Here is a 144,179-nt window from a genome sequence, read left to right as displayed (position 1 = left end):
ATCCTAAAAATGTAGGTTTTTTTACTAAACCTAACCATTTAGTTCTGTTGCTTAAACCTAAGCATGTAGTTTTATTGTTCAGACCTAACCATGTAGTTCTGTTGCCTAAACCTAACCGTGTAGTTTTATTTTCTAGATCTAACCATGTAGTTTTGCTGCCTAAACCTAACCATGTAGTTTTGATGATTAAACCTAACAAAGTGGTTTTGTTGTCCAAACCTAAACTTGTAATTTTGATGCATAAACCGAACCATGTAGTTTGGATGTCTAAACAAGTTGTTCAGATGTCCAAACCTAACCATGTGGTTTTGTTGTTTAAACCTAACCATGTAGTTTTACTGCTCAGACCCAACCATGTAGTTTTGTTGTCTATCCTAAAAATGTAGTTTTTTTTGCCTAAACCAAACCATGTAGTTTTGTTGTTTAAACCTAAACGTGTAGTTTTGTTGTCCAAACCTAACAAAGTAGTTTTGTTGTCTAAACCTAACCATGTAGTTCTGATGCCGAAAACTAACAATGTAGTTTTGATGTCAAAACAAGTAGTTTACTTGTAGTTGTAAACCTAACTATGTATTTTGTATGTCTAAACAAGTAGTTCGGATGTCTAAACCTAACCATGTGCTTTTGTTGTTTAAACCTACCCATGTAGTTTTGATGCCTAAACCTAACTAAGTGGTTTTGTTGTCCAAATATAACCAAGTAGTTTTGTTGTTTAAACCTAACCATGTATTTTCGAGGTCTAAACCTATTCATGTAGTTTTGACGTCCAAACCTTACCAAGTAGTTTTGATGCCTAAACCTAACCATGTAGTTTTGACGCCTAAACCTAACCATGTATTTTTGATGTTTAAACCTAACCTAGCAGTTTTGATGTCTAAACCTAACCATGTAGTTTTGATGTCTAAACCTAACCATGTAGTTTTGTTGTCTAAAGTTAACCATGTAGTTTTGATGCCTAAACCTAACCATCTTGTTTTTTTGTTGAGACCTAACCATGTAGTTTTGTTGCATAAACCTAACCATGTAGTTTAACTGTTCAGACCTAACCAGGTAGTTTTTTGGTCCTTCCTAAAAATGTCGTTTTTTGACTAAACCAAACCATGTAGGTTTGTTGTTTAAACCTAAACATTTAGTTTTGATGTCCAAACCTAACCATGTAGTTTTATTGTTCAGACCTAACCATGTAGTTCTGTTGCCTAAACCTAACCGTGTAGTTTTATTTTCTAGATCTTACCATGTAGTTTTGCTGCCTACACCTAACCATTTAGTTTTCATGCCTTAACCTAACCAAGTGGTTTTGTTGACCAAACCAAACCAAGTATTTTTGCTTTCTAAACCTAACCATGTAGTTCCGATGCCGAAAACTAACAATGTAGTTTTAAAGTCAAAACAAGTAGTTTTGTTGTCTAAACCTAACCATGTAGTTTTGTTGCTTAAACCTAACCATGTAGTTTTATTGTTCAGACCAAACCATATAGTTCTGTTGCCCTAACCTAGCCGAGAAGTTTTATTTTCTAGATCTAACCATGTAGTTTTGCTGCCTACTACTAACCATGTAGTTTTGATGTCTAAACCTAATCAAGTAGTTCTGATTTCTAAACCTAACCATGTAGTTATGATGCCTAAACCTAACCAAGTGGTTTGGTTGTCCCACCCAAACCAAGTAGTTTTGTTGTCTAAACCTAACCATGTAGTTCTGATGCCGAAAACTAACAATGCAGTTTTGATGTCAAAACAAGTGGGTTTGTTGTTTAAACCTAACCATGTAGTTCTGATGCCGAAAACTAACAATGCAGTTGTGATGTCAAAACAAGATGGTTTGTTGTTTAAACCTAACCATGTAGTTCTGATGCCGAAAACTAACAATGCAGTTGTGATGTCAAAACAAGTGGGTTTGTTGTTTAAACCTAACCATGTAGTTTTGTTGCTTAAACTTCACCCTGTAGTTTTATTGGTCAGACCTAACCATGTAGTTCTGTTTCCTGAACCTAACCGTGTAGTTGTATTTTTTAGATCTAACTTTATAGTTTTGCTGCCTACACCTAACCATGTAGTTTTGATGTCTAAACCTAATCAAGTAGTTCTGATGTCTAAACCTAACCATGTAGTTTTGCTGCCTAAACCTAACAATGTAGTTTTTTGTCTAAACCTAATCAAGTAGTTTTGTTGTCTAAACCTAACCATGTATTTCTGATGCCTATACCTAACAAAGTGTTTTTTTTTTGTCCAAACCTAACCAAGTGGTTTTGTTATCTTAATCTAACCATGTAGTTTTTTTGTTCAGACCTAACCATGTAGTTCTGTTGCCTTAACCTAACCGTGTAGTTTAATTTTCTAGATCTAACCATGTAGTTTTGCTGCCTAAACCAAATCATGAAGTTTAGATGCATAAACCTTACCATGTATTTTGGATGTGTAAAAAATTACTATGGATGTGTAATCCTAACCATGTAGTTTTGTTGATTAAACCTCACCATGTAGTTCTGATGGCTAATCCTAAAAATGGGGTTTTGTTGCCTAACCTTACTATGTAGTTCTGATGCCTAAAACTAACAATGTAGTGTTGTTGTCTATACATGTAGTTATGTTGTCTAAACCTAACCAAGTAGTTTTGATGCCTAAACCTAACCATGTAGTGTGGATGTCTAATCCTAATCATGTAGTTTTGTTGTTTAAACCTAACCATGTAGTTTTATTTATTCTAAACCTAACCAAGTAGTTTTGATGTCTAAACCTAACCATGTAGTTTTGATGTCCAATCCTTTCCATGTAGTTTTGATGTCCTAACCTAACCAAGTAGTTTTGGTGTACAAACCTAACCATGTTTTTTTGAATCCTAAACCTAACCAAGTAGGTCTGATGCCTGAACCTAACCATGTATTTTTGATGTCTAAAATAGTTTGGATTTCTAAACCTAACCATGTGGTTTTTTTCTTTAAACCTATACATGTAATTTTGATGCATTAAGCTAACCATGTATTTTGGATGTCGAAACAAGAAGTTAGGATGTCTAATCATAACCATGTGGTTTTGTTGTTTAAACCGAACCATGCAGTTTTGATGCATAAACCTAACCATGTGTTTTTTAAGGTCTAAAAAATTAGTTTTAATGTCTAATCCTAACCATGTCGTTTTGTTGTTTAAACAGAACCAAGTAGTTTTGATGCCTACACCTAACCATGTAGTTTTGATGACTAAACCTAACCATGTATTCTGGATGTCTAAACAAGTAGTTTGGATATTTAAACCTAAGCCTTAGCGTGAGCCGCCCTACAATGTAGTTCTGTTGTCCTAACCTAACCATCTAGTTTTTTTGTCTAATCCTAGAAATGTAGGTTTTTTTACTAAACCTAACCATTTAGTTCTGTTGCTTAAACCTAAGCATGTAGTTTTATTGTTCAGACCTAACCATGTAGTTCTGTTGCCTAAACCTAACTGTGTAGTTTTATTTTCTAGATCTAACCATGTAGTTTTGCTGCCTAAACCTAACCATGTAGTTTTGATGATTAAACCTAACAAAGTGGTTTTGTTGTCCAAACCTAAACTTGTAATTTTGATGCATAAACCGAACCATGTAGTTTGGATGTCTAAACAAGTTGTTCAGATGTCCAAACCTAACCATGTGGTTTTGTTGTTTAAACCGAACCATGTAGTTTTGATGCATAAAGCTAACCATGTATTTTAGATGTCTAAACACGTAGTTTGGATGTCTAAACCTAACCATGTAATTTTGTTGTTTAAAAAGAACCAAGTTGTTTTGATGCCTACACCTAACCATGTAGTTTTTATGACTAAACCTAACCAACCACCGTATTCTGGATGTCTAAACAAGTAGTTTGGATATTTAAACCTGAGCCTTAGCCACAGCCACCCTACGATGTAGTTTTGTTGTCCTCACCTAACCATGTATTTCTGTTGTCTAAACCTAACCATGTAATTCTGATGCCTAAACCTAACCATGTAGGTTTGATGTCTAAACCTAACACAGTAGTTTTGTTGTTTAAACCTAACAATGTAGTTTTGTTGCCTAACACAAATCATGTAGTTTTGTTGTCTTAACCTAACCATGTAGTTTTACTGTTCAGACCTAACCATTTAGTTTTGTTGTCTATCCTAAAAAGTAGTTTTGTTGCCTAAACCAAACAATGTAGTTTTGTTGTTTAAACCTAAATATATAGTTTTGATGTCCAAATCTAACCAAGTAGTTTTGTTGTCTAAACCTAACCATATAGTTCTGATGCCGAAAACTAACAATTTAGTTCTAATGTCTTACAAGTGATTTTGATGTCTAAACCCAACAAATTAATTTTGATGCCTAAACCTAACCAAGTAGTTTTGATGTCAAAACAAGTAGTTTTGTTGTCTAAACCTAACCATGTAGTTTTGATGCCTAAACCTAACCATGTAGATTGTATGTCTTAACAAGTGGTTTGATGTCTTAACCCAACCATGTAGTTTTGATGTCCAAACCTAACCAAGTAGTTTTGTTGTCTAAACCTAACCATTTAGTTCAGATGCCGAAAACTAACAATGTAGTTTTGATGTCAAAACAAGTAGTTTTGTTGTATAAACCTAACCATGTAGTTTTGTTGCTTACACCTAGCCATCTAGTTTTATTGTTCAGACCTAACCATGTAATTTTGTTGCTTAAACCTAACCATGTAGTTTTACTGTTCAGACCTAACTATTAAGTTTTGTTGTCTATCCTAAAAATTAAATTTTTTTTACCTAAACCAAACCATGTAGTTTTGTTGTTTAGACCTAAACATGTAGTTTTGATGTCCAAACCTAACCAACTAGTTTTGTTGTCTAAACCTAACCATGTAGTTCTGATGCCGAAAACTAACAATGTAGTTTTGATGTCAAAACAAGTAGTTTACTTGTAGTTGTAAACCGATCTATGTATTTTTGTTGTTTAAAGCTAAACATGTAATATTGATGCATAAACCTAACCATGTATTTTGGATGTCTAAACAAGTAGTTCAGATGTCTAAACCTGACCATGTAATTTTGTTGTTCAGACCGAACCATGTAGTTTTGGTGCATGAACCTAACCATGTATTTTGGATGTCTCAACAAGTTGTTTGGATATATAAACTTAACCATGTATTTTTGTTGTTTAAACATAAACTTGTAATTTTGATGCCTAAACCTAACCATGTAGTTTGAATGTCTAAACAAGTAGTCTAGATGTCTAAACATAACCATGTAGTTTTGTTGTTTAAACCTAACCATGTAGTTTCAAGGTCTAAACCTATTCATGTAGTTTTGACGTCCAAACCTTACCAAGTAGTTTTGATGCCCAAACCTAACCATGTAGTTTTGACGCCGAAACCTAACCATGTAGTTTTATTGTCTATAAAATTAGTTAAGATGTCTATTCCAACCATATAGGTTTGTTGTTTAAACCTACCAATGTAGTTTCGATGTCTTAACCTATCCATGTAGTTTAGATTTCTAAACCCAACCATGTAGTTTTGATGTACAAATCTATCCATGCAGTTTTGATGTCCAAACCTAGCCATGTAGTTTTAATGTCCAAACCTAACCAAGTAGTTTTGCTGTCTAAACCTAACCATGTAGTTCTGATGCATAAGCCTAACCATGTAGTTTTGTTATCTAATCATAAAATTGTAGTTTTGTTGCCTAAACCTGACCATGTAGTTTTGTTGTTTAAACCTAACCATGTAGTTTTGTTTTCTCAACCTAACCATGTAGTTTTGTTGTTTAAACCAAGCCATGTATTTTGGATGTCTAAACAAGTAGTTTGGTTTTTTTAAACCTAACCCTATGGTTTTGTTGTTTAAACCTAAACATGTAATTTTGATGCATAAAGCTAACCATGTATTTTGGATGTCTAAACAAGTAGTTCGAATGTCTAAACCTAACCATGTGGTTTTGTTGTTTAAACCGAACCATGTAGTTTTGTTGCATAAACCTACCCATGTATTTTGGATGTCTAAGCAAGTAGTTTGGATGTCTAAACCTATTCATGTAGTTTTGATGTTTAAACCTAATCGAGTACTTCTGATGCCTAAACCCAACCATGTAGTTTTGATGTTTAAACTTAACCATGTGGTTTCGATGTCTAAACCTATTCATGTAGTTTTGATGTACAAACCTAACCATGTACTTCTGATGCCTGAAACTAACCATGTAGTTTTGTTGTTTAAACCTTACCATGTAGTTTTGTTTATTCTAAACCCAACCAAGTAGTTTTGATGTCTAAACCTATCCATGCAGTTTTGATGTCCAAACCTAGCCATGTAGTTTTAATGTCCTAACCTAACCAAGTAGTTTTGGGGTATAAACCTAACCATTTTTTTTGATGCCTTAACCTAACCAAGTAGGTCTGATGCCTAAACCTAACCATGTATTTTTGATGTCTAAACAAATAGTTTGTATTTCTAAACCTAACCATGTGGTTTTTTTCTTTAAACCTATACATGTAATTTTTATGCATGAACCTAACCATGTATTTTGGATGTCTCAACAAGTTGTTTGGATATATAAACTTAACCATGTATTTTTGTTGTTTAAACATAAACTTGTAATTTTGATGCCTAAACCTAACCATGTAGTTTGAATGTCTAAACAAGTAGTCTAGATGTGTAAACCTAACCATGTAGTTTCAAGGTCTAAACCTATTCATTTAGTTTTGACGTCCAAACCTTACCAAGTAGTTTTGATACCTTAACCTAACCATGTAGTTTTGACGCCGAAACCTAACCATGTAGTTTTATTGTCTATAAAATTAGTTAAGATGTCTATTCCAACCATATAGGTTTGTTGTTTAAACCTACCCATGTAGTTTCGATGTCTTAACCTATCCATGTAGTTTAGATTTCTAAACCCAACCATGTAGTTTTGATGTACAAATCTATCCATGCAGTTTTGATGTCCAAACCTAGCCATGTAGTTTTAATGTCCAAACCTAACCAAGTAGTTTTGCTGTCTAAACCTAACCATATAGTTCTGATGCATAAGCCTAACCATGTAGTTTTGTTATCTAATCATAAAATTGTAGTTTTGTTGCCTAAACCTGACCATGTAGTTTTGTTGTTTAAACCTAACCATGTAGTTTTGTTTTCTCAACCTAACCATGTAGTTTTGTTGTTTAAACCAAGCCATGTATTTTGGATGTCTAAACAAGTAGTTTTTTTTTTTTAAACCTAACCCTATGGTTTTGTTGTTTAAACCTAAACATGTAATTTTGATGCATAAAGCTAACCATGTATTTTGGATGTCTAAACAAGTAGTTCGAATGTCTAAACCTAACCATGTGGTTTTGTTGTTTAAACCGAACCATGTAGTTTTGTTGCATAAACCTACCCATGTATTTTGGATGTCTAAGGAAGTAGTTTGGATGTCTAAACCTATTCATGTAGTTTTGATGTTTAAACCTAATCGAGTACTTCTGATGCCTAAACCCAACCATGTAGTTTTGATGTTTAAACCTAACCATGTGGTTTCGATGTCTAAACCTATTCATGTAGTTTTGATGTACAAACCTAACCATGTACTTCTGATGCCTGAAACTAACCATGTAGTTTTGTTGTTTAAACCTAACCATGTAGTTTTGTTTATTCTAAACCCAACCAAGTAGTTTTGATGTCTAAACCTATCCATGCAGTTTTGATGTCCAAACCTAGCCATGTAGTTTTAGTGTCCTAACCTAACCAAGTAGTTTTGGTGTATAAACCTAACCATTTTTTTTGATGCCTTAACCTAACCAAGTAGGTCTGATGCCTAAACCTAACCATGTATTTTTGATGTCTAAACAAATTGTTTGTATTTCTAAACCTAACCATGTGGTTTTTTTCTTTAAACCTATACATGTAATTTTTATGCATTAAGCTAACCATGTATTTTGGATGTCTAAACAAGTAGTTCAGATGTCTAAACCTGACCATGTAATTTTGTTGTTCAGACCGAACCATGTAGTTTTGGTGCATGAACCTAACCATGTATTTTGGATGTCTCAACAAGTTGTTTGGATATATAAACTTAACCATGTATTTTTGTTGTTTAAACATAAACTTGTAATTTTGATGCCTAAACCTAACCATGTAGTTTGAATGTCTAAACAAGTAGTCTAGATGTGTAAACACAACCATGTAGTTTTGTTGTTTAAACCTAACCATGTAGTTTCAAGGTCTAAACCTATTCATGTAGTTTTGACGTCCAAACCTTACCAAGTAGTTTTGATACCTTAACCTAACCATGTAGTTTTGACGCCGAAACCTAACCATGTAGTTTTATCGTCTATAAAATTAGTTAAGATGTCTATTCCAACCATATAGGTTTGTTGTTTAAACCTACCCATGTAGTTTCGATGTCTTAACCTATCCATGTAGTTTAGATTTCTAAACCCAACCATGTAGTTTTGATGTACAAATCTATCCATGCAGTTTTGATGTCCAAACCTAGCCATGTAGTTTTAATGTCCAAACCTAACCAAGTAGTTTTGCTGTCTAAACCTAACCATGTAGTTCTGATGCATAAGCCTAACCATGTAGTTTTGTTATCTAATCCTAAAATTGTAGTTTTGTTGCCTAAACCTGACCATGTAGTTTTGTTGTTTAAACCTAACCATGTAGTTTTGTTTTCTCAACCTAACCATGTAGTTTTGTTGTTTAAACCAAGCCATGTATTTTGGATGTCTAAACAAGTAGTTTTTTTTTTTTAAACCTAACCCTATGGTTTTGTTGTTTAAACCTAAACATGTAATTTTGATGCATAAAGCTAACCATGTATTTTGGATGTCTAAACAAGTAGTTCAGATGTCTAAACCTGACCATGTGGTTTTGTTGTTCAGACAGAACCATGTAGTTTTGGTGCATGAACCTAACCATGTATTTTGGATGTCTCAACAAGTTGTTTGGATATATAAACTTAACCATGTATTTTTGTTGTTTAAACATAAACTTGTAATTTTGATGCCTAAACCTAACCATGTAGTTTGAATGTCTAAACAAGTAGTTTAGATGTCTAAACACAACCATGTAGTTTTGTTGTTTAAACCTAACCATGTAGTTTCAAGGTCTAAACCTATTCATGTAGTTTTGACGTCCAAACCTTACCAAATACTTCTGATGCCTAAAAATAACCATGTAGTTTTTTTGTTTAAACCTAACCATATAGTTTTGTTTATTCTAAACCCAACCAAGTAGTTTTGATGTCTAAACCTATCCATGCAGTTTTGATGTCCAAACCTAGCCATGTAGTTTTAATGTCCAAACCTAACCAAGTAGTTTTGTTGTCTAAACCTAACCATGTAGTTAGTATTAGATATGATTAACATGTCTTTATCAGCAGGTTATGTACCACAGTCTTTTAAAGTAGCTGTAATTAAACCTCTTCTTAAAAAGCCCAGTCTTGATCCTGAGGTACTAGCCAACTATAGACCTATATCTAACCTTTCTTTTCTCTCTAAGATCCTCGAGAAATTAGTTGCCAATCAGTTGTGTGACCTTTTACATAATAATGAGATATTTGAGGATATCCAGTCAGGATTTAGAGCAAATCATAGCACTGAGACAACACTGGTGAAAATTACTAACGACCTTCTAATAGCTTCAGACAAAGGACTTGTCTCTGTACTTGTTTTACTAGATCTTAGTGCTGCCTTCGACACTATTGACCATCACATCCTGCTACAGAGACTGGAGCATCTAATTGGCATTAAAGGAACCGCACTGAGCTGGTTTAAGTCATATTTATCAGAAAGATATCAGTTTGTGCATGTTAATGACAAGTCCTCCATGCACACTAAAGTTAGTCACAGAGTCCCACAGGGTTCTGTCCTTGGACCGATTCTATTCACCTTATATATGCTTCCCTTAGGAAATATTATAAGGAAGCACTCCATAAATTTTCATTGTTATGCTGAAAATAACAAGGTGACACTTGTGACACTCTGGAAGTGTGTCTGTCTGTCTCTCTCTGTCCATCTGTGTGTATATTTGTCGATCAAACCAGAAGAAACACATCAGTTAGATAAACTTCAAATGTGCATTAAGGAAATAAAAAGCTGGATGACCTGCAACTTTCTGATGTTAAACTCAGACAAAACTGAAGTTATTCTACTTGGCCCCAAAGGCCTCCGAAACTCAATAGCTAAAGACATTGTTACTCTGGATGATGTTGTGTTGTCCTCCAGCACCACAGTCAGGAATCTGGGTGTTATTTTTGATCAGGATATGTCCTTTGATTCTCACATAAAACTAACAACAAGGACTGCATATTTTCACCTGCGTAATATTGCAAAAATTAAGAACATTGTGTCTCAGAAAGATGCAGAGAAACTTGTCCATGCATTTGTTACTTCTAGGCTGGACTATTGCAACTCCTTATTATCAGGCTGCTCCAATAAGTCTGTTAAGAGTCTCCAGTTGGTCCAAAATGCTGCAGCTTGTGTACTAACTAAAACAAATAGAAGAGAACCTATTTCTCCTGTATTAGCTTCTCTGCACTGGCTACCTGTAAAATCTAGAATAGAATTTAAAATCCTTCTCCTATCGTACAAAGCTCTCATTGGTCAGGCTCCGTCGTATTTTAAAGAGCTCATAGTACCACATCACCCAACTAGATCTCTGCGCTCTGAGAATGCAGGGCTACTCGTCGTTCCTAGAGTCTCCAAAAGTAGAAGTGGAGGCAGAGCCTTCAGCTACCAAGCTCCTCTCCTGTGGAACAAACTCCCAAATGTTATTCGGGAGGCAGACACTGTCCCCTTATTTAAAAGTAAACTTAAAACTTTCCTTTTTGATAAAGCTTACAGCTAGGGCTTACGATAAGACTTTATTCTGCTTAATTATGCTGCTATAGGCGTAGTCTGCCGGGGATAATACTTTTCCTGATACTCTGAGCTTCTCTCCTCTCTGTCTGTACCATTCATGTCTCATCAATGCATGTTACTAATTCAGCTTCTTCCCCGGAGCTGTTTGTGCTTTGTCGTCTCGCAGGTCTCTGCTGATCGTGGTGGTGCCTGCTGCCGTGGTCCTACATGACGCTTCCTGCTGCTATTATCACTGTTACTCATATATACTATCACTAGTTTAATAAACTATACAATTTGTAGCTGTATCGTAGCTGCTATTGCCACTACTCATCATTGATCATGTTTGCCACCATAATTATTATCATTTTCATATTCTGTCACCTTAGCTGTGCTTGTTTCTACTATTCTGTTGTATTAACTGTCTTAACATATACGTTATATTCACATTACTATAAATATTATTATAGTTACTGTTAGGCTTTGTTTGCATCTCTGGAAGTGTGTCTGTCTGTCTCTCTCTGTCCATCTGTGTGTCTTTTCTCTCTTTCTCTCTCCTTTTCTTCCTCCCCAACCGGTCAAGACAGATGGCCGTCCTCCACAGAGCTGGGTCTGTCTGACGTTCCTGCCTGTTATAGGGAAGGTTTTCGTTGCCACCGTACTCTACAGAGGAATTGTTGGGTCTATGTAAATCATAAATAAGTCATTGAGTGTGGTCTTTACCTACTCTGTAAAGTGTCCTGAAATAACTTTTGTTATGATTCGACACTATAAATAAAATTGAATTGATTGAATTGAATTGAATAGTTCTGATGCATAAGCCAAACCATGTAGTTTGGGTGTTTAAACCTAACCATGTAATTTGGATGTCCAAACAAGTAGTTTTGTTGTCTAAACCTAACCTTGTAATTTTGATTCCTTAACCTAACCATGTAGTTTTGTTGTCTAATCCTAAAATTGTAGTTTTGTTGCCTAAACCTGACCATGTAGTTTTGTTGTTTAAACCATGTAGTTTGGGTGTTTAAACCTAACCATGTAATTTGGATGTCCAAACAAGTAGTTTTGTTGTCTTAACCTAACCTTGTAGTTTTGATTCCTTAATCTAACCATGTAGTTTTGTTGTCTAATCCTAAAATTGTAGTTTTGTTGCTTAAACCTGACCATGTAGTTTTGTTGTTTAAACCTAACCATGTAGTTTTGTTTTCTCAACCTAACCATGTCGTTTTGTTGTTTAAACCAAGCCATGTATTTTGGATTTCTAAACAAGTAGTCCGGATGTTTAAACCTAGCCGTGTGGTTTTGTTGTTTAAACCGAACCATTTAGTTTTGATGCCTAAACCTAACCATGTAGTTTCGTTGTTTAAACTTAACCAAGTAGTTTTGATGCCTAAACCTAACCATGTAGTTTTGATGCCTAAACCTAACCATGTAGTTTTGTTGTTTAAATCTAACCATGTAGTTTTGTTGTCTTAACTTAACCATGTAGTTTTGTTGTCCTCACTTAACCATGTAGTTTTGTTGTCTAATCCGAACCACGTAGTTTTGTTTTTCAAACTGAACCATGTATTTTGGATGTCTAAACAAGTAGTCCGGATGTTTAAACCTAACCATGTAGTTTTGTTGTTTAAATCTAACCATGTAGTTTTGATGCATAAACCTAACCATGTATTTTGGATGTCTATATATGTAGTTTTGTTGTCTAAACCTAACCATGTAGTGTGGATGTTTAAACCTCATCATGTAATTTTGATGTATAAACCTAACCATGTTTTTTTGATGCCTAAACCTAACCAAGTAGTTCTGATGCCTAAACCTAACCATGTATTTTTGATGTCTAAACAAATCGTTTGGATTTCTAAACCTAACCATGTGTTTTTTTTCTTTAAACCTATACATGTAATTTTGATGCATAAACTAACCATGTATTTTGTCAGTCTATACATGTAGTTTTGTTGTCTAAACCTAATCAAGTAGTTTTGTTGCTTAAACCGAAACATGTAGTTTTCATGCCTAAACTTAACCATGTAGTTTTGTTGTTTAAACCTAACCATGTAGTTTTGATGTCTAAACCTAACCATGTAGTTTTGATGTCTAATCCTAAAATTGTAGTTTTGTTGCCTAAACCTGACCATGTAGTTTTGTTGTTTAAACCATGTAGTTTGGGTGTTTAAACCTAACCATGTAATTTGGATGTCCAAACAAGTAGTTTTGTTGTCTTAACCTAACCTTGTAGTTTTGATTCCTTAATCTAACCATGTAGTTTTGTTGTCTAATCCTAAAATTGTAGTTTTGTTGCTTAAACCTGACCATGTAGTTTTGTTGTTTAAACCTAACCATGTAGTTTTGTTTTCTCAACCTAACCATGTAGTTTTGTTGTTTAAACCAAGCCATGTATTTTGGATTTCTAAACAAGTAGTCCGGATGTTTAAACCTAGCCATGTGGTTTTGTTGTTTAAACCGAACCATTTAGTTTTGATGCCTAAACCTAACCATGTAGTTTCGTTGTTTAAACTTAACCAAGTAGTTTTGATGCCTAAACCTAACCATGTAGTTTTGATGCCTAAACCTAACCATGTAGTTTTGTTGTTTAAATCTAACCATGTAGTTTTGTTGTCTTAACTTAACCATGTAGTTTTGTTGTCCTCACTTAATCATGTAGTTTTGTTGTCTAATCCGAACCACGTAGTTTTGTTTTTCAAACTGAACCATGTATTTTGGATGTCTAAACAAGTAGTCCGGATGTTTAAACCTAGCCATGTGGTATTGTTGTTTAAACCGAGCCATGTAGTTTTAATGCATAAACCTAACCATGTATTTTGGATGTCTATATATGTAGTTTTGTTGTCTAAACCTAACCATGTAGTGTGGATGTTTAAACCTCATCATGTAATTTTGATGTATAAACCTAACCATGTTTTTTTGATGCCTAAACCTAACCAAGTAGTTCTGATGCCTAAACCTAACCATGTATTTTTGACGTCTAAACAAATCGTTTGGATTTCTAAACCTAACCATGTGTTTTTTTTCTTTAAACCTATACATGTAATTTTGATGCATAAACTAACCATGTATTTTGTCAGTCTATACATGAAGTTTTGTTGTCTAAACCTAATCAAGTAGTTTTGTTGTTTAAACCTAAACATGTAGTTTTCACGCCTAAACTTAACCATGTAGTTTTGTTGTTTAAACCTAACCATGTAGTTTTGATGTCTAAACCTAACCATGTAGTTTTGATGTCTAATCCTAAAATTGTAGTTTTGTTGCCTAAACCTGACCATGTAGTTTTGTTGTTTAAACCATGTGGGTGTTTAAACCTAACCATGTAGTTTGGATGTCCAAACAAGTAGTTTTGTTGTCTTAACCTAACCCTGTAGTTTTGATTCCTTAATCTAACCATGTAGTTTTGTTGTCTAATCCTAAAATTGTAGTTTTGTTGCTTAAACCTGACTATGTAGTTTTGTTGTTTAAACCTAACCATGTAGTTTTGTTTTCTCAACCTAACCATGTAGTTTTGTTGTTTAAACCAAGCCATGTATTTTGGATTTCTAAACAAGTAGTCCGGATGTTTAAACCTAGCCATGTGGTTTTGTTGTTTAAACCGAACCATTTAGTTTTGATGCCTAAACCTAACCATGTAGTTTCGTTGTATAAACTTAACCAAGTAGTTTTGATGCCTAAACCTAACCATGTAGTTTTGATGCCTAAACCTAACCATGTAGTTTTGTTTTTTAAATCTAACCATGTAGTTTTGTTGTCTTAACTTAACCATGTAGTTTTGTTGTCCTCACTTAATCATGTAGTTTTGTTGTCTAATCCGAACCACGTAGTTTTGTTTTTCAAACTGAACCATGTATTTTGGATGTCTAAACAAGTAGTCCGGATGTTTAAACCTAGCCATGTGGTATTGTTGTTTAAACCGAACCATGTAGTTTTAATGCATAAACCTAACCATGTATTTTGGATGTCTATATATGTAGTTTTGTTGTCTAAACCTAACCATGTAGTGTGGATGTTTAAACCTCATCATGTAATTTTGATGTATAAACCTAACCATGTTTTTTTGATGCCTAAACCTAACCAAGCAGTTCTGATGCCTAAACCTAACCATGTATTTTTGATGTCTAAACAAATCGTTTGGATTTCTAAACCTAACCATGTGTTTTTTTTCTTTAAACCTATACATGTAATTTTGATGCATAAACTAACCATGTATTTTGTCAGTCTATACATAAAGTTTTGTTGTCTAAACCTAATCAAGTAGTTTTGTTGTTTAAACCTAAACATGTAGTTTTCATGCCTAAACTTAACCATGTAGTTTTGTTGTTTAAACCTAACCATGTAGTTTTGATGTCTAAACCTAACCATGTAGTTTTGATGTCCAATCCTAAAATTGTAGTTTTGTTGCCTAAACCTGACCATGTAGTTTTGTTGTTTAAACCATGTAGTTTGGGTGTTTAAACCTAACCATGTAATTTGGATGTCCAAACAAGTAGTTTTGTTGTCTTAACCTAACCTTGTAGTTTTGATTCCTTAATCTAACCATGTAATTTTGTTGTCTAATCCTAAAATTGTAGTTTTGTTGCTTAAACCTGACCATGTAGTTTTGTTGTTTAAACCTAACCATGTAGTTTTGTTTTCTCAACCTAACCATGTAGTTTTGTTGTTTAAACCAAGCCATGTATTTTGGATTTCTAAACAAGTAGTCCGGATGTTTAAAACTAGCCATGTAGTTTTGTTGTTTAAACCGAACCATTTAGTTTTGATGCATAAACCTAACCATGTATTTTGGATGTGTATATATGTATTTTTGTTGTCTAAACCTAACCATGTAGTGTGGATGTTTAAACCTCATCATGTAATTTTGATGTATAAACCTAACCATGTTTTTTTGATGCCTAAACCTAACCAAGTAGTTCTGATGCCTAAACCTAACCATGTATTTTTGATGTCTAAACAAATCGTTTGGATTTCTAAACCTAACCATGTGTTTTTTTTCTTTAAACCTATACATGTAATTTTGATGCATAAACTAACCATGTATTTTGTCAGTCTCTACATGTAGTTTTGTTGTCTAAACCTAATCAAGTAGTTTTGTTGTTTAAACCTAAACATGTAGTTTTCATGCCTAAACTTAACCATGTAGTTTTGTTGTTTAAACCTAACCATGTAGTTTATATGTCTAAACCTAACCATGTAGTTTTGATGTCTAAACTAAACCATCTAGTTTTGTTGCCTAAACCTAACCATGTAGTTTTGATGTTTAAACCTAACCACGTAGTTCTGATGCCTAAACCTAACCATGTAGTTTTGATGTCTCAACAAGTAGTTTTGTTGTCTTAAGCTAACCATGTAGTTTTGATGCCTTAACGTAACCATGAAGTTTTGTTGTCTAAACCTAACCATGTTATTCTGATGCCTAACACTAACAATGTAGTGTTGATGTCTAAACAAGTAGTTTTGTTGTCTAAACCTAGCCATGTATATTTAATGCCTAAACCTAACCATGTAGTTCTGATGCCTAAACCTAACCATGTTGTTTTATTTTTTAAACTTAACTATCTATTTTGGATGTCAAAACAAGTAGTTTTGTTGTCTAAACCTAGCCATGTATTTTTGATATCTAAACCTAACCATGTAGTTTTGATGCCTAAACCTAACCATGTAGTTTTGTTGTTTAAACCTAACCATGTAGTTTTGTTGTCTAAACCTAACCATGTATTTTTTTTTGTCCTCACTTAACCATGTAGTTTTGTTGTCTATTCCTATCCATGTAGTTTTGTTGTTTAAACCGAACTATGTATTTTGGATGTCTTAACAAGTAGTTCGGATGTCTAAACCTAGCCATGTGGTTTTGTTGTTTAAACGAACCATGTAGTTTTGATGCATAAACTAACCATGTATTTTGGATGTCTATACATGTAGTTTTGTTGTCTCCCAACTGCTCGGGGCGCCGGTCACTGGCAGCCCCCTCGCTCTAACATCTCTCCATTAATTGCATGTATATAGGTCCTGTCTGTGCATGTGTGTGTATTTCAGACCTGTCTGTGTGTAACATCAATAATAATAATAGAGTGAAAAAAGTGAATTTCCCCGTTGCAGGACTAATAAAGGAATTCTTCTTCTTCTAAACCTAACCATGTAGTTTTGTTGTCTAATCCAAACTATGTAGTTTTATTGTCTAGACCTAACCATGTAGTTTGGATGTCTAAATCTAACTATGTAGTTTTGTTGTTTAAACCTAACCATGTAGTTTTGTTGCCTAAACCTAACAATGTAGTTTTATTGTCTAGACCTAACAATGTAGTTTTGTTGTCCTCACTTAACCATGTAGTTTTGTTGTTGAAACCGAACCATGTATTTTGGATGTCTAAACAAGTAGTCCGGATGTATAAACCTAGCCATGTGGTTTTGTTGTTTAAACTGAGCCATGTAGTTTTGTTGTCTAAACCGAACCTTGTAGTTTTGATACATAAAATAACCATGTATTTTGGATGTCTATACATGTAGTTTTCTTGTCCTCACTTAACCATGTAGTTTTGTTGTCCAATCCTTACCATGTAGTTTTGTTGTTTAAACCGAACCATGTATTTTGGATGTCTAAACAAGTAGTCTGGATGTTTAAACCTAGCCATGTGGTTTAGTTGTTTAAACCGAACCATGTAGTTTTGATGCATAAACTTAACCATGAATATTGGATTTTTAAAAAAAGTAGTTTGGATGTCTATACATGTAGTTTTGTTGTCCTCACTTAACCATGTAGTTTTGTTGTTGAAACCGAACCATGTATTTTGGATGTCTAAACAAGTAGTCCGGATGAATAAACCTAGCCATGTGGTTTTGTTGTTTAAACTGAGCCATGTAGTTTTGTTGTCTAAACCGAACCATGTAGTTTTGATACATAAAATAACCATGTATTTTGGATGTCTATACATGAAGTTTTGTTGTCCTCACTTAACCATGTAGTTTTGTTGTCCAATCCTTACCATGTAGTTTTGTTGTTTAAACCGAACCATGTATTTTGGATGTCTAAACAAGTAGTCTGGATGTTTAAACCTAGCCATGTGGTTTAGTTGTTTAAACCGAACCATGTAGTTTTGATGCATAAACTTAACCATGAATATTGGATTTTTAAAAAAAGTAGTTTGGATGTCTACACATGTAGTTTTGTTGTCTCCCAACTGCTCGGGGCGCCTGTCACTGGCAGCCCTCTCGCTCTAACATCTCTCCATTAATTGCATGTATATAGGTCCTGTCTGTGCATGTGTGTGTATTTCAGGCCTGTCTGTGTGTAACATGAATAATAATAATAGAGTGAAAAAAGTGAATTTCCCCGTTGCGGGACTAATAAAGGAATTCTTCTTCTTCTAAACCTAACCATGTAGTTTTGTTGTCTAATCCTAACCATGTAGTTTTATTGTCTAGACCTAACCATGTAGTTTGGATGTCTAAACCTAACTACGTAGTTTTATTGTTTAAACCTAACCATGTAGTTTTGATGTTTAAACCTAACCATGTAGTTTTGATGGCTAAACTTAACCATGTAGTTTTGTTGCCTAAACCTAACCATGTAGTTTTGATGCTTAAACCTAACCACGTAGTTCTGATGCCTAAACCTAACCATGTAGTTTTATTTTCTAGACCTAACCATGTAGTTTTGTTGTCCTCACTTAACCATGTAGTTTTGTTGTCTAATCCTAACCATGAAGTTTTGTTGTTTAAACCGAACCATGATTTTTGGATGTCTAAACAAGTAGTCTGGATGTTTAAACCTAGCCATGTGGTTTTGTTGTTTAAACCGAACCATGTAGTTTTGTTGTCTAAACCAAACCATGTAGTTTTGATACATAAACCTAACGATGTATTTTGGATGTCTATACATGTAGTTTGTTTTCTAAACCTTACCAAGTAGTTTTGATGCCTAAACCTAACCATGTAGTTGTAATGCTAAAACCTAACCATGTAGTTTTGTGCTTTAAACCTAACCATGTAGTTTTGTTGTCTAAACCCAACCATGTAGTTTTATTGTCTAGACCGAACCATGTAGTTTTGATGCATAAACCTAACCATGTATTTTTGATGTCTATACATGTAGTTTTGTTGTCTAAACCTAACTTTTGTTCTCTAAACCCAATCATGTAGTTTTATTGTCTAAACCTAACCAAGTAGTTTTGATGCCTGAACCTAACCATGTAGTTTTGTTGTTTAAACCTAACCATGTAGTTTTGTTTTGTCTTAACTTAACAATGTAGTTTTGTTGCCTAAACCAAACCATGTAGTTTTGATGCCTAAACCTAACCATGTAGTTCTGATGCTTAATCCTAACCATGTAGTTTTGTTGTCCTCACTTTACCATGTAGTTTTGTTGTCTAATCCTAACCATCTAGTTTTGTTGTTTAAACCGAACCATGTATTTTGGATGTCTAAACAAGTAGTCTGGATGTTTCAACCTAGCCATGTGGTTTTTTTGTTTAAACCGAACCATGTAGTTTTGATGCATAAACTTAACCATGTATTTTGGATTTTAAAAAAAAGTAGTTTGGATGTCTAAACCTAACCATGTGGTTTTGTTGTTTAAATGAACCATGTAGTTTTGATGCGTAAACCTAACCATGTAGTTTTGTTGTTAAAACCTAACCATGTAGTTTTGTTGTCTAAACCTAACCATGTAATTTTATTGTTTAGACCTAACTATGTTGTGTGGGTGTCTAAACCCAACCATGTAGTTTTATTGTCTAAACCGAACCATGTAGTTTTGATGCATAAACCTAACCATGTATTTTTGATGTCTATACATGTAGTTTTGTCGTCTAAACCTAACCAAGTAGTTTTGATGCCTAATCCTAACCATGTAGTTTTGTTATTTAAACCTAACCATGTAGTTTTATTTTGTCTTAACCTAACAATGTAGTTTTGTTGCCTAAACCTAGCCATGTAGTTTTGTTGTCTTAACCCAACTATGTAGTTTTATTATCTAAACCTAACCAAGTAGTTTTGATGCCTGAACCTAACCATGTAGTTTTGTTATTTAAACCTAACCATGTAGTTTTGTTTTGTCTTAACCTAACAATGTTGTTTTGTTGCCTAAACCTAACCATGTAGATTGGATGTCTTAACAAGTGGTTTGATGTCTTAATCCAACCATGTAGTTTTGATGTCCAAACCTAACCAAGTAGTTTTGTTGTCTAAACCTAACCATTTAGTTCAGATGCCGAAAACTAACAATGTAGTTTTGATGTCAAAACAAGTAGTTTTGTTGTATAAACCTAACCATGTAGTTTTTTTGCTTAAACCTAGCCATCTAGTTTTATTGTTCAGACCTAACCATGTAATTTTGTTGCTTAAACCTAACCATGTAGTTTTACTGTTCAGACCTAACTATTAAGTTTTGTTGTCTATCCTAAAAATTTAGTTTTTTTGCCTAAACCAAACCATGTAGTTTTGTTGTTTAAACATAAACATGTAGTTTTGTTGTCCAAACCTAACCAACTATTTTTGTTGTCTAAACCTAACCATGTAGTTCTGATGCCGAAAAACTAACAATGTAGTTTTGATGTCAAAACAAGTAGTTTACTTGTAGTTGTAAACCGCACCATGTATTTTTGTTGTTTAAACCTAAACATGTAATTTTGATGCATAAACCTAACCATGTATTTTGGATGTCTAAACAAGTAGTTCAGATGTCTAAACCTGACCATGTGGTTTTGTTGTTCAGACAGAACCATGTAGTTTTGGTGCATGAACCTAACCATGTATTTTGGATGTCTCAACAAGTTGTTTGGATATATAAACTTAACCATGTATTTTTGTTGTTTAAACATAAACTTGTAATTTTGATGCCTAAACCTAACCATGTAGTTTGAATGTCTAAACAAGTAGTTTAGATGTCTAAACACAACCATGTAGTTTTGTTGTTTAAACCTAACCATGTAGTTTCAAGGTCTAAACCTATTCATGTAGTTTTGACGTCCAAACCTTACCAAATACTTCTGATGCCTAAAAATAACCATGTAGTTTTTTTGTTTAAACCTAACCATATAGTTTTGTTTATTCTAAACCCAACCAAGTAGTTTTGATGTCTAAACCTATCCATGCAGTTTTGATGTCCAAACCTAGCCATGTAGTTTTAATGTCCAAACCTAACCAAGTAGTTTTGTTGTCTAAACCTAACCATGTAGTTAGTATTAGATATGATTAACATGTCTTTATCAGCAGGTTATGTACCACAGTCTTTTAAAGTAGCTGTAATTAAACCTCTTCTTAAAAAGCCCAGTCTTGATCCTGAGGTACTAGCCAACTATAGACCTATATCTAACCTTCCTTTTCTCTCTAAGATCCTCGAGAAATTAGTTGCCAATCAGTTGCGTGACTTTTTACATAATAATGAGATATTTGAGGATATCCAGTCAGGATTTAGAGCAAATCATAGCACTGAGACAACACTGGTGAAAATTACTAACGACCTTCTAATAGCTTCAGACAAAGGACTTGTCTCTGTACTTGTTTAACTAGATCTTAGTGCTGCCTTCGACACTATTGACCATCACATCCTGCTACAGAGACTGGAGCATCTAATTGGCATTAAAGGAACCGCACTGAGCTGGTTTAAGTCATATTTATCAGAAAGATATCAGTTTGTGCATGTTAATGACAAATCCTCCATGCACACTAAAGTTAGTCACGGAGTCCCACAGGGTTCTGTCCTTGGACGGATTCTATTCACCTTATATATGCTTCCCTTAGGAAATATTATAAGGAAGCACTCCATAAATTTTCATTGTTATGCTGAAAATAACAAGGTGACACTTGTGACACTCTGGAAGTGTGTCTGCCTGTCTCTCTCTGTCCATCTGTGTGTATATTTGTCGATCAAACCAGAAGAAACACATCAGTTAGATAAACTTCAAATGTGCATTAAGGAAATAAAAAGCTGGATGACCTGCAACTTTCTGATGTTAAACTCAGACAAAACTGAAGTTATTCTACTTGGCCCCAAAGGCCTCCGAAACTCAATAGCTAAAGACATTGTTACTCTGGATGATGTTGTGTTGTCCTCCAGCACCACAGTCAGGAATCTGGGTGTTATTTTTGATCAGGATATGTCCTTTGATTCTCACATAAAACTAACAACAAGGACTGCATATTTTCACCTGCGTAATATTGCAAAAATTAAGAACATTGTGTCTCAGAAAGATGCAGAGAAACTTGTCCATGCATTTGTTACTTCTAGGCTGGACTATTGCAACTCCTTATTATCAGGCTGCTCCAATAAGTCTGTTAAGAGTCTCCAGTTGGTCCAAAATGCTGCAGCTCGTGTACTAACTAAAACAAATAGAAGAGAACCTATTTCTCCTGTATTAGCTTCTCTGCACTGGCTACCTGTAAAATCTAGAATAGAATTTAAAATCCTTCTCCTATCGTACAAAGCTCTCATTGGTCAGGCTCCGTCGTATTTTAAAGAGCTCATAGTACCACATCACCCAACTAGATCTCTGCGCTCTGAGAATGCAGGGCTACTCGTCGTTCCTAGAGTCTCCAAAAGTAGAAGTGGAGGCAGAGCCTTCAGCTACCAAGCTCCTCTCCTGTGGAACAAACTCCCAAATGTTATTCGGGAGGCAGACACTGTCCCCTTATTTAAAAGTAAACTTAAAACTTTCCTTTTTGATAAAGCTTACAGCTAGGGCTTACGATAAGACTTTATTCTGCTTAATTATGCTGCTATAGGCCTAGTCTGCCGGGGGATAATACTTTTCCTGATACTCTGAGCTTCTCTCCTCTCTGTCTGTACCATTCATGTCTCATCAATGCATGTTACTAATTCAGCTTCTTCCCCGGAGCTGTTTGTGCTTTGTCGTCTTGCAGGTCTCTGCTGATCGTGGTGGTGCCTGCTGCCGTGGTCCTACATGACGCTTCCTGCTGCTATTATCACTGTTACTCTTATATACTATCACTAGTTTAATAAACTATACAATTTGTAGCTGTATCGTAGCTGCTATTGCCACTACTCCTCATTGATCATGTTTGCCACCATAATTATTATCATTTTCATATTCTGTCACCTTAGCTGTGCTTGTTTCTACTATTCTGTTGTATTAACTGTCTTAACATATACGTTATATTCAAATTACTATAAATATTATTATAGTTACTGTTAGGCTTTGCTTGCATCTCTGGAAGTGTGTCTGTCTGTCTCTCTCTGTCCATCTGTGTGTCTTTTCTCTCTTTCTCTCTCCTTTTCTTCCTCCCCAACCGGTCAAGACAGATGGCCGTCCTCCACAGAGCTGGGTCTGTCTGACGTTCCTGCCTGTTATAGGGAAGGTTTTCGTTGCCACCGTACTCTACAGAGGAATTGTTGGGTCTATGTAAATCATAAATAAGTCATTGAGTGTGGTCTTTACCTACTCTGTAAAGTGTCCTGAGATAACGTTTGTTATGATTCGACACTATAAATAAAATTGAATTGATTGAATTGAATTGAATAGTTCTGATGCATAAGCCTAACCATGTAGTTTGGGTGTTTAAACCTAACCATGTAATTTGGATGTCCAAACAAGTAGTTTTGTTGTCTAAACCTAACCTTGTAATTTTGACTCCTTAACCTAACCATGTAGTTTTGTTGTCTAATCCTAAAATTGTAGTTTTGTTGCCTAAACATGACCATGTAGTTTTGTTGTTTAAACCATGTAGTTTGGGTGTTTAAACCTAACCATGTAATTTGGATGTCCAAACAAGTAGTTTTGTTGTCTTAACCTAACCTTGTAGTTTTGATTCCTTAATCTAACCATGTAGTTTTGTTGTCTAATCCTAAAATTGTAGTTTTGTTGCTTAAACCTGACCATGTAGTTTTGTTGTTTAAACCTAACCATGTAGTTTTGTTTTCTCAACCTAACCATGTCGTTTTGTTGTTAAACCAAGCCATGTATTTTGGATTTCTAAACAAGTAGTCCGGATGTTTAAACCTAGCCGTGTGGTTTTGTTGTTTAAACCGAACCATTTAGTTTTGATGCCTAAACCTAACCATGTAGTTTCGTTGTTTAAACTTAACCAAGTAGTTTTGATGCCTAAACCTAACCATGTAGTTTTGATGCCTAAACCTAACCATGTAGTTTTGTTGTTTAAATCTAACCATGTAGTTTTGTTGTCTTAACTTAACCATGTAGTTTTGTTGTCCTCACTTAACCATGTAGTTTTGTTGTCTAATCCGAACCACGTAGTTTTGTTTTTCAAACTGAACCATGTATTTTGGATGTCTAAACAAGTAGTCCGGATGTTTAAACCTAGCCATGTGGTTTTGTTGTTTAAACCGAGCCATGTAGTTTTGATGCATAAACCTAACCATGTATTTCGGATGTCTATATATGTAGTTTTGTTGTCTAAACCTAACCATGTAGTGTGGATGTTTAAACCTCATCATGTAATTTCGATGTATAAACCTAACCATGTTTTTTTGATGCCTTAACCTAACCAAGTAGTTCTGATGCCTAAACCTAACCATGTATTTTTGATGTCTAAGCAAATCGTTTGGATTTCTAAACCTAACCATGTGTTTTTTTTCTTTAAACCTATACATGTAATTTTGATGCATAAACTAACCATGTATTTTGTCAGTCTATACATGTAGTTTTGTTGTCTAAACCTAATCAAGTAGTTTTGTTGTTTAGACCTAAACATGTAGTTTCCATGCCTAAACTTAACCATGTAGTTTTGTTGTTTAAACCTAACCATGTAGTTTTGATGTCTAAACCTAACCATGTAGTTTTGATGTCTAATCCTAAAATTGTAGTTTTGTTGCCTAAACCTGACCATGTAGTTTTGTTGTTTAAACCATGTGGGTGTTTAAACCTAACCATGTAATTTGGATGTCCAAACAAGTAGTTTTGTTGTCTTAACCTAACCTTGTAGTTTTGATTCCTTAATCTAACCATGTAGTTTTGTTGTCTAATCCTAAAATTGTAGTTTTGTTGCTTAAACCTGACCATGTAGTTTTGTTGTTTAAACCTAACCATGTAGTTTTGTTTTCTCAACCTAACCATGTAGTTTTGTTGTTTAAACCAAGCCATGTATTTTGGATTTCTAAACAAGTAGTCCGGATGTTTAAAACTAGCCATGTAGTTTTGTTGTTTAAACCGAACCATTTAGTTTTGATGTCTAAACCTAACCATGTAGTTTCGTTGTTTAAACTTAACCAAGTAGTTTTGATGCCTAAACCTAACCATGTAGTTTTGATGCCTAAACCTAACCATGTAGTTTTGTTGTTTAAATCTAACCATGTAGTTTTCTTGTCTTAACTTAACCATGTAGTTTTGTTGTCCTCACTTAATCATGTAGTTTTGTTGTCTAATCCGAACCACGTAGTTTTGTTTTTCAAACTGAACCATGTATTTTGGATGTCTAAACAAGTAGTCCGGATGTTTAAACCTAGCCATGTGGTTTTGTTGTTTAAACCGAGCCATGTAGTTTTGATGCATAAACCTAACCATGTATTTTGGATGTCTATATATGTAGTTTTGTTGTCTAAACCTAACCATGTAGTGTGGATGTTTAAACCTCATCATATAATTTTGCTGTATAAACCTAACCATGTTTTTTTGATGCCTAAACCTAACCAAGTAGTTCCGATGCCTAAACCTAACCATGTATTTTTGATGTCTAAACAAATCGTTTGGATTTCTAAACCTAACCATGTGTTTTTTTTCTTTAAACCTATACATGTAATTTTGATGCATAAACTAACCATGTATTTTGTCAGTCTATACATGTAGTTTTGTTGTCTAAAACTAATCGAATAGTTTTGTTGTTTAAACCTAAACATGTAGTTTTCATGCCTAAACTTAACCATGTAGTTTTGTTTTTTAAAACTAACCATGTAGTTTTGATGTCTAAACCTAACCATGTGGTTTTGATGTCTAAACTAAACCATGTAGTTTTGTTGCCTAAACCTAACCATGTAGTTTTGATGTTTAAACCTAACCACGTAGTTCTGATGCCTAAACCTAACCATGTAGTTTTGATGCCTTAACGTAACCATGAAGTTTTGTTGTCTAAACCTAACCATGTATTTCTGATGCCTAACACTAACAATGTAGTGTTGATGTCTAAACAAGTAGTTTTGTTGTCTAAACCTAGCCATGTATATTTAATGTCTAAACCTAACCATGTAGTTCTGATGCCTAAACCTAACCATGTTGTTTTATTGTCTAGACCAAACCATGTAGTTTTGTTGTCCTCACTTAACCATGTAGTTTTGTTGTCTAATCCTAACCATGTAGTTTTGTTGTTTAAACCGAACCATGTTTTTTGGATGTCTAAACAAGTAGTCCAGATGTTTAAACCTAGCCATGTGGTTTTATTTTTAACCGAACCATGTAGTTTTGATGCATGAACTTAACCATCTATTTTGGATGTCAAAACAAGTAGTTTTGTTGTCTAAACCTAGCCATGTATTTTTGATATCTAAACCTAACCATGTAGTTATGATGCCTAAACCTAACCATGTAGTTTTATTGTCTAGACCTAACCATGTAGTTTTTTTGTCCTCACTTAACCATGTAGTTTTGTTCTCTAATCCTAACCATGTTGTTTTGTTTTTTAAACTTAACCATCTATTTTGGATGTCAAAACAAGTAGTTTTGTTGTCTAAACCTAGCCATGTATTTTTGATATCTAAACCTAACCATGTAGTTTTGATACCTAAACCTAACCATGTAGTTTTGTTGTTTAAACCTAACCATGTAGTTTTGTTGTCTAAACCTAACCATGTATTTTTTTTTGTCCTCACTTAACCATGTAGTTTTGTTGTCTATTCCTATCCATGTAGTTTTGTTGTTTAAACCGAACTATGTATTTTGGATGTCTTAACAAGTAGTTCGGATGTCTAAACCTAGCCATGTGGTTTTGTTGTTTAAACGAACCATGTAGTTTTGATGCATAAACTAACCATGTATTTTGGATGTCTATACATGTAGTTTTGTTGTCTCCCAACTGCTCGGGGCGCCGGTCACTGGCAGCCCCCTCGCTCTAACATCTCTCCATTAATTGCATGTATATAGGTCCTGTCTGTGCATGTGTGTGTATTTCAGACCTGTCTGTGTGTAACATCAATAATAATAATAGAGTGATTGGACTAATGGACGAATGGTTGCAGGACTAATAAAGGAATTCTTCTTCTTCTAAACCTAACCATGTAGTTTTGTTGTCTAATCCAAACTATGTAGTTTTATTGTCTAGACCTAACCATGTAGTTTGGATGTCTAAATCTAACTATGTAGTTTTGTTGTTTAAACCTAACCATGTAGTTTTGATGTCTAAACCTAACCATGTAGTTTTGATGTCTAAACTTAACCATGTAGTTTTGTTGCCTAAACCTAACCATGTAGTTTTATTGTCTAGACCTAACAATGTAGTTTTGTTGTCCTCACTTAACCATGTAGTTTTGTTGTTGAAACCGAACCATGTATTTTGGATGTCTAAACAAGTAGTCCGGATGTATAAACCTAGCCATGTGGTTTTGTTGTTTAAACTGAGCCATGTAGTTTTGTTGTCTAAACCGAACCATGTAGTTTTGATACATAAAATAACCATGTATTTTGGATGTCTATACATGTAGTTTTGTTGTCCTCACTTAACCATGTAGTTTTGTTGTCCAATCCTTACCATGTAGTTTTGTTGTTTAAACCGAACCATGTATTTTGGATGTCTAAACAAGTAGTCTGGATGTTTAAACCTAGCCATGTGGTTTAGTTGTTTAAACCGAACCATGTAGTTTTGATGCATAAACTTAACCATGAATATTGGATTTTTAAAAAAAGTAGTTTGGATGTCTAAACCTAACCATGTGGTTTTGTTGTTTAAATGAACCATGTAGTTTTGATGCGTAAACCTAACCATGTAGTTTTGTTGTTAAAACCTAACCATGTAGTTTTGTTGTCTAAACCTAACCATCTAATTTTATTGTTTAGACCTAACTATGTTGTGTGGGTGTCTAAACCCAACCATGTAGTTTTATTTTTCTAAACCGAACCATGTAGTTTTGATGCATAAACCTAACCATGTATTTTTGATGTCTATACATGTAGTTTTGTTGTCTAAACCTAACCAAGTAGTTTTGATGCCTAATCCTAACCATGTAGTTTTGTCATTTAAACCTAACCATGTAGTTTTATTTTGTCTTAACCTAACAATGTAGTTTTGTTGCCTAAACCTAACCATGTAGTTTTGTTGTCTTAACCCAACTATGTAGTTTTATTATCTAAACCTAACCATGTAGTTTTGTTATTTAAACCTAACCATGTAGTTTTGTTTTGTCTTAACCTAACAATGTTGTTTTGTTGCCTAAACCTAACCATGTAGTTTTGATGCCTAAACCTAACCACATAGTTCTGATGCCTAAACCCAACCTTGTAGTTTTAATGTCTAAACAAGTAGTTTTGTTGTCTAAACCTAGCCATGTATTTTATGCCTAAACCTAACCATGTAGTTCTGATGCCTAAACCTAACCATGTAGTTTTATTGTCTTGACCTAACCATGTAGTTTTGTTGTCCTCACATTACCATGTAGTTTTGTTGTCAAATCCTAACCATGTAGTTTTGTTGTTTAAACCGAACCATGTATTTTGGATGTCTAAACAAGTAGTCTGGATGTTTAAACCTAGCCATGTGGTTTTGTTGTTTAAACCGAACCATGTAGTTTTGATGCCTTAACTTAACCATGTATTTTGGATGTCTAAAAAAGTAGTTTGGATGTCTAAACCTAACCATGTGGTTTTGTTGTTTAAACGAACCATGTAGTTTTGATGCGTAAACCTAACCATGTAGTTTTGTTGTTAAAACCTAACCATGTAGTTTTGTTGTCTAAACTTAACCATGTAATTTTATTGTCTGGACCTTACTATGTAGTGTGGGTGTCTAAACCCAACCATGTAGTTTTATTGTCTAAACCGAACCATGTAGTTTTGATGCATAAACCTAACCATGTAGTTTTATTGTCTTGACCTAACCATGTCGTTTTGTTGTCCTCACATTACCATGTAGTTTTGTTGTCTAATCCTAACCATGTAGTTTTGTTGTTTAAACCGAACCATGTATTTTGGATGTCTAAACAAGTAGTCTGGATGTTTAAACCTAGCCATGTGGTTTTGTTGTTTAAACCGAACCATGTAGTTTTGATGCCTTAACTTAACCATGTATTTTGGATGTCTAAAAAAGTAGTTTGGATGTCTAAACCTAACCATGTGGTTTTGTTGTTTAAACGAACCATGTAGTTTTGATGCGTAAACCTAACCATGTAGTTTTGTTGTTAAAACCTAACCATGTAGTTTTGTTGTCTAAACTTAACCATGTAATTTTATTGTCTGGACCTTACTATGTAGTGTGGGTGTCTAAACCCAACCATGTAGTTTTATTGTCTAAACCGAACCATGTAGTTTTGATGCATAAACCTAACCATGTATTTTTGATGTCTATACATGTAGTTTTGTTGTCTAAACCTAACCAAGTAGTTTTGATGCCTAATCCTAACCATGTAGTTTTGTTGTTTAACCCTAACCATGTAGTTTTGTTGTCTAAACCTAACCATGTAATTTTATTGTCTAGACCTAACTATGTAGTGTGGGTGTCTAAACCTTACCATGTAGTTTTGTTGTTTAAACCTAACCATGTAGTTTTGTTTGGTCTTAACCTAACAATGTAGTTTTGTTGCCTAAACCTAACCATGTAGTTTTGATGCCTAAACCTAACCATGTAGTTTTGATGTCTAAACAAGTAGTTTTGTTGTCCACTGCTATGCTGACGACACCCAGATCTACATCCGCACCAAACCCACCCAAAATCTTCCAATCAACCACATTGAAACCTGCATTTCTGCAATAAAAACATGGCTGTCCCAGAACTTCCTCAAACTCAACAGTGACAAAACAGAACTCCTCCTCATTGGCACCAAATCCACTTTAAACAAAACCGGACCCATCTCACTTACCATTGACAGCTCAATCATTTCTCCCTCCCCCCTTGCACGCAACCTTGGTGTTATCCTGGACCCCACGCTCTCCTTTGATCCCCACGTCCGCTCCATTGTCAAGACCTCCTACTTCCTCCTCCGCCGCATCGCCAAAATCAGACACTGCCTCTCCCCCCCTGCCGCTGAATCCCTCATCCACGCCTTCATCTCCTCACATCTTGACTACTGCAATTCCCTCCTCACTGGCATCACCTCCCATTCCCTCCATAGACTCCAAATGGTCCAGAACTCTGCTGCTCGCCTCCTCACTCACACCCGCTCCCGTGAACACATCATCCCCATTCTCTATACCCTCCACTGGCTCCCGATCAAACAACGCATCGACTTCAAAATACTCCTCCTAACCTTCAAAGCTCTCCACCATCTGGCACCACCCTACCTGTCTGACCTCCTTATCCCCCATCGCCCCTCCCGAGCCCTCCGATCCTCCTCCTCCCTAACTCTGACCTTGCCACCTTCCAAACTCAAAACCTTCGGACACAGAACCTTCTCGAGAACTGCACCCGCACTCTGGAACTCTCTCCCCCAGCCCATCCGCGACTCTCCATTACTCACAACATTTAAATCCCGTCTAAAAACCTTCCTTTTCTCACAAGCCTACAACCTCCCCTACCCATAACTACATTCACTCCTGTCCTCTCCACCCGACCCCCCCTCCCCCCTCCTTCCGCTCTCCTCACCCATTCAGCCCCTGACCCCCCCCCCCACTGCTCTTCAATCCATCCCCCCACCTCTATTGTTGTACCTTTTTCTGCCTGTTTGTCTGTATCAGCATTACCCCATGCCCCCTTTGCTTTGTTTCCCTGTCATCCTTGTCTTCTGTTGTTTGCTACCTGTTACTTGTGTGTCTATGTACTACCTGTCCTGCTCTGTAAGCGACTTTGGGTCTTTGAAAAGCGCTATACAAATTAAATTAATTATTATTATTATTATTAGTTTTGTTGTCTAAACCTAACCATGTAGTTTTTCTGCCTAAACTTAACCATGTAGTTTTGTTGTCTAAACCTAACCATGTAGTTCTGATGCCTAAAACAAACAATGTAGTGTTGATGTCTAAACAAGTCGTTTTGTTGTCTAAACCTAGCCATGTATTTTATGACTAAACCTAACCATGTAGTTCTGATGCCTAAACCTTACCATGTAGTTTTATTGTCTAGCCCTAACCATGTAGTTTTGTTGTCCTCACTTTACCATGTAGTTTTGTTGTCTAATCCTAACCATGTAGTTTTGTTGTTTAAACCGAACCATGTAGTTTTGATGCATAAACTTAACCATGTATTTTGGATGTCTAAAAAAATTAGTTTGGATGTCTAAACCTAACCATGTGGTTTTGTTGTTTAAACGAACCATGTAGTTTTGATGCGTAAACCTAACCATGTAGTTTTGTTGTTTAAACCTAACCATGTAGTTTTGTTGTCTAAACCTAACCATGTAGTTTGGATGCCTAATCCTGACCATGTAGTTTTGTTATTTAAACCTAACCATGTAGTTTTGTTTTGTCTTAACCTAACAATGTAGTTTTTTTGCCTAAACCTAACCATGTAGTTTTGTTGTCTAAACCCAACCATGTAGTTTTATTATCTAAACCTAACCAAGTAGTTTTGATGCCAAAACCTAACCATGTAGTTTTGTTGTTTAAACCTAACCATGTAGTTTTGTTTTGTCTTAACCTAACAATGTAGTTTTGTTGCCTAAACCTAACCATGTAGTTTTGATGCCTAAACCTAACCACGTAGTTCTGATGCCTAAACCTAACCATGTAGTTTTAATGTCTAAACAAGTAGTTTTGTTGTCTAAACCTAGCCATGTATTTTATGCCTAAACCTAACCATGTAGTTCTGATGCCTAAACCTAACCATGTAGTTTATTGTCTTGACCTAACCATGTAGTTTTGGTCTCCTCACTTTACCATGTAGTTTTGTTGTCTAATCCTAACCATGTAGTTATGTTGTTTAAACCGCACCATGTATTTTGGATGTCTAAACAAGTAGTCTGGATGTTTAAACCTAGCCGTGTGGTTTTGTTGTTTAAACCGAACCATGTAGTTTTGATGCCTTAACTTAACCATGTATTTTGGATGTCTAAAAAAGTAGTTTGGATTTCTAAACCTAACCATGTGGTTTTGTTGTTTAAATGAACCATGTATTTTTGATGCGTAAACCTAACCATGTAGTTTTGTTGTTAAAACCTGACCATGTAGTTTTGATGCCTAATCCTAACCATGTAGTTTTGTTATTTAAACCTAACCATGTAGTTTTGCTTTGTCTTAACCTAACAATGTAGTTTTGTTGCCTAAACCTAACCATGTAGTTTTGTTGTCTAAACCCAACCATGTAGTTTTATTATCTAAACCTAACCAAGTAGTTTTGATGCCTAAACCTAACCATGTAGTTTTGTTGTTTAAACCTAACCATGTAGTTTTGTTTTGTCTTAACCTAACAATGTAGTTTTGTTGCCTAAACCTAACCATGTAGTTTTGATGCCTAAACCTAACCACATAGTTCTGATGCCTAAACCTAACCATGTAGTTTTGATGTCTAAACAAGTAGTTTTGTTGTCTAAACCTAGCCATGTATTTTATGCCTAAACCTAACCATGTAGTTCTGATGCCTAAACCTAACCATGTAGTTCTGTTGTCCTCACTTTACCATGTAGTTTTGTTGTCTAATCCTAACCATGTAGTTTTGTTGTCTAAACCTAGCCATGTATTTTATGCCTAAACCTAACCATGTAGTTCTGATGCCTAAACCTAACCATGTAGTTCTGATGCCTAAACCTAACCATGTAGTTTTATTGTCTTGACCTAACCATGTAGTTCTGTTGTCCTCACTTTACCATGTAGTTATGTTGTCTAATCCTAACCATGTAGTTTTGTTGTTTAGACCGAACCATGTATTTTGGATGTCTAAAGAAGTAGTCTGGATGTTTAAACCCAGCCATGTGGTTTTGTTGTTTAAACCGAACCATGTAGTTTTGATGCCTAAACTTAACCATGTATTTTGGATGTCTAAAAAAGTAGTTTGGATGTCTAAACCTAACCATGTGGTTTTGTTGTTTAAACCTAACCATGTAGTTTTGTTGTCTAAACCTAACCATGTAATTTTATCGTCTAGACCTAACTATGTAGTGTGGGTGTCTAAACCTTACCATGTAGTTTTGTTGTTTAAACCTAACCATGTAGTTTTGTTTGGTCTTAACCTAACAATGTAGTTCCGTGCCTAAACCTAACCATGTAGTTTTGATGCCTAAACCTAACCATGTAGTTTTGATGTCTAAACAAGTAGTTTTGTTGTCTAAACCTAACCATGTAGTTTTTCTGCCTAAACCTAACCATGTAGTTCTGATGCCTAAAACAAACAATGTAGTGTTCATGTCTAAACAAGTAGTTTTGCTGTCTTAACCTAGCCATGTATTTTATGACTAAACCTAACCATGTAGTTCTGATGCCTAAACCTTACCATGTAGTTTTATTGTCTAGCCCTAACCATGTAGTTTTGTTGTCCTCACTTTACCATGTAGTTTTGTTGTCTAATCCTAACCATGTAGTTTTGTTGTTTAAACCGAACCATGTAGTTTTGATGCATAAACTTAACCATGTATTTTGGATGTCTAAAAAAATTAGTTTGGATGTCTAAACCTAACCATGTGGTTTTGTTGTTTAAACGAACCATGTAGTTTTGATGCGTAAACCTAACCATGTAGTTTTGTTGTTTAAACCTAACCATGTATATTTGTTGTCTAAACCTAACCATTTAATTTTATTGTCTAGACCTAACTATGTAGTGTGTGTGTCTAAACCTAACCATGTAGTTTTGTTGTTTAAACCTAACCATGTAGTTTTGTTTTGTCTTGACCTTACAATGTAGTTTGGATGTCTAAACCTAACCATGTAGTTTTGATGTCTAAACCTAACCATGTAGTTTTGATGTTTAACCCTAACCATGTAGTTCTGATGCCTTAACCTAACCATGTAGTTTTGATGTCTAAACAAGTAGTTTTGTTGTCTAAACCTAACCATGTAGTTTTGATGGCTAAACATAACCATGTAGTTCTCTTTCATAATATTTCGTTCGATGTCTCAATATGGGATACAAGCCTCACTGCAGCCCTCAGAAGCATTTATCTCATTACGCCAATCCTGATTGGCTGGTGAAAGGTGTCCGTCCACCACAGATAGTCCCAGCTACCTTAAATAGCTCATGCGGACGGAACCACCTTCATTCAAACACCTCATCTCACTCGGAGCATATCTCGCATCCACAGTTAGCTAGCTTAACTGTCCACAGACAGATCTTATTTAGCTTCTGTCGCCGGGAGCTGCTAGCTTTGGATATTTTTTCTGCTTCGTCGGTCACACCAGATCGAACTCTGTGCTTTCCTGCCCCTCCAAGGCTTGGTCAGCACTGCTATCGACGCCTCACCACGGCTGTTTGAGCGCCGAGCATTAGCGCACCAGCTAATCTCTCGGATTTTCACGGTTAGCACACCAGCTAACTGCCTCGGCTCCCTACCTGCACACCAGCTCGCACGGAATGGAGGCTAAACCCCCTCACACCAGAGGGCACGGAGACTCCGGAGCAAGACTCTGTAGCTGCGGGAATAAGATATCGAGCATGGATCCACACCATGTCTACTCATGCTGTCTGGGGCTGGAACACGCCCGGGCGGCTATCGTGTCCACACTGTGCTGTCTTCACTAAGAAGAGTCTACACAGACGACTAGCCCGCCAGGCTAGCCGGAGGTGGGGGTCGCTGCAGTGGTGGCACCGGAGGCTAGCGCCAGCTGGCGTTCCCAGCTGGAGCTAGCCGCGAGTCCCCCGCTGGAGGAAGACGTCCTGGATTTGGACTATGGGGAAGATGACGATGGCGCCTTGGAACTCCTCATATCAGAGGATGAAGAAGAGGACGACATGAAGGTGATGAAGATGCCTCCGTCGCCTCTCGGGATGGAGACGAGAGTAGCACACCAGCTTCTCCCTCTCCCAGCTCGGACATGCTCGAAGTGTGGAAACGCGCTGCTGCCCGGCTGGGCATCCCCTGGCCTGCTGTCGTAGCTGAGACCACCCGGTCACGCTACGAGGGGAAGAAATTGCCCTTGTTCAAGAGTGCGACGAAGCAACTTCTCCTCGTCTTCCTGGAGCTGCTGAGACCGCCCCTACAGCAGCCGGAGCCCGATTCCCGGGGCCTCGTCCCTCGACTGTGAGGCGATGGAGAGCCTGTGGCTGCTCCGTATGCCTCCAATGGAGCCATTCGTTGCAGCGCACCTTCACCCCCAGCTGTCAGCAGTGTCCTCCCGGAGCCCCAGCCTGCTGGCCGACCGTTTTCAGTCAGCCCTGACTGAGAAGGCGTACAAGGCGGCGGCGCTCTAGGCCAGAGCGCTCAACGTCCTCTCGCTGCTCACGGCTTACCAGGCTGAGTTATGCGAAGATGTTGTGCCAACTCAGGACCCCAAATGCGTGGGAGGAGATACCAGTCATCACCGACCTGTGTGTCCGTCTCCAACACTGCGCGGTCCAGGCCACAGGAAGAGCGCTGGGGACCATGGTTCTGCAGGAAAGAGCGCAGTGGCTCAGCCTCGCCAACCTGTCAGACAGGGAGAAGGACGACGTCCTGGACATGCCCATTGTCCCGGAGGGGATTTTGGCTACGCGTTAGCATCGATGCAATGACGGTGTAAGCCAAACAGAAGGAGGATGAAGCCCTCAAGCTCTGCCTCTCTCGAAAGCCCCCGGCTCCTTCCCCGCCTGCGCAGCGTAAAACCTTTGCACAGGCTGCTTCCCAGGAGTGGTATTCGCCCTATCCTGGATCTACGTGCTCTGAAGAAATATCTCAGGACATACAAGTTCAGGATGCTTACACACGCATCCCTGCTGCCCCTGGTGCGACAGAACGATTGGTTCACTTCTATCGATCTGAAAGACGCGTATTTCCACATTCCAATCTATCCTCCCCACAGAAAGTATCTGAGGTTCGCTTTCCGGGGGACTTGCTACGAGTACCGCATGCTCCCATTCGGTCTGTCTTTAAGCCCGAGGGTGTTTGTACGTGCACGGAAGCAGCGGTGGCACCGCTGAGACGGCAGGGCATCCGCTTGGCCACATATCTGGACGATTGGCTGCTTTTGGCACAATCAAAGCAGGAGGCCACAGCGCACATGCTTATTCTCACACAACACCTATTTGATCTGGGTTTTGTGATAAACGTGGAAAAGAGCATGCTGTCCCCGACACAGGAAATAATCTTTCTGGGATCATCCCTGGAATCAGTGACTTTCACAGTGCGCCTCTCGGCCGAACGAGTGAAAGATTTCAGGGCATGTCTCGTGCTTTTTCTTCCGGGCAAATCTGTGTCTTATGTCTTCGATTACTCAGACTGATGGCGTCCGCCATTCTCGTAGTCCGTCTCGGTTGCCTCCACATGAGAGAATTTCAGCCCGGACGGTCTTCCACCCGCATCCAGAACACCAGGTGCTGTGGGTTTGGCCCCTGAGTGGCTCAATCTGTCAGCTGTGGGACTCCCACAGCATGTGATTTCGACTATACAAAGTGCTCGAGCCTCCTCCACTCGGTCTCTGTATGACTGTAAGTGGAGGGTGTTTAAGGGGTAGTGTCACAGAAACGGTCACATTCCTTTTTAGTGTCCAGTGGGAGGGATATTGTCATTCTTGCAGGACCTGATTGACAAACGAAAAGCCTTCTCCGCGGTTAAAGTGTACCTGGCGGCTATCGCCGCCTGTCACGTGGGGTTTGGCAGGCAAACAGCGAGCCAGCAACTGCTGGTTTGCCGTTTTATGAAGGGAGCGCGCAGGCTTCTCCCCATGTCCAGACCATTGGTGCTACCATGGGATCTGGCTGTGGTTCTGGAGGGGCTTAAGGGCCCCCGTTTGAACCAATGGAGGGGGCAGACTTGAAACACATGTCTCTCAAGACGGTGTTGTTACTGGCTCTGGATTCGACTAAACGGGTTAGTGACATCCATGCGCTTTTGGTGCATCCGTCATGCAATCAGCTTATTCACATCCTGGTGGATGTGAGAATAATTTTGAAGCCCAACCCGGCTTTTGTACCTAAGGTGGTGGGCTCATGTTCTCCTATTGACCTTGTGGCTTCTGCTGCCTCAGCAGGAGGGCAGCGGTCCCATGCGTTTTGTCCGGTCCGTGCAGTGCGCACTTAAATGGACAGGACTTAGGGTTTCTGGAGGAGCGATCAGCTGTTTGCTCCTGGGCTAATCCTCATAAAGGGAAACCTATCACAAAGCAGCGCCTGTCCCACTGGGTCGTGAAGGCAATTGCTTTGGCCTATATGAGTCGGGGCGCACTCGACTCGGGGCTTGGCCGCATCCTGGGCCTTGTTCAGGGGAGTTTCTGTTAAGGACATTTGTGCTGCAGCGAGCTGGTCCTCGCCTCTCACTTTTGTCCATTTCTATATGCTGGACATCTCCGCACCGTTGCTATCCTGATTGGAACAGAGGGCCTTTCCCTGTGGGTTGGTGGACGCTAGATAAGCCTGTCTGGTGTAACCGGATGGTTTATATTCTGTTTGCAGTTCAGTTATCTGGTGTCCCTCAGTCTGTTTACTTTACAGACCCCCCGGTCGTTTAGTCTTTCTATTTCCGCGGGTGTATGCGCTGTGTGTCCTGCAGGTTGACGCGTCGAGCAGGGGTGGTGTTCATGTGCCGTGTACGTCCTTGTCTGGTTAGCTGTTGTTGCCGCCGTAGCCACTAGCAGCTACAAGCACTGATGTGTGCAGGATCCAGGTAACAAGTGCTGTGAGCTAAATGCTATTGTCTGCTAGTTTGGTTAGATGTTGTCACTAACAGTTTACTTTGTTTTCTTTTAAAGTTTGTCTGGCGTTGGGCGGCTGTTTGACCTGCCATGCCTCTAACTTGCCTCTAACTTGCCTCTAACTTGCCTCTAACTTGCCTCTAAGTTCTCTTCTTTCTTTGTTTGCCTTGCCTTGCTAATTAGTAAACAGTTGTTCCGTCTTCGTATTGACATTCTCTTAATCTCTCTCTCTAAGTGTAGGTGAGTTCACTTGTGCTCCGCCCCAATCCGATTGCGAGACGTCAGTGGGGGTGGGAGGGGTTACTGCCTTAGCTATAGTTAAGGACCTGCCATGTTTATACCTTTTTGTATGGTTTTCCCCCTTCCGTTTTTGAGTTGCAGTGATTTGTGTATTAAAATATTGTTTTGTTTCTCCTTTTTGAATTATATGAGTGCAGGGACCTCTGCCAGAGCTAGCCGTGGTGTACTGCCTTTCACTTCCTGACTGAACCACTGTATTGGTGTAGGTGGAACATCACTTGTGTTAAAGATTAAATTAAATAATGATATAAATGTTTTAGACATAACTTGATAAATGAAATAGTTTTATTGTTACTAATAAAGGTTGTTAAATTATTTTACATCGTGCCTGTTGTAGGTACTTTGGGTTTAATTGGATCAATAGTGTGACTATCAAATGAAATATTTGATAAGGAAAATTAATAAAGAAAAATTACCAAAAATGAATAACTTCAATTTATTAAAAACGTCACACAGAGAACCAATCAAATATAGTGCCTTGACTCACGTTCAGATTATGAGATTGAGTATTCTCAATAAACTTACCGTTAATCAAGGAAATATTAGTTATCACCAATAATTATCAAAGATAATAATAAAAATGACTCTAGTCAAACCAGAGTTCCTCGGGGCACCACCGTCATAGACGGAGTGATTACTAATATTAAAGTATCATAAAATATATTAAACTACTAATTAAGGGTTAAACACCGATAAATATAATAGTTTAATTAGTTGAAGGATTTAAGAAGTTCTTTTCTTAGTAGAAGCTGGCTCATTCATCTTTGTGTAATATTAAATAATCAGACATATGGTAAACACAAACATTTATTAACAGGTTAATAAATGCAACAAACAAAACACAATAAACTAACTAAAGCTAACAGCAAACGTATGTTTGTGTGTATGTGTGTGTGTGTGTGCGTGTGTGTGTGTGTGAGAGAGAGAGAGACAAAGAGAAGAGGTGGGGGCTCGAAGAAGGTGTGAACATTCTCTTTGTTACACAAAGGCCGGAAGCCTGATCTCTCAGTTCTTATGACAAAGTTACAATGGTATCTAGCCGTTCATACAGTCCTATAACATGTAGTAATGCCCAGTTGGTGATTAGTTACCAGTCCATGAGATGGGAGATGTTGCGCATTGCTTGATGCCAGCAGCTGGGTTGAAGAAAGAAAGCTCCGTGGTAGTTCTTGTCTGATTGTGGCTCTTAGGCAAAAGAGGATTCGGATCGCTCTGTGCTGGGCTCAGTTGAGGATAACCGGTTGGTTAACCTTTGTGGTGATCCCACGCCATAGCTGGAAGCTGGTCTCCTGGAGTTGAGTGATTGCGTAGAGATGGAGGAGAGTAGGAGGAAGATCCGGTCGAAAGATTCAGTAGAAAAGATTCAGTAGAAAGAGAGCGAGAGATTGTGTGCTTCACTTTATATAGGCCCGGATGATGTCATCACCTGGGGGTCAATTCAGCCAATGAACAGTTTGGGTGCCTTGGAGGATTCACACCTGGGTGTGACCTGTTGTGGGGGTGAAGGCATTTTGAGGTCTTTGTTCCAGCAGGCTGTGGGTTCTATGTTTAATCAAACTGACAGTTCGAGTTAATCCAGAGAATGAACAATCATCTTTGGGCGCCGGTTGCACCTACAACGGTTTGCAACGTTTTGGGCAGTTATTTCACCAACTGGGAATTGGCTTAACACTACTAATATCTCGACTAGGCAAGAACAAAAGCTACAAAACAAAATCTAAACATGACAATGGCACTATACGAAATACATAATAAACATTGTTTCTCAGCTACTCTTCAGGTTAGTGAGAACAGAAGTGTTAGTTATGTAAATGACTTGGGGTGAGATACAGATGAGATGCAGCTGTCAGTTGCATGAGGACAGTTGTATGATTGGTGTGTCAATCCAAGATGTGTCCTAAACTAGTGTTTACCAGTGAGCTTATTACAAAATACAAGGAGTTGATCCAAAAGTATTTGCAAAGTTTGTATAAGGTGTTAAGTCCAATTACAATTTGGGTCTTATTGAGTTTGCTGCGGCTGCTAACAAATCAAAGTTTACCAATTTAACTGTAAGAAAAGTAAGGCTGCTGAGCTTGCATTAATCTTACTATCAGTGCAGATGGACTGTTACCTACAGAACCGAGAGGAGCGGACTCTGGAGCTCTGTTGTTTGAAGTTCTTCTTCACTCGTGGCTCAGAGCTGTAACGCTGCCTGTAGCCGTGTACAGAAAGACACTCAGAGGCACTGTCACTGTCGGATTCTGAGCTGCGGTCAGAGATGCTGTGGTCATCATCTGAGCAGTGGTTTGGCAGGTCATTATGCTGGGCCAGGATCTCAGAATATGGCCTTCTACAGCTCCTGCTCTGGGCATGACTATCCCGTGGCAGCTGGCGAACATGGCGTTTACGCTCTGTGTCCCTATGCTGTGTTTTGTCCCCCCCTTTCGATCTGTTCTGAGGATGGGGTTCTGAGACAGAAGGTCTGGTTGACCTCACGGTGTTTGAGCTGCTGGAAGCAGATGTTGTTTCCCTTGCTTTGCAATTGACAACAGTTTCCCAAGCCACCTGTGCTATTTTCCTAACCTCGTTGAGAGAGAGGTTATCTTTTCTTGTCTCAAGAATAACATGCGTACGTATACAAGGATGAAGATTCTGCAAGTACAGGGACTTGAAGGTTGGGTTCTCTTCTAAGCCTGGTGCATTCTTTCCTTGAAAGTATACGTGTCTCAAATGTCTGTAATAGTCTCTGGGACTCTCTTGACGGGAATGTTTTATTTGACTAGCTGCAACCAAAGAAGCGATTTCGTCTGCAGTAGAAGAGAATTCTTCTGTCAGTGCATGACGGAGCTCATTGTAGTCATTTCTGACTCTGGCAGGTTGAGACTGTATAACTTTGCGGACAGCTTTTGAGCTAGTTTTCCACACAAGTTTAACTTTCTCTCTCTGTGTTGCATTGGGCAGGTCAATTAGATTTTGATCTAATTCCCTAAAATGGTCCTCAATGTTATGATCGCAGTTGTCTGGATCAAACACGTCCATATCTTTAGCTAGAAGCTCAAGCTCTTCAAGGCGGGGACATTGTGAAGTCACCGTTTGTGAAGGCAAGACTATGCTAGCTCTGTCATCACTCTCAAAGTGATGCAGTGAGGAGGTAGAGCAGGACTGAACTTCCTTGGTCTGCTCTGGAGAGGGCGTTAATCTCTCATTGAGGGAGGAATTTGAATTTGAAAAGCCAGAATCAGCAAGGCTGAACGACTTTGGTGGGGCAAGAGTTTCTGATCTAAGCCCTAACAATTCCTTTTTGTAGGAGAAGAGCTGTGACTCTGCTGAGGGCAAATCTTCTAAATAACGCAGGACTTTGTGATTTGCTATCTGAACTTCACTAATGAGATTAGCATTTTGAGCTTTAAGGGATTCTATCTCCTTTTCTAATGCTATTTTGCTCTGACAGACAATGTTAATTTGCCGGTGAAAGTTCAGGAGCAAACATCTCAACACTGACCCTTCGGATGTGTCGCTGAGAAGTGATTCTATTTCTTTCCTGCGCTCACTTAAGTTCAATGTGTTAATGAACTCAGGGTAGCCAGGTTTAAGGCTCTGTGCAAGGGAAGAAATGAAATTCTCTACACTTGGGTTCTCCATTGTGTTAAAATGGAAGGTGAGATTAAAACTTGTTGTCTAGTACAACAATGCAATTGTTTTGGCTCTGGTGTTGCTGGGCAGACACCTTGTGATGTAAATTGGGTAGTACACTAGCCTAAAACAACAGTTCCTCTGATCTACACTGTTTCGGTAGCTTGCTTCCTGCACGGGGAGGGGCAACTACAGCACCATGTGATTCTGGGACCAGAATTTACACTAACTGAGATGCGGGGCCGTCAGTCAGGGAATAATATCTATTAAGTACAACTCAAGCTGAGACACGTGGAAGAAACAGCTGGGCATGTAACTTTATTTCACAGGGGCTGGTAGCACACTGTGGCTCTATCTATCTCCACTCAGGTTGAAATGCAAGGCAGTTCCAACAGTTAAAACTCTCGGGTTCATAGGGCCGGGGGCACGCTATGAGTTAAGGGGAAGGAGCACTTAATTTAGCAACAACTTATGACAAGACTCATTAAATTGCATTGAATATGTGATATTCAAATGCAAAACCAAACTTCAATAGCTAGCAGCAATAGCAAAATCTTAAGGGTAACTATCAGGCTTACAGAGGTTATCACTATTCTCAAATCACTTTAGCTAAATTTGGAATTAATCAAATAACACCACTTTGTACTTGTTTGTAAGTACAGCTGGATGTCTACTCCTGTGGAAGACAAGTGGGGTTAAATGGAACGCCTTTTGGAAAATTTTGGATGAAAAATCCAAAAATTGTAAAATGTCCAAAAATATGACGAATATTAATATCACACAATTATGAATTATTGCCAAGCCAACATAACTAACCCTCACACGGGGCACCAATGTAGGTACTTTGGGTTTAATTGGATCAATAGTGTGACTATCAAATGAAATATTTGATAAGGAAAATTAATAAAGAAAAATTACTAAAAATTAATAACTTCAATTTATTAAAACCGTCACACAGAGAACCAATCAAATATAGTGCCTTGACTCACGTTCAGATTATGAGATTGAGTATTCTAAATAAACTTACCGTTAATCAAGGAAATATTAGTTATCACCAATAATTATCAAAGATAATAATAAAAATGACTCTAGTCAAACCAGAGTTCCTCGGGGCACCACCGTCATAGACGGAGTGATTACTAATATTAAAGTATCATAAAATATATTAAACTACTAATTAAGGGTTAAACACCGATTAATATAATAGTTTAATTAGTTGAAGGATTTAAGAAGTTCTTTTCTTAGTAGAAGCTGGCTCATTCATCTTTGTGTAATATTAAATAATCAGACATATGGTAAACACAAACATTTATTAACAGGTTAATAAATGCAACAAACAAAACACAATAAACTAACTAAAGCTAACAGCAAACGTATGTTTGTGTGTATGTGTGTGTGTGTGTGTGCGTGTGTGTGTGTGTGAGAGAGAGAGAGACAAAGAGAAGAGGTGGGGGCTCGAAGAAGGTGTGAACATTCTCTTTGTTACACAAAGGCCGGAAGCCTGATCTCTCAGTTCTTATGACAAAGTTACAATGGTATCTAGCCGTTCATACAGTCCTATAACATGTAGTAATGCCCAGTTGGTGATTAGTTACCAGTCCATGAGATGGGAGATGTTGCGCATTGCTTGATGCCAGCAGCTGGGTTGAAGAAAGAAAGCTCCGTGGTAGTTCTTGTCTGATTGTGGCTCTTAGGCAAAAGAGGATTCGGATCGCTCTGTGCTGGGCTCAGTTGAGGATAACCGGTTGGTTAACCTTTGTGGTGATCCCACGCCATAGCTGGAAGCTGGTCTCCTGGAGTTGAGTGATTGCGTAGAGATGGAGGAGAGTAGGAGGAAGATCCGGTCGAAAGATTCAGTAGAAAAGATTCAGTAGAAAGAGAGCGAGAGATTGTGTGCTTCACTTTATATAGGCCCGGATGATGTCATCACCTGGGGGTCAATTCAGCCAATGAACAGTTTGGGTGCCTTGGAGGATTCACACCTGGGTGTGACCTGTTGTGGGGGTGAAGGCATTTTGAGGTCTTTGTTCCAGCAGGCTGTGGGTTCTATGTTTAATCAAACTGACAGTTCGAGTTAATCCAGAGAATGAACAATCATCTTTGGGCGCCGGTTGCACCTACAACGGTTTGCAACGTTTTGGGCAGTTATTTCACCAACTGGGAATTGGCTTAACACTACTAATATCTCGACTAGGCAAGAACAAAAGCTACAAAACAAAATCTAAACATGACAATGGCACTATACGAAATACATAATAAACATTGTTTCTCAGCTACTCTTCAGGTTAGTGAGAACAGAAGTGTTAGTTATGTAAATGACTTGGGGTGAGATACAGATGAGATGCAGCTGTCAGTTGCATGAGGACAGTTGTATGATTGGTGTGTCAATCCAAGATGTGTCCTAAACTAGTGTTTACCAGTGAGCTTATTACAAAATACAAGGAGTTGATCCAAAAGTATTTGCAAAGTTTGTATAAGGTGTTAAGTCCAATTACAATTTGGGTCTTATTGAGTTTGCTGCGGCTGCTAACAAATCAAAGTTTACCAATTTAACTGTAAGAAAAGTAAGGCTGCTGAGCTTGCATTAATCTTACTATCAGTGCAGATGGACTGTTACCTACAGAACCGAGAGGAGCGGACTCTGGAGCTCTGTTGTTTGAAGTTCTTCTTCACTCGTGGCTCAGAGCTGTAACGCTGCCTGTAGCCGTGTACAGAAAGACACTCAGAGGCACTGTCACTGTCGGATTCTGAGCTGCGGTCAGAGATGCTGTGGTCATCATCTGAGCAGTGGTTTGGCAGGTCATTATGCTGGGCCAGGATCTCAGAATATGGCCTTCTACAGCTCCTGCTCTGGGCATGACTATCCCGTGGCAGCTGGCGAACATGGCGTTTACGCTCTGTGTCCCTATGCTGTGTTTTGTCCCCCCCTTTCGATCTGTTCTGAGGATGGGGTTCTGAGACAGAAGGTCTGGTTGACCTCACGGTGTTTGAGCTGCTGGAAGCAGATGTTGTTTCCCTTGCTTTGCAATTGACAACAGTTTCCCAAGCCACCTGTGCTATTTTCCTAACCTCGTTGAGAGAGAGGTTATCTTTTCTTGTCTCAAGAATAACATGCGTACGTATACAAGGATGAAGATTCTGCAAGTACAGGGACTTGAAGGTTGGGTTCTCTTCTAAGCCTGGTGCATTCTTTCCTTGAAAGTATACGTGTCTCAAACGTCTGTAATAGTCTCTGGGACTCTCTTGACGGGAATGTTTTATTTGACTAGCTGCAACCAAAGAAGCGATTTCGTCTGCAGTAGAAGAGAATTCTTCTGTCAGTGCATGACGGAGCTCATTGTAGTCATTTCTGACTCTGGCAGGTTGAGACTGTATAACTTTGCGGACAGCTTTTGAGCTAGTTTTCCACACAAGTTTAACTTTCTCTCTCTGTGTTGCATTGGGCAGGTCAATTAGATTTTGATCTAATTCCCTAAAATGGTCCTCAATGTTATGATCGCAGTTGTCTGGATCAAACACGTCCATATCTTTAGCTAGAAGCTCAAGCTCTTCAAGGCGGGGACATTGTGAAGTCACCGTTTGTGAAGGCAAGACTATGCTAGCTCTGTCATCACTCTCAAAGTGATGCAGTGAGGAGGTAGAGCAGGACTGAACTTCCTTGGTCTGCTCTGGAGAGGGCGTTAATCTCTCATTGAGGGAGGAATTTGAATTTGAAAAGCCAGAATCAGCAAGGCTGAACGACTTTGGTGGGGCAAGAGTTTCTGATCTAAGCCCTAACAATTCCTTTTTGTAGGAGAAGAGCTGTGACTCTGCTGAGGGCAAATCTTCTAAATAACGCAGGACTTTGTGATTTGCTATCTGAACTTCACTAATGAGATTAGCATTTTGAGCTTTAAGGGATTCTATCTCCTTTTCTAATGCTATTTTGCTCTGACAGACAATGTTAATTTGCCGGTGAAAGTTCAGGAGCAAACATCTCAACACTGACCCTTCGGATGTGTCGCTGAGAAGTGATTCTATTTCTTTCCTGCGCTCACTTAAGTTCAATGTGTTAATGAACTCAGGGTAGCCAGGTTTAAGGCTCTGTGCAAGGGAAGAAATGAAATTCTCTACACTTGGGTTCTCCATTGTGTTAAAATGGAAGGTGAGATTAAAACTTGTTGTCTAGTACAACAATGCAATTGTTTTGGCTCTGGTGTTGCTGGGCAGACACCTTGTGATGTAAATTGGGTAGTACACTAGCCTAAAACAACAGTTCCTCTGATCTACACTGTTTCGGTAGCTTGCTTCCTGCACGGGGAGGGGCAACTACAGCACCATGTGATTCTGGGACCAGAATTTACACTAACTGAGATGCGGGGCCGTCAGTCAGGGAATAATATCTATTAAGTACAACTCAAGCTGAGACACGTGGAAGAAACAGCTGGGCATGTAACTTTATTTCACAGGGGCTGGTAGCACACTGTGGCTCTATCTATCTCCACTCAGGTTGAAATGCAAGGCAGTTCCAACAGTTAAAACTCTCGGGTTCATAGGGCCGGGGGCACGCTATGAGTTAAGGGGAAGGAGCACTTAATTTAGCAACAACTTATGACAAGACTCATTAAATTGCATTGAATATGTGATATTCAAATGCAAAACCAAACTTCAATAGCTAGCAGCAATAGCAAAATCTTAAGGGTAACTATCAGGCTTACAGAGGTTATCACTATTCTCAAATCACTTTAGCTAAATTTGGAATTAATCAAATAACACCACTTTGTACTTGTTTGTAAGTACAGCTGGATGTCTACTCCTGTGGAAGACAAGTGGGGTTAAATGGAACGCCTTTTGGAAAATTTTGGATGAAAAATCCAAAAATTGTAAAATGTCCAAAAATATGACGAATATTAATATCACACAATTATGAATTATTGCCAAGCCAACATAACTAACCCTCACACGGGGCACCAATGTAGGTACTTTGGGTTTAATTGGATCAATAGTGTGACTATCAAATGAAATATTTGATAAGGAAAATTAATAAAGAAAAATTACTAAAAATTAATAACTTCAATTTATTAAAACCGTCACACAGAGAACCAATCAAATATAGTGCCTTGACTCACGTTCAGATTATGAGATTGAGTATTCTAAATAAACTTACCGTTAATCAAGGAAATATTAGTTATCACCAATAATTATCAAAGATAATAATAAAAATGACTCTAGTCAAACCAGAGTTCCTCGGGGCACCACCGTCATAGACGGAGTGATTACTAATATTAAAGTATCATAAAATATATTAAACTACTAATTAAGGGTTAAACACCGATTAATATAATAGTTTAATTAGTTGAAGGATTTAAGAAGTTCTTTTCTTAGTAGAAGCTGGCTCATTCATCTTTGTGTAATATTAAATAATCAGACATATGGTAAACACAAACATTTATTAACAGGTTAATAAATGCAACAAACAAAACACAATAAACTAACTAAAGCTAACAGCAAACGTATGTTTGTGTGTATGTGTGTGTGTGTGTGTGCGTGTGTGTGTGTGTGAGAGAGAGAGAGACAAAGAGAAGAGGTGGGGGCTCGAAGAAGGTGTGAACATTCTCTTTGTTACACAAAGGCCGGAAGCCTGATCTCTCAGTTCTTATGACAAAGTTACAATGGTATCTAGCCGTTCATACAGTCCTATAACATGTAGTAATGCCCAGTTGGTGATTAGTTACCAGTCCATGAGATGGGAGATGTTGCGCATTGCTTGATGCCAGCAGCTGGGTTGAAGAAAGAAAGCTCCGTGGTAGTTCTTGTCTGATTGTGGCTCTTAGGCAAAAGAGGATTCGGATCGCTCTGTGCTGGGCTCAATTGAGGATAACCGGTTGGTTAACCTTTGTGGTGATCCCACGCCATAGGCCAGGTCCAGGGCCGAGGGGACAGCTGGAAGCTGGTCTCCTGGAGTGGAGTGATTGCGTAGAGATGGAGGAGAGTAGGAGGAAGATCCGGTCGAAAGATCCAGTAGAAAAGATTCAGTAGAAAGAGGGCGAGAGATTGTGTGCTTCACTTTATATAGGCCCGGATGATGTCATCACCTGGGGGTCAATTCAGCCAATGAACAGTTTGGGTGCCTTGGAGGATTCACACCTGGGTGTGACCTGTTGTGGGGGTGAAGGCATTTTGAGGTCTTTGTTCCAGCAGGCTGTGGGTTCGAGTTAATCCAGAGAATGAACAATCATCTTTGGGCGCCGTTTGCACCTACACTGTATTCATTTGTGTAGGGACCTGTGTATGGGTGGTTTTTGGGCAACCCTCAGAGAAATTAAAGTTAAAGGAGTATACGCTTTAGGTGCAAGTCCTAAGGTGGCGTTGTCGGTGTTGTATTGATTCTCTAGATCTGCTACTCGCAGTTCCACTGGTATCACTTACCGCCAAACTGGCAATACGGGAGCAACCATTTCCCATAGTGAGACATCGAACGAAATATTATGAAAGAGAACTTTAGGTTATTTACATAACCCCGGTTCTAAAGTTTTGTTGTCTAAACCTAACCATGTAGTTCTGATGTCTTAACCTAATCCAATAGTTTTGTTGTCCAGACCTAGCCCTGTAGTTTTGATGCCTAAACCTTACCATGTAATTTGGATGTCTAAACAAGTAGTCTTGTTGTCTAAACCAAACTATGTAGTTTTGATGTTTAAACCAACCCATGAAGTTTCGTTGTCTAAACCAAACCATGTCGTTTTGTTGCCTAAACCTAATCATGTAGTTTTGAAACCTGAACTTAAAAAAGTTGTTTTGTTGGCTACACTTAACCTTGTAGTTTTGAAACCTGAACCTAACCATGTAGTTTTGTTGTTTAAACCTAACCATGTATTTTCGATGTCTAAACAAGTAGTTTGGATGTCGAAACTTCACCATGTAGTTTAAGTAATGTTTATAATTTTTCTTATCACAGCAAATATGTATCTCCTTACCCGTACCTCTGTCACACACTACCCTTACTGTTAATTGTTGTCTTTGCAGTGTGTGATGTAATACGTCAGTGATATGTGTTCTGTTGTATTCTCTGTTAATCTTCTCCTGCTCTAATGGGTCTTTACAGCAAAAACAAGGCCATGCAGTTTTGAATTAACACTTGTTTCTTTAAGGTAAGTGACTACTGATTACTTTCATTATTGAATAATCTGACTAATGTGATTATTATCACTCCATTAATAATTAAATAGTAAAAATACACATGAACATTTTCTTGAGGACATTCTCAAAAATCTTATTTTGTCTAACCAAATATTCAGTCAATACACAGTAACAAGCACTAATTAGCCGGACTATATTTTGTCTACTTACTGTTGGGGGAGTTGATGTGTCAGTAGCAGCAGTGTTGGCAGTAGGATCTGCAAAAAGAGACAAGAAACAATGTGACAAGTGGACAAGTGTGACATTGATAAGAGGAAAGATAGAAAATGGAAGTAAGCGAAGAAGAGATTATGAAGAAAAAACAAACAGGAATCCTCAAGAAAAGTGAGGGTTGGGATCTATTCCTGGGTTTGATGAAGTTATGTCCAACGTACTGATCTCCACGAAGCTTTTCGTCATTGTGCCATTGTTCACATTCAACTCTGCTTTGTCGAAGACCATGTCCCCCAACTCCCTTTATGCCTCTCCCTTTATCTGTCTCCTTCCTTTCTTCTTTCCCCTTTCTCTTCACCCTCTGTCTCTGTCCTAATGACTGTCCTCCTGCCGTGCCTCCACTTACAAAAAAGAGACACCTGAGCAGCTGAGTGCTGCCACTCGAATGGGGATCATGTGACCCTACACCTCCCACTCTGTGGGTAGGATTACATACTCGTGTGTCCCCCAAGTGTCCTGGGAGTCAGTGTTGGGAGGCAGGTGGAGGAAGGAAGCTGTTGGTTACTGACTGGACACCATGACTTCACTGTCCAGCTGCTTTCTGCAAATTGACCCATTCACAGCTACTACACTCACACAGTATTTTAAAGGGTCCACATGAACAACTGCTGCTCTGCAAATGTAAAAGCATCCAAAAGAAATGCAACTGGGTTGGTTTAAAGCTGTACAGTCTAATTCGAAATACACAACAGTTTTCTTTTTTTGTATAACTATTTTTATTTAATTTCATGGCTTCCACCGTGAGGTTTTTCTTACAATCTCTAACATAACATCAAATACTTTGATGTGGATGATATCACATCATATATCTTAAGATGGTGTCAGCCTAACAAGAAAACACACAAAGCACAGATACAGACAAAGAGGAGAGAAGCTCAGAGTAACATGCCTGTTGAGTTTTTCCTCATATAAATTATTAAGTGCTATCAGCACCCCCGTGTTTGGGGTGGACACAGAAATCTCAGATCTCAAATCCTAAAACTTAACCTGCATGGATAGATATAACTAGGTGTACGCTAAGCAGTGATTGGCAAATGAGGCTTTATTCAGCTTAATGAAGCATTTTCATTATTTTCTCAGTCCACAAGATGGAGCTCTCTGTTCAGCAAAGAGTTGGAAACACACTGATTCACCATTCATTGAGCCCTTTTCTTTAAACCAAGAGCTCCATCTAGTGGACTCAACAAATGCAAGTAATACTTCATGAAGCTCCATTACTCCATCACTAAGGCCCCAATTGATTCAGATTGATGTACATGTAGCCCCATGCTGAAGAGGTAGGCTGTAGAAGATAACGCTGTTTTTTCAATTTAAGACATAACGTAAGTATCATACCCCTGTTTATGCCGTAATAAAGACAGCCATTCTGCTAATGTGCAAAAAATCCATTCTAAGCAAGATTTAGTGGCAGACTGCTGTTTTGTTCTGTTTCTTCTACAGATTGTAAACACGTCTCTTCTTTCAGGTGTCTTCCCACAGGCCCTGAAAACTGCTGTTATCAAGCCTTTCTTTTAAAAAGAACAATTTAGACACTTCACTAATGAACAATTATAGACCAATATCAAACCTCCCATTCCTCTGCAAAATCATTGAAAAGCTGTTTTTAAGCAGCTGAACAACTTCATGTTAATGAATAGATGTTTTGATGTGTTCCAGTCATGTTTCAGACCACACCACAGCACAGAGACAACTCTTGTTAAGGTCTTCAATGACATCCATTTAAACACGGACAATGGTAAAATTTCAGTCTTAGTATTATTGGATCCCAGTGCGGCATTTGACACAGTCGATCACAACATATTACTAGGCTGTATGGAAAACTGGGTGGGACTTTCTGGCACAGCATTAAAATGGTTTGAATCCTAATTGAAGGGCAGGGACTACTTTGTGTCTATAGGTAAATACACATATGAGCGGGCAAAATTACATGTGGAGTTCCCCAAGGCTCCATTCTGGGGCCTCTTCTGTTTAATATCTACATGCTGCCACTGGCTCAGATCATGAAAAACAACAACATATGTTACCACAGCTATGCAGACGACACAAATCTACATAACTATATCACAAGGTGACTATAGTCCAATACAAGCACTGAGCAGATGCATCAAGCAAATCAACGATTGGATCGAGCAGAATTTTCTCCAATTAAACAAAGAAAAACCTGAAATAATAGTTTTTGGAGCCAAGGAATAACGGTCAAAAGTCAGCTCCCAACTTCATACAGTAATGCCAAAAACAACAAATCAGGCCAGAAACTTAGGTGTAGTCATGGACTCAGACCTGAACAACAGCCACATTAAAACGATTACAAAGTCAGCCTACTATCACCTAAAGAATATATCAAGGATTAGAGGATGATTTGGAAAAACTTGTCTTCAGCAGGCTCGACTACTGTAAGAATGTCTTTATAGATCTCCCTAAAAAGTCAGACAGCTCGAGTCCTCAGTAAGACCAAAAAATGGTAAGTGGTAAACAGACTTGTATTATATAGCAGCTTTCTAATCTTCTGACTACTATAGGCACTTTCACACTACTTATCACATTCACCCATTCACACAGACATTCACACTGTAGTCATCTCATCTCATCTAATCTAATCTAACCATTTACACTACATTCACACACCCATGCGCAGCACAGGGAGCAATTTGGGCTTCAGTGTCTTGCCCAAGGACAATGCGACATGTGGACTGTAGGAGCTGTGGATCAAACCACGGTTCCTCGAATGGAAGACGACCCACTCTACCTCTGAGCCACAGCCGCCCCAAAAAAGTAGATCATATCAATCCAGTCCTCAGATCTTTTCACTGGCTTCCTGTCTGCCCAAGAACTGATTTCAAAATACATCTGTTGGTTTACAAAGCACTGAATGGTTTAGGACCAAAATACATTTCAGATCTTCTGCTCAGCTACGAACAATCCAGATCTCTAAGATTGTCTGGGACAGGTCTGCTCTGTGTCCCCAGAGTCAGGACAAAACATGGCACAGGTCTGCTCTGTGTTCCCAGAGTCAGAACTAAACATGGGGCAGGTCTGCTCTGTGTCCTCAGAGTCAGGACTAAACATGGGACAGGTCAGCTCTGTGTCCTCAGAGTCAGGACTAAACGTGGGACAGGTCTGCTCTGTGTCCCCAGAGTCAGGACTAAACATGGGACAGGTCTGCTCTGTGTCCCCAGAGTCAGAACTAAACATGGGACAGGTCTGCTCTGTGTCCCCAGAGTCAGGACTAAACATGGGACAGGTCTGCTCTGTGTCCTCAGAGTCAGGACTAAACACGGGACAGGTCTGCTCTGTGTTCCCAAAGTCAGGACTAAACATGGGACAGGTCTGCTCTTTGTCCCCAGAGTCAGGACTAAACATGGGAGAGGTCTGCTCTGTGTCCCCAGAGTCAGGACTAAACATGGGACAGGTCTGCTCTGTGTCCCCAGAGTCAGGACTAAACATGGGACAGGTCTGCTCTGTGTCCCCAGGGTCAGGACTAAACATGGGACAGGTCTGCTCTGTGTCCCCAGAGTCAGGACTAAACATGGGACAGGTCTGCTCTGTGTCCCCAGAGTCAGGACTACACATGGGACAGGTCTGCTCTGTGTTCCCAGAGTCAGAACTAAACATGGGACAGGTCTGCTATGTGTCCCCAGAGTCAGGACTAAACATGGGACATGTCTGCTCTGTGTCCCCAGAGTCAGGACTAAACATGGAGAGTATTTATGCTCCACATTTCTGGAACAAACTTCCAGAAAACTGCAGGTCTGCTGGAACTCTTAGTTCTTTTAAATCAAGACTGAAGACTTTCCTGTTTGCCGCTGCCTTTCAGTAAACAAAATAATTTATTTAACAGCCTGTACTGCACTGTAACTTTCATTATATGTCTTGAAAATTATACCTAATTGACAATTAATACTTTCAATGATCTTTAACTTATAATATTCAAATGTAATTTTATATGTTTTCCAACACTTTTCTTAAAATTGTAGTAATTTTACTTCAATTCAATTCAATTAAATTCAATTCAATTTTATTTATAGTGTCGAATCATAACAAAAGTTATCTCAGGACACGTTACAGAGTAGGTAAAGACCACACTCAATGACTTATTTATGAATTACATAGACCCAACAATTCCTCTGTAGAGTACAGTGGCAACGAAAGCCTTCCCTTTAACAGGCAGGAATGTCGGACAGACCCAGCTCTGTGGAGGACGGCCATCTGTCTTGACCGGTTGGGGAGGAAGAAAAGGAGAGAGAAAGAGAGAAAAGACACACAGATGGACAGGGAGAGACAGAATGACACACTTCCAGAGATGCAAGCAAGCAAAGCCTAACAGTCACTATAATAATATCTATAGTAATGTGAATATGACGTATATGTTAAGACAGTTAATACAACAGAATAGTAGAAACAAGCACAGCTAAGGTGATATAATATGACAATGATAATAATTATGGTGGCAAACATGATCAATGATGAGTAGTGGCAATAGCAGCTACGATACAGCGAGACATACCACTGGTGGTGTTTTTATGGCTACAAATTTTATAGTTTATTAAACTAGTGATAGTATATATGAGTAACAGTTATAATAGCAGCAGGAAGCGTCATGTAGGACCACGGCAGCAGGCACCACCACGAGCTTTGTACGTAAGGAGAAGGATTTAAAATCTATTCTAGATTTTACAGGTAGCCAGTGCAGAGAAGCTAATACAGGAGAAATATGTTCTCTTCTATTTGTTTTAGTCAATACACAAGCTGCAGCATTTTGGACCAACTGGAGACTCTTAACAGACTTATTGGAGCAGCCTGATAATAAGGAGTTGCAGAAGTCCAGCCTAGAAGTAACAAATGCATGGACTAATTTTTCTGCATCTTTCTGAGACACAATGTTCCTAATTTTCACAATATTACGCAGGTGAAAATATGCAGTCCTTGTCATTAGTTTTATGTGAGAATCAAAGGACATATCCTGGTCAAAAATAACACCCAGATTCCTTATTGTGGTGCTGGAGGACAACACAACATCATCCAGAGTAACAATATCTTTAGCTATTTTGTTTCGGAGGCCTTTGGGGCCAAGTACAATAACTTCAGTTTTATCTGAGTTTAACATCAGAAAATTGCAGGTCATCCAGCTTTTTATTTCCTTAATGCACATTTGAAGTTTATCTAACTGATCGGTTTCTTCTGGTTTGATCGACAAATATAATTGTATATCATCAGCATAACAATGAAAATTTATGGAGTGCTTCCTTATAATATTTCCTAAGGGTCCAAGGACAGAACCCTGTGGGACTCCGTGACTGACTTTAGTGTGCATGGAGGATTTGTCATTAACATGTACAAACCGAGATCTATCTGATAAATATGACTTAAACCACTTGAATATCTTTTTATAAATGTCATTTTATATGTGTTTCCAATACTTTTAATGTTTTATGTGAAGCACTTTGAATTGCCTTGTTGTTGAATTGTGTTATATAAATAAACTTGCCTTGCCTTTTGCCTGGACTTATTCACCAGTGATGTCCAGCACATGTGCATACCGAGTTTTCAGTGAGATCCACTGTAGACAATGGTAAACTGTTTGTATTGTTGCTTTAAAGGTCGGATGACCTGCTTGTAAACACATGATTTTATATACCCCACTGGTGGTTGGGCCCTATTAAACCCCATATAGGCTTATTTAGAGACACTTCTGTCCGCCTTGGATACTGTTTGGGGTCACACAAAGGTAACCAATGTCAACTTATTGGCCATCCTGATTTTTTTTTTGAAAGTATTCAGCTTTTCTCCAGTTAAAGCTAAAGAAGTAACTGGTTAAGGTAAATTCCAGTTGAGGGTGCCAAGAGCAAGTTCAGGAAGCTCCTAGTTTGAAGAAGAAAGGTTAATGTCAAACTAACTGATGGCCTTCTGACCTGTGTTCATCAATAAAGGAAAAAAAGTTTCTTTATTTCACTCACAAGAAGCTTGAAGTTGTGGAAAGTTTATATATCTAAACATCCAAGCCAACTTGTAACAGACTACATTGACACAATATGATTATAAAATATAGATATTATTTAACACTGCAATGTATTCTGAAACAAAATAAATAAAACTACAGAAACAAAAGAAATGAGGAACGACTTCTTTTCTGAAGTAATTACATTGTTCTGTTTTTATTTAGTCATCCATCAATACTTCTAGATCATTCTTATCATTATTACTAGAAACCATTTAGTGTGAAAAGTGTTTCAACTCTTCACCTTTAGTGGACAGTTTCACTGCCTGATGAATACAAGCACAATATTCTCTGTTAGCTTTGATTTTGTCTTTTTCTCCTCCAACTCCTGAGAGGAATTCCTCTTTAGCTGCTAAATGCTCCACTGTGTACACTAGCTATCTCTAACTGTGTCTGTGTATTGCTGAGCAGGCTGAGTAGAGTGGAAACACTGCTGATGAGAGCAGACTTTTCTGGCTGGAAACTCCCAAAAAAAAAAAGGCCCTATGGAGAGGATGGGAACTGCAGGGTTAGTGATAATTCTGTGGGTTTGTCACTGAAATATTTTACATTAAATATAGTAATTTGATCCATCGCTAATACAAACATAGTGAATGGTTATTAACCATGCATGTGCAAAAAAAAAAATAGATCCTGAATATTCAAGGAATCAACGTGTTTATTGTCATATGTTCAGTTAAGACAGACGTCACACTGCACAATGAAATTCTTACTTTGCACATATCCCTGGTCACAAAGAAAGTAAAAATGAAATAAAAAAACATATTTAACTAAACAGTGTCAGAAATAGAATTTTAAAAAGGCTACAATAAAATTTAAGTTAAAAAAATGTACAGACTAAAAATATATGGACAGACTAAAAATAAAGCTAAATTAAAATTAAAGTGAAAAGATGGAATCTTAGAACAGATCCAAGGACAATATTGCACGATTAAAATGAAAAAAACAAATTGAAATATTGTAGTTTGAACAACGTTTTGTCCCATCAGCCAGCTGTTCAGTGGTACACACATCTTCCAAGTCATTAATAGTAGAGCCCATGCCAGCTCTATTCACATGTAGCTGCATTATACCACATGCACTTATTGTTTGTGTCAGCTCTTTTGAACAAGTTGAGTAGTCTCAGTAAGCAATGCTCCAAAGAATCCCACAATACTGTCTCTTGGGTGTAGTTCTAGTAGTTTTTCCATGTTGCAGTGTGGGGGGCAATTTCTTACAAGCTGGAGATGCAACGTGAGCAACCATATTCCTAATATAGGAAAAATTGCATGAATACCAAGAAGCTGGCTGGTGGTGGACCCTGATTACTGTGTCCTCCGAGGTAGAAAGTGGGTGCAGGACTGGTGGCGGCCCACACTGTTGCCCTTCCTTAGCTCTCCCTTGTGGGAGAGAGCCAGATAGGCGCCTGGGTGAGAAAGAGAGGAGTAGGTGTTGTAGTGATTCTCCTCAAGGTTCTCCTTCAACAGGCAGTCATCAGAAAACTTCTCCTGGAAAAGACATTCAAGAAGACATTTAAAGCTGGGGTACGCAGTTTTTTCTGGTGTTGTTGGACAAAAACACCTTGTTATAATCTTTCATAATAATGTAATTCAAGAGAGAAAACTAGACTTGTGCACCTCCTCTGGGCTCTGTTTTCAGGCTTTAGAAAATCTAGCCTGTGATGGGAGACTTTCAATCAGAGGTCATTTCAGAGAGAGAGAGAGAGAGTGTTCCTATTGGCCAGTCTACAAATATAGATGTGGGTGCATGACATCCCTCCAGTGAATACTCTGCAGCTCACGGCTGCTGATAACACAGAGGGACTGTAAAGATGGACTCCAGTTTATTGTCCAGGGAGCGGACATTTGCTGTGAAAACAGTGGGGAGAGCTGGTGCTGCTGGTTAGCCAGCTTGTCTGCCGTGTTCACATTTCCTCTCACACTGCTGTCTGACGGCCGTTATCATCCAATTATAATTATTAACATAACAATCAACATTGGGCATCGTGTTTATCAAACCTGGAGGGCCGCTGCATCCATGTGGGCTGCTCCAGACAAAGTCAACGGACAGCAGGCTAAACTATTAGCAACATTTTCCCTCCATCTCTGAAACGCTTCGCCAACATTGACTGTAAATGACATGTTTATTGTAAAAAAGAGTCTGACAAACGCAACACAACCACAGACTGTATAAACTAGAATAAAACAAGTGTCCTTATTGGTGAAGTGTTTCAGAAGTGGATATGTGTTGCTGTCATAACTTAGCCTTCTGCTGAGAGGGACACTCTCACTCTACTTTAAATTATGTCTTCAATAATATCTAATTGTGTTTTGGTTCCATTATGCAGCCTTGTACTTAGTGTTTAGTGAGAAAAGTAACTGATGATTATGTAACAGTGTTTGACCCAGGTCTGAGAAACTACAAACTTTCTTTCCCAACATGCATGCACAACACAATGGAAGTGCTGTCTCACTGGCATGAGCAGTGTAGTGAGCTACTTACCGCTCCATAAGCCCGTCCTTCTCCACTCATACAGAGGTACAGGCCACTCTTGACTCCTCTGATTCCCACCACTCCATGTTTCATAGCAAACACCTTCAGCCAACCTTGAGGAGAGGAAAGCAGGATCTTTATCCGCATAAAGGCTTGGATGCATTCTTGGGGTATATCAAAGATATAAAAGCTGGGTCTAAAATATTGGTCATATCTTGGAAGACTACAAACCTATTCATATACAGAACCAGTGCAGGTTTAAAAAAAAAAACAAGTCATATGAGTGGACTGAACTCACAATGCTCAGTGGGTTTGTGGACGCCTCCTACAGAGCCACTGGGCAGAATCTGGAGATGGTAGCCAATTCCAACACGGCAGTAAAGCAGCTGCTGTTTGAGCCCTCCTCTGATTGGATGAGGATTGGAACCTGCATAACAAAAAGTTGTCTCATCAAGTTTCATCTAGGAGGACAAACCAACAACAGATTGGTGCTCTTTTGACAGTGTGTTTTTATTATCAGGTATTAAATATAGAAAATTCTTTGGAGGCATCTTGCAGAGGTATTGCAAAAATTATTTATGAGGGAATTTTTTAATTTTCCATAGATAAATGTTTCCTTAATGTTAGCTTTCTCGCTTGCTGACCAAAGTTTAACCTGCATCATTAGACATTGCAACAACAAAATATAATTCCAGCAGGCTGTTTGCCAGGTTCGTTGCAGTGTGTCAGTGATCAGCCTGCTCCATGTCAGTGATGAATCATGCAGGGTAACCACTAATTTGGACTAATCAGTTAAGTTGACAACGGTATCTAACGTTAGCAGGTCTTCAACTGGAAGTCTTTCTTTGAGGGCTGTGGAATCCATTAGCTAGCTCTCAACTCAAAATGATTCTTGTTTTTGTAGCCTGAACGGCGTGAGCAGAGCAGCAGCTTCCACAGCAGTGACAGTGAGGCTGAAGGCAGATAGAGAGATGGAGACACTGAGGTTTGCACAAAGATAGCTGTCAGGCAGTGGTGTGCTGATAATGAATATAGAGAAGAGAAGGGTAGAGAAGGGTAAACAAATACACAGTTGAACCACCTAGCTGCTCCCAACAACAGACAACCCTGGCAACCTGCAATGCCGGCCGCTATTGGCTGCTACAATGGAAACAGAATGGGACAATGACTTTCTCATTGTCGAACCCGTCAAAAGTAGTTTTAAATATTCAGTCATTCATTCATCTTCAACCGCTTAACCGGGGGACGGGTCGTGGGGGCAGCAGCTCTAGCAGGGGACCTTTTCCTGGGCCACATTAACCAGCTCTATCTTGGGCATCCTGAGGCGTTCCCAGGCCAGTATGGAGATATAATCTCTCCAACTAGTCCTGGGTCTTCCCCAAGGCCTCCTCCCAGCTGGACGTGCCTGGAACACCTTCCTAGGGAGGCGCCCAGGGGGCATCCTTACTAGATGCCCGAACCACCTCAACTGGCTCCTTTCAACTCAAAGGAGCAGCGGCTCTACTCCGAGTTTCTCACGGAACTTGAACTTCTCACCCTATCTCTGAGGTAGACTCCAGCCACCCTCCTGAGAAAACCCATTTCGGCTGCTTGTACCCGCGACCTCGTTCTTTCGGTCATGACCCAGCTTTCATGACCATAGGTGAGGGTAGAAACGAAGATTGACCGGTAGATCTGGAGCTTTGCCTTCCGGCTCAGCTCTCTTTTCGTCACAATGGTGTGGTAGAGTGACTGCAATACCACCCCTGCTGCTCTGATTCTCCGGCAAAACTCATGCTCCATCGTCCCCTCACTTGTGAACATGATCCCGAGGGCCTTGGGGTAAGGACTCCTACCTGGAGTAAGCAATCCACCGGTTTCCTGCTGAGAGCCATGGCCTCAGATTTAGAGGTGCTGATGCTCATCCCAGCCGTTTCACACTCAGCTGCGAACCGATCCAGTTAGTGCTGAAGGTCACTGACCGATGATATCATCAGGACCATATCAGCTGCAAAAAGCAGAGACGAGATCCTCAGCCCACCGAACTGCAACCCCTCCCCACCACGACTACGCCTTGATATCCTGTCCATGAAAATAACAAACAGGAATGGTGACAAAGCGCACCCCTGGCAGAGGCCAACCCCCACCGGGAACGAATTCGACTTACTGCCAAGGATCCGGACACAGCTCTCGCTTTGGGTGTACAGAGATTGGATGACCCACAGAAGTGACCCCCTCACCCCAAACTCCCGCAGCACCTCCCACAGTATCTCCTGGGGGACCCGGTCATATGCTTTCTCCAGATCCACAGAGCACATGTAGACTGGATGGGCATACTCCCAGGCCCCCTCCAGGATCCTTGTGAGGTCCGTTGTTCCACGTCAAGGACGGAATCTGCATTGTTCCTCTTCAATCTGAGGTTCGACTATAGGACGAACCGCCATTTCCCCCTCCTGAGGTGTCGAATGGTTTTCTAGAAGCACCTTGGTGCCGACTGAAAGTCCTTCTCCGAACTTCTCCCACATCCGCTGCTTTGCCTCTGACACAGCAGAGGCTGCAGCCCTTCTGGCCCGTCGGTACCTTGCAACTGCCTCCGGAGTCTTCTGGGATAACATATCCCGGAAGGACTCCTTTTTCAGACAGCTTCCCTGACCACTGGTGTCCACCACCTTGTTTGAGGGTTACCGCCCCTTGAGGCACCTAAGACTTTGAGGCCACAGCTCACCGCCGCAGCTTCAGCAATGGAAGCTTTGAACATTGCCCACTCCGATTCAATGCCCCCAACCTCCACAGGGATGTCAGAAAAGCTCCGCCGGAGGTGTAAGTTGAAGATCTCTCGGACAGGGGCCTCCTCCAGACGTTCCCAGTTCACCTGCACTACTCGTTTGGGCTTACCTGGTCTGTCCAGAATCTTCTCACATCCTCTGACCCAACTCATCACCAGATGGTGATCAGTTGACTGCTATGCCCCTCTCTTCACTCGAGTGTCCAAAACATACGGCCTCAGATCAGATGATACGATCACAAAATTGATCTTCGACCTTTGGCCCAGGGTGCTCTGGTACCACGTACACTTATGAGCATCCTTATGTTCGAACATGGTGTTCAATCCATGACCAGCACAGAAGTCTAATAACAGACGATCACTCAGATTTAGATCAGGGAGGCCGTTCCACCCAATCACGCCTCTCCAGGTGTCTCCATCATTGCCCACATGGGCATTGAAATTTTCCAGCAGAACTATGGAGTCCCCTACTGGAGCCCCATGCAGGACTCCATTCAGGGTCTCTAAGAAGGACGAATACTCACTGCTGTTCAGTGCATATGCACAAACAACAGTCAGAGTTTCCCCCCCTACCACCTGCATGCGTAAGGAGGCAACCTTCTTGTCCACTCGTAAACTCCAACACCACAGCGCTCAGCCGGGATTTGTGAGTACCAGATCTAACTGGTAGCGCTCCACCTCCCGCAATAGCTCCGGCTCCTTCCCCCACAGAGAGGTGACATTCCACGTCCCCAGAGCCAGCCTCTGCTGCCTGTGTCTGGTCCGTCAAGAAGGCCCCTCACCTTCACTGCCACCTGTGCAACAGCGCACCCGACCCCAGCTGTTCTTCCTATGAGTGGTGGGCCCACTTATTGATATAATTCAGACTAAATATATTTTTTATGGAAAAGCAATACTTTCATTCTGTACCCTTCAAAACGCCCCATGGGGGTATATATATATATATATATATATATATATATAATATACTGTGTATATATATATATATATATTTTAATAAAGATTCTACATGTTCAACCTTTAATCACCCCTCTGATTTTCCTGACATGACATTTTGGCAATTTGAAACAATGAAAAGGAACAAAACATTCAATTAGACATTTCAGTAAATCAAAGAGCTTCTGTTGAATGATGGTTTCCAACTAAATCAAGTCAGAGAGTTTCCCAGGAGTTCCCTTACCTTTTCCTTTCAGCTGGGTGTCCTTCATGTGCAGCTTCCAGAGGCCTCGGAGGCGATTGCCATGGTCCTCAGGTGAAACCACCGCTTCTTGTTTCTTTGCTCCCACACTGAGAAAGAGGAGCAGCTGGAGGCCAGCCAGCAACGCTGCCCTACAAACAGACATGTCCACTGACACAGGTCACAGTCCTGGGTCCAGTGAGTGAGTCTGCTCCAGGTTAGGCCTCCTCTTCCTCTGAACTGTGAAAACACTTGAGCTCCACTGCCTTCTTGGCTCATCCCCTCCACACACCTTTTCCCACTTTTATCTCCTCAACGCCTGAACCGCTGACTGACAGTGACACATACTATCACTATCAATGACTTATCAGTCGTCCTGCCAACAACAGCCTGCACATGTGATGTTCTGTGAAGTTGGTGCAGAAAGCAGCGTGTTCTTTTCTCACTAACATAACTTCTCCGGTGTTTTCCTGCTGTAACGGATCCACCCGAGAGTTTGACTTCTACACAGTGAAAAGTAGAGTCATGTAAACTTTGGCACTACTGTTTGGGTCAAGCCTGCATACGTGAACATGTTTTTATGTCGCCCAATCAGGTCTCTGATGGTTGAGAGACATGCAAACTGTCTATTCGGTATCACAATCACTGAGATTGGAGAGTGAGCTGAGCTGATAGTGGGCGCAGGGAAACCACTCATGATACTAAAGTTCAGGGATCTAACAAGTCCAGTTCATCCTGAAGGAGTTGGAGGGGGTCGAGGTCAGGACTCGGTGCAGGACAGTCAAGTTCTTTCACACCAAACTGAGAAAACATACCTGTATGGAGCTGGCTTTGTGCACAGGGGCAATGTCATGATGAAAGAGGCGGGGGCCATATACTTCTTTCTAATGTGTTTATGGTGTCAGCTCAGAGTATCAGTCAATAGGGTAAGCCTGGTGTAAGGGTCTACTTAGAAGCTGTTCTGGAGCTTTTTTGATTGAACTTTCAGTCTCATTTTTTAGTCGACATGGACAAGAAGTCTAACCTAATAATCACACTGAATTGCCATTTTGTTTCACGTCATTTTAATCTATTTAAACTGTTGAAAAAACAGGATCCAGGGTTCCTTCACAGTTTTCATTTCAAATTTCCAGACTTCTCTGAGGATTTTTCAGTCAATATTAATCATCTGATTACCAATTGTTAGATGCTTATTATGTCAATAAATGGTTTTAAAATCCAACTTTAAACACGCATGTTAAATGTATGCCATTATGATAGACATTTTTACATATGTGTTGTAGTTCATATCAGTGAATGAACTCTGTTCAATACACAGCATTTTATTCAAACTAAATGTTAAAAGAGTGAAATGAATAACTGTAAACCTGTAACACTACGGACAAGAACAGTAGAGATGGACAATTAAATTAATAACTGAACCTGTAACACTACAGACAGTAACAGTAGAGATGGATAATTAAATGAATAACTGAACCTGTAACACTATAGACAGGAACAGTAGAGATGGACAAATAAATTAATAACTGAACCTGTAACACTACGGACAGGAACAGTAGAGATGGACAATTAACCAGGAACATCAAAAGAAAAGTATTTGCTTCATTGCATTTAGATGGAGTAAATATACTGTAAATAATTTAAATAATGAGAAATAAAATTAAATCATAAATAAAATGTAGACATGTATGGCACGGTGAACGGTAACCATGGTAACCCGACACCATTCTACAGCCAGCTTGATTAGTTTCATATCATCTACAGGTCGGCTGTGTTTTGTTAGTAAACTTGTTTGGATTTGTATATATTAATATATTTTATTTCTGAAAGTGAGATAATAGTTTGGAAACAATACAAATATTTTTACAGACTAATCCAGAACTGGAAATTACTCAAATTCAATTCTATACTTTTGAATACTGCGTAGGAACCCTGAGGATCTTTGGGCTGTGATTCAGAGCTCTAGGACCAGGCTACAACAGGTCACTGTGTTAAAAACTGTAGGCACAGAGTTAGCTGGGGAGAATGGAAAGAAATTTAAAGTCATCAAATAAGTAAAATGATTCAGCAATATCAATAACACAGCAATCTCTATTTAAAGCTGGGTAAAATTAGCCACCATCATAAAATAAGGCCGGCCAGCAAACTGGTCTGAGAAAGAATGTGCTTCATTGGTCATGTATTTCCTATTGTAAATTTACATATTTTTTCTAGTGTTAAAAACAGAACATATAATTCCAGTCCAACAACATCTCATAAAGAGGAACCATGTTGTGCTTTGCTGATACACACTGTGTTTCCTTCACAGCTTCAGCCTGCTGACGTGTGATTATGTGCTGTCTTCAATCAGCACACAGTGTGTGACAGAACACATCCTATCTAACATGAGTCACTGCAAAGGCATTTCAGTCCTTAATAGAAAGATTCTTTATTTATTAAATACTGTACTGGTTGTACGTGGCCATTGGAGAGTGACGCAGGCAAATCTAAGACATGAGGTGAATTCAAACATTCAGAGGCACAATCAGAACAGCATTATTGGCATAGAACTTTACATCCAGAGAGTCATGTGTAAGGCTGCACTACGAAATGTTAGAATGACTAAAAATCCTGTAAAGTAACTTCAGCAAACACACAACAGGTTCAGGCTCTCTTTCAGTGGGTATGGGACTGTTCTCTGTTGCAGCCCCGCTTTATGATCAACATGAAGACATGGGTGGGGTTGTTACAGCTAGCACAGCTGACTCATTAAGTTAATGTTAGTCCAGAGATTGAGATGGATCCAGGATTTCTAGGGTTGTTCCAGGGCTCCAACAGGACTCATTTTGAAATTCAACATCAATTCATGTGTCAAAATATATTAAACACTTTTGACTTGACTAATCAAAGGCATTTATGTTTTTCAGTCAGCTGGATTTGGCACATGTGAAGAGCACAGTGTCAATGTAATGTCCAGTGCTCCTCTCTCAGGGCTGTTTGTATCAATCAGAGACCAATGATGAAACAAAGTGTGGAATATTAGGGGAAAATACATGTTCAGTACATTAAATATTTCATTTCACTCAAAAACCAAAGCATTTAGAAACAGTTTTGCCGGGGCTAAGACGCTCCTTTAGCCCTCAATTTGGACAGCAGCATCTCGTTCTTCCGACACTCCTGGTGACAAAAAGATCATTGTTACTGTTACATCATCGGTCATACGTGGGGTTTTGTCTCAGGTCAACATAACAGCCTAACAGCATGCGACACACAAAGGCGTCAGCAATAAAAATCACTTTGATTACTTTGTTGTGGGCCCTCATACCCGTAGAGTAGCTTGTCCTTTAGTTATCCAGAACTAATGAAGCACAAGCTGATACTTGATTGTTTTTCTCACCTCTTTAAAGTCCTTGACAGTTTTAAAGTAAAGCCTCTGCTTGTCCAGCAGCTCCAGGTAATCGTCGTTTAGCTGATCTCTCCTCATTTTGTTTTCCTGCTTCTTCTTCTCCATCTGGAAAAGCAGACAAGCAGGAAGCAGTCATGACACAAATGCTGCGGCAGCTTGTGTTGAAATGATGGGGAGACATTAGAACTTGGCCTCTGGCTAATTCCACTCTATTACGCTAGGTGTTGCACCTGCCTCATTATTATTATATTGACTGACATTTAGCGTTAGCCGTTCCAGCTAAGTGAAGATGAAAGTGATGTTAGCGATCAAGGAGAACCGTAGCCATTTGGGTGTGTGTTTTATTGCCGTTGAACTCCTTTATCTCAGTCCATGGAGTGAACGCTTGACCTACAGTGGGTACGGAAAGTATTCAGACCCCCTTAAATTTTTTACTCTTTGTTAAATTGCAGCCATGTGCTAAAATCATTTAAGTTCATTTTTTTCCTCATTAATGTACACACAGCACCCCATATTGACAGAAAAACACAGAATTGTAGACATTTTTACAGATTTATTAAAAAAGAAAAACTGAAATATCACATGGACATAAGTATTCAGACCCTTTGCTCAGTATTGAGTGGAAGCACCCTTTTGAGCTAATACAGCCGTGAGTCTTCTTGGGAATGATGCAACTAGTTTTTCACACCTGGATTTGGGGATCCTCTGCCATTCCTCCTTGCAGATCCTCTCCAGTTCTGTCAGGTTGGATGGTGAACGTTGGTGGACAGCCATTTTGAGGTCTCTCCAGAGATGCTCAATTGGGTTCAAGTCAGGGCTCTGGCTGGGCCATTCAAGAACAGTCACAGAGTTGTTCCGAAGCCACTCCTTCGTCATTTTAGCTGTGTGCTTAGGGTCATTGTCTTGTTGGAAGGTGAACCGTCGGCCCAGTCTGAGGTCCATAGCACTCTGGAAAAGGTTTTCGTCCAGGATATCTCTGTACTTGGCCGCATTCATCTTTCCTTCAATTGCAACCAGTCGTCCTGTCCCTGCAGCTGCAAAACACCCCCACAGCATGATGCTCCCACCACCACACTTGACTGTAGGGATGGTGTTGGGCAGGTGATGAGCGGTGCCTGGTTTTCTCCACACATACCGCTTAGAATTAAGGCCAAAAAGTTCTATCTTTGTCTCATCAGACCAGAGAATCTTATTTATCATAGTCTGGGAGTCCTTCATGTGTTTTTTGGCAAATTCTATGCGGGCTTTCATGTGTCTTACTCTGAGGAGAGGCTTCCGTCGGGCCACTCTGCCATAAAGCCCTGACTGGTGGAGGGCTGCAGTGATGGTTGACTTTCTTGAACTTTCTCCCATCTCCTCACTGCATCTCTGGAGTTCAGCCACTGTGATCTTTGGGTTCTTCTTTACCTCTCTCACCAAGGCTCTTCTCCCCCGATTGCTCAGTTTGGTTGGACGGCCAGCTCTTGGAAGAGTTCTTGTCATCCCATACGTCTTCCATTTAAGGATTATGGAGGCCACTGTGCTCTTGGGAACTTTAAGTGCAGCAGAAATTTTTTTGTATCCATGGCCAGATCTGTGCCTTGCCACAATTCTGTCTCTGAGCTCTTCAGGCAGTTCCTTCGACCTCATGATTCTCATCTGCTCTGACATGCACTGTGAGCTGTAAGGTCTTATATAGACAGGTGCGGGCTTCCTTAATCAAGTCCAATCATTAGAATTAAACACAGCTGGACTCCAATGAAGGTGTAGAACCATCTCATGGATGATCAGAAGAAATGGACAGTACCTGAGGTAAATATACAAGTGTCACAGCAAAGGGTCTGAATACTTATGTCCATGTGATATTTCAGTTTTTCTTTTTTAATAAATCTGTAAAAATGTCTACAATTCTGTGTTTTTCTGTCAATATGGGGTGCTGTGTGTACATTAAAAGGAAAAAAAATGAACTTAAATGATTTTAGCACATGGCTGCAATTTAACAAAGAGTAAAAAATTTAAGGGGGTCTGAATACTTTCCGTACCCACTGTATATTGACTCTGGTTTTTGCCCGTCTCCACTCACTCAGCTGCAGGGACAAATAACGTCCCCTTCACTGAGGCTCCGAAGCAAACTCCATTTCACCCAGTGCCAGCCTACAGTAGCTGCACCCAACAACAGACAACCCTGGCAATCAGCAACGTCCAACGCTATTGGCTGCTACCATGGAAACAGAACGGGACAGAAAGTCATGGTCAAAGCCGTCAAAACATTTTTAAAATATTAATTCAGACTAAAACAAATTTTTTTATGGAAAAGCAATACTTTCATTCTGTACCCCTCAAGACGCCCCCCCCGTGGGGGTGTATATATATATATATTTTTTTTTAATAAAGATTCCTTTTGATTCAACCTTTCAGTGTAGTTTTCTTCACAGCGCAGTTTGAAGATTAGTGTCGTGAAACGTGAGGTCACAGTGAAGTGGACCTTTGACCTTTTGAATAGAAACTGTCACCACTTCATCATTAATCCTGTTAGACAGTTGAGTGAAATGTTTTCAGAATAACAGCAGGAATTCTTGACTTATGGAGGTCACAGTGACATCTTCGAGTCCAAGTGGACATTTGTGCCAAATCTGAAGAAAATCACTCCAGGGGTTCGTGAGATATCACCTTCACACGAATGGACGTACGGATGGATGACCTGAAAACAGAACACCTCCAGCTGGGGATGTCGAAAATAACACCCAAGTTGTACCAGGTGGAGTTATCCCTGAAGAGCTCTACCTTGATGCGACTCTGTTTGATTCCCTCCACTATCTGCTCCATCTGTCTGAGGAACTGCTCCTTGGCTGCTGAAGAGGACATGGCCCTGGACAACAGTACAGCAGGTTAGACCAGATTCACTCAACAGTCTCCACTAAACAATCACATCAGGCTTTCACAACAGTGGACTCCGACTTACTGTTGGAAGTTGTCGTGAATGGAATTCAGCAAATTCACCTACAGAAATGAAAACACATTTTTTCTCATTAATATTAATATATGAACCGTATCAATACTCAAAGTGGACAGAGGTGCTACAATCAAAGAGAAATCTAAACTGGAGCAGAACTTGGTATTCTACGTATATTGTCAATGATTTAGTGTGTTGTGCTGTGGTTACATACCTCCTTCTCCAGATACACCTTCTTGTCGTCTAATGTGTTATACAGTGTGAAGAACTGCTTGGTCTCTTTATGCGTGGCAGAAACTAAAGGGCACACAAAGAGATTGAATGTGTTTGGTTCAGCTTTTTAAAGACATCAAGCACAGGTTCTGGTTTGACCAAATATTAAGGAGGAACTAGGAAAATATGACATATGCCATAACGTTGAATATCTAAATAATGATATAACTCCTTCTCAAGATGATTTCATTGTATATACAAAAGGCAACATTAAAAAAGAATGATAGTTACATTTTAACATTTTACTCTGTCAACTTCCTCAAATCTATGTTTTGTGTCGTTGTCGTTCATGGTGTTTATTGTGCAAGCTGATGATGTAATGATAATAAAGAAACTATTTATTGTACAGTCCTAGGAGGCGCTCACCTTGGCTGTAGAGTTCGATGAATCTCTTCTGGTACTGGGTGAGCTCAGCCCGGCTCGGCACCTCGTCGATCTTCCTCTGCAGGATGGCGATCTCACGGTTCCTCCGAGCCTGCACAGAGTGAAGGAGAGCCCTGAGGGATTCAGCTCAAAAAGGAAAGTGTTTCAAATTAGAAAGCTCTTATAAGTTCTAAAGTTACATTTCATGTGCCAGACATAATGTATAATGTCGATGCAGGCAGTGAAATTATCTGGAAAGCCTTCAATTCAATACAGTTTTCTTTGCAGACTTTAAAAAATAATAACATTCTGTTGAAGCATACCCAATGGCAGAGGAAGTGTCCTCTGTCATTAAAGTTTTGGGAACAGGTTGGATTTTCTTTATTGTTTTGGATCTGTCAAAAGCCCTTGACCACTCAAATCAACTGCATGTGCAAACACCATCATCCAAACCATCTCATACACTGACTGATTCACTTAGTCACCAAGCACAAAGCACTTTGCAACAAATAAATGCAGAATGAAAGTATCATTTCAGAACTCTGATAACAGCCTGCTTTCAACAGGTCAGAAGGTAAGGAGGGGCATGAAACAGAGGAAGAGACAGCACAAAGACAGTGTATGAATGGAGGACAGCCCCTTCAGGTCTCTGCAGTGCCAAAGGCAAGACACAGGCAGACATTCAGAATATTAATATATTAGTAAGGCAAGGTAACTTTATTTATCAAGCACATTTCATCAACATTCGAAATAAGAAAAGAATAAAAATATAAAAAGTTAAAAGAAGTTAAAAGTGCAATATTGTCACGATTTAGCAGAAAGCCAAATCGAACATAAAGATTCTTAGTTTTGTCTTAGAAGTCATATTTGGGGCAAATCTAAAATCTTCCCATGCTTTGTATTTACTCTGGGAACCATTAAATGGATAATTCACCCATTTGCATCAAGCTTTGTATTGTTAGAAACCAAGTCCTATTTTTGAATGGTCCTGCATCATTCCCCTGAGACGGGAGAGAGACGTATCTATCTCTCACACTTCAGAATGACGATGACGCAAAAATACATTATAGTCATTCTGAAGTGTGAGAGAGATGGTCTCTGCTAAAACTACAAGCACTAGTTCCTCATTTTTCAAACCGGCCTATAGGGGGTGAAACCCACTCACACTTCCATGTGTGCACTTTGTAGAAAGTAAAAAAACATGGCAGAAAGCAATCAGTCTGATATGGAAGAAGGGGAGTCAAAGATCTGATGCTTGAATCGGATGTTCTTGGCTACCTATACGAGCTGCAATATAGCGAGGAGCAGCTGGAGCTGATGGAGGAACAGGAGGCGGCTGCTACAGAGGCAGCAGAGTTGCCCATGCCTGCTCGAGCCAGGGAGGACTGACCGGTGCCGGTGCACTCACTGTGATATGGATACAGAGTTAGAATCGGTCTGCTGCACAGAATTTCGAAGATGTAAATATACCTCCGAGTCAGACAAGGACACTGTATGTGTTGTGGAGCATCCTAGTTTTGCTCTGCATATGGACAGCAACGTTCTGTGTTCTGGACACATACTTCAGAATCCCTAAGGTGAAGTGGAAACATCTGCCAAGGCCAGCAGCACAAACGGACGTCTGACTATAAAGTGACTGTTTTGATTTTCTTTCTGTTACTAACGTGGCATGTATGTTGTTGGTTCGCTGTAAATTATAAATAATTTATAGAGCTTGGTCTTTACCTACTCTATATGACAATGACATTAATATTTGCAACTGATATGGACAATAAGCCGTGAGACTGATCTGCACATCTTTGAACAAAGCAGTGAATGACACCACTGTTTATTTGTTGAATTCTTGTCAGTACTCTCACTGTGACTCGTCTTATCTATCGTCTGCTGCTGACCTCATTTCCCATAGAGATTACTCCACTTAATCTTATCTCTTATCTCACTCTAGTTGTGAGTTGTGAAGCAGTTACCATGAGCAGACGGATCTTCTGTAGTTTCTCTCTGTCTGTGTTGTACTGTTCGTCAATCAGCTGGTTCCTCTCCTACAGAAAGAAAGAATGTGTGGTTAAACAAACTGTGACTCAGTGTTTAACAATCTTTATGTTTATACTGTAGAGGACAAAGCTAAAATACAAGATATGTTGGACAGTGATCTATCTGATACGTACCTTCTCCTCCTCTGTGTCCTGCCCTGATGCCATCTTCAACTCCTCAATGTTCTGCTGCAGGCGGCCCATCTCTTCCTGGACACACAGTAAAGAGAGAATTCGATCCAATCAAGCAGGATTTAAAAACTTACTTTCAACTTTTTTTCTGTACAAACACCCTGCAGCATCAACTGTGGATGTAGAATCCCAGAGTGTTTGTGTGTGTGTGTGTGTGTGTGTGTGTGTGGGTGGATGAACTCACTCTGCAGTGTGTTCGGAACTCCTGCTCCTGCTGCTTCAGGTTCTCATTCATTGTCACCAGAGCCCTCAGCTTCTCAAGCAAGCTGTTTAACAGGACAGAACATTATTACACAGATGGTCATCGATAAAAGTTCACAGGTTGCATCCGTACAACAGCTTGTATGTGTATGCCTAATATGCATATAGTGCCGATCAGCATGAGGCTACAGCCACACTACTACATTCTCATTTTAAAACACACATCTTCTGCTATGTTTATTCCTGCGGTCTACACTACTCCGCTGTTTCTGAGCCCCTAAAACGGACACGATTGGAAACACTGCAGAGCTAGCTAGTTAGTAGGCTGACAGACCTTTTGTGATGTCATCCTTCTTGAGTGGGTGCTCCTTTCTCTTTGCCATGGCTTCCTCCAGCGATAGCTAATGCTGCTGGTACCGCTCTCATAAGTTGACCCTATCTTCCCACAGTTGTTGCCTCCTTATACTCCTGTGTTCCTTTCACTAACAGTTCCACCTCGTCGTTGGAATAAATCTCTGCTCTTATTTTTCACCATTGTTGTTCACCCTCTGAAGTATTTACAACTTATATAGAGAGAGTCATATGCAATGACTTTCTTCAAATTAATTTTGACAGGTGGTCTTGACCAATGAGAATCAAGGGCCGGCCTAATATGATGTGACGTCAAATAAATAAAACGGTTGGTAATGACCATTGAGAATGACGGAGGGGTGGGACAAACATTGACAATTGAGAATCAGTCGCGTTTTGACCTTCAACGTTTTGACCGTCAGTCTGCGAGAGTCAGCTTTGGATCTGCATGAAAGAGCAAGTATACTAAGTGGCAGTAATGGTTGCAATAGTGGAATTCTTTACAAACGTATTTAATAATTAAAAACATTGCCACCTATGGGTCGAGATCTTAATAATATAAATGACAGACAGACTAGATTCTAATGAATTATGTTTCCAACCAACAGTTGACCAATCATTTCATAAGTGTGTGTGTGGGCATTCTTTCTGGAATGCGAATCCACAAATAAAATGCAATTCTATAAATTTAGATTATTTCAATGCTACTGTAGAGAAACATTCTGCTGACCCAAAGGAAAAAACCTGTTGCTCATTCTGATCTCTTGAGATGAACTGGAGTTTCGTATTTTTGAATCAGCCTGTGATCATTACACGAGTGCTCAGATTACTTTTTTGTTGTAATGACTAATGTGAAACGTTGGGTTTGCAATTCAAGTAATTAATGACCGTCTCACGTTTTTAAATGAGCAATCTGTTACTTTTAAACTATTAAAATACTGTATTTCCGTGCAAGAACCACTGAACTGTACCTCCCCCTGTTACTGGAGGAGACTCCCAAGGGGAGTACGTCCATGCCCAGCTCTCCATCAGATCGCAGCTACTTCAAAAAATGGTAGCCTCTTGATTTTCTGTTCAGCCTGTTTGTCTGAGCTACTTTTCAAAGGACCCGTTTGAAGCACTTCGCGTCTTTAAGAGATGAAAAACTGAGTTAGTAGTGTAGGTGCAACCGGCATCCCAAAGATGATTGTTCATTTCTGGATTAATGTGAACTTTCAGTTTGATTATGAGAAGGCCTTAGCCTGCTCAGAGAAAAAACGACTCGGCCCAAAGCCTGGGAGCCTTTGTCCCTGAGTGCATGGTCACAGAAAAGCCTGCCGTGCACTCTCCCCCACAGGTCACACCGAGGTGTGAATTCTCCAAGGGACCCCCAAACTGTTAGTTCATTGGCTGACCTGACCTCTGGTGATGACATCCTTGGTGTCTATAAAACTGTAGGACACCCACTTCCTCTCTCTCTCTCTCTCTCTCTCTTTGACCCTCTTCCTTTGAATCTCCACACTCAACTCGACGCTCTCCTGCTGGATCCAGGGACCAGCTGCCTGCTGTTCCTCGGCCCTGAAAATGGCCTGTATGGTGTAGGATCACCAGCAAAGGTTAACCAACCGGTTGTCAACTCAACTGAGCAGAACAAAGAGCGATCTGAGTCCTCTTTTGTCCAAGAGCAACAACCAAGACAAGAACCTTTCTTCAACCAGCGCAAGACATCTCCCATCTCATGGACTGGTAACTAATCACCAACTGGGCATTACTACTAGTGTTGTTTTTGGCAGCCTGTTTTACTTTTAGTCTAGTCTAGTGTTAGTCGACTAAAAGTTTGAGCATTTTAGTCTAGTTTTAGTTGACTAAAAGTCTGAGCATTTTAGTCTAGTTTTAGGGTGCCATCACACTGTCCTTCCGCACCGTGCCCCGGACTTTAGGGTACTTGTCCACCCCCTCCCTCTCCCCCCGCTGGCCAGCCTGTTTGTACTCACACTGCCTGGGCCTCGCGCAAATGCTTCTTGCCTGTCCATCACGTCACACTGTCCAACACCTCACACGCATTGATTGACATCATCGCGATGCGTCGCTTTGTTTACAAATCTTTCCAAAGACCTCTGAGTTTTTGTTTATTTTCATCCGCCCAAATCTGCAATAAACACTCCACCTCCGCATCACACCAACGTGAACCTTTCACCACCATTGTTGTTGTTAAATGTCAGCGCATGATCCGTCTTTTTTTTTTCTATGTCTGAACAGGCGCACATAAAATGACGTGACGCCATAGGTGTCGTGCTGGTGCTCGTACACGTGCGCACACTCGTGCTCGTACATGTGCAAACACGCTTTTCAAAAGCCCACCTCTCCGTGGACAGCCAGCTGGCTGCAGCTAAGCGCGGAGCGGTTGCACTCACACTGGTCGAACGAGCTAGGCTTTTACCCGTAAAACCTGTTTTGGCCCGGTGCGGAAGGACAGTGTGAGTTCGCCCTTAGTCGACTAAAACTTATGACATTTTAGTCTAGTTTTAGTCAAAGAAAATTGTATATTAGTCTCTTTTTAGTGATGCAATTATATTTAATCAATATAATAAAAGTACCTAGTAGTATTGACGAAACCAACATTTTCTTTTAGCCAAACCCATGCAGATATCTTTAGTTTACATGCATGTACAGGTCTAGAATAAGTAATCCAATTTATGTTGATGGCAAATTCAGTTCAGTGTGACTTGCTCTGTGAATAACAAAACTAGTGAAAGTATTTGGCCAACAAGGGGAAGTTTAGTGCACTTATAGAGTGAGTCAGTCAGGTAGGAACTAAAAACACACACACACACACACACACACACACACACACACACACACACACACACACACACACACACACACACACACACACACACACACACACACACACACACACACACACACACACACACACACACACACACACACACACACACACACACACACACACACACACACACACACACACACACACACACACACACACACACACACACACGTTCTATGTTCTCCAGTGGCTAACCCTAAAGCTAGCGTTAAAACCCGACACATTAGCTGTAGCCTCATGTCGCATGAGCTTAATAAAACAGAAAGTATCGTTACATTATGTCTTGACTTTCCTATGTTTCATTATGAGATGCCCTGAAACGTCTCTTAAGATCCGTGGTGTTTTTTCTCTCTTTCTTTTTCCACATCACATTCTGTTTTGCTTTCCACGTCTGTGTAATGAAAGTGTCTCTTCTTTTTCTCCCAAACACGACCCCCGCCTGGTGTCACACTTTGTTCTCATGTCTAACCCTAACTCTAACGTTAATGCTGACCCACAGCAGCGGCAGCTTCAGAATCTAAATAATGCGCGTGTGGGGATTGAGGTGAAGTGACGTCGCCCAGACGCGAGACTGGGAGAAAACTTTAAAATAATAATAATAATAATGTGACTAAATCGTTTTTATTCGTCAACGAAATTGCATTATATATTTAGTCTTAGTCGTGGTCACATGCCCAGCATTTTCGTTTCGTCTCGTCTAGTTTTCGTCACGTGATAAAGGTTCGTTGACGACAATATTTATGACATTATCTTGGATAATTATTGGTGATAGCTAATATTTACTTGATTAACAAAAAGTTTATTGAGAATACTCAATCTCATAATCTGAACGTGAGTCAAGGCCCTACATTTAATTGGTTCTCCGTGTGAAGTTTTTAATAAATTAAAGTTTTTTTTTTAATGTTGTCCAACACCTCACACGCATTGATTGACATCATCGCGATGCGTCGCTTTGTTTACAAATCTTTCCAAAGACCTCTGAGTTTTTGTTTATTTTCATCCGCCCAAATCTGCAATAAACACTCCACCTCCGCATCACACCAACGTGAACCTTTCACCACCATTGTTGTTGTTAAATGTCAGCGCATGATCCGTCTTTTTTTTTTCTATGTCTGAACAGGCGCACATAAAATGACGTGACGCCATAGGTGTCGTGCTGGTGCTCGTACACGTGCGCACACTCGTGCTCGTACATGTGCAAACACGCTTTTCAAAAGCCCACCTCTCCGTGGACAGCCAGCTGGCTGCAGCTAAGCGCGGAGCGGTTGCACTCACACTGGTCGAACGAGCTAGGCTTTTACCCGTAAAACCTGTTTTGGCCCGGTGCGGAAGGACAGTGTGAGTTCGCCCTTAGTCGACTAAAACTTATGACATTTTAGTCTAGTTTTAGTCAAAGAAAATTGTATATTAGTCTCTTTTTAGTGATGCAATTATATTTAATCAATATAATAAAAGTACCTAGTAGTATTGACGAAACCAACATTTTCTTTTAGCCAAACCCATGCAGATATCTTTAGTTTACATGCATGTACAGGTCTAGAATAAGTAATCCAATTTATGTTGATGGCAAATTCAGTTCAGTGTGACTTGCTCTGTGAATAACAAAACTAGTGAAAGTATTTGGCCAACAAGGGGAAGTTTAGTGCACTTATAGAGTGAGTCAGTCAGGTAGGAACTAAAAACACACACACACACACACACACACACACACACACACACACACACACACACACACACACACACACACACACACACACACACACACACACACACACACACACACACACACACACACACACACACACACACACACACACACACACACACACACACACACACACACACACACACACACACACACACACACACACACACACACACACACACACGTTCTATGTTCTCCAGTGGCTAACCCTAAAGCTAGCGTTAAAACCCGACACATTAGCTGTAGCCTCATGTCGCATGAGCTTAATAAAACAGAAAGTATCGTTACATTATGTCTTGACTTTCCTATGTTTCATTATGAGATGCCCTGAAACGTCTCTTAAGATCCGTGGTGTTTTTTCTCTCTTTCTTTTTCCACATCACATTCTGTTTTGCTTTCCACGTCTGTGTAATGAAAGTGTCTCTTCTTTTTCTCCCAAACACGACCCCCGCCTGGTGTCACACTTTGTTCTCATGTCTAACCCTAACTCTAACGTTAATGCTGACCCACAGCAGCGGCAGCTTCAGAATCTAAATAATGCGCGTGTGGGGATTGAGGTGAAGTGACGTCGCCCAGACGCGAGACTGGGAGAAAACTTTAAAATAATAATAATAATAATGTGACTAAATCGTTTTTATTCGTCAACGAAATTGCATTATATATTTAGTCTTAGTCGTGGTCACATGCCCAGCATTTTCGTTTCGTCTCGTCTAGTTTTCGTCACGTGATAAAGGTTCGTTGACGACAATATTTATGACATTATCTTGGATAATTATTGGTGATAGCTAATATTTACTTGATTAACAAAAAGTTTATTGAGAATACTCAATCTCATAATCTGAACGTGAGTCAAGGCCCTACATTTAATTGGTTCTCCGTGTGAAGTTTTTAATAAATTAAAGTTTTTTTTTTAATGTTGTCCAACACCTCACACGCATTGATTGACATCATCGCGATGCGTCGCTTTGTTTACAAATCTTTCCAAAGACCTCTGAGTTTTTGTTTATTTTCATCCGCCCAAATCTGCAATAAACACTCCACCTCCGCATCACACCAACGTGAACCTTTCACCACCATTGTTGTTGTTAAATGTCAGCGCATGATCCGTCTTTTTTTTTTCTATGTCTGAACAGGCGCACATAAAATGACGTGACGCCATAGGTGTCGTGCTGGTGCTCGTACACGTGCGCACACTCGTGCTCGTACATGTGCAAACACGCTTTTCAAAAGCCCACCTCTCCGTGGACAGCCAGCTGGCTGCAGCTAAGCGCGGAGCGGTTGCACTCACACTGGTCGAACGAGCTAGGCTTTTACCCGTAAAACCTGTTTTGGCCCGGTGCGGAAGGACAGTGTGAGTTCGCCCTTAGTCGACTAAAACTTATGACATTTTAGTCTAGTTTTAGTCAAAGAAAATTGTATATTAGTCTCTTTTTAGTGATGCAATTATATTTAATCAATATAATAAAAGTACCTAGTAGTATTGACGAAACCAACATTTTCTTTTAGCCAAACCCATGCAGATATCTTTAGTTTACATGCATGTACAGGTCTAGAATAAGTAATCCAATTTATGTTGATGGCAAATTCAGTTCAGTGTGACTTGCTCTGTGAATAACAAAACTAGTGAAAGTATTTGGCCAACAAGGGGAAGTTTAGTGCACTTATAGAGTGAGTCAGTCAGGTAGGAACTAAAAACACACACACACACACACACACACACACACACACACACACACACACACACACACACACACACACACACACACACACACACACACACACACACACACACACACACACACACACACACACACACACACACACACACACACACACACACACACACACACACACACACACACACACACACACACACACACACACACACACACACACGTTCTATGTTCTCCAGTGGCTAACCCTAAAGCTAGCGTTAAAACCCGACACATTAGCTGTAGCCTCATGTCGCATGAGCTTAATAAAACAGAAAGTATCGTTACATTATGTCTTGACTTTCCTATGTTTCATTATGAGATGCCCTGAAACGTCTCTTAAGATCCGTGGTGTTTTTTCTCTCTTTCTTTTTCCACATCACATTCTGTTTTGCTTTCCACGTCTGTGTAATGAAAGTGTCTCTTCTTTTTCTCCCAAACACGACCCCCGCCTGGTGTCACACTTTGTTCTCATGTCTAACCCTAACTCTAACGTTAATGCTGACCCACAGCAGCGGCAGCTTCAGAATCTAAATAATGCGCGTGTGGGGATTGAGGTGAAGTGACGTCGCCCAGACGCGAGACTGGGAGAAAACTTTAAAATAATAATAATAATAATGTGACTAAATCGTTTTTATTCGTCAACGAAATTGCATTATATATTTAGTCTTAGTCGTGGTCACATGCCCAGCATTTTCGTTTCGTCTCGTCTAGTTTTCGTCACGTGATAAAGGTTCGTTGACGACAATATTTATGACATTATCTTGGATAATTATTGGTGATAGCTAATATTTACTTGATTAACAAAAAGTTTATTGAGAATACTCAATCTCATAATCTGAACGTGAGTCAAGGCCCTACATTTAATTGGTTCTCCGTGTGAAGTTTTTAATAAATTAAAGTTTTTTTTTTAATGTTTCTTTATTAATTTTCTTTTTCAAATATTTCATTTGATAGTCACACTTTTGATCCGATTAATCCTAAAGTACCTACAGTAGATTTCTTCAAGACAAACAAAGTTAAATTGAGATAATCATTAATGAGATGAGTCTGACACGTTACCAGAGTTACCAGGCCTCTCCTGATGTATTTTTCTTCATTTAAAGTGAAGCTTTGAGATGGTAGCATGAGCTTTGAGCTATATGTGAGAAATGTGAGAAACAATGTCATAAGTTAAGTGTTAGAATTCACTGTAAAAGAGATTAAACACTCATTTGATAGGTTGCACTACTATTTCTTTCAGCTGAGACTCTTGAAATAAGACACCAACAGCCTCATCTATGTCACGAGAGGACGAGAGCCGTCTCAGACTGGGTAATTACCTGGGTGATTTGCTGGACTAGCTCAAAGGCAAAGGCAGGTCCCAAGAGCCACGCCTATCAAACAAGGAACAACGCGCTGTGTAATGTGTAAAAGGTATAACACAGATGCATGAGAGCTGTGAACGGGTAAACTTTAATAGCATCAAAGAGCTGGTTGAGGGTTACGTGCAGGGCTCTCGGGAGGGGTTCATGGAAACTCCTCAACAGAGCATTGTATGTGATAAAAAAGGTTTCTTTTTCAGAAACGTGTCATTCCACAAAAAGCAACGAGTTGTATTTGACAAGAGAAAGCTGCTGAGCTAAGGTCACACATTACCTTTTGGTTATTAAAAAATGTCTCACTTTACAGATACCAACACTGTGCTAGACTATGAGCCTAGACTATTGGTGCATTTTTCATGTCAGATTGTGAGACCGAGTGGATGTGGGAAAACCTATTTTGTGAAAACATTTTTTGGAAAACTGAACATGTGATGGATATAGAACCTGATACCCTTGTTTGGATCTACACTTCCCTTTAACCGATGTATGTTAAATTACAAAGGACTAATAAAAGTGTTCAATTTATAAAAGGGTTGGGGGCTTTTTTACATATTCTGAGGGATCTCAACATTCCATTAGAAATGGTGAGTAATCCACGTGCTTGTGAGCAATATCAGCGACTTCAAATGGCTAACCAGTCCCTAGACCAAGATACGTTCCATACATCGACGATGACCACGGTGTCGTCAGCTCCAGGGACTTTTTAATGTCTATTGACTTCCTCAAGGTCTCCCTCAAATGCGCTGTGTGAGGGGTTTATGGATATGAAGTCGAAAGGGAAGGAGTCTAAAGACAGGGTTTCTACCCATTTTCCATTTCAACATTCCTGACTTTTCCAGACTCAAATTTCCACACTTGAGTCAGGGAATTTTTCAGTCAATATTAATCATCTCATCTTCAACCGCTTATCGGAGGTCGGGTCGCGGGGGCAGCAGCTTTAGCAGGGGACCCCAAATTTCCCTTTCACCGGCCACATTAACCAGCTCCAACTGGGGGATCCCAAGGCGTTCCCAGGCCAGTGAGGAGATATAATCTCTCCACCTAGTCCTGGGTCTTCCAAGAGGCCTCCTCCCAGCTGTACGTGCCTGGAACTCCTCTCTAGGGAACTACCTCAACTGACTCCTTTCAATGCAAAAGGAGCAGCAGCTCTACTCCGAGTTCCTTTGCCTTCCGGCTCAGCTCTCTTTTCGTCACAATGGTGTGGTAGAGTGACTGCAATACCGCCCCTGCTGCTCTGATTCTCCGGCCAAAGTCGCGCTCCATCGTCCCCTCACTCGTGAACATGATCCCAAGGTACTCCTTCACTTGGGGTAAGGACTCATTCCCTACCTGGAGTAAGCAATCCACAGGTTTCCTGCTGAGAGCCATGGCCTCAGATTTAAAGGTGCTGATCCTCATCCCAGCCGTTTCCCACTCGGCTGAGAACCGATCCAGTGAGTGCTGAAGGTCACTGACCGACGATGCCATCAGGGCCACGTCATCTGCAAAAAGCAGAGACGAGATCCTCAGCCCACCGAACTGCAACCCCTCCCCACCATGACTACACCACGATATCCTGTCCATGAAAATCACAAACAGGATTGGTGACAAAGCACACCCCTGGCGGAGGCCAACCCCCACCGGGAACGAATCCGACTTACTACCAAGGATCTGGACACAGCTCTCGCTTTGGGTGTACAGAGATTGGATGGCCCACAGAAGTGACCCCCTCACCCCATACTCTCGCAGCACCTCACACAGTATCTCCTGGGGGACCCGGTCATATGCCTTCTCCAGATCCACAAAACACATGTACACTGGATGGGCATACTCCCAGGCCCCCTCCAGGATCCTTGCGAGAGTGAAGAGCTGGTCCGTTGTTCCACGTCCGGGACGGAATCCGCATTGTTTCTCTTCAATCTGAGGTTCGCCTATAGTTGAGGTCACAGCTTGGATGGTTCCCTGTTTCCCCCTCCTGAAATGGTTTTCCAGAAGCACCTTGGTGCTGCCCGAAAGTCCTTCTCTGAACTCCTCCCACACCCGTTGCTTTGCCTCTGACACAGCAGAGTCTGCAGCCCTTCTGGCCTGTCGGTATCTTGCAACTGCCTCCGGAGTCTTCCGGGATAACATATCCCGGAACGCCTCCTTCTTCAGTCGGACAGGTCTTGAGGCACCTAAGACCTTGAGGGCACAGCTCACCGCTGCAGCTTCAGCAATGGAAGAGTTGAACATTGTCCACTCCGATTCAATGCCCCCAACCTCCGCAGGGATGTCAGAAAAGCTCCTCCGGAGGTGTGAGTTGAAGATCTCTTGGACAGGGGCCTCTTGGCCTCCACTGGGGTGAACTCCAACACTGCGGCGCTCAGCCAGGGGTTTGTTCCAGAACAGAGACTGTTCGTGGAGGTAAGCCCCACCAGATCTAACTGGTAGCGCTCCATCTCCCGCACAAGCTCCGGCTCCTTCCCCGACAGAGAGGTGAAATTCCACGTCCCCAGAGCCAGCTTCTTCCGCCCGTGTCTGGTCCGTCGAGGACCCTCACCTTCACTGCCACCCGTGCAGCAGCGCAACCGACACAAGTGGTTCCTCCTGCGAGTGATGGGCCCACAGGATGGAGAGGAGGGAGGTGCCACGTCACTTTTTCAGGCTGTGCCCGGCCAGGCTCCGTGGCAAACCCGGCCATCAGACGCTCGCCTGGCTCCAGACGGGGGCCCCGGGCTTCCTCCGGCAGGGTCCCTCTTCCTCTTACTTGTTTTTCCATACCAATTGTTAGGTGCTTATTATGTCAATAAATGGTTTTAAAATCCAACCTTTAACATGTAAGTTCTGGCTATGTATGCCATAATGCTGCCAAGTAATTACAAGACATTTTTACCTGTAGACACATATGGAAAAAATTCAATAAATGAGAATTGCAGTGGCACGATGAACGGTAACCGTGGTAACCTGACACCATTCTATAGCCAGCGTGAGTAGTTTCATCTACAGGTCGGCTGTGTTGCGTTAGTAAACTTGTTTTGATTTGTATATATTATTATATTTTATTTTAGAACGTGAGATAATAGTCTGGAAACAATACAAACATTTTTTCCAGACTTATCCAGACCTGGAAATTACTCTAAATAAAATCCATACTTTTCCATACTGCGTAGGAACTCTGTAAAGATTAAGGGTTTTTTTCACCAACAAAATTCTCTGGCAGTCTGACTAACGCTCGCATTGGTCAACGTTTGTCCCGTCCCTCCTTTATTCTCATTGGTCAATACCAACTTTACCAGCTTTACTACAACTATCCTCCATAAAATAACAAAGAAATGAGATTTCGCCTCCTGATTCTGGGTTGTTCTCCCTTTCTTCTAGTGGCTGAAGCCCAATTACTGTTGACCTCCGTTTTTTTTACTGACCATATGCACTATATCCAACTGTTTCAGATTCACATGACTTTATTGTCCATTACATTCTAATATGATGTTGTATTGGAAGTTACTTATGCACTGCTAGATCATTCTAGGAACTTTCCAAGTTTCCAGGTTCTTAAACAAATCTAAAGACAAGCAGGCAGCTTTTGGAGATGAAGCAGGAAATGTACAGTGAGGACGGAGACAAACAGAGAGAGATACTGGGCCTCATTTATCAAACTTGCGTGGAAACGGGCACAGATCTGAGCGCAGAATTGGTCGTAGGAAAGGACCCACGTGTGATTTATGATTTACGTCTTTAACATGTTACGCCCTTAAATATTCCTGGTTCGGAGGCCTCGCCCACTGAGGTCAAACACGGAGAGAAGGAACGCAGCTTAGAAAAGAAACTTTTCCGACACACAGATCGGCATCCTGACATCCGAGATGGAGCAAAATAAAGATGTGCTTTTTTGCAGTCTTAAGAGTGGAATAAAAGGGGCCCATAAAAACGCTGTATAAGAATAACGGAGGAAGTCAAACCGAGGCAGCGCTCCACTGAGACCCTTGTGCGCCTGTGCGCACTGTTGGACAGGTGTGCCGTATTCAGCACCCCTGCCGTGAAATGCACCCCCTCGCATTATAGGTGATATTCTGGATCAGAAGGCTGTTGTTTCCACCTATAGGAGTAGTTTATTTACTACTCTACCGCACAACACCGGCGGGTTATTAGGTATTCCCTAAGAGGATACCTTTGTCATCTAGAAGAACCATACCAAGATGTTAATCATGTGATACCTTGTTTGATTTAATGCAATTTATCGAGGGTAGCCACGAACCGAGGAGATGACTTTGGCGCTGCAGTGCGTCTTGCTGCAGCCGCGCGTCAACACATTCATACATACATTCATTCATTCATTCATTTATTCATTCATTCAATCAATGAATCAGCCCCCCGCGAGGGGGGCTGGAGCCGAGCTGTTGTGAAATATAAAAGAATCGTGTGTTCAGACGCACGAGCGCATTCAGTTGCTCCAACCACAATTTTTATTATTTTAATTCGTTTTAAGAATCCGTTTTGATCTGTTCTAAATATGTGACTGCTTATGCTTAATGACAGCTGAGGTTTATTCATTATTTTCAGACAGGTTTTGCTGTGCTGCACCGCAAATACACAGGCTCAAATGTGCATACACGACCTCAGACCAGACGTGAGATTTGATCGTAGCTCACGCTCACGTCCAAATTGATAAATGGTCGTACGCGCGTTTTTCTGCCGTACGTTCGTTTGATAAATGAGGCCCAATGACTCTCCAACACTCACCTGCCGTCAGCCTGCTCCTCCATCTCATATAAACACTTCAGCTCTTTCTCCATTTTCACTGAGTGCACTGTAGCCTGGGGAGATACACAAATGTCTGTTGGAAGCAACTTTGACAGAACATTTTGCCATTGTCATATCTTAAAAAAAAATGTTTCCTTAATATTCACGGGTTGTTTTAACACAGCGCGTGCCACTAATATTATAATAATGTCACATTTTGGACTGTTTCTTTCTCCCTATCATGACTCTTTTTAGCTGCAGGTTTACAGCAGTGTATTGTTTTGCAATGTGCAACTACCAGAAATGACATGCCGGCATTATCAATTGATGAGACCAGGGATTAGGATTGCAGTTCCAATTTGTTACTTTCTCAACTGGAATTGGTTCTTGATTCTTAAATTCTGGTTTGAGCAGATATGCTCAATGTTATCAATTGTTCCATGTGTCTGCCAATATGATACCATCAAACAGATCTTTAGAAAAAGGCTGCAGGTATTTAAGCCTCTTATTACCTCAATCAGATTCTTCTTGGCATCGTCACAGCCTGTTTTCACCTCTGCATGCTTGGCTTGTAGCTGTCAACAAAATAAATACTTTGCTTGTTATGACAAATTCCCTGATCACTGCTGTATATCCCAGTACACTTCATTTTATAATAATCCTATTATAATCCCTCAACAGTTTCAGCACCAAGTAAGGTGATCTGAATGTGTCCATTTTGTGTCCTGCAGCTAAGTTCCCTATGGCTGTGCATGTGAATGTTCATGGCTTCTGATGAGCAGGTGACACCTTGTATAAATGTGTATATGAATGTAGTGTGAAAGGGTGAATGCTGCCCTGTGTTGTAAAGTGCTTTGAGTGGTTGCTAAGACGAGAAAAGCGCTGTATGAATGCAGTCCATTTACCATTTACCTTCACGTGAATGCTGACTGTATGTAGTATATAGTACTGTGTTTATTGTGTACTCTGTGAGAGGTCCCCTGCCCTATGTTCTACATGTGGATTCCGCAAGTACAGAAACATATACATTTGACATGTTGGTGTCTGCGATGCCACCAACAAATTCCTGTAATGACTTGACTCTTCAGGATCACAGTGGCTCTTGTTGTAATACAGTGTTTGATTCTGCATGGTGTGATTGGAGTGTACAGTGGTCCACAGTGACCTGCTGACCTCCTCCAGCTGTTTAGTCTTCTGCTGGATCTGTTTGTTGAGTGAGGCCACTGCCCTGCGGTGTTGCTGCAGTGGGCCGTGGCGCTCTGAACGCTCCTCTGATGACAGCTCTGACTGCTGCATGTGGGAGATAAAGTTTATTATAACAAGAAAATACTGACAGAAAAGAACAGTAGCATTAAATACAGAGCCAGTATTGCTAATACTGATACTGATCCTTTTTAGTTTGAAAAGCAGCTTATCTACTTTCGGGAGAGCAATGTATCATAATTTGTGAAGTGAATGCATCATCAAATGCAAATTTTAATGAATTGCAGCTCGGAGTTCTCTTTTGAATTTGTTTTTATGCGTTTATAAAAAATGTGTGGTGTTGCCACAGTAGCATATTTGTTTCCTGGAAACATCGCAGATTGCAGTTTTTTGTTCTGCAGCTTTAAAATAACTCCATAGGGTGCTCCTCTTCCTCTCTGCCATCATGCAGCCAGCAGTGCGCTCAACTTAAAGCATAGCAAGGGAGGAGGGGGAGGAGCAAAGTGAGCATGAGCAGAGTGAGAGGAGCAGTGTTTGGACAACCACTATGGTGAGGAGTTGTGTTCCTAACGTAGAGAAGAGAAAAGGAAAATTAAGGTTCAATCTCATCACGCAAGTATTGACCAATACCAACATTGCTATCGATACTATTAATGTTTAGATTGATCTTCCCACCCCTAGTTTTCATTCAAGTGTGGGCCCAACACAAGCTGCTTGAATAGGTGTGCTTATAAATTCCTCTACAAATATCTGAAGTGCACCAGTACACTTGGATTTCTACCTCTCCATGTTATGTTTCACTTCACCTTTTGCAACAAAAATGCATCAAATTAAGGGAGAAGTTCAGATCAGGGTGTCTAAATTCTTCTTTCCACTACGGTCATAATAATCCAGATTTTAGGCACCAAAACTACTTTATCAGTACCATGGTTTGAACCTTGACAAACACAGGTTGAATTAACATTTAGAAAATACAGAGTAGCACCTTAATATGCACAAGGCTCCAGTTTGGTTTCAAAAGTTGGAATTGTATTATGAGCATACATCCTGCTCAAGTGTCCGTGAGCAAGACAGTAACTCTCTCTAGTTTGCAGCATTAGATTAGATTAGCAGTGCAACAAAGAATTCATTCTGTCACTTTCAACAAAAAGGACCTAAATATAATGTTTACAACAACTGATGTTCCTTTTGAATGAAAAGGAGTCAGTGAGTTTCCATGCACATCAGTAAATGGTCTTTCCCCGGTACATATACATGAAAGGGGGTTGAATGGGAAACTGACGGAGTAGCTCGACCTCCGGTACAGTAGGTAATGGTCTGCCAACATACAGCTGGTCCGAATACGGCTTCATTTCCCAGTTCACTTTTTTCAAAATCACAAGCGTGGGGAAAATGGCTGACGCTTGGACAGAATGAGGGCAGAAACGGGTCTTCCTGTTACTGATGTTAGTTGCCATGGTGAAGTCCTCCCTCGGTTTAAAGGTAACACTTTATTGTTGTATTTTTTTCATGTTGTTTTCGGCGCTGTTGCTTCCTGGTTTATTCTATTTCCGGGTCAAAAGCCACTGCGCGGAGTGAGGAGGGGAAGCTCTAACAGGGAGAGCATGCGCAGATGAGAAACCCGATAATAATCAGAGAACGCTGTTTACATGCACAAACTAAAGGAGTTCTCTAGGTCTGCTATCCGATTTTACCCAAGGTACGTTTTTTTCACACGGTGTCTGAGAAACCAGAGTATGCCCTAACCCAAATATAATCAGGTTTTTAAACTGCATGGAAACACAGTCAGTATTTCCCTTCTTTACTGTAGAAACACACTGTGGACTGAATCATCTGTCAAACATTGTGTCTATCCTTCACAGTAACAAAAACATTATGTTTTTGTAAAGATTTTTTTTGGCAGAGAGTGAAAGAGGGGGAGACATGCAGCAAAGGGCCGCAGGTCGGAATCGAAGCCACGGCCGCTGCCTCGAGGACCTTCAGCCTCTTTACATGGGACGACTGCTCTAACCACTCAGCCACTGGCCGCCCCACACAAACATAATCTTTTATAGTATTATTTCATGTTTCACTTTTACTCCTTGGATTAATAGTATCTCAGGGAAACTAGTGTGAAAAATGCTGTATCTTTTCCTAGAAACAGGTGTTAGAAAAGGGCAGAGTGACCAAAAACTGTATTCAAGTAAAACTACTGTAGAAAACAAGTAGTCAAGTAGAAGTAAAAGTAGTCTTAAAGTAAGTAAGTAAAAAGTAGTCTCTTCACTCGTAAAAGTATTGAGTGAAAACATTGTTTTTTCCCTTCAAGAACTTTTATTTGATGTGGATGTGACTGGAATAAATTCAGCCACAGTGAACACACACCTGTACGTATTTGTGATGCAATAAGTCATTATCTCCTGCCTGCCACATATACACCAGAATAAATACAGGGGGTTCACCTCCACCTGACCCGAGGACAAAACATTGCTTCAGTCATATTGTCCTCATGAAATAATTCGTTTGCACTATTTCGTCTCCACTTTTGTTTGTTTTAGCATCAACACCATAGGTACACTTCCTGCTCTCTGTCAGCATGGCTCTCTGATGTATTGACTTCAGAGCAGCGTTAACAAGTGAAGCCTGCTGCACTGTGTGCTGTGAAGTCCCCTATAAATATTAGCTGCTAGTGCTGTTTAAAAAGCCATAACATTAAGGTTACTCCTGCTGTAGCTTCAAGTGTTATTTCTGCTTAAAATCATCCGTGGGCCTTTTTTGGCAAATACACTCATCAAATAAGCCATCGAGACAATTTTTTTCGTGTAACAACTATTAACGGAGATATTCTGGGGAGCTGCTAACAGCCGGCCGTGGCCAACACTGATTAGCTCAGGGCAGCAAGGTGAAGGCATTAAATAGCTTTTTTAACCACTACTACTGCTCAAAATAACAGCAAACCTCTGCAGCAGCATGAAAAGAGTCCCTACACAAAAAACAAAGCACCAACAACATAGTTAGTGAACCCAGAGTTTATTAAAAGAGTGTTTTGAAAGACTTACCTACTGGCCCCTGTACCAGCTCCTCTTATAGTAAAGTCCATTCAAGTCGCCACAAACCACAACGTTTATGTGATTTGCTGGAATAAATCACCAATGGGCTCCTTTCTTTTGGATTGCATTTGGTAGTCTACTTGAATGGACTTTACTACGAGAGGAGCTGCTACAAATTACGCTTTCAGCTGCTTTGAACAGAGTCATGAGGAGGAGCACCAGCAGCAGACTTGGGGCCAGCTGTCCACCTGCCTCTTAACAGATCCTATTCTGAATGCATAACATGATACAGAAAAGTAGTGCAATAAATGCATCCAAATGTAATAAGAGTGAAATAATGTTTTTTCTCCCAAAAATCTACTCAAGTAAGAGTAAAAAGTATGCTGCATTAAAACTACCCTGACAAGTACAATTTACTCAAAAAAGTTAATGTAACGGAGTAAATGTAACTCCTTACTACCCATCTCTGGAAAAGAGAGCTTACATATAATACTGTACACCATCATTCTCATTGATTGTGGCTCACCTTCTCAGCATACTCAGAGGCAATCTGTTTGATCTCCTCAGACTGCAGGCCCACTATCTGACCCACTGCGCTCGCTGTGAGCTTCCCCTGCACAAAAACAAAAGAGAAAAAGTTAAATTCAAAGCAAATAGAATTGGTCACATGTATGTTTTAGCCAATAAGTTGTTCCATTTACAGTCAGCAAAGGAAGAATATTACAGACAGAGCAGTGTTAGAAAAAAGACATGAAAAAAGGAGTGAAGAGTATTAATATTATTGTAGAAAGAAGAACTTTGTGAAGTCTTAGCCAGGCAGAGGAGTAATGTGCCGATTCAATTGGAAAACAGCCTCCAGATGAAATGAAAGAGGAAACAGTTCGTTGCCAACCTCTTCATTTGCCATGGCAGCCATACTGGTCATCAGGGTTTTGATTCGCATCTAAGAAACAAAACAACCACAGTGATATCATATTTTAAGACAGGAAGTGTTGTCACAATTTCAAAATTACGATACCTGTCTAAAGTATCTCGATACCGATCCTGAAATTACCACGGTGAAAAAATAAAACATCATCAAAAGTAATGGAATAAAATATTATCCTGCGAGTGTAGTTCACTCTGGCGCTGTAGGAGACGGCTGCCTCTCCAGTAGCTCTCCGGTTTTTAGCTCTTTTACCCTATTTTAACCTCTTTCTTTCAATTTTTTTACTCTAATTGTGAAGAGATTGTGTGTCTTATATATAGTATTTCCTATGGATATTTCTAACTTTAAAATGCAACCAAGAGCAAGTTTTCTCAATTACTCAAGAGAGGAAGTGCTGGCTCTACGCACAAAGAGACGAACTTCTGCACAGACGTGGTCTCCCCTGTCAAGACTGTCCACTGTTACCCTAATAATAAGCCATGGGTAACGTGGGAAGTTAAGGCTGTCCTCAAGAAGAAGGCTGCCCTCAGGAGCAGGGACAGGGAGGCCATGAAAGCAGCACAGCAGGGGGTGAAACACTGTGTGAGGGAAGCTAAGGACAGCTACAGGAGAAAGGTGGAGCAGAAGCTGAGGGAAAACAACATGAGGGAGGTCTGGGAAGGTGTGAGGACCATCACAGGTCACTACACAAAGACCAGAGCTACAGGGGGGGACAATGGAGAGGGCTAACGAGCTGAATGACTTCTTCAACAGGTTTAACCAGCCCTTGACCCCCCCCCCCAACCCCACCCTCACTGCAGCCATCTCTCCTTCTTCCCTCTACACACCTCCCCTCCGACACCACAACAACACCCCCTCTCCTCCTCTTCCTCCACCTCAACACAATCCCCGCCTCACATCACCACAGACCAGGTTCCCAAGAAGAACAGGCCCAGCGAGCTGAATGACTTCCGACCGTTGGCACTCACTTCACACCAGGTGAAGACGTTGGAGCAGCTCTTCCTCAGTCTCCTCAGACCCCAGGTACAACACGCCCAGGACCGCCTGCAGTTTGCATACCAGCCAGATGTTGGTGTGGAGGATGCCATCATCTATATGCTGCACCGAGTCCACTTCCATCTGGATAAAGGAAGTGGCATAGCGAGGATTCTCTTCTTCGACTTCTCCAGTGCCTTTAACACCATCCAGCCCCCTATACTTCAGGACAAACTAAACAGGATGGGTGTGGACCCCTATCTGGTGGATTGGGTCAGAGACTACCTAACTGACAGGCCACAGTACGTCAGGCTGAAGGAAACCACGTCTGACACTGTTGTCAGCAGAACCGGAGCCCCTCAGGGCACAGTGCTGGCCCCTCTTCTCTTCACCCTGTACACGTCAGACTTCTGCTACAACTCGCAGCTGTGTCACATACAGAAGTACGCCGATGACACAGCCATTGTGGGATGTATCAGGGGTGACAGGGAGGAGGAGTATCGGAGTCTGGTGGGGGACTTTGCTCTCTGGTGCCACACTAACCACCTACAGCTCAACACCTCCAAGACGAAGGAGCTGGTCATTGATTTTGGGAGGTTCAGACCAGGACCGCGACCAGTCCTGCTAGAGGGAGCTGAGGTGGAGGCGGTGGACTTAATAAACTGGACTGGACAACACACAACAGCCACCTGTACAGGAAGAAACAAAGCAGGTTGTACTTCCTGAGGAGACTGCGGTCCTTCAACATCTGCAGCAAACTGCTGAAACTGGACTCACTGGTGACGGTGGCAGAGATGAGGACACTGGACAAACTGCTGGACATTATGGACAATGCCAGCCACCCCCTGCACACCGTCAACAGCAACCAGAGAAGCCTGTTCAGTGGAAGGCTGCTCCTGCCCAAGTGTAGGACCAACAGACTCAAGAACTCCTTTGTGCCTCAGGCCATCATCCTCTACAACTCCTCACACAGGGGGAGGAGGAAATAAAGAGGACAGATGGGAAGGAGTGGGAGCCACTCACTCTGCATTTGATAATCTACTCTTACATTCCTAGACACTTAAGTGCAATAATTTAATCTTACTGCTCATTTCTGTCATATACAGTCATACATATTTTATCTTATACATTTTCTCTACATGTAACTTATCTGATTTCATTTTCTGTGAATTTTGTTTGACCTTTATTCTTACATCTACTTCATATATATTTGACTAAGAGTTTATTGTTTACTGTTTATTGTTTTTTATACATTCTGTATTTATTTAGCCAAGCGTTTATTGGTTATCTTACACTGTAATTTTTTATACCTCCCTTGTGTTTTTCTAAGCTGCTGGAAATTCAATTCAAAGATATCAATAAAGAGAAATCTAAGTCTATTAGATGACAGAACGATTTCTTTTTATTAATGAAAAAATTTAAACTTAAAAAACAAACAAATTAAAACTAGATTTTTGTTAAAGCTGCTAAACTTTATAGCTACTTACCATGTTCGGTTCATAAAATAAGATACTCGTTTATTCGTCCCCCAAAGGGGAAATTTGCAATTTGCATTCCATGTTGATAATGTTCCAACCCTGCAAACTACAGTCTGGTCTGTGCTCTAATCAGACCATTTCTGCTATAAATGCAGCCCTTTGCTGCATGTCTTCCCCTCTCTCTCACACCCCATTTCCTGTCTGTCCTATATAATAAAAAAACTGCCAAAAAAAATTCTTAAAAAAAAAAAGGGAAAAAGTTCACTTGTCACTAAATAAACACTCGCTTGACTTAACGTTACATCAGGGGGATATTGATGTTATCTATCTCTAACCTGCAGCTCTCTGAACTCTTTGAACAAGTCCACATGTCTGTCAGCTCCATGTTTCTCCAAGTTGGTCATGTTGGCTCCCTGGGTCTGTATCGATTTAAAGCATTGTTTACAGACGGGCTGTGTAGTGTCTATGGGCTTGACACTGTCAACTACGTTTTTGCTCTGTGTGTCCGCTTATAAACATGCCTAGGACGATCGGCAGGAGTACTCATGTCTGTCTCACTCTGTGTCTGTCACTAAAAAACCATGCCCACTTTGGCTGCAGGCAGTGATGAAGCAGAGAGAAGCTGCACAAAGACACGCCGTTACACAAAGTTCATAATGTATCAATACTAATAAAACGTAAAATAGTAATGTTTTTGACGGCTGGGTACCTTTCTAGTATTGGTTTACTTGCAACACTATAAGTGCTCACCTCCTCCGCTGCCTGCAGATCGTCTTCCTCTGACACCTCTGCCATCCCAGGGGGCGCCGTCTGAGAGCCACTGGCCAGCGAAGCCTTCCTCTCCTCCACCTGGAGGAGGGAGAGAGGATACAGAAGCTGAAGGCGCAGCAAATGCTTGTGTAGACAGAAAGAACCACACTTACATCTACTCTTGTCACTACTGTGTTAAAAGAGCACTCCTATATCATACGTTTTAACATTTGGAGTGATCAGATCACATCTGTTCTCACCTGCAGCACAATGTCAGAGTGTCTCCAAATGTCTTCAACTCAGTTATCTCAGGACACTTTACAGAGTAGGTATAGACCACACTCTATGACTTATTCATGATTTAACAGGCAGGAATGTCAAACACATCCAGCTCTATGGAGGACGGACATCTGTCTGCACCGGTTGGGGAGGAAGATTTACTTTACTTTTATTTAAAACTAAAAGAATTACCAGCTTTCATAGAGCTACCTATAGCTCAGATGGCAGTGAATGAGGTAGCAGGCAGCCAGATAGCAGGCTTGTAATCTGATCACTCAGAATGGCACATGATGTTATTGCAACTAAAAACTAGTACAATAGTACAATATACCTGTTCTTAGATTTCTGCACTGGCTACCCATCAAAACTAGATTTGATTTAAATTATAAAATCCTGCTACTAGTATACAAAGCTGAAATTACCTTGCACCTCAGTAAAGCCTATAAAAAAAAATCTAATTACATGCCTGTGAATGTTCTCATTTGTCCAGGTCATCGTTATCTCCAAAGCAATTTTAGTCAAAAGCAACTGGACTTGGTTATTTGTCTAGGAAGATGTTTCACCTCTCACTCAAGAGGCTTCCTCAGTTCATGTACGCAACTGACCAGGCTGGGACAGCAAGAGCCCTCATGTTCAGAGGTATTTTAACCACCCCACATATTAACACCACAGCAGAGAGGCTGCCTTGTGTATTTATGCTCCAAGAAGAAGGAACATCCTGCTTGAGGACCTGAGAGATCCCCCCCCTCATACTGAACACCTTTAAAAACAATCCTCAGTCTATAGACGAATCCGACGAGCCGTTTGTGTTTTCCGCCATCAAGCAGCACTGCCATTACCGCGGTGGAGTCTCCCTCCAATATGCGCGCGTTTGAATGGGATTTGTCTACTTTTACCTGTACTTTTTATGCAGCATTACTTTTGACAACAATGTCTAGGAAGTCGGGAAGAACCTGTGCAGTTCTCTGCTGCTCAAAGAGCAGTGGGAAACCTCAACTTTGGAAAAAAACTGAATGTAAGCTGCACAAAACTTTACCTCATGAAGAGTGCCACTGTCTGAGGCCGTACAGTCTACATCAACTCAAACCTTTACCTCATGAAGAGTGCCCCTGTCTGAGGCCGTATGGTCTACATGGATTCAAACCTTTACCTCATGAAGAGCGGCCCTGTCTGAGGCCGTACGGTCTACATCAATTCAAACCTTTACCTCATGAAGAGTGCCCGTCTGAGGCCGTACGGTCTACATGGATTCAAACCTTTACCTCAAGAAGAGTGCCCCTGGCTGAGGCTGTACGGCCTACATGGATTCCTTGGGCGTGCAGATGTTCTCTAGAAGTGGATCAAGAATATTAACAGAGGGGACTTTGTTCCCAACAGCAACTGCGCACTAAGTCTTGGTTCACAATGAACAGCATGAGGCTGCTTGCTTAGCTTAACACAGTGAAAAAGTAATGTCAGCTAAGCTAACACTGCTTAGCTAGCACACAAGTACTCTTCATAACGTAAAGGTTTGTGAAGGTTGTAGAAAAAGTTCCCTTATAATGACAGCTCCCATATAAATACAGTTAACTTGACCTGACAGAGGTCTAGTAAGATTTCTGGTACTACTAGGGTCCTGGTGAAAACTAGGAAGTATGACCACATTACACTAGTTCTAAAATCCTCACACTGACTACCACTCACGCATTACTTTTGACAACAATGTCTAGGAAGTCGGGAAGAACCTGTGCAGTTCTCTGCTGCTCAAAGAGCAGTGGGAAACCTCAACTTTGGAAAAAAACTGAATGTAAGCTGCACAAAACTTTACCTCATGAAGAGTGCCACTGTCTGAGGCCGTACAGTCTACATCAACTCAAACCTTTACCTCATGAAGAGTGCCCCTGTCTGAGGCCGTATGGTCTACATGGATTCAAACCTTTACCTCATGAAGAGCGGCCCTGTCTGAGGCCGTACGGTCTACATCAATTCAAACCTTTACCTCATGAAGAGTGCCCGTCTGAGGCCGTACGGTCTACATGGATTCAAACCTTTACCTCAAGAAGAGTGCCCCTGGCTGAGGCTGTACGGCCTACATGGATTCCTTGGGCGTGCAGATGTTCTCTAGAAGTGGATCAAGAATATTAACAGAGGGGACTTTGTTCCCAACAGCAACTGCGCACTAAGTCTTGGTTCACAATGAACAGCATGAGGCTGCTTGCTTAGCTTAACACAGTGAAAAAGTAATGTCAGCTAAGCTAACACTGCTTAGCTAGCACACAAGTACTCTTCATAACGTAAAGGTTTGTGAAGGTTGTAGAAAAAGTTCCCTTATAATGACAGCTCCCATATAAATACAGTTAACTTGACCTGACAGAGGTCTAGTAAGATTTCTGGTACTACTAGGGTCCTGGTGAAAACTAGGAAGTATGACCACATTACACTAGTTCTAAAATCCTCACACTGACTACCACTCACTCAAAGAATCAACTTTAAAATCTTGCTTCTTGTCTACAAATCTCATTGGGGATCTGGGCACAAAACTGTGGATGCATGTTCAAACTAGTTATGTTTTTGATTTGATGTTATAATTTGACTTGGGTGTTGCTACGGTTGCCAACCGTCCCTTGAAAAATGGAATCGTCCATATTTAGAAAAAAAAGTAAGCGTCCCGTATTAAGCTGAAAAGAGACGCACTTTGTCCCGTATTACCGTGAGAATCAAAAATAGTATTTAAAATGTCAATAGAATGAATGAATAAATGGCGCCTTTTAAGAAAATTTACGGTAAACTTGTTCTCAGCATCTCCTGCTCTGTGTCCAATGAGCTGACAGCACACTCACACACGAGTATGACGAACCAGAATCCCTCTCATCTCATTGGTCAAAGTACTGTTGCTTGCGAAGACAATACCGTAAGTCAACAAACCGGCATGAAGGGCAGTGATGCCGACAGTACTTTACAGGTCTTGCAGTACATATTCTAGCAGCAATGCAACTACTCCTCTGAGAAAAAAACAGAAAAGAATGCAAAAATACCGAGAGGAATGGTTAGAAGGAAAAACATGGGTGGAAAAAGTGCACAATAACATCTATGAAGCGCACTGCGCTATGTGCCGGCAGACTTTTTCCATAGCCCATGGTGGACTAACTGACCTAAAGTGACTCCTTCCAGTGGTGGGAAGTGGACACACAAGAAACATAAGGGACACCAAAACTAAGGGAACCCAAGACCAATTTATTGTCCACCAGGCAACGCCAGAGGCAGATATGGTATGTAAATAATTATTTAAACACTCTGGTTAAGGTTAATATGGGAAAGTACAATGATTGTTTGGATTGTATGGAGAAATATATAACACTATTATTTTCTGTGTAATAAGCAAGTACAATTGCTAGATGAGTACATTAAGTAGATAAAATAAAACTAATACATAGATGAATAACAATAATAATAATAATTAAGAGAGCTCATTGTCACTCTGAATTATGAAATGTCTTGCTCAGAGTTTTACTCTGTGGCACTGAAAGACAAACAGCTTGTGTAGGCTACAGTCACGGCCCTTGTTTTTTGTTTACAAGTTTTACTCAGACTTTATGTTTGCACTTTTATTGTTGCATTAATTGTGTACTATGTACTGCTTTGTTTTGTTTTATTTTAATTTATACCGTTTTAAGTTAAGCAGGAAAGATATTTATTTTATTCTGTTAATTTTTGTTATTTTGTATAAAAAAATATTTATTTTCTATGTGTTCATATCACTCAAATATGCATCTAATTCAATTCAGGTTTGAGTCAAATAGTAAAAAAAAAAAAAATCACTTCACATTTACAAAAAGGGGCTTAAAAGATTCAGTATGCCAGGAAAAATGAAGGCAATCGGGCCAGCCGGCCCTCCCAATAAGGTGTAGTTGAAACCGAATTTCTCTGATAACTTCACAAAATTTGGTACCAAAATAGCTTTAATCATTTCATACATATTTCCCATTAGCTTTTCATGTATTTTATGCAAACTTTTTCAAACTCCTCCTACTGTAGAGAGATTATCTTATTCATTTCTTATTTTCTATTTTCTTGGTATAATCCTCCCACTAATGTGACGCTACATTGTGAAGGAATAGTCAATACCTCGTACGATGTTATCATAATTCATGTGACTACCCGCTATTTTAGGCAGGTATGGTATTTTTCATAACTTCTCCTAGAGAAGTCAACAGATCAATCTCAAATGTGGTCAGCAGAATCAAAAGACCTTCACGATGCCAAATTGTGAAGCATTTGTGTTTTACTGGAATAAGGTTGCCGTGGCGAGGTGGACAAATTGTATGTGTTGCCATAACACAGTAAACTGTTGTAACATGACTTTACACTGTCCATTCTGTTCCAGATTTCACATTCTGTATGAGAGTCCAGACCTGAAGACATCTACACACCCATATTGAGTCACAGCACTACCTACTGACAATAGCAAGTAAAGCTTATGTGACAGACATCGTCTGATTTACATGAAATGTATATGGTGTGGCCAACATCTGATTTATAGTAACATGGTGTATCGTTGGTGTGTGTTCTCTGGCGCCACATGGTGGACATTGGAAGAGACATAAAAATTGAAACCCATAATTTGCAGCGCCCAATGGCCGATACAGAAAATAATTTCTTGGGTCATGCATGCATTGTGTGATGTTGTGGGAATATATGTTTGGGTCTGCCAGCGTCCCGCCAGCCCCCAACGCATGTGGGGTACGAGGGCCTATTCAGTGCTGCTTGCAGCTTTAATTAGTATTTTTTAAATTTAAGTATATTTTTATTGTTACAAACTTGTAACAATTAGCTCTGTAGCTCTGCATTTTAAACTGATAAATTGTTTACATTTGCTGTATTTTTATTACCCAATAAAGCACAGTGAATTGAATAGTGTATGAAATGTGCTATATAAACACAGTTGCCTTGTCTACTATGTATGGACTTGATATGATTGCTATCATTGTGCATGGCCTGGCTCAGTTTAAACCAAGCATCTCCAATTCTGCTCCTGGAGGGCCACTCAGGTGTGTTGGCGCAGGGCGAAATCTAAAACATGCAGGGCAGTGGCCCTCCAGGAGCAGGATTGGAGATGCCTTGGTTAAACCCTTGAAAAAATACATACAGAGAATGAATGCCATAGGAGGTTTTTATAATTATCTAGTTTGACAGTCATAATGGAAAAAGAACATAAATAAACTACTTTAAAGTAGAGTTTTGGGGGGCTTAATTACTTGGTATCAAAAGACAAATTATTGAACCTTCAACGACCTACCTTGTCCTGTTTGGGCTGTTTGCTGAATCCATAACGCCTAGAGAGAGAAAAGAAACAACACATAACTAAGGAATTTTGAACAACAAAACCCCAGATTATTCAAATACACCATGCCACATTATGACATCAACACATCAAATGGCAGTCACCCAGCATGGGATAAGCTAAATACAAAAGAACAGTAAAGCAGCCCAGCAACCTGCATCCATCATGCCTGAAATACAGTATATGAGAGCTCCTTTAATTCACTGACCAACACGTTCAACCACAAAACACAGTGCTGTGAGCAGAAAAAGAAAGCTTCACACATTCATACGGTACTTACAGGAGGAAATGTGTAGTACAAAGGTGGGGATGAATGAATGGATGGATGGATGGATGGATGAAAGAACAATACATCAAACAAATAAGAATCAAGACATGAGATGGTGGATTAGACACTACAGTACAATAGTACTGGGGTTCAGGCGAAAGGTCAACAAGGCAGGGACAGAGAGAATGTATACTCTCCGCTCACTCAGCTTCTGAGACAAACAACGCCCCCTTCACTGAAGCTCCTCAGGAGCTTCAGGATTGGCAAATTCCATTTCACCCAGTGCCAGCCTACAGTAGCTGCACCCAACAACAGACAACCCTGGCAACCAGCAACAGCCAACGCTATTGGCTGCTACCATGGAAACACAGGGGGACAGAAAGTCATTCCCGGGAAAAATAAGAGTCTAAAATATTAATTCAGACTAAATATATTTTTTTACGGAAAAGCAATACTTTCATTCGGTGCCCCTCAAAGTGCCCGTGGGAGAAATATTGTTTTTTAAAGATATAGCTTTAATGAAGATTCTACATATTCAACCTTTAAAGTCCCATTACCTGCTGCATATAAATGAACGACAACGATACATTAAAGCTTCTTGGACAACACACACACACACACACACACACACACACACACACACACACACACACACACACACACACACACACACACACACACACACACACACACACACACACACACACACACACACACACACACACACACACACACACACACACACACACACACACACACACACACACACACACACACACACACACACACACACACACACACACACACACACACACACACACACACACACACACACACACACACCTGCCATATTCCAGAAGGGTGGAGTGAACCCTGGACTCATCATCCAGCAGCTCCCCTGCATCCCTCTGCCTCCTGTACTTTCTCTGGGGTTTGTACACTTCCTGTAAAACACCACAGTGTTCATAAATAGCATAGGAATTTCTGTTCAGTATTAACATAACGGATCGGAAAAATTACTTAAAAAGCAGAGGCTTCAAGTCCCCTTATGGACCAAGTCCACACTTGGTCCAGCTGGAGAGTTGCCAGTTCATCTCCTGGGCAGTGCCGAGGCACCCTTTAGCAAGGAATTGCAGCCCTTAAGATACATCTCAACTGCCAATGACCTTATTCATTTTATTTTGTCATTTCTACCATTTTTTTACATGCATTATAAAGTTATCTTAATCATTTGTATGTGCTTCTACTTTTTAATTTACGTAGTTACATAATTAATTCAATGTATGTGATGCTTGATGGTACCAACTCACCAATACGTCCAGAACTGCCCTCACAGCCTTGTCTTTCCTCTGGAGGAACTCTTCATCCTAGAGCAAAGGGTTTCACAGCACAGGTCAACAGCAACTCTTATTTAGAGGACAACCTATGGAATACAGACTAACAACCCCATTATTACCACACACCTGCTCAGTACTGTTAAAGAGTTAGGGTTATTTCTGACCCTCTGATAGGCCAATTCCAATTCAAAGAATAAAACTAGAAATTATGATGATAAATATATGTATGGTAAGTCAAATTATGAAACAGTTGTATAATATATTTTTATTCTTTATGGCCTGATTTGAGAGTACAACTAACAATTGACTGGAATAGGGCGAGAGAGAGGATATGACACGAAGCAAAGGGCTGCCAGTCAGAGTTGAACCTGGGCGCTGCCAAGCACTCAGCCTTTGTAAATGCCTGGAATATTAAGCCTGTGCTGGGATTTTCCATTTCAAAATTCCAGTTCTCCACTTCTTGGAGTCAATATTAAACATCTAAATACCAATTGTTAGATGCTTTGTATGTCAAATGGTTTTAAAATCCAACTTTTAACACTTATGTTAAATTCTGACTATGTATGCCATTATGTTGCCATAGTAATAACTAGAATTTTTTACCTATGTATTGTAGCTCATATTAGTGATGAACTCCAAACTGAGACATGTTCAATGCACAGCATTTTATTCAAGCTAAATGCTAAAAGAGTGGAATGAATAACTGTGAACCTGTAACTCTACAGACAGGAACAGTAGAGATGGATAATTAAAGGAATAACTGAACCTGTAACACTACAGACAGGAACAGTAGAAATGGATAATTAAATGAATAACTGAACTTGTAACACTACAGACAGGAACAGTAGAGATAGATAATAGAATGAATAACTGAACCTGTAACTCTACAGACAGGAACAGTAGTGATGGATGATTAAATTAATAACTGAATCTGTAACTCTACAGACAGGAACAGTAGCGATGGATGATTAAATTAATAACTGAACCTGTAACACTACAGATAGGAACAGTAGAGATGGACAATTAACCAGGAACATCAAAAGAAAACATGAGTCTGTGCTGCATTGGCTTTGGAGGAGTAAACATACTGTAAATAAATTAAATAATGAGAAATAAATAAAATATAAATAAAATAAATAAAATAAATCATAAATAAAATGTAGACAACATGTATGGCACGGTGAACGGTAACCCGACACCATTCCACAGCCAGCTTGATTAGTTTCATATCATCTACAGGTCAGCTGTGTTGTGTTAGTACACTTGTTTGGATTTGTATATATTAATGTATTTTATTTCAGAAAGTGAGATAATAGTCTGGAAACAATACACATTTTTCCAGACTGATCCAGACCTGTAAATTATTCAAAATAAATTCCATGCTTTTCAATACTGCGTAGGAACGCTAGAAGATGGATATGTTGTGCTCTGTGTTAATGGTCCTTTCCTGAGCGTAATTTATGTATTATCAATGATCACACCAAACCACTCACATTTCTCAGGCATACTGCAGTAATTATTTGGATGTCCCTCCACGAGCCACTAAATCCACATTCTGGCTGTGTGACTGACTAATACTGTGTAGTTACCCCTGGGAGGCTATGGGTCTTCTGGAATTGAGAAATGGAGTAGGCTCTCACATAGTCACCCATCTCTTCCCTGGTCTCTATGGCTCGCTTCACCAGCCACTGGAAGGAGATACAACACACAGCTGATCAGATACAGGAATCAAACAGAAAGCAGAAGAAAAATACAGCGGAAGCTACTTCCTTTACATCCTCTATCTGGGCCTGTCATTTGCACTGGATTTTCTGGGAAAAAATAAAATGAATGCAACACATGTATGACCTGATACTGAAGTCCTAAAGTAAGTCAAGGTGGAAATCAAAGCCAAATTGTTTTAGCAGATACAAATGTAATTAAAAAAATATTCAGATGACTTTGATTTTATCATTATTATTTCTAAACGCTAAGAAAACGTCCACTTGAGGCTAAATTTCAATATATGGAGAGTTAGGATTCATTATCTCACCTGTATCACTGGAAAAATGTGGATAAAATCCAGCCCTTGGATTTGATGGGGCTCCAGACGATGAGGACACTTCATCTTCGGTAGCACAGACACTATTTTCTCCGTCAGAGCTCTGCAAGGTGAAAGAAGCACTCCTCACTGACACTGAATGAATCATCATTTCTCTGCAATGTCTCCAGTTACTACATTGTCATCAAAACCAAAAAGAAAGGACTCAACTATGAAGGTCAATTCAGAATGCTTTTTGTTATTATAGTACATGACTGGTAGTATGGTGTAGTGTCAGTCAATATATTATGTGTCGAATCCACAAACTTCTGATTGGTGGGTTAGTAGACAATGTGGGTTGTAGCCATAGACAAGTTTTAACAGTTTGGTTCCAAACATCTGACAATGTCCCCCACCAGCGGATATGTGTCACAGTGCAATCTAGCAACACTGTTTTGGATTGGTGACCAAAGACTTCACCACACTTCTCTCTAAACGGTCAATATTCATCAGGGACAGTTTGATATCATACAGTGTATGGGAGCCTTCAGGAACAATTTGGCAGCTGAAAAGTAGAGATGCACTGATCTGATACCCGCATCGGATATTGACTAATTAGCTGGATCGTTTATTGGATGAATGAGGCTGATCCAGCATTCCGATCTAGTCATTTCTTTTTTATTAATATCACACACAGCGATACAGTTACAGCAATCTAATGACTTCAATCCTATGTTTGCCACACCGGTTGCGTCATTAAGCAGAGCACGCACAGCAGCTAGTGATGAGCAAACACAGAGCAAGCGCCGGACTGAGCAAAGTCTGCTATTTTCAAATTTTCATTTCAAACTTAATTTATATTAGATTTAAAAATATCTGTTTGCTGTGCACTTTACATGGAAGTGTTATTTATTTATTTTTTCTGCTAATGTACACTATATTTGTTAATAGATAATATTAAGTAAATTTATATCTGTGTTCATTTGTTACCTTTTTTTTTAGCAAGGCTAAATGTTAATGTCAAGCCTGATGCCATCACTCACATGGACAGGTATACGCTTCATTCATTCAACAGTAGGATCGGATCGGTATCAGCTGATACGCTCAGCCCAGGTATCGGATTGGATCAGAAAAAACTGGATCGGTGCAGCTCTACTGAAAAGCACTTACATCTTCTGGCCAATGGTTGAGTTTTCTTGGAAAAGAAGGTCCACATCAATGTCAAAGTTACATGTGGTAATGCACCAGGTCATACCACCGACCACCTGAAGAGGGGAAAGGGAGAAACAAGCTGAGTGAAGGTGGAGGTTTACTATGTGAAGCTTCCCCACCCAAATCATTCCTTTATGGGTACTTAAGTTCACAGCATAGCAAAACTTGTATATTTATCATCTGGGCAAGCAATAGTGACTTTGCCCTCTTTTCTCATGAATCAGAGTTTTCCCAAGATGGGACCAGCATGGAAAGAGCACAAGCAGGTCCTGTGTGTACCTTATCAAAAGATGATAATCCTTTTATCCGTGCTCTGAAGTATCCAGCTGCAAGCAGCAGCTCCAGGATCTCCGCCAGCTTGACGCTTTGATCCTCATCCTCTCGGGTTTCCACCTGGGAGCCGAACACAAATCATCAACAACAACAACAACAACAACCTCTGTGGGAACCCAGTCTCCACCCAGGCTACTGAAGTGCTGTGGAGCAAGACACAGCTGCGGCTGTTTGTCACTCAGATAGCAGAAGTTAGCATTAACTTTAATGTCTGAGGTAGTGCGGTGTTTCCTGTCATCATGCCTGGTATTCACTGTTATTGTCTTGAAACACTTGAATTTACTGTTGAGACCTTTAAATTACATTCAAGCTTACATTCACCCGTTAGAAGCCAACTAAGAGTTAGCTTCTTCGACCGTCAACTAGCTAACAGCTCTGATGCTCGTTGACGCTATATGACGTGACCGTTAATGTAGTTGGACTGTGAACGCCTCGTGAGTGTGTTAGAAAGACGCGTCCCTGCTCTGTACCTGGATGAGGTTGCCTTCTTGGTCATACTGGGCTCCTATTTTAGAGCCAGTCCTCGCTCTGTGGAAAACAGACGGAGCCGCCGCCATCATCAAGGCTGAGCAATGACGTCACATGACCATACCCTATGACAGTCACATGACCGCTGTTAAAAGAAAAACAAAACAACACAATATTATTATTTAAAGGAAGATTTCACAAGCATTATATTGCTTTATTTCCGCTTTTTTCCAATTACTATCTTTATTTAAGTTTTACGTTATTTCACCTCGAGGTAAAAATTGTATTGTTATTTGTATTGACTAACGATTGCCCTATACTGTATATAAAGAAAGAGAGAGAGGGAAAATAAAAAAAATGTCTGTGTCACGTGCTCATTTTAAATGTGGCTACACACAAAAATATACATTATAGACCTTTTCAACGGAATTCCATTGTCAGGCAACAGCCTTGATCCTTGTTAACATCCTGTTAGCTGATTGACTGTCCCTTTTTTATAAACAAAGTTTATTAGCAATAATATAACGACATTACAAAATAAATAAAAGTACAGGGAGGAGTTTTACACATGAACATAGTGAGTTTAATTTCATAACAACAACGAAAAACAACTGAAATCATCTGGCAATGTAGTCCATAATGTTCTTCAAGATTTTAGAAGTCTTTACAGGTTTTTTTGTTTTTAGATACTTTACATACAGTCATAGAATGTCTGAAGATCACCATAAAACAAGTTTGTGCTTGGAAAACGAAAGAAATCTGGCCTTGGGAATGTGATATTTGCTCAAAAGACAGAGCAATTTTATCACATAATCAACTTCCTAGTTGTCAGACTCTACATTCAAACACAAGACCATATATTCTGTTATAGGGACCAAGACCTGATGAGTTTCCCAGATTAAAAAAGAGATTTGAGTCCAAATGTTACATGAATGAGTACAAGCATAAAATAAATGAAATAGGGACTCCTCTTTACAGAAGGAACATACAGGGGAAAGATAAGATCTACATTTATGAAGAAAGTCATTGCATGTGTTGTATCCAAGTAAAATTTTAATATTATTTTCTTTAAACATATTGGGGACAAAAAATGTATTCAGTCTAAATATTCCTGTTAATGTTAGGAAACTCAGCTTTCCAACGATGAAAGGAAACAGGACACTGACTTTGAGAAGTCATTATACCTCTGATAAGAGCATTACATGACTGTTCCTCGAGAACCTTTCCACACAGCCACAATCTAGGAATACTTCCTACGAAAGGATCATATAATAGTGATGCTTTTATGAGAGTTTGCAAATTGGTGGATATACTTTTGAGTACTCTGGAATGTTGAGTTTGAGAAATGTCTAATCCTCTCTGATGGAAAATTTCTTCATAGGTAGCTAGCTCACCCCTGTCATTTAGAAGTTCAGAAATGAACACTGATTGTCTGTCGTTCACATTCACTGCAACAGTAAATAAAACTTGGACACATTTATATTGTTTATGTTTACAACTTTGAAAAGGTTTCCACTTCAGCCAGGAGAGGGAGCACTGAGATTACAGACACACTGTCCAGAGCATAGCCTGTATAATGATCATAGAATAGAATTTAATAGAATTGTCTTTATTGTCATTGTACCAGTACAACGAAATTTACAGTACAATCCCTTAATGTGCAGAAATTATTTAACATTAAAAGCATTAAAAGAATACGCTAGACCTTTAAAAGACACATTTAAGACGACTTAAACACCAACACGCACACACACACACGCACACACACACACACACACACACACACACACACACACACACACACACACACACACACACACACACACACACACACACACACACACACACACACACACACACACACACACACACACACACACACACGCACGCACACACACACACACACACACACACACACACACCATAGCAGCTTAAGGAGCCAAAACAAAAAAACAGTAGATTGCAGAGACCCTGAGCAAAGATCATTATCATAAGAGAAAGACAGTAGAATTCACATTTGGTGAATATGAAATAAAAAAAGGTGGTGTTGAGTGCATGTACTTTGCATGTCAATACTGTAACACAGATGGAGATTCATAGGTAACAGTATTTGTGTTCAGCACTGTTATAGCTTTTGGATAAAAACTTTTCTTAAGTCTATTAGTCCAAGCATTTAGAGACCTGAAAGTGCCAGAGGGCAATAACTCAAAGTGTTGTCGGCCTGGATGGGACGAATCCCTCACAATGTTTTAGCCCTTCTAAGACAGCGAGAGCTGTACAGTTCTTCCAGGGTGGGGAGTGAGCAACCAGTGATCTTTCGGGCTGTGTTAACAACCCTTTGGAGGGCTTTCCGGTCAGCCACTGTGCAACTGGCAAACCACACACACATGCAGTAAGTCAGGATGCTTTCAGTCTATGGTCCCGAAGAAGATCCAAATCAAGGTAATGACAGGCTACATAACTGCAAAATCAAGTTCAAGGAATATTAACAGAAAAAAAAAAGAGAATACTATTATACACAGATTTTATTCTTGCCACACACATTCAAAGTTAATATGAAGGTAACATACACACATATTATTTGCACTTCCCACATCTGAAGAGATATCTTTTTAAAATCACTGTCTTCTCCACACTGATGGACCTTAAGGAAACCAAATCATTTACATTTTTGACATAGTAGGCTATATGCATTAGGTTTCCCTGTCTCTGGAAAGCAAGCATTCAATGCTATATATTTTCTTTATTTTTACACATGTCTATTCATTTGAAAGACTTTATTTTACTGGTAATTGTTTCAATCAATAAAGAGATATGAAAAAAAGGAGAAGGAGATCATAATACAGGCAAATGTTAATACTGTGGGCACGAAGAGACAATAGAGCACGTCATTAAACACTGTGAGAAGTACGAGGAAGAGTGAAAGATTCAGAAAAGAACAAGTACAATTTGATTTAATAGATACTTTACAAATGAATTCAAATGAGTGTTATCAAATTATAATGCATTTTCTCACAGTAAATCATTTGTTTGGACATATATAGGTTATTATTGTTATTATTATTATTATTATTATTATTAAAGTAGGTTATTTGATCAACACTCCATACCAATTGGTGGCGGTAATGCTCCCAAAAGTTGTTTGCAAACCGCCAAAAAACTCAAAAGAAAGAAAGGGAAGACAGTGCTGCTCATAGACATAAAGAGTAGACGCCTCATCGAACGTTGGGCCTATTGGCGCTGACGAGCGGTGGAGCCGCCATCTTGGCCCGGTCGCCCGCTCCACTCAGTGTAAGGACAGGATACGGTTCAGCGTATTTTAATATTCATAGTGGGATTAACAGTAATAGAATATTCTGATATATGATATATGTGATGTATGATAGGTGTTTTGCAAACACTATAAATATAAACACAACAAGAGAAATCATTTATAGAGTATTAATAGGCTATATTTCATACATGAATACATAAATCTCTCTCTCACTCTCTCTCTCTCTTTCTCTCTCTCTCTCACACACACACACACACAAACACACGCACGCACACACACACACACACACACACACACACACTCAGAGAAAATTAAAATACATATAAATCAAGAGTATCAATACAATTAGGTCAGAGAGAGAGATGACATTTTGGACACATCTAAATACAAGTCAAACAGACACACTTCCATTTAAAGCACTAAAAAAAACAAGAGCCGAACCCTATATGTTTATAAATATTCAGAAATGATCCATGCTCTGCCAGTCGCATAGTCGTGGTAGTGGAGAGGAGAGGGAGCGAGTGTGTGTGGTATAAAAATACATATAACATTTTGTTAAATCGATCATTTTCACACTGTTTTGTTCTTGCACGATTACCAAGTGTAGAGTGTAGCTCTCATTGGTAAAGACAGTGATGTTGTAGGAGTACTTTGTATAGTATCTAAAATGACTGTGTCCTTTGTTTTTAGGCAAGGTCTAATTATGTGAATGTCTTCTTTATTACATATTTTAATGATGTAGTAATTGTATTTCATGTGCAAACAAAAACACGGGGCATAGTTCAGTAATATCCATTTTAAATTATACAAACCATTTAAGATTTTTCCTTAGTTAAATAAATGTATGATTTTTTCTTTTCAGACTGTTTCAACTTCTCTGGTACAACTGAACTAAAAAAGCCTGGACTCATCAGCTCTGGTTTACAAACATGTGACGTTCGTCCTGCTTTCAAGTGGAGATGTGGAGAACCAAGTAAAAATGTATGGGACATTTTGTTCAGCTGTGAGAATATCGGGCACAGAGTGGAAATACATGTTCACGCTTGCCTCGTAAATCTCTAATTCATTCTTTATAATAAACCCCACATCATGTTGCTCCTGTTTGATGAAACAGTTTCACAGCAAAGGATATTGGTCAGATTCTGTCACTTCTCCTTTGATAGTCTAAACTTAAAAAAAAAAAAAGTGACATGACATGAAAAATGATCTCATAATTCATGTCAATGTCATGTTCAATATTTAAAAAAACAAAACTGAGAATATCTGAGGTGACCTGAGATTAACTGTCTCTGAAGTGTCTTCCTCTCATGAAACCACAGCACATCCTCCGCTGACCTACTGCTGGAAATGTGCAATCCATTTACACTAGACCACATGTACGACAACCCCTCTCCTCCCTGCGTCTCCTTTCATATCTACACAGGCTTGCACACACACATCTGGCCGGGGGGTAAATTAACTAACATTCCCACAGAGGCTAATCTCCATGCCTCTACTGTGACAAGATAATAATAATAAAATAAGGGACAGCAGCTCCTCTGGCAGCTAAATATGTATCTACCTGCCACAGCCTGAGGGACTCACTATAACATTCAAAAATGCATGGATTTATGTCTAATTGTTTAAAATTGTACTGTACCGTACTGATTATGAATTGTAATATTGTAATATTAGATTAGAGCAGGAATACGCTGCACAGTGCTCTGGCATCTTGTTCCTTCTGCTGCTCAACTCAGAGGCTCAACGAGTCACTCATAGAACTTATCTGGTAGGATGACCGATCCAAGATGGCGGCCGCATTTCTCGCGGCCCAACGTTCGATGCGGCATCTACTCTTTATATCTATGGTGCTGCTCCTTTTACGGAGACTAATTTACGACAACGGCTCCGTTGACGGCACACGTGTGTACAGTCAGGCGTTAGCACTCCGGTGGTGTTTACTCCAGCATGGCAAAAGCTTCCAAGAGGAAAGGGAGTAGAAAGAGTCTCAAGAAGAGCTCAAAGGGGACTGAGAAGATGGCAGACGTGAGGCCAGAGGTGGTCTACGATGACTATGATGATGATGATGAGAATTTTAAAAAAGCAGATGAAAATATCACCAGTGAAGAGGAGCAGGAGGAAGAGGAGGAGGACGGCGGCGGCGAGGATGAACGAAAACGACAAAAGCTGCTTGAAGCCATTAGTGCTCTCGGAGGTAAGAGGAAGAAAAGAGTGGGAGAGAGATCCGAAGCGGCCGTCCAGATTTCCGAGTTTACCGTCTACGCGGAGGGGGAGGGCGACAAGATCGACCTGTCGGACCTTATCGGGACCATGGAAAAAAACCCCGCTGTCCCAGCCAAGACCAGGAAGCAGCTGAAGAACTTGCAGCGGAGTAAAAAGACCATCGAATGCCCTCTCAGCAAGCAGGAGAGTGAGAGGATCCAAAGAGATGTAGCCTTTCAGAAGGCAGCCACAGACGTGACCCGGTGGAAAAGCATCATCAAACAGAACCAGAGGGCCGAGCAGCTGGTCTTCCCCCTGAACCAGGAGCCCTCTGGCCCTAAACCCATGGAGAGGGTGGTGACCGGCTGGAAGGCGCAAACTCCGCTCGAGCAGGAGATCTTTGCCCTTCTGTCCGCCAACAAGCAGCCCATCAATGACCCCGCCCTGACCCCTGTCGAGGAGGCTTCAATGAAGGCGATGAGCCTGGAGGAGGCCAAAATCCGACGGGCAGAGCTTCAAAAAGCCCGGGCTCTGCAGTCCTACTACGAGGCCAAGGCCCGGAGAGAGAGGAAGATCAAAAGCAAGAAATATCACAAAGTGCACAACAAAGCCAAGCGTAAAGAGTTCCTGAAGCAGTTCGACGAGATGGTGAAGACAGACCCTGCCGCCGCCTTGGAGGAGCTGAATAAGATGGAACTGGGCAGGATGCAGGAGAGGATGTCGCTGAAGCACCAGAACAGTGGCAAGTGGGCCAAGTCAAAGGCCATCATGGCCAAATATGATGAAGGGGCACGCAAAGCCATGCAGCAGCAGCTGGAGGTGAACAAAGAGCTGACCCAGAAGCTGGTGACCTCGCTGAATAACGAGGAGGAGGAGGAGGAGGAAGCTGACGATGCAGAGGTGCTGCCTGATTTTGTAAATGATGCAGAGCAAGGACTGGATTGTTCAAACCCCTGGATGAGAGGGAAGCTCTCTGAAGAGCCTGCCGAAAAAGAGACCAGTATGACTGTAGATCTTACAGCAGAGGGGCCTGGAGCGACGGGGGATACAGTTGAAGAAGAAGAGGTGGAGGAAACAGAAGAGGAAGTGCTCCTCAGAGAGTTTGACAGCAGGAGGAAACTGCGTGAGGCTCAGGAGACCGACGCAGCACCTGTAATACCTGCGAATGATGATGATGATGATGATGAGGAGAGTAAAGCAGCAGCAGAGGACCCAGATGCATCAGACAAAGAGGAAGAGGAGCTGTCACAGTTCACAAACCTTTTCCGAGGAATAGCAGACAGCTGTCAGGAGGCTGAAGCCGAGAAGGCCGAGGCGACTGCAGACGCCGGCCGCAGGGACACTTCAGCTCAGCTGGAGGAGGGGCTGATGAGGATCAGGACTCTGGAGGACACGGAGCTCCTCAGTCAGGAAGAGTCAGCCACCGATGGAGCACCTGTTCCACCCCAGCAGCGCCCAGCCACAGAAAACCTGCCACCCGCAACTCACAAGGCAGGAAAAAACAGAAAAAGGAGAGGGATCGAGCTGAAAGAAGTTCTCACCAAAGAAACAAAAGTCATCAGCCTCCCACTTGCTCCAACCATAGAGGACACTGAGGGCTCAGATGAAACACTAGCCCAGAGGGGGCTCATTAAAGAGGCCTTCGCCGGGGACGACGTCATCTCAGACTTCCTCAAGGACAAGAGGAGGCAGGAGGACGCAGGGAAGCCTAAGGTAATGGATCTGACGCTGCCAGGGTGGGGCGACTGGGGAGGGATGAACATCAAGCCCCCCCGGACCAAACGCAGGAGGTTCAGGATCAAGACAGCGCCACCTCCACCCAGGAAAGATCAGCGTTTGCCCAGTGTCATCATGTCGGAGAAGAGGAACAGCGCCCTCAGCCTCCACCAGGTGAACTCACTGCCCTTTCCCTTTGAGAACCACAATCAGTTTGAGAGCACTATCCGCTCTCCACTGGGCCGCACCTGGAACACAGAGAAGACTGTTCGAAAGATCATCAAGCCCAAGGTGGTCACCCAACTGGGTGCCATCATCGAGCCCATGGCTCAGGAGGAGCTGCTGAAGGACAAGAAGCAGGTGTCTACCGGCACTAAAAGCATTGTGGACTCACGGAAAAGAAAACATTAGCAAGAGCTTGTAGTTCAAATGAAATCAAAAGAGAAAGTATATAGCAGCAGGTTGTTGGTAATAGTCCACTACTCTCTGTGGTCTAAATGTGATGCTCTTCAGTTTACTGTGAGAAAAGCTCAGCATTTAGTGAGAAATGATGGATCTGACAATGATTCTCTGGCCTTTCTTATTGTATATTTGAGATTAAGACATGTTTAATCAAATATATAAAGTCAGATTAAGTCAGCTAAGCAGTGAAGAATATTTGAAACAACTTACATTCTTGGAATTAGACAGCTATTCCTTCACTAAAAGATTCATTACACTGCGTCAGTGTTATTTGTTCACGAACCAGATTCATCCTTCCTGTTGCTCTACTCAAAGGTGTTCTCTCAAAGCGGTGCAGAACAATTCTAACTCAAAGAGGAACTGCTCTAACTGTGTTTTGGTTTAGCACACACGTCCACAGAAAAAGTTGTCATATTGTAATGTTCAGATGTGAAATTGTGGAAGTTCTTCATTCACATGTTTCTTAAATAAAAGTATTGACAATAAAATGTCCCCTTATTATCAAAAGCTACTTATTATGCAGGAAATATACTATCTCTGTATTCGATTTTGAAGTGTAATTACTGAAGCTGCTGATTTATATAAACTACTATAGCTGTTAGGTCAATGGAGTGGAGTAATAAGTACAATATCTTCCTCTTGAATTTATGAATGTATTTCAGTCGTGTCAAAAAAAGAATATAAAATACAAAACTATACAAAATTAAATTATTTCACAAATAAGAGACAAAACAAAACATGTAACAACATATGTACAATTTAGTCTGCCTGAAAAGGAGCAGGAAGAAGTTTTCACTTATTTAATCTGACCCCTTTTTCCAAATTCAGTAATTGCTGTAATCTGTATCATTTATCTATTATATGTACAATTTGTAAATCTAACTATACAATTATACAATTTTATAAATAACATATATAAAATATAATATATATATATATATATAAAGTAATGTAATATAATTTATATGCCTACATATAAACATCCATAGAAAAAATAGATCCCATAGTGAAAGACTCCAGGCTGATCAAGCTGAATAAAACAATGACAGATGCAGTTCTGATCCACAGTGTTATGGCTTAATATGAAGTGCTGGTTACCGAAATATATGATGACAAAAAAAAAAGTTGAATGATACAGATGTTTACAGATTTGAATCAGCTCATCATCTGATTTTCTTGTATGGCTGCTGGGTTTTAGACACATTTTTCAATTTTTTTTCCAAAGAAAAAAATAGTTTATTTTTCGACAACCGTGTTTATATTCCTCAAACTATCAGAACGTATAATACAGTACTTAGTATTGGTAGTAACAAAACATTTCAAACCACTTCCAGCTCTAATAACAATGATGTATAGAGTTCAAATGATAAGTCATTTCAAAAGTTGATATATAAATAAAACTATTTTGATATTTGATTTGACATTTTTCAAGCAACATCATATAATACTATTTACTACATTGTAAGAAAAGATACACCATATCTACTCAATTCAAAAATGAGGTAACAGATTACAAGCAATATTATTTATTAAATTTCACAAGGTTTGGTATTGAGTAAACCTTAATTAAATTATTTTATCAGAATTTAATATGGAAAGAATCCATAATTGCAACCTAATCATAAACAGTAAGTCTGTTGTATGTGCAAATACCAGCATCATTTGCTATTCTGCTTCTCAACAATTGCATTCACATCCCTGCTCACTGCTTTTGAGCCTGTCACCTCACATATAATATTTGCCTGCTGTCAATCAAAAGCAAAAATGAGCTTTCCCATGTTGATATCTGAGGCATTTTTACAGGATGCAGGATACAATACAGGATTCTCAACATCACAGCCAGCCAGGTGAGGAGAGAACTGGAGAAGCTCAGCCAGAGAAAAGCCGCCGGTCCGGACCGCATCAGCCCTCGCGTGCTGAAGGCCTGTGCCAGCCAGCTCTGCGGAGTTCTCCAGCACCTCTTCAACCTGAGCCTCCACCTTCAGAGAGTGCCAGTGCTGTGGAAAACATCCTGCCTTGTTCCAGTGCCCAAAAAAGGACATCCTGTGGCACTGGATGACTACAGGCCGATTGCACTGACCTCTCACATTATGAAGGTCATGGAGAGGCTGGTTCTTGCACACCTCAGACCCCTAGTGTGCCCATCACAGGACCCCCTACAATTTGCATATCAGCCCCATGTTGGGGTTGATGATGCTCTCATCTACCTGCTGCAGGAAGCCTACTCCTCCCTGGATAGACCCAACACTGCTGTCCGCGTCATGTTCTTTGACTTCTCCAGCGCTTTTAACACCATCCAGCCCGAGCTGCTGAAGGCCAAACTGGAGAACATGCGGGTGGATTCTTCTCTCGTCACATGGGTAAATGACTATCTGACGGGCAGGCCGCAGTATGTGAGATTACGGAACTGTGTGTCTGACCGCCTGATCAGTAACATTGGTGCCCCCCAGGGAACCGTGCTGTCGCCCTTCCTCTTCACCACCTACACCGCAGACTTTAAGTACCGCACTGAGTCGTGTCATCTGCAGAAATTCTCTGATGACACGGCCATTGTGGGGCGTGTAGAGGGTGGAAGGGAGGACGAGTACAGGGACCTGGTCGGCAATTTTGTCAAGTGGTGTGAGGAGAACCACCTGCAGCTGAACGTGGCTAAGACAAAAGAGATGGTGGTGGACTTTAGGAGGAACAAGCCCCCGCCCTCTCCAGTCTGCATTGGTGGGACAGACATAAACATTGTGGACTCCTACAAGTACCTGGGTGTGGTGCTGGATAATAAACTGGAGTGGACCACAAACACACAGGCAGTCTACAAGAAGGGCCTGAGCCGGCTTTACTTCCTGAGGAGGCTCAGGTCCTTTAATGTCTGCAACCGGATGCTTCAGATGTTTTATCAGTCTGTTGTCGCGAGCACCATCTTCTTCGCTGTGGTGTCCTGGGGTGCGGGCATCAAAGCAAAAGACGCGAACAAACTGAATAAACTGATAAAGAAGGCAGGGTCTGTTGTTGGCTCTAAGCTTGTCACCCTGGAGGAGGTTGTGGAGCACAGGATGCTGGCAAAGCTGCTGGTGATCATGGACAATGTCTCCCATCCCCTCCATAAAACCCTGGACAAGCTTCAGAGCAGCTTCAGCAGCAGACTCATTCAACCTCGCTGCCTTAAGGAACGGCACAGGAAATCATTCCTACCTGCTGCCGTCAGACTCTACAACGCTGCACAACAACGCTGAGCAACGCTCAGGGAATAAACTCTCACTACTCATAGTGACCTATCACTGACATGCACCTTATCCCAATTGCACATTAAAATCCACACTGCACATTTAATATAGTGTTTTATCTGCAATACTGTACTTTTATTTTATTCTATTTTATTGCTGTTCATATTTTGTATTTTATATTTTGTATTTTATATTTTATCTTATTTTAGTACTTCTGATTGCTCTGTACCGCTGCTACGATGACCTAATTTCCCCTCGGGGATAAATAAAGTTATCTATCTATCTATCTATCTACAAATGTGTCACTGAAAGCTATTTGAATGATGTAAAGTGCCAGGGCCCAGTGTGCAGACATGCTGCAGCCTGCTCCCACTTGATTCAGCCCCAGTGAGTGTGAAATAGGCAGGGGGTCACAGTTATGAGTCGCACAGCATCCAACAACAGCATTTTATAAGTTGGTGCTTCACTTCCTTCCCCTCTCTTTCTCTGTTTATTCTCAGTCCATTTAGGGCCATGCAGCAGTGTCTAAAAGAAAAGCCATTATGGTTGGGTTAAACCTTCACACATGGGTGAGAGTGCATGCTTTGGCACCTGACATCTCTGTATTTCACGTGATAGACACTCTATTAAAGTTGAGGATCCCGTAATGGACTATGCATCAGTTCAGGTAATGGTTGTCAGCTTGAGTGCCCGAGAGGCAGTGGAGAATTCCATTAGAAACCTTATAGTTACTAAATCAGTCATTCTCCATCTTCCTCTCTATTGAGCCACCTATTTGGGGCAATTACTACAGCTTCATACAGCTTTCAGCAATGAAAAGAGACCACGTCCTTGGACTTACTCCTGCCCGCTGGACTGCAACGAGATCAGGCAGTGATTCTCACTCAAATATATGAAGCCTGCTGTGGCTGTAAATCAAAGAGCTGGGGGTGAAGGGCTTACAACCCCCATGATGGAACATGTTTTTCTCCATAATGCCCATTTGTGAGATCGGCTTAAATATTTGTTCTAGGATGAAGGAGCATTTATACCTACATTATTGGTTGGCTGCAAAGCACTGAAAATGCAAAACTGACTTCTATTCCCTGAACAGTATTTATGTTATCACCATGAGATGTGACAGCAGACAAGCCTTATCTTACTGTATTTAATATCAAGCATAGTCATTCCAAACTGAGAGATTGGAGTTAAATACCCAGTCAGTCACCGCCTCTGACTCACAGCAGTAGATGTTGAAAGCTGCAGCTTGATTTGCCACTGCTGTTTCTCTACAGTCCAATTGGCTTGTTTGTGTGTGCATGAAACAATCTGATAGAGGACTCTTATCCATTTCCCTCTGTATTCCAAGGCCCAACTCCATTCCCACCCTGACAGGTATAAGATTAACTTAGTTAGGTGCAGAGGCACTCATGCACACCAAATTAAATTAATGGAACAAATTTCCCTCCTAATTAAGATGAAAATACGTGTCAGTTGTAACCTTGCTGAGCACTAATTATGTACAAATGATTTATCATCTGTTTCGTCCTGAATAGCAATGGGCTCACCTCTCCGATAGCCCTGGCTGACTGTTAAGAGATGGCTCCTGATTAACAGTGACAGGTTGTGCTGCCGAGAAGCTGCACGTCACCGGCCAGCCAATCGGGGCCGGCTGAGCTCAGATTCTCCTCCCTTCCATTAACCTACATTGAGTGTGCAGCTGAGCATCACTGTGCCTCGGCTCCCCTTCTTGTTTCCCTCCCCAGAATGAAAATAAAGTACATTGAAAGAGGAAAGGTGGGGGGAGATAGTGTGACTGATGCGGGCTAATGGAGCACGGGGATGAGAGTGGTAAAACCTGAACCAGGGATGAATCCCACTAGATGTGCCATTTGTATTGAGGCTGGATTAGTACGTGTCTGTATGAGCCAACTGACAGAGGGAGATAAAGCATCTTAAACAGGCTCTCCACCTCAAATAACAAAGTGAATAACGCTGAATAATCAAGCTCATGCTTCAACATTTTATGCCTGGCGGTGGATAATTGCTTCTAAGTGCTGTAGAACAAAAAACAGCTTGTATCACCCCAGTACCAGGCTAAGGCCAGCAGGTGGTGCAATAGGTTAAACCTGCAAAAAGCCACTGTATACACTATATATATATATATATATATATATATATATATATATATATATATATATATATATATATATATATATCCCTGTGTGCTAAAATAAGCAGGGCTTCATTACACAATTACAGCCTAACTGGAATATTCCGTCTTATTTCCTCCTGCCTTGCAAGAACAGATATATTTCATTGGGCTGCAGCTCTGATTAGCATTAGAATCAGAGTCCCTTGTGATGCTAAGGACACACCGGCAAATCTGTAATCATTGTTCTGCAGGCTTGCTCACAGGGGATATAGCCTGCTTTGTCATTATCATTCAATATGCCACACACATGCTGGCAAAGCTTCTGGTGCTGCCAGCAACAGGGCATTTGCATTTCCTCCTCATAATTCCAAGAAACCGCACAGACAATCAGCACAAATGACGCCTGTGTTTCTGCTGCCTGAACATGAGGGATGCTTTCCCTCCCTGACTGCTGCTGAACACAGAACACTCCCTCATTCTATGTCTCATTTTCTCCTTGTGTGATTATTGTCCTGAAATTGTCTGTGTGCGTCCTCAAAATGTCATCATGTACAGGTGTCAGCTCTAGCCATTAGGGATCATTTGACTTTCTATTGTGATTTGGGGTTATTTAGCCGACTCATACCACTACCCCAATTTGCCTGTTGGATGTTTCATTGGCGTGGTACAGTAAATGTCAATGTGTCTGCACAGGTAAGGCTCCTGTGTTCTCCAGCTCATTTCTCTGTTCGGTTTTCAGCTGGGCTTGTCTGTCCAATCCTGCTATTCCCCTGCTGCTGAGACATGGCACAGTGGAATATCAAACACTCATTGTGAGAGGGACCTCCACATTACTGTTGCACGTCCTGTTTGTTGTAATGTGCACAACTGAAATCAAATGAAGGGGTTGGAAATAAGTCTCTATTTTAATTTGGACAAAAACAAAGGGTTTTACATTTTTGTATGTCATTATGACCCTGAATCTAATCTTTCTCAGCTCTTTTCATGGATACATTTACATTCTTACGGATACAGGATATTGAACTTTAGGGTTCATAATTCAGAGTGCTCAGTTCATCACAAACATGTGATCAATTCACTGGAATACAAGAGCAGCAGCCATTTTCTTTTGTTACTCCACACTCTTTTCCTAATATATGCCTCTGCCTGCAGTGAGAGAGTCAGGGGTCGAGGTATGAGGGGCTTGGCGATCAGCATCTCCCACATCGTGGCTATCTGGGGATTGGCGGATGAGGCGGAGAGGGAGGGGGTTAGAGGTTAATTATAGACAACAGAGAGGTCACAGGGCTTATTATTTTGGAGCCGGGATCTGCAATGGTCCAATGGGGATGACATTTATGATGAGGGTCCGGTCCCACCCCTCCATCACCATCCACACCCACAACCCACCCCTTGTACGCCATCACTCACGTTTGTACTGAAGGAGCCGACAGTGAGACTCAGTGGTCTGATAATGAAAAGGCCCTTAGCGTTTGGCTCAGGCAGAATGATGAATTGAATCCCTGGCTGTTCTCTGGCTTCGTCAGGGGGCCTCCAAGTAGCCCTTGACAACTAATCGAAAGCCCTCATACCCTCCTCTTACATACCAGGCTTCCTTTATCACTCTAATTATTAGGGTTAAGTGAGCCTCCCATGGGACTGTGAGTGCATACAACCTGCCGAGTCATCTCATTAGATGAGAAATAAATGGCAAAAGTACAAATTAATCACCCCAGCTGCCTGAATCTGATGGTCGTCAGTTGTAGCCACGTTCAGACTGTTTGTAGTCACAGCTTTTGTTCCAAATGAAAATGACAACATAAAAGTCTGTGATGCATAGGGTTGGTGATATTTTTTATTTTAATGATTGTGAACACATCCTATGTTCAGAGCCAAACCAACGGTGAATAAGAACATAGATAGATAGATAGATAGATAGATAGATAACTTTATTTATCCCCGAGGGGAAATTAGGTCATCGTAGCAGCGGTACAGAGCAATCAGAAGTACTAAAATAAGATAAAATATAAAATACAAAATATAAAATACAAAATATGAACAACAATAAAATAGAATAAAATAGAAGTACAGTATTGCAGATAAAACACTATATTAAAATGTGCAGTGTGGATTTTAATGTGCAAGTGGGATAAGGTGCATGTCAGTGATAGGTCACTATGAGTAGTGAGAGTTTATTCCCTGAGCGTTGCTCAGCGTTGTTGTGCAGCGTTGTTGTGCAGCGTTGTAAAGTCTGACGGCAGCAGGTAGGAATGATTTCCTGCGCCGTACCTTAAGGCAGCGGGGTTGAATGAGTCTGCTGCTGAAGCTGATATTGTGTGTGTATCACATTCTGATATCTCTTCTTCCTCCATTGGTGTTCAAAACACATCATTGGTGGTTTAGACTTTTAATACTTTTATTTTTTGAACTTATTTTTAAATTTAATTTTCAATCAACAACCATACAATATATACAGAACATTGAGATATAATTACTTTATTTTTCCTTTTTCAGCTGTATATGGCCTATGTAACCATTATGTTTAAATACTAAGAGTGGTTTAGGTTTTTTCAAGGGATTTGTTGACTATAAAGAATATATAGAATAATACAAGCCTTATCCTTTAAATCTCAATTCGCATCCTTGTAATGACTCCTCTCGTTTTTGTTGTTTGTCTGTTTTGTGTGAAGATGTCTTTTCATCCTCCTTTTATTCTTTTTAAGCATGTTTCATTATGTTCTCCAGCAAATACACAACAGTTTGTATAATTATGAATTATGGTGCCGGATGTGTAACATTATGATCTAAATAAGTTTAATTTGAATTTTATCTTTATTTTTTTGCCAAATAACAATGTTTGTCCATAAATATTTGGCTCAGGTTTAAATAACCCAACATGTTGGGTGACTCCTTTTTCTTACGAGTGCTTGAGCACGGGCGACTTTTGAACTTGAACCAGTTACTCTACTGTGCTTGATCGAACACAGTTTGAACATTTCTACTTTTCTAATGATATAGTCTTTCATTCATTTTTTCAGAGATATTTTTAGAGTCAAGCACATGAATGCATTGCCCAAACACACCACACAAGTCCAGTAACTGCACACTGATGAAAATATAGGATGTCAAAACAGTCAATACAAGCATACATTAACAAAGGTTGCATTTTGCACTGAAAACCAGAACAGAACAACTTCTTGATATAATATAGTGCATGTAATATATAGCATGAATGACTATAAAAGAAAAAAAACTCGACATAATTTCTTTGCCTAGCTGCTCGCCCTCTCATCCTCTTGCCCTGCATCACTGTCTTCCACTCATCTGACGTTACAGTGAAGCACCTGATGTCTGTACACCTGACGATTGTTTAGTCAACTGGTCCATAGGTGTGGTATTTTAAAAGGCAGTGCCTTGCAAGGAAGTGACATCCTTTCAGTGTCTAATGTAGAGAAGTGTGTTTTGTTTTTTGAAGAATTGTGAGGCTGAGAATGTGTATAGTACAGATCTGGGCTGAGGTTTCGCTCGAGTGCCAGCTTTCATTAACTGTGTGCTATTTTTCATTTTAGTGAGTAAGCAATAATACTAAAAACTGTGAGAACTAGTAGCCTTGTGTCATCTTTTATTTTTTTCCCCCTTCTGTCTATGTTTCCTACACTTAATCATAGGGAAGCTTGCTCTGAGCTTTTCCCACTCTGGGATGTTTGAAATCTGTAGGAAAACTACAGTTAACTGTGATAAATGTACTGTAACTTTGAGCTAAAGTGGAAGAGAGAGCATGTCTGTTCATGTTCAAACTATTGTGTAGCTGGATCTACACCTGGAACCCCGTCATGAGCAGCACGACTCAGTATGCTGAATACAAACTGGAGTGTAAATGGGACTGAGGATAAAGAGTGATCCACTCCGCACTGTGGATTTCTCACCTCTGCATCTCTGTAAGCCTATTAGGCTGGACCACAAGAGCAAATCAAATATGTTGCAGTGTGTGTGTGTGTATTTTATTTTCTGTGTCTGAAAGCAGAAATACTGCACTAGCATTTCAGAGAGTTTTATCAATTTTCCAAAAATGATAGAAAGTCACAAATTACATGATAGAAAAGAACACACCATTCTCTCCAAAATACTACTGTAAACATGGTATTTCCACCATCTCTCGCCTAATTTCCAGGTTGAATTAATTATATTGATATGTAACTTTTGAAATTGAACATTTTAATATATTAACCTTATTTATGGTGAAGCTGTTGGTATGGAAGCCTGTTCTTCCGCCACTGAAAGAAAAACATATTGCCATGGTAAGTCATTATTATGAGATAAAAAGTCATAATTATGAGATAAAAAAGTCATAATAATGAGATAAAGTCATAATAATGAGAAAAGAAAGTCGGAATCATGAAATAAAAAGTCATAATAATGACATAAAAAGTCACAATAATGAGATAAAAAGTCATAATAATGAGATCAAAAGTCGAAATAATGAGACAAAAAGTCATAAATATGGGATAAAAAGTCTGAATTATGAGATAAAAAAAGTCATAATAATGAGAAAAAAAGTCATAAATAAAGGATAAAAAGTCTGAATTATGAGATAAAAAGTCATAATAATGAGATAAAAAGTCATAATAATGAGATATAAAATCTAAACAATATGATAAAAAGCCATAATAATGCGATAAAAAGTCATAATTATGAGATAAAAAGTCATGGTAATGAGATAAAATGGTCAAGGAACAGACTACGGAGGTGTGTACCAGAGTCGTGGTCCAAACTATGTCTGGCACATCAATGGCTACGACAAGCTTAAGCCTTTCAGGTTCGATCAGTGGATTCTTTCACGGGTTTTCCGGAAAGAGAATTTGGCTTGAAGCTTACAAAACAAGCAATGATCCAAAGATCATCGCTGAATACTTCATGGATGCTGTGATCACTGCTGATGGGTGCCCCACCAGACTCAGACTTGATTTAGGAACAGAAAATGGCCACATGGCTGAAATGCAGCAGGTTTTTTTTGCATTTTTCTGAGAACCAAGCTCAGACAGACACTGTAACCTTTGGTCCAAGTCCTGGAAACCAGCACATTGAACGATGGTGGCTGATCCTGCAAAGTGACTGTGTCCAGTTTTGGATAGAGATATTTGACAAATGGAAAGAAGATGGCTATTTCTCAGACAACTTCTTGATCCAGTTTTGTTTTCTTCAAACAATACAGGTAATGGACACATTATGAGATGAAGGATTGCCCAATAATATTTTTAGCCACAAATGACCATGAAAGTCTCTGTTGTGAATATCCAATTTTTTCTCATTATTTATTTGCTTCTTGTATCGTAAATGAATCACTTCAATGTCAGAGCAGAGAATATCGGATTACTTATTTATCTATATTTATGTATTTATTTATACTTAGGTCTAATGGCCCTTATATGCCGTCGTAGCTCAGAGTAGCTTTGTATCAAATTAGTAGGTATCCCACTAGAATCGTCCTGTGTAATAAATGGCATGGCATAATGGCAGCCTTTACAAAGAAATAAAACAAACCATGGGTCTGGAGTACTTCACTAACGCAGTTATCACGAGTGCCCAATATTTTTACACACTCTGAATATTACAATATTTGCCTCCTAGGAAGAAAAACCACAGAGTCCGTCAAGTCCACAACTCACGATCACCTCATGGACGTCCTGTTCAGGCTGACAGGAGTCACAGTGAGAGTGGCAAGAGGAAAGGTGGGGGACTTGCTATTCTTATTAACAACAAGTGGTGTCATCCTGGACACATTACTCTAAAAGAGCGTGTGTGCATCCTGGACATTGAGCTGCTTGCCGTGAGTTTGCGGCCATACTATCTGCCGAGGGAGTTTTCACACGTGATTGTCCTGGTTGTTTACATTCCTCCGACTGCAAACGCGGCGCGTGCGAGTGACATCATCCACACCGTCGTCGCGGGCCTTCAGACACGGCACCCAGACACATTCATTGCAATATCTGGGGACTTCAACCACATCACTCTGGCTGCAACACTGCCCACTTTCAATCAGTTTGTGGACTGTCCCACCAGGGAAAACAAGACACTGGACCTGCTGCATGCTAATGTTAAGGAGGCTTACAGCTCCACTGCCCTTCCTCCTCTTGGAAGATCGGACCACAACCTCATCCACCTGCAGCCCCTGTATAAGCCCCAAGTCCAGCGGCTTCCTGTGACCACCAGGACTGTGAGGAGATGGTCACGGGAGACCGATGAAGTTTTACAGGGTTGCTCCGAACTTACAGACTGGGATTTGCTCTGTGATTCACATGGAGAGGACCTTGATGATCTTTCGGACTGCATAACAGAGTACATCAATTTCTGTGTGGCAACAGCGTTGTTCCTACAGTGGCTGTACGCTGTTTCCCCAACGACAAGCCGTGGGTCACCAGAGACATCAAGGTCCTGCTGAATGAGAAGAAGAGGGCCTTCAGAGATGGGGACAGAGAGCAGATGAGGCAGGTCCAGAGGGAGCTTAAGGAGAGGATTCAACAGGGCAAAGACAGCTACAGGAGGAAGCTGGAGCACAAACTCCAGCAGAACAATTCCTCCATAACCATCCACCTCCAAACCTCCAGCCCTGTTGACACCACCCCTCCCCCTCAATTCCTCTAGCTACTGTATTTGTTACAATATTTAAACAATCACAGCATAAAAAACTGCATGTTTTCATTTAAACTGCAACTTTACTTGCAACAACAGGGAGCCTTTAAAAGTAAACCATCTATAGGCTCATGGAATGACTGGCAATTCCAAGCTGCCTTTTAACATATAACAATATCAACACCTGGATAGACTACGTAAAATAATGCCTGAAATGTGAAATTTAATAAAATCATGTCAGACATGCACGTGTTAGGTGAATTGATTACTCTAAGAATTGCCCTTAGGTGTGAATGGTTGTCTGTCTCTGTTAGTCTCTGTGTGCCCTGCGATAGACTGGCGTCCTGTCCAGGGTGTACCCCGCCTCAAGCCCGATGTCAGCTGGGATCGGCTCCAGCCCCCCCGCGACCCCGACCCTGGAATAAGCGGCTGAAGATGAATGGAATGAATGAATGTCAATTATAATGTGGAAGGAAAACATGATTGAGAAAGTGAATAACAGGACAAGGTCACAGTGTACTTGGGACATAGGCCTGATAAGCACACATTCTGTTTAGAGAATAATAGAACTATATTTGGGCATGATGACGTCTGGACATAAAGTAGACCCTACTGATGGTAAATGTATGTGTGTATTGGAAAGACCTGATGGGGCGTGTAAATGTTGTCAGCACATGAACCTCAGTATAAGAGGGGAAGTTCTGCTAAGGGAATTTGGAATTCTGTGATAAGAGTGTGTTAACCTTGACGCAATAAATTTCCCTCGATGGCTGCAAAACATCTCTGCTGACTCCTTCTTGTAGACCTTTCTATTTTTATAGTACATTATTCTACCATAGTAAATAAAAAAATCCTTATATTTTAAAAAGGGATGCACGGTAAATATTGGGGCAGATATATTATCAGCCGATACTGGCCTATCCAACTATATCAGTGTATATTAGCCAATATACGGGCTAAACATCATATCTGTTTTTACAAACGGTTATTGCATTTAATTTGAATTCTTAGGCAAAATGCACTATAGAAACCAAGTATGTCTGAAGATTTAAAAAAAAGAGCTGTGACATATTAAACCATTCGTCTATATTCATTATATCTGAGCCTCTCTTACTTTCAGGTGTGCATAAACTACAGGTTATAGAAGCATAATTCATCAGCCATCAATATCGACTGGAAAAAAAATGCATACCGTGCATCCCAAATTTTTAAATGAAGGTATTGTGCGATTGAAGTGCTGAAATAGCTAAACTGGTCAGTTCACCCCAAAATCCATAATACATATTTTTCCCCTGGCCTGGAGAGTACCACAGGACGAGTGCCATTTAATTGGAGAAAGAGCAGCATTTAGAACAACAGCAGTTAGAACATAACAGATAATAAAAATTTTGCTACAAATATTAAAACATATCTTAGTATATGTGTAACTATATGTCATTTATTTTTGGTACCCTTACATGTTAGTTACTAACTATGTTACAGAGGGAACCAGATGCAAAGTGGTGTTTTCTCCGTGTGGCTGGTTGTTCTGTGTACCTTATGGAGGTTAGATGAACAGCAAATGCTTTCAAGTTCCAACAAACACCGGTTTAAAATGTATCAAATAGAACACAGAGTTAAGTTCCTCCATTTTCCTCTCATATCCCAAAATACTGTAGACATCATCACATGTTTTATTTGCTAACAATAATCATTGTCTCAATAAGACATTTAGCCTCAAGTTATTGGTGAAGTTCAGCAATAAAAACCATCAATCTTAAAAGGGACGGTTCAAAAAAAAAAGTTATTATTTTTTACCTGTAGTGCACTTTATTAATCTAGATAGTTTTGGTGTGAGTTGAAGACTTTTTATTTCATAATTATGACTTTTTATCTCATTATTTAGACTTTTTAAAGAAATCTCATTATGACTTTTTAGCTTAATATTATGACTTTTTATCTCATTAATTTGACTTTTTATCTCATTATTTAGACTTTTTATCTCATTATTAGGACTTTTATGCCATGACTTTTTATCTCATTATTTTGACTTTTTAATTCATGTTTCTAACTTCTTATCTCAATATTATAACTTTTTATCTCATTATTTTTACTTTTCATCTCATAATTATGACTTTTTATCTCATTTTGACTTTTTATCTCACATTTATGACTTTTTATTCCATATTTATGACTTTTTATTCCATATTTATAACTTTTTATCTCATTATTATGAATTTTTATCTCATTATTATGACATTTAGTTTCATTATTTCAACTTTTATCTCATTATTATGACATTTTTGTCATTATGACTTTTTATCTCATTTTGACTCTTATCTCATATTTATGACTTTTTATTCCATATTTATGACTTTTTATTTCATTAATATGAATTTCTATCTCATTATTATGAATTGTTATCTAATTATTATGACTTTATATCTCATATATCATATCATATCATCCTCAATAATTCCCCTCGGGATGCATAATGCTTCTTGAATCTTGAATCTTCAGGGAGGATGTCTGGAGAGGGGAGGAGGAGGGGTGAAGGGAGGGGTGTCCGGGGGGGAGAGGGGGGTGCGGTGTCCAGGGAGGGTGTCTGGAGTGGGGGGGGAGTGTCCAGGGGAGGGTGTCAGGAGTGGGGAGGGGGATGGTCAGAGGGGTCAGGAGTTGAGGAGCTGGACAGCTCTGGGGATGAAGGTTGCTCTTCTCCTCTGTGTCCTGCAGCAGGGACAGCGAAGACGGCGTCCTGAGGGGAGCCACTCAAACGCTGAGAAGAGAGCGTGAGAGGGGTCCTGCATGATCTGACCAGCTAACCTGAGTGTCTGCTGCTTGTGGATTGTCGACAGAGTTCTAACAGGAAGTCCAATGATCTTAGAACAGACCGTGGCGACGCTCTGCAGGCGGTTTCTGTTCTGGAGGCTGGTGGAGTAGAACCAGCATGTGATGGAGAACGTGATGATGCTCTCGATGAAGGAGTAGTAAAAGGTCAGGAGGATGTTCTTGCTGACTCCAAAGGAATTGAGCTTCCTAAGGAGGTATTTCCGCTGCTGACATTTCCTGAGAATCTCCTCTGTGTTTGACTTTTTATCTCATATTAATGACTTTTTTATCACATTATTATGAATTTTTATCTCATTATTATGACTTTTCATCTTATTATTTGGCCATTTTATCTCACTATTTTAACTTTTTCTCAATATTATGACTTCTTCTCTCATTATTGGGACATTTCATCTAATTCTTTTGACTTTTATCTCAGTATTATGACTTTTATCTCATTATTTCGACTTTTCATTTCATTATTTTGACTTTTTATAACATTATAACTTTTTATCTAATATCAACTTTCATCTCATTATTTTGATCTCATTTATTTCACATTGATGACTTATTATCTCATTATTATGACTTTATAACATTATAACTTTTTATCTAATATCAACTTTTCATCTCATTATTTTGATCTCATTTATTTCACATTGATGACTTATTATCTCATTATTATGACTTTTATCTCATTATTATGACTTTTTATCTCATTATTATGACTTTTTATCTCATAATTATGACTTTTTATCTCATTATTATGACTTTATCTCATTAATATGACTTTCTATCTTATTATCTCATAATGAAATTTTATCTCATTATTTCGAAATTTTATCTCATAATTAAGACTTTTCAACTCATTATTTTTACTTCTTATCTCATGATAACGCCTTTTATCTAATTATTTAGACTTTTTATCTCATATTTATGACTTTTCTATTCATTTTATTTTATTATTTTTACTTTTTAAAACATATTTATAACATTTTATATCATTATTTTGACTTTTTCTCATTATGAATTTTTATCTAATTTTTGTGACTTTTTTATGTCATTATGACTTTTTATCTCATTATTTAGACTTTTTAAGTCATATTCATGACTTTTTATCTTAATATTTTGACATTTTATATCAATATAATGACATTTTATCTCATTATTTCAACTTTTTTATCTCATTATTATGACTTTTTTTGTCATTATGACTTTTTATCTAATTTTGACGCTTATCTCATATTTATGACTTTTTATTCCATATTTATGACTTTTAATCTCATTATTATGAATTTTGATCTCATTATTATGACTTTTTATTTCATTATTTTGACGTTTATTCCAAATTTATGACTTTTTATGTCATTATTATTTTTTTATCTCATTACTTAGACTTTTTAAGTCATATTTATGACTTTTTATCTCATTTCGACTTTTTATCTCCTTATTTGGACTTTTGATCTCATATTTATGACTTTTTATCTCATTATTATGACTTTATCTCATATTCATGACTTTTTATCTCATTATTATGACTTTTTATCTCATTATTACTGCCTTTTATCTCATTATTTTGACCCTTTATCTCATTATGTCTTTTCATTTCATTATTATGACTTTATCTCATAATTATGACGTTTGATCTGATTATGACTTTTTATTTCATCATTTTGACCTTTTATCTCATAATTATCAATTTTCATGTCATTATTATGATTATTTTGACTTTTTAAGTCATATCTATTACTTTTTATCTGATTATTTCAACTTTTTATCTCAATACAATGACGTTTCAACTCATTATTATGACTTTTTATGTCATTATGACTTTTTATTTCATTATTTTGACTTATTATCTCAATATTATACATTTTTATCTAATTTCGGCTTCTTATCTTATATTCACGACTTTTTAACTCAAATTTATGACCTTTCATCTTATTATTTTCACTTTTTATCTAATTTTTTTCACACTTTATCTCATTATTTTGGATTTTCATCACATTATTTCGACTTTATATATATATATTTATATATGATATATTTATATCTCATATTTACGACTTTTCATCCCATTTATTTGACTTTTTATTTCATTATTGTGACTTTATCAAATTTTTATGACTTTTTATCTCATTACTATTACTTTTTATGTCACTTTGAGTTTTTATCTCATTATTATGACTTTTTATCTCGTTTCAACTTTTCCCCAATATTTCAACATTTTATCTCATTATTTTGAATTTTCATCACACTAATTCGACTTTTGATCTCATTATTGGTCTTTTTATCTCTTTATTTTCACATTTTATCTCATTATGACTTTTCACCTCATTTCAACTTTATATCTCATTATTTGGACTTTTATCTCATATTTATGACTCTTTATCTAATTGTTATGACTTTTTTCATTATTTCAACATTTTATCAAATTTTTTAGCTTTTTATCTAGTTATTATGACTTTTTATTTTATTAATATGACTTTTAATCTCAATATTATAACTTTTTATCTAAATAATTTGACTTTTTCTCTCATTATTTTGACTTTTCAGCTCATATTTATGACTTATCTCAGTATTATGACTTTTTATCTCTATACTATGACTATTTATCACTTTATTTAGACCGTTATCTAATTATTATGACTTTTTATTTCATTATTTCGACTTTTTATCTAATTTCTTTTAAACTTTTTATCTAATTCAATTGAATAGAATTCAATTTTATTTATAGTGCCAAATCATAACAAAAGTTATCTCAGGAACACTTTACAGACTAGGTAAAGACCACACTCTATGACTAATTTATGATTTACATAGACCCAACAATTCCCCCGTAGAGTACGGTGGCAACTATAACCTTTCCTATAACAGACAGGAATGTGGGACAGGCCCAGCTCTATGGAGGACAGACATCTGTCTGCACCAGTTGGGGAGGAAGAAAAGGAAAGAGAAAGACAGACACAAAGACGGACACACTTCTAGTAACTATAATAATATCTATAGTAATGTGAATATGACTTATATGTTATGGCAGTTAATACAGCAGAATAGTAGAAACAAGCACAGCTAAGGTTATAGATTATAATAGTAGCAGGAAGCATCATGCAGGACCACGGCAGCAGGCACCACCATGATCAGCAGAGACCTGAGAGACGACAAAGCACAAACAACTCTGGGGAAGAAGTGAATTAGTAACATGCATGGATGAGACATGAATGATACAGACAGAGAGGAGCGAAGCTCAGAGTATCTGGAAAGGTATTATCCCCTGGGGGACTAAGCCTATAGCAGCATAATTAAGCAGAACAAAATCAGCTTAAAAATAACAACATTGCTAAGGGCTCGTGAGCCCTAGCTGTAAGCTTTATCAAAAAGGAATTTTTAAAGTTTACTCTTAAATATGGGGACAGTGTCTTTCTTCCGAATAACACTTGGGAGTTGGTACCACAGGAGAGGAGTTTGGTAGCTGAAGGCTCTGCCTCCCATTCTACTTTTGGAGACTCAAGGAACGACAAGTAGCCCTGCATTCTCAGAGCGCAGCTATCTATTCGGGTAATACGGTACTATGAGCTCTTTAAGATACAACGGATTCTGACCAATAAGAGGTAGGTAAGGAGAAGGATTTTAAATTCTATTCTAGATTTTACAGGTCGCCAGTGCAAAGAGGATAATACAGGAGAAATATGATCTCTTCGATTTGTTTTAGTTAGTACACGAGCTGCAGCATTTTGGAACAACTGGAGACTCTTAACAGACCTATTGGAGCAGCCTGATAATAAGAAGTTGCAATAGTCCAGCCTAGAACAAATGCATGGACTAGTTTTTTTTGCATCTTTCTGAGACACAATGTTCCTACTTTTTGCAATATTACACAGGTGAATATATATATATATATATATATATATATATATATATATATATATATATATATATATATATATATATACTATATATATATATATATATATATATATATACAATATGCAGTCTTTGTTGTTAGTTTTATGTGAGAATCAAAGGACATATCCTGATCAAAAATAACCCAAAGATTCCTTACTGTGGTGCTGTTGGAGGACAACACAACATCATCCAGAGTAACAATATCTTTAGCTATGAGTTTTGGAGGCCTTTGGGGCCAAGTACAATAACTTCAGTTTTATCTGAGTTTAACATCAGAAAATTGCAGGTCATCCACCTTTTTATTTCCTTAATGCACATTTGAAGTTTAGCTAACTGATCGGTTTCTTCTGGTTTGATTGACAGATACAATTGTGTATCATCAGCATAACAATGAAAATGTATGGAGTGCTTCCTTATAATATTTCCTAAGGGAAGCATATATAAGGTGAATAGAATCGGTTCAAGGACAGAACCCTGTGGAACACCGTGACTAACTTTAGTGTGCATGGAGGATTTGTCGTTAACATGTACAAATTGAGATCTATCTGATAAATATGACTTAAACCAGCTTAATGCGGTTCTGTTAATGCCAATTAGATGCTCCAGTCTCTGTAGCAGGATGCAATGGTCAATAGTGTCGAAGGCTGCACTAAGATCTAGTAAAACAAGTGCAATGATTCGTTCTAAATCCTGACTGGAAGTCCTCAAATAACTCATTATTATATAAAAAGTCACACAGCTGATTGGTGTTGTGGGAATTCTGGATATTTGCAATTCATAATCATAGTTTTGTCAGGTCAGACGCAGTTCAGTGTCTCCTCTGTCTAACCTTCTTAATGGATAACGTAAATAACTGCCTCATGATGGTATAATGGCATATGTGTGCATCTATACTCTGTGTTAGAGACCTTGTAATGAGAGAAGTTCAGAATGTTCAGAATTGGAATGTCTGAGGCATGTTTTGTTCGGTCTAAAGACGTCACCTAAGCAAGGCTTAGCTTGTTCTGTCTCTTCCTCTAAAAGACTGAGCACCAGTTGGCTCGGTGTCATTCCTGCTAAACTCTAAACTTTGCGAGGAAGCAGGTGTGAACGTATTTTTGTCTGCAGAAGAAAAAACTTTGTCAAAATAAACCACGGAGAAAAAGCTGATCCTGTTTGTTGATCTTTATTAAAGAAATCAATTTCCACAACATTGGCGACTAATTTCTCAAGGATCTTAGAGAGAAAGGGAAGGTTAGATATACTAGTGCAACTATATACAATTACTAGTCTATAGTTGGCTAGTAAGACTGGGCTTTTTAAGTAGAGGTTTAATTACTAACTAAAGGTAACACTTATTTAAGTAACCTAGTTTGAATAGAGTCTAGGAGACAAGTAGAGGGCTTTGATGCTAAAATAGTAGAGGTTAATTTGTTAAGGTCAACTGTAGAAAAGCAGTCCAAGAATATATCAGGTCGTACAGTTGTTTCTAAGGTTCCTGGGTTTGAAGAAAAATTGGTGCCAAGCAAGTTGATTTTGTCTCTAATAGTTATTTTGTCATTAAAGAAGGTCATGAAGTCGTTACTACTCAGGGTTATAGGAATACATGGCTCAATGGAGCTGTGGCTCTCTGTCAGCCTGGCTACAGTGCTGAAAAGAAATCTAGGATTGTTATTATTCTCCTCTATTAAAGATGAGTAATAGGCTGCTCTGGCATTACGGAGTGCCTTCCTTTATATTTTTAGACTTTCTTGCCAAACTAAGCGAGATTCCTCCAATTTAGTAGAGCGCCATTTACTTTCCAATTTTCGCGATACTTGTTTTAATTCACGGGTTTGTGAGTTCCCCCTCGGAGCTAACTTCCTGTTTCATTATATTCTTTTTTGAAGGAGCAACAAAGTCGAGTGTTGTTCGTAGTGAGCCTGCAACACGGTCAACAAGGTGATCAGTTTCAGAGAAACTAACGTTAGTGCAGGAATCGTGAATATTAGGATAAGGCATTAAATTAAATGCAGATGGAATCGATTCCTTAAATTTAGTTACAGCACTATCAGATAAACATCTAGTGTAGAAACTTTTGCCCAGAGGTGAGTAGTTCTGTAATATGAATTCAAAAGTTATTAAAAAATGGTCTTATAAAATCGTATTCTGTGGAGAGACTATTAAGTCATTGATTTCCACACCATAAGCCAAAACAAGGTCGAGGGTGTGATTAAAACAGTGAGTAGGTTTATGTACACTCTGACTAAAACCAATCGAATCTAATAGAGAGATAAACGCAGTACTAAGGCTATTATTATCAACGTCCACGTGAATATTAAAATCTCCTACAATAATAACTTGTAACTTGTAACTAACTCAGATTTAAGGACTAAATTTGACAGAAACTCTGAGAATTCAGATAAAAATTCAGAGTACGGACCAGGAGCACGGTACACTATAACAAATATAATTGGCTGCAAAGTTTTCCAGGTTGAATGTGAAAGACAAAGAACAAGACTTTCAAATGAATTATATTTTAGTTTAGGTTTAGGGTTGATTAATAGGCCCGAGTCATAAATAGCTGCAACGCCTCCTCCTCGAACCACTGCCTCGAGGAATATGAGTATTAATATGACTGGGAGGAGTGGATTAATTTAGGCTAACATATTCTTCATGACACAGCCAGATTTCAGTCAGTCAGAGTAAATCAATATGGTTATCGGATATCACATAATTTACTCATACAGCTTTAGATGACAGAGATTTAGATGTTTAAAAGTCCACATTTTATTTTATGATTTTGTTGCATTATTGCAGATTTGGTGTTGATTTGTATCAAGTTTTTCTTTCTGTTCAATTTTGATCTGGTTAATTTAGACGATCGTGGGGCACACAGTGTTTGTATCCTATACTGAGCAGGAAAATGCTCCACAGGGAGCGCAGAGAGGTGTGTAAGACTGCCACTCTGCCTCCTAATTATTATTATATCATATTTATGACTTTTTATCTAATAATGATGACTTTTTATCTCATTATTATGACTTTTATCTCATATTTATGACTTATCTCATTATTATGTCTTTTTATCTTATTTGACTTTTTAACAAATTTTATGACTTTTTATCTAATTTTTTAAACTTTTTCATCTCATTTCAATTTTTAATCTCAATTCGACTTTTAATCTCATGTTTAAAACTTTGTATCTCATATTTATGACATTTTACCTCATTATGAATTTTGAACTTATCATTTAAACTTTTTATCTCATCTTTATGACTTTTTATCTCATATTTATGACTTTTTATCTCATTATTTCAACATTATACCTCATTATTATGACTTTATCTCATTATTTCGACTTTTTATCTCATTGTGACTCTATCTCATTATTTCAACTTTTTATCTCATTATGACTTTTGATCTCATTATTTTGACTTTTTATCTCAACTGTTTGCTCAATATTTTGACTTTTTATCTAATTTTTGACTTTTTATATTTTTATGACTTTTTATCTTATTATGCCTTTTTATCTCATTATTATGACGTATTATTCCATTATTTGGACTTTTTAACTCATTATTTCAACATTGTATCTCATTATTTCGACTTTTTATATCATTTCAACTTTTTATCTAATACTTTTAACTTTTTATCTCATTATTATGACTTTTTATCTCATTATTATGACTTTTTATCTCATTATTGTGACATTTTGTGATTTTTTCAACATTTTATCTTAATATTTTGACTTTTTATCTCATAATGAATTTTCATCTCATTATGACATTTTGTTTCATCATTTTTACTTTTTATCACATTATTTTTACTTTTTATCTCATTATATGATTTTCTTCTCATTATTTTGACTTTTAACTCATTTCAACATTTTATCTCATTATTTTGAATTTTCATCTTATTTTGACATTTTCTCTAATACATATGACTTTATCTCATTATTATGATTTTTTATCTCATAAGTATCACTTTCTATCTTATTATTCTGACATTTTATCTTAGTATTTTGACTTGGTCTCATTATTTTGACTTCTTATCTCTATGACTTTTATCTCATTATTTTGGCTTTGTTATCTCATTCTTTCGACTTTTTATCTCATTATTATGACTTTTTATCTCAACGGTTTATCCCAATATTATGACTTTTTATCTCAACTGTTTATCCCAAAATTTTAACTTTTTATAGCATTATGACTTTTTATCTCATTATTTGGACTTTTTACTTCATATTTATGACTTCTCTTTATTATGACTTTTAATCTCATTATTATTGTCATGAACGGTACACGGATAACAACAAAAAGAGGTGGACCCAATGCAGACACGGACACGAAGTAAAAGTACAAACAAACGTTTAATACTACTAACTAACGCAAAAACACTACAGGGTAAAAAGGTAACACTACTAACTAACGCAAAAACACTACAGGGTAAAAAGGTAACACTAATGACAAGACGGTCGAGGGAAAAACAGGAACGAGGAGACGACAGAAGACTCAGGCAGACGGACGGGAAACAGGAACACGGGAAACTACGGAGAAAGAGAAAACAAACACGATTAGTATATACTTAACGACGGGGAGCATGATAACCACAACGAGAAAGGGGATGCCAATCCGGGGGAATAGTTTTACCAGTGAAGGATCTACAACGGTCCGGGGCTGCATGCCTGTCCGTTCAGGGTATTAATAGTGATCCAGGTGATCAGCGTAACAGGCTGCAGCTTGGGGGGGAACGCCTACCGGACCTAGAAGAAAGACACAAGAGGAACACACACATGCAGGGAAACAGACAGAGGGAGACCAACTCAAACAAAAGGAAGAGAGGAGGGTACTGACAGAACCGAGTCTTGACAGTACTCCCCCCCCCTCAACGAGCGCCTCCAGGCGCCCCACCCGGCCTCCCTGGATGAGCCCGGTAGAAATCCTGGATCAGGAATGGATCCAGGATAAGGGATCTGGAGACCCAGCTCCTCTCCTCCGGACCGCAGCCCTCCCAGTCCAACATGCCGGATGGCCGTCTATGGTACAGGGGGGTGGAGGGGCGACGGCAGGCGGGCACAACGTGCTGGTGGTAACTGGCTTTAACTGGGACACATGGATGGTTGGGTGGATCCTGAGGGAAGCAGGGAGCTTCAGGCGGACCGCACTGGGGTTCATGATTGCTTTGATCTCGAAGGGGCCAATAAAACGAGGAGCAAGCTTATTAGATGCGACATTCAGGGGAATGTCGTGAGAGTTGAGCCAAACCTGTTGTCCAGGTCTGTATTAAGGCGCAGGGATGCGATGGCGATCCGCCATTCTACGGTTCTGCTCCGCCGTCCGAAGCAATGCCCCACGGGTCTCCCTCCAAATCCGATGTACTCTTCGGAGATGGTGTTGAACGGATGGAACAGCTATCTCAGCTTCCTGGGCCGGAAACAGAGGAGGTAAGTAGCCCAACGAACGCCCTCTCTGTTTGACCATTAGACTGGGGATGGAACCCCGAGGATAAACTGACCTTTGCTCCTAAGGCCTGGCAGAAAGCTTTCCAGACACCGGAGGTGAATTGAAGACCACGGTCTGAGACGATGTCCACTGGTATCCCGTGGAGGCGAAAAACATGGTCTCCATGGCCGACGGCAGCTTAGGTAGCAGGACAAAATGGACCATCTTAGAAAATCAGTGGTGACAATAGTATCTTTACCTTGGGATACGGGAAGTCCAGTAACGAAATCCAAGGTGATATGGGACCATGGTCGACCGGGTACCGGGAGAGGGCGGGGAAGACCTGCTGGAGGGCGATGAGAAGTCTTTCCCCGAGCGCAGACGGTTCAGGCCAGGACAAACTCCCGAGTATCAGTAAACATAGTCTTCCACCAGAAGTGACGACGAAGAAGAGACAAGGTCCTGGTGATTCCGGGATGACAGGAGAGACGAGAAAAGTAACCCCAGTGGAGCACCTGGGAGCGAATGCCGGCAGGAACAAACAGACGCCCTGGTGGACCACCACCAGGGTCGGGGTTAGAGCGAGTCTGACGATGGTCTCAATCTCCCAGGTCAATGCTGCCATCACACACGGAGAGGGAACGATGTTGTCCACTCCGGATTCTTCCTTCTTGGCTGGTCCAAACTGACGAGAAAGGGCATCTGGCTTGATGTTCTTACTGCCAGGGATATAAGTCAACGTTAAATTAAAACGCCCAAAAAACAAAGCCCACCGGGCTTGACGGGAATTCAGTTTCTTGGCGGTCTGAATATACGCCAAGTTCTTGTGGTCAGTCCAGACCACAAATGGAACTTCTGCCCAACTCAAATGTGTTTCTGGGCAAAGCAGCAAGTACAAGTGCTTTCATTAGTGGGCCATATAATCAATCACCATTGACAACTTCCTCACTTCAAAGATGTTTGAGTAAGGAGCGGCTGCTGGTAAGTGTTGTAAGTGTTATTTTTAAATTAATTTAGTCAAAGTACTAAATCTACTTTTTATTTTTAGATTAATTTGGTCAATGTACTAAATCTGCTTTTTGTTTTTTTAATTGTTAAATTAATTTAGTCAATGCACTAAATCTGCTTTTTGTGTGTTTATTTTTAAATTAGTTAGGTCAATGTACTAAATCTACTTCTTATTTGTTTATTTTTAAATTAGTTAGGTCAATGTACTAAATCTGCTTCTTATTTGTTTATTTTTAAATTAGTTTGGTCAATGTATTAAATCTATTTTTTATTTGTTTATTTTTACATTAGTTTGGTCAATGTATTAAATCTGTTTTTTATTTGTTTATTTTTAAATTAATTTGGTCAATTTACTAAATCTACTTTAGTACATTCGTAAAAATAAAAAAAACAATAACGAGGTTGTCGTAGTGACGGATAAACAGGAAGAGACTTAGTAACATTAGCTGTCCTCCTGGATGCCTCTATGTTTAGTTTTTCATGACAGTGTCAAACATAATGTTACCTATCTGATCAGTCTTTATAGTTTTGTTTAAGTAAACGTGTCTGTCGCGTTCTGTTTGTTGCTAGTTGTTACGGTAACAGGAAGAGAGAGAGTAACCGCTTAACATTTAAACATCAACTAGTTCTACTCAAGCACTCACAGCTCTCCTTCTTTCAGCCGCTTTCTTGCTAATTAAACGTTATTCAATTCAATTTCAATTCAATTCAATTTTATTTATAGTGCCAAATCATAACAGAAGTTATCTCAGGACACTTTACAAACTAGGTAAAGACCACACTCTATGATAAACATAGACCCAACAATTCCCCCGTAGAGTACGGTGGCAACGAAAACCTTCCCTATTACAGGCAGGAACGTCAGACAGAACCAGCTCTGTGGAGGACGGCCATCTGTCTTGACCGGTTGGGGAGAAAGAAAAGGAGAGAGAAAGAGAGAAAAGACGGACAGATGGACAGAGAAAGACAAAGACAGACACAAACTATAATAATATCTATAGTAATGTGAATATGACTTATATGTTATGGCAGTATAGTAGAAATGGCAGAATAGTAGAAACAAGCACAGCTAAGGTTATAGATTATAATAGTAGCAGGAAGCGTCATGCAGGACCACGGCAGCAGGCACCACCACGATCAGCAGAGACCTGTGAGACGACAAAGCACAAACAACTCCGGGGAAGAAGTTGAATTAGTAACATGCATTGATGAGACATGAATGATACAGGAAGAGAGGAGCGAAGCTCAGAGGCTCTGGAAAAGTATTATCCCCCGGCAGGCTAGGCCTATAGCAGCATAATTAAGCAGAACAAAATCAGCTTAAAAATAACAACAATGCTAAGGGCTCTTAAGCCCTAGCTGTAAGCTTTATCAAAAAGGAAAGTTTTAAGTTTACTCTTAAATAAGGGGACAGTGTCTGTATTCCTAATAACACTTGGGAGTTGGTTCCACAGGAGAGGAGCTTGATAGTTGAAGGCTCTGCTTCCCATTCTACTTTTGGAGACTCTAGGAATGACAAGTAGCCCTGCATTCTCAGAGCGCAGCGATCTAGTTGGTTAATATGGTACTATGAGCTCTTTAAGATACGTTGGAGCCTGACCAAAAAGAGCTTTGTAGGTAAGGAGAAGGATTTTAAATTCTATTCTAGATTTTACAGGTAGCCAATGCAAAGAAGCTAATACAGGAGAAATATGTTCTCTTCGATTTGTTTTAGTTAGTACACGAGCTGCAGCATTTTGGACCAAGTGGAGACTCTTAACAGACTTATTGGAGCAGCCTGATAATAAGGAGTTGCAGTAGTCCAGCCTAGAAGTAACAAATGCATGGACTAGTTTTAATGCATCTTTCTGAGGGACAATGTTCCTAATTTTCACAGTATTACGCAGGTGAAAATATGCAGTCCTTGTCGTAAATTTTATGTGAGAATCGAAGGACATCCTGATCAAAAATAACACCCAGATTCCTTACTGTGGTGCTGGAGGACAACACAACATCATTCAGATTAACAATGTCTTTAGCTATTGAGTTTCGGAGGCCTTTGGGGCCAAGTACAATGACTTCAGTTTTATCTGAGTTTAACATCAGAAAATTGCAGGTCATCCAGCTTTTTATTTCCTTAATGCACGCACATTTGAAGTTTATCTAACTGATGGGTTTCTTCTGGTTTGATCGACAAATATAATTGTGTATCATCAGCATAACAATGAAAGTTTATGGAAACAACAAACTTAGATCTATCTGATAAATATGACTTAAACCAGCTCAGTGCAGTTCCTTTCATGCCAATTAGATGCTCAAGTCTCTGTAGCAGGATGTGATGGTCAATAGTGTCGAAGGCAGCACTAAGATCTAGTAAGACAAGTACAGAGACAAGTCCTTTGTCTGAAGCTATTAGAAGGTCGTTAGTAATTTTTACTAGTGCTGTCTCAGTGCTATGATTTGCTCTAAATCCTGACTGGAAGTCCTCAATTAACTCATTATGTAAAAAGTCGCACAGCTGATTGGCGACTAATTTCTCAAGGATCTTAGAGAGAAAAGGAAGGTTAGATATAGGTCTATAGTTGGCTAGTACCTCAGGATCAAGACTGGGCTTTTTAAGAAGAGGTTTAATTACAGCTACTTTAAAAGACTGTGGTACATAACCTGCTGATAAAGACATGTTAATCATATCTAATACAGGAGTGCTAACAATAGGTAACACTTCTTTAACTAACCTAGTTGGAATAGAGTCTAGGAGACAAGTAGAGGGCTTTGATGCTGAAATAGTAGAGGTTAATTTGGTAAGGTTGACTGTAGAAAAGCAGTCCAAGAACATATCAGGTCGTACAGTTGGTTCCTGAGTTCCTGGGTTTGAAGAAAAATCTGTGCCAAGCGAGTTGATTTTGTCTCTAATAGTTATAATCTTGTCATTAAAGAAGGTCATGAAGTCGTTACTACTCAGGGTTATAGGAATACATGGCTCAATAGAGCTGTGGCTCTCTGTCAGCCTGGCTACAGTGCTGAAAAGAAATCTAGGATTCTTCTTATTCTCCTCTATTAAAGATGAGTAATAGGCTGCTCTGGCATTACAGAGGGCCTTCCTATATGTTTTCAGACTTTCGTGCCAAGCTAAGCGAGATTCCTCCAATTTAGTAGAGCGCCATTTACTTTCCAATTTTCGCGATACTTGTTTTTATTCACGGGTTTGTGAGTTATACCACGGAGCTAACATCCTCTGTTTCATTATCTTCTTTTTTAAAGGAGCAACAGAGTCGAGTGTTGTGCGTAGAGAGCCTGCAACACTTTCAACAAGGTGATCAATTTCAGAGAAACTAACGTTAATGCAGGAATCTTGAATATTAGAATAAGGCATTAAATTAAATGCAGATGGAATCGATTCCTAAATTTAGTTATAGCACTATCAGATAAACATCTAGTGTAGACACTTTTGCCTACAGGTGAGTAGTCCTGTAATATGAATTCAAAAGTTATTAAATAATGGTCTGATAATAGTATTCTGTGGAAAGACTATTAAGTCATTGATTTCCACACCATAGGCCAAAACAAGGTCGAGGGTGTGATTAAAACAGTGAGTAGGTTTATGTACAATCTGACTAAAACCAATTGAATCTAATAGAGAGATAAACGCAGTACTAAGGCTATTATTAACAACTTCCACATGAATATTAAAATCTTCTAAAATGATTACTTTATCAGTGTAGCGGACCCTTGGCGTCAACAAAATGAGGCGGAGAGAATCTGACGGGTGCTTAATTTTTATTGTTTGCTGTAGCACCGTGAAAACTATGAGAAGTAAATACAGAAAGAAAATAAAGAGGTTAGATCAAACATATGAAAAATTTGATTCATAATTTCCAAATCCTCAATACAATCGCCCCCATTCAATAATGACATACAAAGGAGATACATTTATTAGAAAGTGTTTACACTCATTGTTAAAACTTGGTCAACCAAAAAACAAATCTAGACACCTCAAGGATAAAAGTAATTGCCGAAAATTCAAGTTTCACATACCTCGTTCCACTTCACCAAGGGAGCTAATTGTTTGTATGTTGCAGGTGCAGGAAAGCCATCTGCCTCCTAATAACAATAAACAAACTTAGGACTGATTTTAGCAACCTAATCAACATAAAGATAGTACGTGATTACAATACTTGGATCAAATCAAACTTACTGGGAGTGCCACAAACAATCCAGACAAAGAAAAGGCCCAGCAGAGACAAAGGGGAAGGCGATTGAGATGCGCACAGATGAAGATGCGCACAGGTGAGCTTACAGGGCTCGTTGTCTCCTACCTATTATACCTTGCTAGAACTGGCCACTAGTTGGCAGTCCAGGGTCATTCACATGCTCCACAAAGAGAGGCTGAGGTGACAGCCTAAAACAATGTATTGTTCCTTACAATCAGATTTAAGGACTAAATTTGACAGAAACTCTGAGAATTCAGACAAAAATTCAGAGTAAGGACCAGGAGCACGGTAAACTATAACAAGTATAATTGGCTGCACAGTTTTCCAGGTTGAATGTGAAAGACTAAGAACAAGACTTTCAAATGAATTATAATTTACTTTAGGTTTAGGGTTTATTAATAGGCCTGAGTCATAAATAGCTGCAACGCCTCCTCCTCGACCACTGCCTCGAGGAATATGAGTATTAATATGACTGGGAGGAGTGGATTCATTTAGGCTAACATATTCTTCATGACACAGCCAGGTTTCTGTCAGACAGAGTAAATCAATATGGTTATCTGATATCAGATAATTGTGAGAGGATGCACAAGACTGAGCTTCCATGGTGCTGAGCCGTGCCTCTAACTCACTGAGCCTCGTCTCCAGCGCTACAAATACACAACACTTATTACATCTACCATTATCACTAAAGGAGGCAGAGGAGTAGCTAAACATAAGACACTCCGAGCAAGAGAGAGCAGGAGAGAGATGGGAAGCCATCACCAGCCGAGAAGCTAACTTCTAAGTTAAAGTGGCTAACAGCGTGTAACGTTTAATTAGCAAGAAAGCGGCTGAAAGAAGGAGAGCTATGAGTGCTTGAGTAGAACTAGTTGATGTTTAAATGTTAAGCGGTTACTCTCTCTCTTCCTGTTACTGTAACAACAAGCAAGATTTAATACATTGACCAAACTAATTTAAAAATAAACAAATAAAAAATAGATTTAATACATTGACCAAACTAATTTAAAAATAAACAAATAAGAAGTAGATTTAGTACATTGACCTAACTAATTTAAAAATAAACACACAAAAAGCAGATTTAGTACATTGACTAAATTAATTTAACAATAAAAAGAAAAAAGCAGATTTCGTACATTGACCAAATTAATTTAAAATAAAAAGTAGATTTAGTACTTTGACTAAATTAATTAAAAGAAATGAGGCTCAGTGAGTTAGAGGCACGGCTCAGCACCCTGGAAGCTCAGTCTTGTGCTACGGTAGCTAGCCGGCCACCTATATCTCTAGCCGGTGCAAAGCCACATAGTGTAGCGTTGGCTTCTGCTAACACTCCCCGGGCAATCCATGAGCAGCCAGGGTCCTCCTGGGTGACTGTGAGAGGAAAGCATAGTTCTAAATCAAAGCCCATGGTTAACCATCCACCCGTTCACGTTTCAAACAAGTTTTCTCCACTCAGTGACACACATGCTGAGGAAACAACACTGGTAATTGGCAGCTCCATTCTGAGAAACGTGAACTTAGCAACACCAGGGACCATAGTAAAATGCGTCCCAGGGGCCAGAGCGGGCGACATTTAGTCCTATTTGAAACTGCTGGCTAAGGATAAACTTAAATATGATAAGATTGTTATTCAAGTCGGCGGTAATGACACCAGATTACGTCAATCGGAGGTCACTAAAATTAATGTGGAGTGTGTGCATATGCAAAAACTATGTCGGACTCCGGAATTTTCTCTGGTCCCCTGCCCAACTTGACTTGCGATGACTAGTATAGTCGCATGTCATCATTCCGTCACTGGCTGTCTGGATGGTGCCCGGTAAATAATGTGGGCTTCGTGGATAATTGGCAGTCTTTCTGGGGAAAACCTGGTCTTATTAGGAGAGATGGTATTCATCCTACTTTGGAGGGTGCTGCTCTCATATCTCAGTCACAGTTTAATACACCATTCTGCGCTGCCCTTATCGCAGGTGCCCAGGAAGCAGAGTGGCAGTCTTATACACCTCTCTGTGCTCCCTGTGGAGCATTTTCCAGCTCAGTATAGTATACAAACGCTGTGTGCCCCAAGATCATCTAAATTAACCAGATCAAAACTGAACAGAAGAGGCGCTATACAGAAAAACTTGATACAAATCAACACCAAATCTGCGATAATGCAACAAAATCAGAAAATAAAATGTGGCCTTTTAAACATCAGATCTCTGTCATCTAAAGCTGTACTAGTAAATGATCTGATATCAGATAACCATATTGATTTACTCTGACTGAAACCTGGCTGTGTCATGAAGAATATGTTAGCCTAAATGAATCCACTCCTCCCAGTCATATTAATACTCATATTCCTCGAGGCAGTGGTCGAGGAGGAGGCGTTGCAGCTATTTATGACTCAGGCCTATTAATAAACCCTAAACCTAAAGTAAATTATAATTCATTTGAAAGTCTTGTTCTTAGTCTTTCACATTCAACCTGGAAAACTGTGCAGCCAATTATACTTGTTATAGTGTACCATGCTCCTGGTCCGTACTCTGAATTTCTGTCTGAATTCTCAGAGTTTCTGTCAAATTTAGTCCTTAAATCTGATAAAGTAATCATTTTAGGAGATTTTAATATTCATGTGGACGTTGTTAATAATAGCCTTAGTACTGCGTTTATCTCTCTATTAGATTCGATTGGTTTTAGTCAGAGTGTACATAAACCTACTCACTGTTTTAATCACACCCTCGACCTTGTTTTGGCTTATGGTGTGGAAATCAATGACTTAATAGTCTTTCCACAGAATACTATTTTATCAGACCATTATTTAATGACTTTTGAGTTCATATTACAGGACTACTCACCTCTAGGCAAAAGTGTCTACACTAGACGTTTATCTGATAGTGCTATGACTAAATTTAAGGAATCGATTGCATCTGCATTTAATTTAATGCCTTATTCTAATATTCAAGATTCCTGCATTAACGTTAGTTTCTCTGAAATTGATCACCTTGTTGAAAGTGTTGCAGGCTCTCTACGCACAACACTCGACTCTGTTGCTCCTTTAAAAAAGAAGATAATGAAACAGAGGATGTTAGCTCCGTGGTATAACTCACAAACCCGTGAATAAAAACAAGTATCGCGAAAATTGGAAAGTAAATGGCGCTCTACTAAATTGGAGGAATCTCGCTTAGCTTGGCATGAAAGTCTAAAAACATATAGGAAGGCCCTCCGTAATGCCAGAGCAGCCTATTACTCATCTTTAATAGAGGAGAATAAGAAGAATCCTAGATTTCTTTTCAGCACTGTAGCCAGGCTGACAGAGAGCCACAGCTCTATTGAGCCATGTATTCCTATAACCCTGAGTAGTAACGACTTCATGACCTTCTTTAATGACAAGATTATAACTATTAGAGACAAAATCAACTCGCTTGGCACAGATTTTTCTTCAAACCCAGGAACTCAGGAACCAACTGTACGACCTGATATGTTCTTGGACTGCTTTTCTACAGTCAACCTTAACAAATTAACCTCTACTATTTCAGCATCAAAGCCCTCTACTTGTCTCCTAGACTCTATTCCAACTAGGTTACTTAAAGAAGAGTTACCTATAGTTAGCACTCCTGTATTAGATATGATTAACATGTCTTTATCAGCAGGTTATGTACCACAGTCTTTTAAAGTAGCTGTAATTAAACCTCTTCTTAAAAAGCCCAGTCTTGATCCTGAGGTACTAGCCAACTATAGACCTATATCTAACCTTCCTTTTCTCTCTAAGATCCTCGAGAAATTAGTCACCAATCAGCTGTGCGACTTTTCACATAATAATGGGATATTTGAGGATTTCCAGTCAGGATTTAGAGCGAATCATAGCACTAAGACAGCACTGGTGAAAATTACTAACGACCTTCTTATAGCTTCAGACAAAGGACTTGTCTCTGTACTTGTCTTACTAGATCTTAGTGCGGCCTTCGACACTATTGACCATCACATCTTGCTACAGAGACTTGAGCTTCTAATTGGCATTAGTAGCTCAGTCCATAGGTGACTGGGCTGGGAACCGGAGGGTTGCTGGTTCGAGTCCCTGTGTGGACCATGAATGGAGTATGGACTGGTGGCTGAAGAGGTGCCAGTTCATCTCCCAGGCACTACTGAGGTGCTGTTGAGCAAGGCACTGAACCCCCAACTGCTCGGGGCACCGGTCACTGGCAGCCCCCTCGCTCTAACATCTCTCCAGCGGTTGCATGTATATAGGTCCTGTCTGAGCATGTGTGTGTATTTCGAGCCTGTGTGTGTGTAAAATGAAAAAAAAAAAAAATAGAGTGAAAATTGAATTTCCCCATTCGCGGGACTAATAAAGGAA

The 144,179-nt window shown here is 39.8% G+C and overlaps 3 protein-coding genes across 5 annotated transcripts; 1 reads left to right on the top strand and 2 right to left on the bottom strand.

Moving 5' to 3' along the window:
- Positions 1 to 56,178: 56,178 nt before the first annotated feature.
- Positions 56,179 to 62,140, bottom strand: LOC310953049 (fibroblast growth factor 4A-like; the record flags this gene model as incomplete). The annotated part of the gene is made up of 5 exons (XM_083921945.1): positions 56,179 to 56,361; positions 57,356 to 57,459; positions 57,645 to 57,773; positions 61,291 to 61,439; positions 62,103 to 62,140. 5 exons carry the CDS (start codon positions 62,138 to 62,140, stop codon positions 56,179 to 56,181), a joined length of 603 nt encoding a protein of 200 aa, XP_083778071.1.
- A 1,564-nt stretch (positions 62,141 to 63,704) lies between these two features.
- ccdc93 (CCC complex scaffolding subunit CCDC93) lies at positions 63,705 to 103,012 on the bottom strand (the record flags this gene model as incomplete). 3 transcript variants are annotated; one of them, XM_083922339.1, is made up of 23 exons in its annotated part: positions 63,705 to 64,443; positions 64,664 to 64,777; positions 67,436 to 67,520; positions 67,614 to 67,651; positions 67,819 to 67,901; positions 68,244 to 68,352; positions 70,208 to 70,279; positions 70,406 to 70,480; positions 70,647 to 70,728; positions 83,324 to 83,397; positions 83,836 to 83,898; positions 84,497 to 84,613; positions 88,079 to 88,165; positions 88,445 to 88,495; positions 91,684 to 91,782; positions 97,238 to 97,274; positions 98,394 to 98,494; positions 98,861 to 98,917; positions 100,477 to 100,575; positions 100,920 to 101,031; positions 102,078 to 102,172; positions 102,399 to 102,512; positions 102,923 to 103,012. In XM_083922339.1, 23 exons carry the CDS (start codon positions 103,010 to 103,012, stop codon positions 64,387 to 64,389), a joined length of 1,911 nt encoding a protein of 636 aa, XP_083778465.1. In that variant the 3' UTR covers positions 63,705 to 64,386. The 3 variants fall into 3 exon arrangements, with proteins under 3 accessions (XP_083778465.1, XP_083778466.1, XP_083778467.1); XM_083922340.1 differs by having other exon boundaries at positions 97,238 to 97,259; positions 102,923 to 103,009; XM_083922341.1 differs by having other exon boundaries at positions 100,528 to 100,575; positions 102,923 to 103,009.
- Positions 103,013 to 108,133: 5,121 nt separating this feature from the next.
- On the top strand, positions 108,134 to 110,945 carry LOC310952907 (U3 small nucleolar RNA-associated protein 14 homolog A). Its single transcript, XM_083921749.1, has one exon. It carries the CDS (start codon positions 108,142 to 108,144, stop codon positions 110,521 to 110,523), a length of 2,382 nt encoding a protein of 793 aa, XP_083777875.1. The 5' UTR covers positions 108,134 to 108,141; the 3' UTR covers positions 110,524 to 110,945.
- Positions 110,946 to 144,179: the final 33,234 nt, after the last annotated feature.

The sequence above is a fragment of the Echiichthys vipera genome (genome assembly GCF_963691815.1).
Source record: "Echiichthys vipera genome assembly, chromosome: 10".
In the NCBI taxonomy this organism is placed as follows: Eukaryota; Metazoa; Chordata; class Actinopteri; order Perciformes; family Trachinidae; genus Echiichthys; species Echiichthys vipera.
The sequence above is the reverse complement of the archived record's forward strand: the minus strand, read 5'-3'. Positions and strand labels throughout refer to the sequence as shown.

Excerpts from the sequence above, each read along its gene's own strand:
- LOC310952907 (XM_083921749.1), top strand. The coding sequence starts at position 108,142 with ATGGCAAAAGCTTCCAAGAGGAAAGGGAGTAGAAAGAGTCTCAAGAAG.